We start from the raw sequence: 143,832 nt of genomic DNA, 5'->3' as shown, positions 1-143,832 counted from the left end.
CCGCAAAACACTTTAACATCCCAAATTATGGGAGAAATATGGCAGTTTTTTCCTATATATTTTGCATTTATGTAACGTAGTAAGTTTAAAGTCGTTGCAGAATGTATCGCAAACCGAGACTGAGTCGACTCCAAGAGATTCAACTCTATGAATCATTGGCAAACAGTCAATATGAGCGACACCCAGACGCTCAAATAAATGATTCTTGGCCAATGATTCATAGAGTTGAATCTCTTGGAGTCGACTCAGTCTCGGTTTGCTATACTTTCTACAGCGACTTTGAACTTACAAAGAATTGTTACTTTGAACTTACAAAGAATTGTTTCTATAATTGTTGTCGCCCTGACAACATCAAACAGACGGAGCATTTTTCCTGTTTTTATTTCCTGTTTTTATTATTGATTTTCAAATCAGAAATAACGGGTCATTCTTTTACATTATCCATTTATTTATTTTATAGTGAATAAACAGTGATGTGTCACGGCTGACCATTACCTCTTTGAAACTGCAGAGCTCCAGTCATATTCTCAGAAACACGGATTCAGAGAGCTGTTGTATGTTACATCACACACCTAAGTAACCAGTCCCGTCCACTTTCGGGTTAGGGATTTTGACCTGAAGGGAAGCAGGGGCATCAAGATGCATGAAGATAGAGGCAGGGACCATCTGCCTATTCATAGTTCGGCTCTGTGCTTCATGGAACACAAACTGGTTCATTCAGGGTTTACAATACATTTGATACTTCATCAAATCTGAGTTACACTTTACAAAAAAAATAGTTATTCATTCATTCTGTCTGTAACCCTTATCCAGTTCAGGGCGGTTGTGGGTCCAGAGCCTACCTGGAATCACTGGGCACAAGGCAGGAACACACCCTGGAGGGGGCGCTGGTCCTTCACAGGGCGACACACACTCACACATTCACTCACACACACACACACCAGTACGTCTGTCCGTAAAACACAAAAAAGCATCTGTCAAATCTTGGTGTTCAATGCCCTGGACATTGTAGGCATCGAGAAATTTTAAAGCTTGAGAGTTTCTGTTGTGTACACGCTGGGTTTTACACAAGGGATAAGGCAACTGTAACTTCAGCCATTTAGTCGGTTCTTTGACTCTCTGATCCAACCGTGAGTTAGTTTATTAGTGTACGACAACCTCTCTTTAACTCATCCCTGAGAGCAAAGAGACGGCGGATCACTGTTGTTCCACTGAGGACAAAGTTGGAGGTCCACTAGTGTTTTACACAGTGTTTTCTGGGCGGACCACTGCTGATTAAACAGAATTTTAGACAAAATGCCACAGTTTAGCACTTTTCCATTCACAGTCCAATTTAATTTTTCCCCTTCATTGGGTTCTTTTTGTTATTCTTTATAAATAAGAATAGTAAATAACTTTAATCAGCACAGTGTCAACATTTTAACATTAATCATTTTATATCAGGCTTATACTCATTATTATATCTCTCAGAGTTGTTGGTAATATTTGTATTAGTGTGTTTTCCAGAATAAAAGTCCCTGTGAATGTTTAAAGTCTGTCTGAGGAGATTATAAATGAGTTATATCCTGTACAGGACAGTAATCTGAGTGGTCCGATGGAGGAACAGCAGTCAGTGGTGTGACAGCCTTTTTATGACAGTGGACCGATATATGTCTGGGGGAGTTAATCTGTAACTGAGGTTAAAACTGGTTGCTGTAGTTTGATGGTAAACAAATCCATAGCGTGACATTCCTGAGACTGAGGACTATTCACAAAGAAAAACAAGTCTCAGCACATCACCTATTACCCAGTGCCGCACATTTTAAACTCTGCCTGTGGCATTAATATCTCTCTCTCTCTCTCTCTCTCTCTCTCTCTCTCTCTCTCTCTCTATCTGTCTCTCTCTCTCTCTGTCTCTCTCTCTCTCTATCTTCTTCTGTCTCTCTCTCTCTCTCTCTCTCTCTCTCTCTCTCTCTCTCTCTCTAGAGCAGCTCATACCTGAACTTTATCACCCGTTACTGTCGTGAAACAGACAATTTTTTGTTTGTAAACAGAAATGACATTGTTTGTGGGCGAAACTTAATTGGCGGCAGAAAGTCACAGTTAGCATAGCGGTGCCAAGTGTGGGAAAAATGGGAATATGGCTAACTCATTTATAATCTCCTCAAACAGATTTTACATTCACAGAGACTTTTATTCTGGAAAACACACTAATACAAAAAAATATTACCAACAACTATGAGAGATATAATAATGAGTATAAGCCTGATATAAAATGATTAAATGATAAAAATGTTGACACTGTGCTGATTTCAATTATTTACTATTCTTATTTATAAACAATAACAAAAAGAACCCAATAAAGGAGAAAAAATGTAAATTGGACTGTGAATGGAAATGTGGCATTTTGTCTAAAATTCTGTTTAATCAGCAGCAGTCCACCCAGAAAACACTGTGTAAAACACTAGTGAACCTCCAACTTTGCCCTCAGTGGAACAACAGTGGTCTCCTTGCTCTCAGGGCAGTGTCTGTGTCTCCAGCCCCCGTCATCACCAGCGCTACCTGCTACAGAGAGTGTGGTGTTTAAAGTGTGATACAGGCTCTTTCTTTGCACAGCAGTACAACTGAATTTGGACTCATTTAATACTGCTGTGACAGTAAACACACACACACACACAAGCTAGTGATTTGAGACAGTGAAAGGACACAAACCTTTGGGTTGTGGTTAGGTGCCTTTGTACTTTACAGTGAGTGAGTGAAAAGCTGAGTGTGTGGACCTGTCCACAGGTGTGTGTGTGTGTGTGTGTGTGTGTGTGTGTATTGGGAATAATTTTTATATTCACCTCACCGTAGCAGTTAATGAAATGATAAAACACGCAACAATGAAAACTGCTAATCCACTTCCCTCCAGCAGGAGGCGCAAATGCTTCATTAAACTGTGTTTTGTGAGCCCCACAGAAGCTGTTGTGAGAGGAGCTCACTGTGGATCAGTGTTGTCCCAAACTTTTCTGGTTCCACTCCTGTTTGTAACGACGTGTTACTGTCCTCGTAAGTGTCCAGACATTTAAACACCATTATCTCTCTTCATTTAGCCTTTCTGCTCTCTCTGTTATGTCTTTATTTCTCTGGTTCAACCAGTTAATAACCTTCTGCAAAATTTAGGGACTTTTTAGGGGTTAGTTGTGATAATCAAACTGACACACTGTTGTAATCCAGTTTGGTTTTGCGCAGTGTGAACCCCACGCAGTTCTCTATGTCAGATCTGATTTCTCTTTTTTAACCCCAGGTTTACTGAACCACTTCATGAGGTCCAATGGTAACAGAGACTGTACTGACGCCCAAACTGTTACAACATCCCGTGTATGTGTATGTGTGTGTGTGTGTGTGTGTGATAGGGACTGGGTGAGAGTGAGAAAGAGTAGATTATTCTTCTGTGTATTTATTGCTGTAAATTTAAATCACTTAAAATTAATAAAAAGCAGTTGTTTTTTAGTTAAGGCACTGAAATAACAGTATTTTACGGGAAGATTGTAATACTGTTCATTATTTTGTAGATTATGTTTCCTTCGGGTGACTGTCTGCGAGGAGTGTGGTGTGTTCTCCCTGTGTCTGCGTGGGTTTCCTTCGGGTGACTGTCTGCGAGGAGTGTGGTGTGTTCTCCCTGTGTCTGCGTGGGTTTCCTCCGGGTGACTGTCTGTGAGGAGTGTGGTGTGTTCTCCCTGTGTCCGCGTGGGTTTCCTTCGGGTGACTGTCTGCGAGGAGTGTGGTGTGTTCTCCCTGTGTCTGCGTGGGTTTCCTTCGGGTGACTGTCTGCGAGGAGTGTGGTGTGTTCTCTCTGTGTCTGTTTGGGTTTCCTCCGGGTGACTGTCTGCGAGGAGTGTGGTGTGGTCTCCCTGTGTCTGCGTGGGTTTCCTTCGGGTGACTGTCTGCGAGGAGTGTGGTGTGTTCTCTCTGTGTCTGTTTGGGTTTCCTCCGGGTGACTGTCTGTGAGGAGTGTGGTGTGTTCTCCCTGTGTCTGCGTGGGTTTCCTTCGGGTGACTGTCTGCGAGGAGTGTGGTGTGTTCTCCCTGTGTCTGCGTGGGTTTCCTTCGGGTGACTGTCTGCGAGGAGTGTGGTGTGTTCTCTCTGTGTCTGTTTGGGTTTCCTCCGGGTGACTGTCTGCGAGGAGTGTGGTGTGGTCTCCCTGTGTCCACATGGGTTTCCTCCAGGTGACTGTCTGTGAGGAGTGAAGTGTGTTCTCTCTGTGTCTGCGTGGGTTTCCTTCGGGTGATTGTCTACGAGGAGTGTGGTGAGTTCCCCCTGTGTCTGCATGGGTTTCCTCCGGGTGACTGTCTGCGAGGAGTGTGGTGTGTTCTCTCTGTGTCTGTTTGGGTTTCCTCCGGGTGACTGTCTGCGAGGAGTGTGGTGTGGTCTCCCTGTGTCTGCGTGGGTTTCCTTCGGGTGACTGTCTGCGAGGAGTGTGGTGTGTTCTCTCTGTGTCTGTTTGGGTTTCCTCCGGGTGACTGTCTGTGAGGAGTGTGGTGTGTTCTCCCTGTGTCTGCGTGGGTTTCCTTCGGGTGACTGTCTGCGAGGAGTGTGGTGTGTTCTCCCTGTGTCTGCGTGGGTTTCCTTCGGGTGACTGTCTGCGAGGAGTGTGGTGTGTTCTCCCTGTGTCTGCGTGGGTTTCCTTCGGGTGACTGTCTGCGAGGAGTGTGGTGTGTTCTCTCTGTGTCTGTTTGGGTTTCCTCCGGGTGACTGTCTGCGAGGAGTGTGGTGTGGTCTCCCTGTGTCCACATGGGTTTCCTCCAGGTGACTGTCTGTGAGGAGTGAAGTGTGTTCTCTCTGTGTCTGCGTGGGTTTCCTTCGGGTGATTGTCTACGAGGAGTGTGGTGAGTTCCCCCTGTGTCTGCATGGGTTTCCTCCGGGTGACTGTCTGCGAGGAGTGTGGTGTGTTCTCTCTGTGTCTGTTTGGGTTTCCTCCGGGTGACTGTCTGTGAGGAGTGTGGTGTGTTCTCCCTGTGTCTGCGTGGGTTTCCTTCGGGTGACTGTCTGCGAGGAGTGTGGTGTGTTCTCCCTGTGTCTGCGTGGGTTTCCTTCGGGTGACTGTCTGCGAGGAGTGTGGTGTGTTCTCTCTGTGTCTGTTTGGGTTTCCTCCGGGTGACTGTCTGCGAGGAGTGTGGTGTGTTCTCCCTGTGTCTGCGTGGGTTTCCTTCGGGTGACTGTCTGCGAGGAGTGTGGTGTGTTCTCTCTGTGTCTGTTTGGGTTTCCTCCGGGTGACTGTCTGTGAGGAGTGTGGTGTGTTCTCCCTGTGTCTGCGTGGGTTTCCTTCGGGTGACTGTCTGCGAGGAGTGTGGTGTGTTCTCCCTGTGTCTGCGTGGGTTTCCTTCGGGTGACTGTCTGCGAGGAGTGTGGTGTGTTCTCTCTGTGTCTGTTTGGGTTTCCTCCGGGTGACTGTCTGCGAGGAGTGTGGTGTGGTCTCCCTGTGTCCACGTGGGTTTCCTCCAGGTGACTGTCTGTGAGGAGTGAAGTGTGTTCTCTCTGTGTCTGCGTGGGTTTCCTTCGGGTGATTGTCTACGAGGAGTGTGGTGAGTTCCCCCTGTGTCTGCATGGGTTTCCTCCGGGTGACTGTCTGTGAGGAGTGAGGTGTGTTCTCCCTGTGTCCTCGTGGGTTTCCTCCTCGTGACTGTCTGTGAGGAGTGTGGTTTGTTCACCTTATGTCTGCACGAGTTTCCTTCGGGTGACTGTCTGTGAGGAGTGTGGTGTGTTCTCCCTGTGTCCTTGTGGGTTTCCTCCTGATGACTGTCTGTGAGGAGTGTGGTGTGTTCACCTTATGTCTGCATGAGTTTCCTTCGGGTGACTGTCTGTGAGGAGTGTGGTGTGTTCTCTCTGTGTCCATGTGGGTTTCCTCCGGGTGACTGTCTGTGAGGAGTGGAGTGTTCTCCCTGTGTCCGCGCGGGTTTCCACCGGGTGCGTGTCTGTGAGGAGTGTGATGTATTCTCCCTGTTTCCGCGTTGGTTTACTCCTGATGACTATCTGTGCGGAGTGAGGTGTGTTCTTCCTGTGTCCGCGTGGGTTTCCTCCTCGTGACTGTCTGTGAGGAGTGTGGTGTGTTCACCTTATGTCTGCACGAGTTTCCTTTGGGTGACTGTCTGTGAGGAGTGTGGTGTGTTCTCCCTATGTCCTTGTGGGTTTCCTCCTGATGACTGTCTGTGAGGAGTGTGGTGTGTTCACCTTATGTCTGCATGAGTTTCCTTCGGGTGACTGTCTGTGAGGAGTGTGGTGTGTTCTCACTGTGTCCTCGTGGGTTTTCTCCTGATGACTGTATGTGAGGGGTGTGGTGTGTTCTCCCTGTGTCTGCGTCGGTTTCCTCCGGGTGACTGTCTGTGAGGAGTGTGGTGTGTTCTCCCTGTGTCCTCGTGGGTTTCCTCCGGGTGACTGTCTGTGAGGAGTATGGTGTGTTCTCCCTGTGTCCTCGTGGGTTTCCTCCTGGTGACTGTATGTGAGGGATGTGGTGTGTTCTCCCTGTGTCTGCGTCGGTTTCCCTTGGGGTGACTGTCTGTGAGGAGTGTGGTGTGTTCTCCCTGTGTCCTTGTGGGTTTCCCCCAGGTGACTGACTGTGAGGAGTGAGGTGTGTTCTCACTGTGTCCTTGTGGGTTTTCTCCTGATGACTGTATGTGAGGAGTGTGGTGCGTTATCCCTGTGTCTGCGTTGGTTTCCTCCGGGTGATTGTCTGTGAGGAGTGTGGTGTGTTCTCCCTCTGTCTGCGTGGGTTTCCTCCAGGTGACTGTCTGTGAGGACTGAAGTGGGTCCAAAAACACTCATTGGTAGGTGGATTGTCCATGCTAACTTGTCCATAACGTTGAGGGTCTGAGTGGATTTGTGAGTGTGATGACCTGTGATGGACTAGCGCCCCTTTCAGGGTGTGTGGGTGCCCTGCGCCCAGTGATTCTGACATCCACTTGAGTTCAGACCTAACCATGCTGCCTTAAAAGTGACTGAGTGACCACCAGTGTCCTGCACAACGTTGGAGAAACAGTTAATGTGGGGAGCCATGGCCTAATGGTTAGAGAAGAGGGCTTAGATTCAATTCCCACGTATTCAGCGTAATTCTGCATTCAGCCACAGCCTGTTCAGCCAATGGGAACTGTGCATGTGGGCGTGGCCTCAGTCTCCATGGCCCCTGTCTATCAGTTCCAACCCTTACACCTTGACGTCAAAGAACTCTTGCGTGTGTGATGTCATAGAGGTGAGGAGCGCAGAGGTACACACAGTCGTTTCAGCTCAGTCTGAGATCCAGCATCGAAGAAGACACAGTAAACATGAGCTTCCTCTGGTGCTGCTGCTTCAGGGCCCACACCAGTGACCCCCAGGAGACGGAGGAGCAGCTGAGACCTAGAGTGGACCTTGTGTCCCGCACTGTGCTGGTCAGCACCCTGGAGAACCCCGGTAAAGGGAGTGCTCCAGGAGCTGTGCTGGAGCAGGTGGAGTCCAGCAGTGGGCAGCAGCCGAGTGAGTAATTCCTTCAACATTAAAAAATCGGAGTAAACCTTAGAACTGAGCGATTAAATCATATTAACTGTTAAACTAATTTAAAATAAACGTCCAGCAGCTTGGGTTAGCTTTCAGCTCCAGAGCGACTGTTTTTCAAATCGCTATAGCATTTATTTGCATATTTAATTTTTTTACTCAATTATTATTCAATTAATCAAATTAATCCATTCATTCATTAAACCATCTATTTATTACTGTTAACAATTTTGGTTCTCCATAACTATTGTCCCACAGTCCAATGGGTGACTGAGAGGGAGGATCATCCCACACCTGCAAAATATTAAGGTCTGAGTACGTCTGGTTAAACTACATCTTAGTTGAGGACTTGCTATTTATTTGTTTGTTTATTTATTTATTAAGATTATGCAGTTTTTGGACATTTGTAATTCACTTGTGTCAAAGGAAGTGAAAGATATCCAACACAACCTCGTGGATTTTTACCAAACATCACTTTGAATTATGGGTATCTGCTATCCACTAGGGTACATTATACACTACTTATTGTGGTGCATTGTGGGATTGTTTGAATGCACACCACTTCAAAATGGCAGAAACTTCCAAAGAGTGCACTATACATTGAAAAGGGTACAGTTTCTAACCTAGCAGTGGCAAAAATGGTGAGCACTAGCCTCCCAACTCATACTATAGCCTTGTTCACACTGGGTTTTATTTCACGTCGCCAGGAGAAATGGCCGTGGCTGAGATCGGGGCCAGAAATCAGTGCTGTAAAACATTTTGGTTCAGTAGCTTCACATTTGTATCGTGCTAGTATCATAGAAGCAGCAGCGAAACCGAGGAGTTCTCAGGGGTGAGTTTTGCTCTACTACCTCCATGTCGACTCAGACAGTGTAGCTGACTGTCGTTTTATTTCAGGAAAAGACCATGTGGAGGAGGTGATGAAGGCGGAGGAGCAGTGGGTCTCTGAGATCCTGGAGATCTACGACCGACGGCTCGGTGAGTGAAAAGATCACTGTCACCGGTCAGTACACGCCACGTAAATAGAGCAGTCACCGGTCAGTACACGCCGGGTCCACAGAGCAGTCACCGGTCAGTACATGCGGGGTCCACAGAGCAGTCACCGGTCAGTACACGCCACGAAAACAGAGCAGTCACCAGTCAGTACATGCCGGGTCCATAGAGCAGTCACTGGTCAGTACACGCCGCGTAAATAGAGCAGTCACCCGTCAGTACACGCTGCGTAAATAGAGCAGTCACCGGTCAGTACACGGCGCGTCTGCATAACAGTCACCTGTCAGTACACGCCACGTAAACAGAGCAGTCACCTGTCAGTACACGCCACGTAAATAGTGCAGTCACCGGTCGGTACACGCCGTGTCCACAGAGCAGTTACTGGTCGGTACACGCCGCGTCCACAGAGCAGTCACCGGTCGGTACATGCCGCGTCCTCAGAGCAGTCACTGCTCAGTACACGCCGCGTCCTCAGCTTTACACCAACCACAGTATGACACAGGACTTCAAAGATTCTGTTCTTTCTGTCCCTCAGCTGAACTTCACAAAAATGATAGAAAGAGAGAGGGAGATGAAGAGTGGAGGGAGGACAGTGAGGAGACGGAGGAGGAGAGAGAAGAAAAAGAGGAGGAGGGTAATGACAGAGAGGAAGACAAAGAGGAGATGACAGGAGAGAATATGGACGAGACAGAGGAGGAGGGAGAGGAGAGTGAGGAGAAGATGGAGGAGAGAGAGGAGGAGGAGAAAGAAGAAGTGATGGAGGAGAAAGACGAGGTGAAGAAGGAGCGAAAGGAGGAGAAAGAAGAGGTGATGGAGGAGAGAGAGGAGGATAGGGAAGAGGAGAGAGAGGAGACGGAGGAGAAACTGAAAGAGAGTAAGAGAGAGGGGGAGAAGAAGAAAGAAGAGCAGGTGGAGGATAGGGAAGAGAGAGGAGAGGAGCGTGAGGATGAGGAGGAGACAGAGGAGTACAGAATGGAGAGAGAGGACATGGGCAGTGAGGAGGAGTGGGCGGACGGCGAGGACTCCTCCTACTGCTCTCTACATGAGAAAGAGGAGAAGTTGGATGACGACTGGATGATGAGAGAACGAGAAAAACAGGAGAGAGAGGAGAGTGAGGAGGATAAACAGGAGGAGAGAGAAGAGTTGGAGGAGGACATGGAGGAGGAGAGAGAGGAGAGAGAGGAGGATCTGGAGGAGGAGAGGGACGATAGAGAGGCGGAGAGAGCGGAAGAGAGAGACAAGGGGTTAGATGTCAGAGAGAGGTATGCAAGGATAATTCAGAGGAGGCGGGAGAGGAAAGAGAGAAGGATAGAGAGGAGGAACGAGAGGAAGAAGAGGAGGCTGCAGAGGAGGTTGGAGAGGAAGGAGAGGAGGGATGAGAGGAGCAGGCAGAGGAGAGAGAGAAGGAAGGACACAGTAGAGGCAAGGAACAGGAGCATAGAGAGGTGGAAGGAGAGGAAGAAAGTGAGGGAGGAGAAGAAGGCGGAGAGGAGGAAGAGGAGGAGGAAGAGGCGGAAGGAGAGGAAGGCGATAAGGAAAGAGAAACTTATAGGGAGGTTACAGATGAGGGAGCAGAAGGAGAAGGAGGAGAAGAAATTAGAAGTTGGAGGAGAGGAGAAATAATGGTAAAGTATTGATCATTGGTGTAATGACAGTGTAATGATTGATTATTGATTACTGATAGAAGGATGACGCTGTGATTACTAATCACTTTTCTGTAGATGAAGAGAGGGAGAGAGGAAGAGAAGGAGGAGAGGAAGGAGAAGGAGGAGGAAGAGGAATGAGAAAGAGGAGAGAAATTGCAAACAAAAAAAGCAAAAAAAAAAAAAAAACCCTCTAATAATCCCGCACTGTGCCAGTCAGCGCCCTGGAGAACCCTGGGGGGCCAGGAGTGCTCCAGGAACTTTGCTGCAGCAGACGAAGTCCAGTAACTTGAAGGAAAGAGGGAGAGGAAGAGAAGGAGGAGAGGAAGCTGAAGGTGGACGAGGGATATGAAACAATAAAAAAAAACAGCTAAAAATAAACACTCTGGAGTCTCTTCATTTCCATTTACAGCCTTTAGAGGGCGCTCTTCTCCAGAGAGATTTGACCCTGGGTGTCAGTAGAGAAAACCCAACCATTCTCCCTCTAACCACAGTGACCTCAGATCATTACCTCATGTCATATCAGCCACACCTCACGCTCAGTGGCGCCACCTACAGCCTTCAATTTCACTGAGAACCTTCCAGATTTATCAGCTTTAGTTCACTCTCCATCAGACTCAGTGGAACTGGACACAACAACACACTGTTTAGGACAGGAGTCTTCAAACATTTTAACCAAAAGGTCAGCTCTCGTTATCTCTGTTCACTCGCTTGATTCCATTGTTGTGTGTCATACCTGGCAACCCGGGGTGTGGAGACAGTACTGTGATTGGACAGAGGGCTGAAACACAGGTTGTGACCAAATGACTCCCTATTTACGTTTTCGGACTCTGCTGGACACCTCTGACATTTTTCTCTGAGTGTCTGAGCCCTTAAGTGTAATTTGAGCGTGATTTTGAGGGCACTACATTCTCCCACAATGCACTAGTCATTTATAGTAAACATTAGAGCTCACTACATGAACTGAATGGGGACCAAAATGCATAGGGAGTTTCTAAGCAATGGACAGAGGAAGTGTTCAGATTCACTTGTGTTTCTAGTATTTCTGGCCCTGAATATTCAAATATTCAGATATTCCTTCGTTGGGTAGGTATTTGTGTTTTTATTTTGAGATTTGTATGTTATGGTTTACTTTGGATTAATTTGGCTGTCTCTGTTCTCTCTGTCAAGTAGTAAACCTAATTCTACACCTAATTAATGCAGTCAATCACAGCATTGTTTCTACATCTGGTGTAGAGTCTTCCCAGAAGAGTGGACGCTGCTGCTGCGGTAAAAAGAGACACAGTCCTGATGAACACATTTGATTAAAAATCTAGACAAACAGCAGTCTACAAACTACAGGTCATAGTTTGAAGTGTGGTAGAGGCTGCAGGTCAGATTTCTGTTGGGCCACAGTGTCCTCGTGTGGTGAGGAATTGTATTACATCTGGTTTAATTGTAACATGCTTTATTTTATAACTTTGAGTTAAATTATAAAACAAATCAACCTTAAAACATACTTTAAACTTGAAAAATGAACGAATGAATGAATGAAGTCGGCTTCTGGTGTTAGATGATCCAGAGAACACAGTTCCACTGTTCCATGGCTTAGTGCTGGGGACTTTACACCCCTCTAGTACAGGCTTGGCACTGAGCATGGCCACCTCTCTATTGGGGACCCACTCTATGGAGCATTAACTGGTTCATTCAGGGACTACAAAAAAAAATAGGTTATTTATCTTCTGTCAACCGGACTTCATAATAAAATTAAAAAGGGAATAATAATTACTTCCATAACAATATTCCCAACTGTTTGTGGTGAAATAAAAATCACTGACTACAGGGAAAAGAGACATGAGACATTTATGTCCAAATTAAAACTGCTGTTAAATCCGGCATCAAACCTGAGCAGGTTCTGAGCGCTGGGGAGAAACGGTGGAGCCGTTCAGAGGAGGAGGCGGGAGAGGAAAGAGAGAAGGACAGAGAGGAGGAAGGAGAGGAGGCTGGAGCTCAGGGGACATTCCTGAACTCAGGTGAGACATCTAAGCAGCAGGAGACAGAAGCTACAGAGTCCACCGTCTCTGCATCTGAACTCAGGGATATCCAGGAGAATGTTGAGCGATATTAAGGAGACATTACAGAGATATTAAAGAAACACTACAGAAATATTAAGGAGTACCTACAGAGATAATAATGAGACACTGCAGAAATATTAGGGAGATACTACAGAGATATCAAGGAGTAACTAAAGAGATATTAAGGAGACACTACAGAGATATAAAGGAGACACTACAGAAATTAAGTAGACACTACAGAGATTTTAGTGGGACAGTACAGAGATATAAATGAGACACTACAGAAATATTAGTGAGACACCACAGAGATATTAAAGAAGCACTACAGAAATATTAGGGAGACACTGCAGGAGTGGGACACTGGGAGTGTGTGACGCCCACAAAAGTGTGGTCACATTCATTTTGGTGAATATTTAATTTTTTTTTGTATATAATGTTTTATTTGTTGTACTCCTCTGAAGTGTGGTGTGGAATGTATTTAACTTGGGAGAATACGGTCATATTCTCATTATTCATATGTTAATGTTTGGCCAGCAATGTGAGCATTTCTAGCTTGGAGACTTTGCCAGTAGATCTAACTCAGCGACAATAGGGGGCAGTGTGACATGGAGAGTTGCCTTACGCACGTTGCTGAAATTCTCTCATAGCTCAAGAGAACTCGGTAACGCTAAGACCTGCCTCCCTGCCTCATTATTTCTCTCCTGTTTTCAGGTTGGTAATGTGAAATATCTCTTTAAAGATGTCATAAAAAAACACATTGAGTTGTGAGCCAGCACTTTTCATGGAATAATTTACATTAAGATAATCATTTTGTTGTAATATATGCTTCTTTTTGGAATGAGAAAACTAAGCTCTGCCGAGTGTAGCTGGCTAATGGCGCCACAAATTTCTTTTGTTAGAGAATCTCAAGTTAGCATAGGTCACATGAGTCTCCCACCAAACGTTATATGTTTCTTGCTATTTTGTTAGTTTTATAGGAAAACTGTTTTTCATGTAGAATATAAAAAAATCATTTGATGTGTAATTTTACAGAAGCAATGTTAGTACAGAGAATCTCTTGCAATACACTTAAACTAATTTTGATACATCTGAAGTGTATGAAAAACACTGAATATTTAAGTGCTAAAAGTACAGTTCATAATTGTATGTTAAATAGAGTTTAGGGTGGTCACTTAATGTATTAAAATAGTACACAGTATATGTGATAAAAACAAAAGACATGAACGTGTGGTTAGAATTGATTTCATATTTTTGTATTCAATGTGAACATTGGTAATATCTTTTTGTTTCTATAAAGACACTTTGAAGATTAAGTGAATTGAGGGAATAAGACCATGTATGTACATGAAGAAAATATAATAATTTAATAAAACATAGCTCAAGAGAACTCGGTAACGCTAAGACCTGCCTCCCTGCCTCATTATTTCTCTCCTGTTTTCAGGAATTAACTGTTACTTCGGTGCTGTTATACGGTACCTGTAACAGATTTTGGTGGCCCGTACCGGGATCAGCATCATATGCACAGGCGAGGAGCTGATCCAGACCCAATTGTTTAAAGAAGCCATTGAACCAGTGAACTGGTGCTGCTGTGGATTTTCCCATTGGGAAAGAATGGATTGTGTTTAACTGGGACATCAATACACTCTCTTATCTTGCTGCTTAGGAAGAGATATCTAGCTACATGCAACATGACCACAGTGATAACAACCACAACTCTGAGACTCTGTCTCCATGGTTCTGAGTTCTTTTAAAGAATGAAAGCAAAGACTGTGCTATACAGGTAGAAGAAGACCAAGACCAAAGAGCGGCATGAATTTCCTGGACTGGGGACTGAGAGTGTAGAGGGGGACAAAGGCCATGGGGGACAGTGAGAGAAAAAACTTGGTGTGGACCATCAAGAAGAACCTGCTCACGCTCACGACTGAGGAACTTTTCCAGCTTGCAAGGAGTGTCGGTCCAGTGCCGGGGAAGGATCTGTCCGTGCTTGAGATGAGTGATGACGAAGGCTGCTTTGAGTACATCCAAGCCTTCACGTCTAGCAAGAACTTGTTAGAGTCTGAGGACACAGGTATGGCACAGTTGTTAGAGTTAAACAGTGTCATTGATGCCATCATTCAAAGTCATGTAAAGTCATGCTCTTCATTCAAATCTGGGGTAGATAGTAGGGTTGAGATGCATGAAATGCTGCCAGATCATCAACCTAATTTGAGTGTTGCAGGAAGCCAAGTTAACGCAGATGCTGACAGTATGGTAGTGAGTGCTCCTAACACTAACATAAGCCACACAGTCACAAGTAGCTCATTTAATTTAGCTCCAACTCCTCATTTGGCCCGTCCAACCACAATTACTGCTGCCAAAGCTACACTTGACACTGACATAGGTCTACAGCAAATGCTTTCTAGCTATGTTGAACTTGGTCAGAAAGTTATGCAGTACATGACCACGCCCACTCCACCACCCACATTTCCTTCACCCCCTCCATTACAGCCTCCCTCACAACCAAGTGGTGCCCACAGCAATTGTTCAGCTGAACAGTATTCACATATAACACCTGATAGACTAGTCCCAATTCGAGATCTTTCATTGCTCCAGCGTAGAGAATTTAAGATTCAAGGTGGACAGATCAGTGATCAGGGCTCAGATATAAGCTACAACAACATATGTAGACAAATTGAAGAAGGCATTAGGGAACAGTTCAGTAATGCTGAGATAGTGAGAGGTGTACTTAAAGTCATCAAATCTGGAAATTTCAAGGACATGTTAATGCATAAAGATGATTTAACTGTTGACGAGCTTAAGGGTTTCCTACAATCCCACCTAGGGGGACGGAGTAATATGGAACTATTTCAAGAGCTTATGTGCACGAAACAACTAGACAGTGAAACACCCCAACAGTTTTTATACCGCGTGATAGGGCTCAAGCAGAAGATCTTGTTTTCTTCAAAACATACTGACCCAGATGTGAAATACAGTGCAAGCACAGTTCAGGATATTTTTCTACACACTGTATACCAGGGTCTTGGACATAAGCATGAAGATATTCGCCGGGAGCTTAAACCCTTACTATTAGATTGCAAAGTGACCGATGAGACCATTCTAAAACAAATGATGAAGGTAACAAATGATGAAAACGAAAGACAGAGGCGTTTTGGGCCAGTTGTTCGACAGAAACATGTAAACATACATAGCACACAGTTTGAAGTTGCAGCTGCACAAGAATCTGGTATGAAGAATGAAAGCTCAGATAGAAAGCTTAGAGTAGACATGCTCCAGCAGTTAACAGAGAAAGTGGAGAGGTTGACAAACATCGTAGCACTTCTACAGAACCCATCACAAAGCCAATCAACAGAATCATCATGTAAGCATTGTTCAAGGAAGGTGGACCAAAGAAAAGGGAAAACCTATAGTTGTGCCAAATGCCTCGAACAGAACCGTTCTGACTGCACTCATTGTTTCTGCTGTGGTGAAGAAGGCCATAGAGCAATGGGATGTCTAAAGAAGTCAAAGTACCAGGAAAACTGGAGCCGGTCCCTGCCAGGGGACAAGCGAGGAAGAACAGGTGAAAGTCAAGAAGATGCTGTGGGAGGAATCAGCAGCTTTCGCTAGAGACACTAATGATATCGGGTGCATTCCTAGTTTGCGGATGTCAATCAACCTTAAAGACGATATTCCCGTACAGAGAGCATATTCTTCAGTCCCTAAGCCATTGTTCAAGGAAGTGAAAGAGTATATCCAGGAGCTGCTGATGAAAGGTTGGATTGTAAAATCTAAGTCCCCCTTTTCTGCTCCCGTGGTTTGCGTTTGTAAAAAGGATGGGACCCTCCGCCTATGCATAGATTATCGTCTATTAAACCAAAAGACCATTCCTGACCGACATCCTCTACCTAGGATACAAGACCTGACTGACACTCTAGGTGGCTATTCTTGGTTCAGCATTCTTGACCAGGGAAAAGCCTATCATCAAGGCTTCATCGCAGAGGGTTCCCGGCATCTCACTGCATTCATTACTCCATGGGGACTCTATGAATGGGTCTGTATCCCATTTGGACTTTCCAATGCCCCCGCAGCATTCCAGCGGAGCATGGAGGAGATGTTAGGGCCGCTGAGGGATGAATGCTGCATACCTTATCTTGACGACGTTCTATGTTATGCAAAAAACTTTGACGATCACATAGAAGCTGTGCGCAACGTGCTTCAAGCCTTACAGTGTCACGGGGTTAAGCTAAGACCTGAGAAATGTGAGCTGTTTCGACATGAGGTTAGGTATGTGGGTCGCCTTGTGTCAGCTGAAGGAGTGCGGATTGACCCTAAAGATTTAGAAGCAGTGCAGTTACTGACCAACAACATACCCAAGACGGTGGGAGATGTTAGGAAGCTCACTGGGTTTCTGGGCTATTATCGTTCGTACATCCAGGACTTTTCGCGAATAGCCAAGCCAATCTATGAGTTGCTTCAAAACAAGCCCGATCAGGAAAGTCCAGGTGGTGGAAAAATTAGAGGGCCACAATTGCCTTCTCGAAAACCGATAATCTGGACAAGTGAACACCAGCTAGCTCTGGAACAACTTATCGCTCGTCTAGTGAACCCCCCTGTGTTAGCATACCCTGATTTCAGCCTGCCTTTTGTGCTACATACAGATGCTTCAGACCTGGGCTTGGGTGCCATTCTCTATCAGCATCAGGATAACAAGTTGAGAGTCATTGGATATGGGTCCAGGACACTAACAGCAGCTGAGCGTAACTACCATCTGCACAGTGGGAAACTAGAGTTCCTCGCTTTAAAGTGGGCAGTGTGCGAAAAATTTAGGGACTACCTGTTCTACGCACCACACTTTACTGTATACACCGACAACAATCCGTTGACATATGTCATGAGTACTGCTAAACTAAATGCAGTGGGTCATCGGTGGGTTGGGGAACTCTCAGATTTCCTATTTGACATCAAATATAGGCCAGGAAAGTCAAACATTGATGCCGATATGTTATCACGTGTCCCGTTGGACATTGAGAGTTATGCTAAGTCCTGTACAAAGGAGGTTTCCAAGGATGTGGTACATGCTGTTTGGAATGGAAGCAGAGTAGCTAAGCAAAAAGATGTAGCCTGGGTTGCAGCTCTCAACATTTCCACCCAAGGTCCCCCTCTCTTATCCTGTGACCATCCAGGTCAAATAAGTCATGATGAGCTTGTAGGAGCACAATGGGCAGATGACGCCATCAGTGAAGTGATAAAGCTAAAGGAAGCAGGTACACCGTTGACTGAGGAGGTACGAAAGTCAGCCAGAGGAACCACAAGGAAACTGTTCCATGAATGGGGTAAATTATTTTTAGAGGATGAACTCCTCTACCGGCGAGTGAATGAAAGGAAACAGTTAGTCCTCCCAGCCAAATATAGAGACTTTGTTTTAAAGCAACTTCATAATGAGATGTCTCATGTTGGCACAGAAAGGGTATTGCATTTGGCGAGGCAGAGATTTTACTGGCCTTACATGGCAAGGGAGATCGAGGACTACATCACTAAGAGATGTCCTTGTATAAAGTCAAAGAAGCCAGTTACTCATGTCCGGGCTCCCATGGGTAGTATCACCTCAAATTTTCCTCTAGAGTTGGTTTGCATTGACTATTTGCACCTGGAGACAAGTAGGGGTGGTTATGAGTACATCCTGGTGGTAATTGATCATTTTACAAGATTCGCCCAAGCTTATCCGACAAGAAACAAGAGTGGAAAAACGGCTGCTGAGCGCATCTTTAATGACTTTATACCCCGCTTTGGGTATCCATCAAAGATACATCACGACCAAGGCCGTGAGTTTGAGAACGAACTATTTCACACTCTTCAACAGCTTTCTGGTATCCGTCATTCTAGAACATCACCCTACCACCCACAGGGCAACCCAGCTGAAAGGTTTAATCGAACGATACTCCAGATGTTAAGAACTTTAACCGACAAGGAAAAAGAGAGGTGGAAGGATCGACTGCCGCAAGTTGTGCATGCATACAATTGTACTCGGCATGAGTCAACAGGCTTCTCCCCTTTCTTTCTTCTCTTTGGTCGCAACCCGCGTTTGCCAGTCGACTTGTTGTTTGGATTGGTAGAAGAAACAGAACCAAACTCGCCTAAGGGATATGCAGGAAAGTGGGCCAAACGGATGTGGGAGGCCTATCAAATCGCCAATGAAAATAGTAAGAAGTCTAGTGCCAGAGGCAAGTCATATTATGATGCAAAAGTTAAAGGAGTGACATTACAACCTGGGGATAGGGTCCTAGTTCGGAACCTCAGTGAGCGTGAAGGACCAGGAAAACTGAGGTCATACTGGGAGAAGGTCATTTATATTGTAAAAGAGCAGTTTGCTGATAACCCAGTGTATGTAGTGTACCCTGAAACAGGGGAAAAGCAGAAAACGAGGACGCTTCACCGCAATCTTTTATTACTAGTAAATGACTTGCCAGTGGAGACCTTTTCAAATTCCAACACATCTGTCCCTAAGAAAGGAAAACCAAAAGGTCAATCCAGACCCCTTAGCACAAACAGACTAAACAACTCACGAGACAGTCTGGATACTGATTCTAGTGATGATTCAGACATCGGACATTATTGGCTAAGGGTACCAACAGAAAAAGCAGAGAAGAGACCTGCAGGAATTTACCACCAACAACCCACCATAGACCAAAACAGTCCATCAAGCGTGCCTGTAAGAGAAAGGGAAACAGAAAGACAAGGAGTTGATGAACGCACGCCTGTTTTTGCAGAGTTTGGGGAGGAGGATGTATATGAGGAATCAGAAACTGTCCACGAAGAGCAGTACCTGGTTCCTCCTGTAGCAGATGCCACATCAGGGGTCAGGAGGTCAGCTCGGGATAGAAGACCCAGGCAGGTTTTTACCTATGAATCACTTGGTCAACCGACAGTACAGACCTATGCTAGGGTTAACTCAGCGAAGGCGTTAACAGGTCCGCCCCCACTTGCACATATCACCCCTAATCCTAATCAGTTTCAACATCTACCTGAGTATAATATCACACCAAGCTATACCCTACAACCATATCCTACTTGCTATCCCTCACTCACATACATGCCTTATACTTGTTTTGCACCTTTATTTTCACCATCATACATACCACCTGTCACCCTGACATGTTAGAGAAAAATAAAAAAGGGAGCATTTAGTGAGAGATTTTTTTGGTAAATCGTGGGACCCATTTCTTTTTGTCTGGGAGTGTGTGACGCCCACAAAAGTGTGGTCACATTCATTTTGGTGAATATTTAATTTTTTTTGTATATAATGTTTTATTTGCTGTACTCCTCTGAAGTGTGGTGTGGAATGTATTTAATTTGGGAGAATACGGTCATATTCTAATTATTCATATGTTAATGTTTGGCCAGCAATGTGAGCATTTCTAGCTTGGAGACTTTGCCAGTAGATCTAACTCAGCGACAGTAGGGGGCAGTGTGACATGGAGAGTTGCCTTACGCACGTTGCTGAAATTCTCTCATAGCTCAAGAGAACTCGGTAACGCTAAGACCTGCCTCCCTGCCTCATTATTTCTCTCCTGTTTTCAGGTTGGTAATGTGAAATATCTCTTTAAAGATGTCATAAAAAAACACATTGAGTTGTGAGCCAGCACTTTTCATGGAATAATTTACATTAAGATAATCATTTTGTTGTAATATATGCTTCTTTTTGGAATGAGAAAACTAAGCTCTGCCGAGTGTAGCTGGCTAATGGCGCCACAAATTTCTTTTGTTAGAGAATCTCAAGTTAGCATAGGTCACATGAGTCTCCCACCAAACGTTATATGTTTCTTGCTATTTTGTTAGTTTTATAGGAAAACTGTTTTTCATGTAGAATATAAAAAAATCATTTGATGTGTAATTTTACAGAAGCAATGTTAGTACAGAGAATCTCTTGCAATACACTTAAACTAATTTTGATACATCTGAAGTGTATGAAAAACACTGAATATTTAAGTGCTAAAAGTACAGTTCATAATTGTATGTTAAATAGAGTTTAGGGTGGTCACTTAATGTATTAAAATAGTACACAGTATATGTGATAAAAAGAACAAAAGACATGAACGTGTGATAAAAAGAACAAAAGACATGAACGTGTGGTTAGAATTGATTTCATATTTTTGTATTCAATGTGAACATTGGTAATATCTTTTTGTTTCTATAAAGACACTTTGAAGATTAAGTGAATTGAGGGAATAAGACCATGTATGTACATGAAGAAAATATAATAATTTAATAAAACATAGCTCAAGAGAACTCGGTAACGCTAAGACCTTCCTCCCTGCCTCATTATTTCTCTCCTGTTTTCAGGAATTAACTGTTACTTCGGTGCTGTTATACGGTACCTGTAACAGAGACACTACAGAGATATTAAGGAGTCACTACAGAAATAATGAGACACTACACAGATATTAGTGAGACACTAAAAGATATAAATGAGACACTACACGAATATTAGGGAGACACTACAGAGATATTAAGGAGACAGTACAGAAATATTTGGGAGACACTACAGAAATATTGAGACATGACAGAGATATGAAGGAGACACTACAGGGATATTAGTGAGACATTACAGAAATATTAGGGAGACAATACACAGATATTAAGGAGACACTACAGAAATATTAGGGAGACACTATGGAGATATTACGGAGACACTATAGAAATGTTAGGGAGACACTACAGAGATATTAAAGAAACACCACAGAGATATTAAAGAAACACTACAGAAATATTAGACACTACAGAGATATAAACGAGACACTACAGAAATATTAGGGAAACACTACAGAGATATTAAAGAAACACTACAGAGATATTAAAAAGTAACTACAGCGATATTAAGGAGTAACTAGGGAGATATTAGTGAGACACTACAGAGATATTAAGGAGACACTAAAGAGATATTAAGGAGACACTACAGAAATATTTGTCATGTATAGCCCTGTGTACTGTGTTCCTGCTGTATGTCTCATTGTTTCCTCTGGTTGTCATGTGTGTGTATGAGCACATGGCTCTTTGTTTTGTTTCTGTCTTCCTTGTCTCTACATTTGCTCCTCCCTCTTGTGCCTCCTTTGTGTTCCTGCCCCCTCCTTATCTGTCCCAGGTGTTTCTTGTTTGTGTTGTCTTTTTAAAGTCTACGTCAGTGTTTCCTGTTTGTGGGTAATTGTGGTTGTATGTCTGTTGTGGTTCATGTCTGTGATGAACAGTCTTGCTAAGTTTTGATTCTCTGTTTATAGTTTAGTCTCTCTGTTTTGTATTTATCCTCTTTTTTAAGTCTTTAGCCTGCTCTGTTTAGCCATCTTGTTTAATGGTCAACTTACAGTTTAGTGTCTTACAGTTTAGTGTCCCTTTTGATCTGTTCTTGTTTAGCGTTTAGCTCTTGTGTTTAGTGTCCGGCCTCTGTGTTTAGCTCATGTGTTTAGTTTCCGGCCTCTGTGTTTAGCTCTTGTGTTTAGTGTCCGGCCTCTGTGTTTAGTTCTTGAGTTTAGTGTCCGGCCTTTGTGTTTAGCTCTTGTGTTTAGCGTCTGGCCTCTGCGTTTAGCTCTTGTGTTTAGCGTCTGGCCTCTGCGTTTAGCTCTTGTGTTTAGTGTCCAGCCTCTGCGTTTAGCTCTTGTGTTTAGTGTCCAGCCTCTGTGTTTATCTCTTGTGTTTAGTGTCCAGCCTCTGTGTTTATCTCTTGTGTTTAGTGTCCAGCCTCTGCGTTTATCTCTTGTGTTTAGCGTCTGGCCTCTGTGGTTAGCTCTTGTGTTTAGCGTCCGGCCTCTGTGTTTAGTGTCCGGCCTCTGTGTTTAGCGTCTGGCCTCTGTGTTTAGCTCTTGTGATTAGTGTCTGGCCTCTGTGTTTAGTGTCCGGCCTCTGTGTTTAGCTCTTGTGTTTAGCGTCCGGCCTCTGTGTTTAGCGTCCGGCCTCTGTGTTTAGCTCTTGTGTTTAGCGTTCGGCCTCTGTGTTTAACCCCTTTGTCTAGTTCCCTAGCCTCTCTGTTTAGTTCCCTTATTGTTCTGTTTATTGAAGTCTCCTGCGATTACCTCCTTGCTCCTTGACCTCCCCTACACCTACCCTCGTGACAATATTAAGGACACACCACAGAGATATTAAGAAGACACTACAGAGATATTAAGGAGTAACTACAAAGATATTAGTGAGACACTGCAGAGATATTGAGGAGACACTAGAGACGTATTCCCACCTGCTCACTCATTCTGCACCCCTGGGAAAAATGTCCTGGTTGCCCACATTTGAAACAGTGCTGACAACTTTCAGTAGATTATTCTGACATTTCACACAACCCCTTGTTTCACGACGAAGAGGTCTTGCCGGCTTTTCATTGGCTTCCACAGCAGCAAGAAACATCTGCTTCATTTCAGCTCTGACATCATCCATTATTTGTTTTGCATTCAAGCTCTCTGGTTTTGAGTCTTTACTCTTAATTGTCCTAACTGTTACTGCAGTACCAAGGTCTTTAGAAGGATGAGAATGTTGGTGATCTGGCTGCCTTTCTGTGTGAAACTCAAGCACTTTTACCTGGGTTCACTCGGTCAGCTTTTCCTGACGCTCACCTTCCAGCTTTGCAGCTTCATTCACCTTTTCAATGAGGACCTCATCTGTAGTTTGACCATTGCTTAGGAATGGTAAGATCTGAAATTTTACAGAGTCACTCAAAAGCTCTGTTTCAACCGAACTGAGAAATTTGTGTTGTGTCACGACTAAACTGTTCATCAGAGTCATCATTCGTCACTTTCCACAATAATTTCTCTTTAAGCTCAATGACTCTGAACACAAGTTCTGAACTGACTCTCTTGGGTTTTGTGATATGTTGATCAGCTGGTGGTACAACTCAGTGGCACTGTCTACCTTGTAATTTCTATGAAGTATGGTATAGAGTGTTCTCATGGTCAGTCCACGTTCGATTTTAAGCATGTCTCTCAATGGCAAGCCTAGGTTTACTGCCCTGATGACAGCCTCAATCATTTCAGTCTTTGTATCTAGAGAATATCTAAAATCTAGAATTCCCTTCTAAGTGTGACTTCTGGGAATTTTGGGACTTGTGGTTTTAGAATCCTTCTTCATCTCACTGTCGCTCTTAAATGTGTATTTGATTGCTTTGGAACTTCCACTGGTTATGCCTTGCTGTAATCCAGTGATGAATGGAAGATCTCCTTTAAAGAACTTCCTAACTTCTTCCTCTTCGTCCTTTTCCACGATTTCTGTAGTAAAAGAACCCAACTACAAACTACATTTATACATTTGGGGCAGTAAATCGTCATCGTAGAATAAAAGTCGTCAGACCTTAGTTTTAATAGTGAAACATTAGTTTAGCAGCTGTTTTCACCCAATTATCTCAGTAAACGAATACAGTTCTGAGTTCATTGTACGTTCCTGTTGTTTCTGGGTGGAGATCTGGTTTGCGTTTATTGGGACAGATGTTTCTTGACTTTGTAACCACTGGCTCTGGTTCGAATGCAGTTAAACTCTTAGAAAAACCTGAGTTCTCTATGAGTTTGTGCAAAGGTAATATTTTCAAATTATCATTTATTTTAAGCAGCAAAACCTCCAAGGCCCTGGGGTTGTGGGTTCGAACCCTATCTCAGGTCACTGTCTGTGAGGAGTGAGGTGTGTTCTCCCTGTGTCTGCGTGGGTTTCCTCCGGGTGACTGTCCGTGAGGAGTGATGTGTGTTCTCCCTGTGTCTGCGTGGGTTTCCCCCGAGTGATTGTCTGTGAGGTGTGTTCTCCCTGTGTCTGCGTGGGTTTCCCCAGGGTGTCTGTCTGTGAGGAGTGTGGTGTGTTCTCCCGGTGTCTGCATGGGTTTCCTCCGGGTGTCTGTCTGTGAGGAGTGTGGTGTGTGTTCTCTCTGTGTCTGCATGGGTTTCCTCCGGGTGACTGTCTGTGAGGAGTGAGGTGTGTTCTCCCTGTGTCTTTGTGGGTTTCCCCCGGGTGACTGTCTGTGAGGAGTGTTCTCCCTGTGTCTGCGTGGGTTTCCCCCAGGTGACTGTTTGTGAGGAGTGTGGTGTGTTCTCCCTGTGTCCGTATGGGTTACCTCCATGTGACTGTCTGTGAGGAGTGTGGTGTGTTCTCCCTGTGTCTGTGTGGGTTTCCCCTGGGTGACTGTCTGTGAGAAGTGAGGTGTGTTCTCCCTGTGTCTTTGTGGGTTTCCCACGGGTGACTGTCTGTGACGTGTGTTCTCCCTGTGTCTGCGTGGGTTTCCCCCAGGTGACTGTCTGTGAGGAGTGTGGTGTGTTCTCCCTGTGTCCTCATGGGTTTCCTCCTGATTACTGTCTGTGAGGAGTGTGGTGTGTTCTCCCTGTGTCCTCGTGGGTTTCCTCCCGATTACTGTCTGTGAGGAGTGTGGTGTGTTCTCCCTGTGGGTTTCCTTCGGGTGACTGTCTACGAGGAGTGTGGTGCGATCTCCCTTTGTCTGCGTGGGTTTCCTCAGGGTGACTGTCTATGAGGAGTAAGGTGTGTTCTCCCTGTGTCTGTGTGGGTTTCCCCCAGGTGACTGTCTATGAGGAGTAAGGTGTGTTCTCCCTGTGTCCTCGTGGGTTTCCTCCTGGTGACTGTATGTGAGGAGTGTCGTGTGTTCTCCCTGTGTCTGTGTGGGTTTCCTCCAGGTGACTGTCTGCGAGGAGTGTGGGGTGTTTTCCCTGTATCTGCGTGGGTTTCCCCCAGGTGACTGTCTGTGAGGAGTGTGGTGTGTTCTCCCTGTGTCCTCGTGGGTTTCCTCCGGGTGACTGTCTGTGAGGAGTGAACTGTTTTCTCCCTGTGTCTGTGTGGGTTTCCCCCAGGTGACTGTCTATGAGGAGTAAGGTGTGTTCTCCCTGTGTCCTCGTGGGTTTCCTCCTGGTGACTGTATGTGAGGAGTGTCGTGTGTTCTCCCTGTGTCTGCGTGGGTTTCCTCCAGGTGACTGTCTGTGAGGAGTGAAGTGTGTTCTCCCTGTGTCTGTGTGGGTTTCCCCTGGGTGACTGTCTATGAGGAGTGAGGTGTGTTCTCCCTGTGTCCTCGTGGGTTTCCTCCTGGTGACTGTATGTGAGGAGTGTGGTGTGTTCTCCCTGTGTCTGCGTGGGTTTCCTACAGGTGACTGTCTCTGAGGAGTGAAGTGTGTTCTCCCTGTGTCCTCGTGGGTTTCCTCCTGATTACTGTCTGTGAGGATTGAGGTGTGTTCTCCCTGTGTTTGCGTGGGTTTCCCCCCGGGTGACTGTTTGTGAGGAGTGTGGTGTGTTCTCCCTGTGTTCGTGTGGGTTACCTCCCGGTGACTGTTTGTGAGGAGTGTGGTGTGTTCTAACTGTGTCCGCGTGGGTTTCCTTCAGGTGACTGTCTACGAGGAGTGTGGTGTGTTCTCCCTGTGTCTTTGTGGGTTTCCCCCGGTTGACTGTCTGTGAGGAGTGTGGTGAGTTCTCCTTGTCTCCGCGTGGGTTTCCTCCGGATGACTGTATGTGCGGAGTGAGGTGTGTTCTTCCTGTGTCTGTGTGGGTTTCCCCTGGGTGACTGTCTGTGAGGAGTGAAGTGTGTTCTCCTTGTGTCTGCGTGGGTTTCCCCCGGGTGACTGTCTGTGAGGAGTGTGGTGTGTTCTCCCTGTATCCGTGTGGGTTACCTCCAGGTGACTGTCTGTGAGGAGTGTGGTGAGTTCTCCCTGTGTCCTCGTGGGTTTCCTCCGGGTGACTGTGTGTGAGGAGTGTGGTGTGTTCTCCCTGTGTCTGAGTGTGTTTCCCCCAGGTAACTGTCTGTGAGGAGTGAGGTGTGTTCTCCCTGTGTCCTCGTGGGTTTCCTCCAGGTGACTGTGTGTGAGGAGTGTGGTGTGTTCTCCCTGTGTCTGCGTGGGTTTCCTCTGGGTGACTGTCTGCGAGGAGTGTGGTGTGTTCTCCCTGTCTCTGCGTGGGTTTCCCCCAGGTGACTGTCTGTGAGGAGTGAGGTGTGTTCTCCCTGTGTCTGTGTGGGTTTCCTCCGGGTGACTGTCCGTGAGGAGTGATGTGTGTTCTCCCTGTGTCTGCGTGGGTTTCCCCCGAGTGACTGTCTGTGAGGTGTGTTCTCCCTGTGTCTGCGTGGGTTTCCCCCGGGTGACTGTCTGTGAGGAGTGTGGTGTGTTCTCCCGGTGTCTGCGTGGGTTTCCTCCGGGTGTCTGTCTGTGAGGAGTGTGGTGTGTGTTCTCTCTGTGTCTGCGTGTGTTTCCTCCGGGTGACTGTCTGTGAGGAGTGAGGTGTGTTCTCCCTGTGTCTTTTTGGGTTTCCCCCGGTTGACTGTCTGTGAGGAGTGTTCTCCCTGTGTCTGCGTGGGTTTCCCCCAGGTGACTGTTTGTGAGGAGTGTGGTGTGTTCTCCCTGTGTCCGTGTGGGTTACCTCCATGTCACTGTCTGTGAGGAGTGTGGTGTGTTCTCCCTGTGTCTGTGTGGGTTTCCCCTGGGTGACTGTCTGTGAGAAGTGAGGTGTGTTCTCCCTGTGTCTTTGTGGGTTTCCCCCGGGTGACTGTCTGTGACATGTGTTTCTTCCTGTGTCTGCGAGGGTTTCCCCCAGGTGACTATCTGTGAGGAGTGAGGTGTGTTCTCCCTGTGTCCTCGTGGGTTTCCTCCTGGTGACTGTATGTGAGGAGTGTGGTGTGTTCTCCCTGTCTCTGCGTGGGTTTCCCCCAGGTGACTGTCTGTGAGGAGTGTGGTGTGTTCTCCCTGTGTCCTCGTGGGTTTCCTCCTGATTACTGTCTGTGAGGAGTGTGGTGTGTTCTCCCTGTGTCCTCGTGGGCTTCCTCCTGATTACTGTCTGTGAGGAGTGTGGTGTGTTCTCCCTGTGTCCGCGTGGATTTCCTCCGGGTGACTGTCTGTGAGGAGTGAGGTGTGTTCTCCCTGTGTCCTCGTGGGTGTCCTCCTGGTGACTGTATGTGAGGAGTGTGGTGTGTTCTCCCTGTGTCTGCGTGGGTTTCCTTCGGATGACTGTCTACGAGGAGTGTGGTGCGATCTCCCTTTGTCTGCGTGGGTTTCCTCCGGGTGACTGTCTGTGAGGACTGTGATGTGTTCTCTCTGTGTCTGTGTGGGTTTCCTCCAGGTGACTGTCTGCGAGGAGTGTGGGGTGTTCTCCCTGTGTCTGCGTGGGTTTCCCCCAGGTGACTGTCTGTGAGGAGTGTGGTGTGTTCTCCTTGTGTCCTCGTGGGTTTCCTCCGGGTGACTGTCTGTGAGGAGTGAACTGTTTTCTCCCTGTGTCTGTGTGGGTTTCCCCTGGGTGACTGTCTAAGAGGAGTGAGGTGTGTTCTCCCTGTGTCCTCGTGGGTTTCCTCCTGGTGACTGTATGTGAGGAGTGTGGTGTGTTCTCCCTGTGTCTGCGTGGGTTTCCTCCAGGTGACTGTCTGTGAGGAGTGAAGTGTGTTCTCCCTGTGTCTGTGTGGGTTTCCCCTGGGTGACTGTCTGTGAGGAGTGAAGTGTGTTCTCCCTGTGTCTGTGTGGGTTTCCCCTGGGTGACTGTCTGTGAGGATTGAGGTGTGTTCTCCCTGTGTTTGCGTGGGTTTCCCCCCGGGTGACTGTTTGTGAGGAGTGTGGTGTGTTCTCCCTGTGTTCGTGTGGGTTACCTCCAGGTGACTGTCTGTGAGGAGTGTGGTGTGTTCTAACTGTGTCCGCGTGGGTTTCCTCCGGATGACTATCTCTGCGGAGTGAGGTGTGTTCTCCCTGTGTCCGCGTGGGTTTCCTCCAGGTGACTGTCTGTGAGGAGTGTGGTGTGTTCTCCCCGTGTCTGCGTGAGTATCTGTCACACTCACGTCCCGTCTGGTCCGTTTCTCTGCACATGGCTTTGTTTTGTTTATCTCCATGTCTCCGCCTTTGTCTCCGCCTCCTCGTCTTTTCCCTTGTTATCCGTTTCAGCTGTTTCTCGTTTGTCTGTGTATTTAAGCCCTCTGGTCTCACTTCCTCTTGTCGTTCATTGTTCTCGGTTCCTGGTTTCGTGTTCTCTGTTCCTTCGTTCGCGCTGTACATTGCTACTTGTTTCACGCCTTATTCTTTGTTCTTCGTATGTCAGTGTTCTTCGTTTCTCTTGTTCATTTCTCTCGGTCGTTTCTCTTGCTTCTTTCTCTTGCTCGTTTCACGCTCGTTTCATGCCCCAGTTCGTTTGTGTTTGTCTCTTGTAAATAAAGTCTGTGTTCTAAGCGTTTGCGTCCGCCCTCTGTCAGTCCTCACCCCGCGCCTCTAACAGTATCCTCCGGGTGACTGTCTATGAGGGGTGTGGTGTGTTCTCCCTGTGTCTGCGTGGGTTTCCACCAGGTGACTGTCTGTGAGGAGTGTGGTGTGTTCTCCCTGTGACTGCGTGGGTTTCCCCCGGATAACTTTCTGTGAGGTGTGTTCTCCCTGTGTCCTCGTGGGTTTCCTCCTGGTGACTGTATGTGAGGAGTGTGGTGTGTTCTCCCTGTGTCCTCGTGGGTTTCCTTCAGGTGACTCTCTACGAGGAGTGTGGTGTGTTCTCCCTGTGACTGCGTGGGTTTCCCCCGGATAACTTTCTGTGAGGTGTGTTCTCCCTGTGTCCTCGTGGGTTTCCTCCTGGTGACTGTATGTGAGGAGTGTGGTGTGTTCTCCCTGTGTCCTCGTGGGTTTCCTTCAGGTGACTGTCTACGAGGAGTGTGGTGTGTTCTCCCTGTCTCCGCGTGGGTTTCCTCCGGATGACTATATGTGCGGAGTGAGGTGTGTTCTCCCCGTGTCTGTGTGGGTTTCCTCCGGGTGACTGTCTGTGAGGAATGAAGTGTGTTCTCCCTGTATCTGCGTGGGTTTCCTCCGGATGACTGTATGTGAGGAGTGTGGTGTGTTCTCCCCGTGTCTGTGTGGGTTTCCTCCGGTTGACTGTCTGTGAGGAGTGTGGTGAGTTCTCCCTGTCTCCGCGTGGGTTTCCTCCGGATGACTATATGTGCGGAGTGAGGTGTGTTCTCCCCGTGTCTGTGTGGGTTTCCTCCGGGTGACTGTCTGTGAGGAATGAAGTGTGTTTTCCCTGTGTCTGTGTGGGTTTCCTCCGGGTGACTGTCTGCGAGGAGTGAGGTGTGTTCTCCCTGTCTCTGCGTGGGTTTCCTCCTGTTGACTGTATGTGAGGACTGTGGTGTGTTCTCCCTGTGTCTGCGTGGGTTTCCTTCGGGTGACTGTCTACGAGGAGTGTGGTGCGATCTCCCTTTGTCTGAGTGGGTTTGCTCCGGGTGACTGTCTGTGAGGACTGTGATGTGTTCTCTCTGTGTCTGCGTGGGTTTCCCCCAGGTGACTGTCTGTGAGGAGTGTGGTGTGTTCTCCCTGTGTCCTCGTGGGTTTCCTCCGGGTGACAGTCTGTGAGGACTGTGATGTGTTCTCTCTGTGTCTGTGTGGGTTTCCCCCGGGTGACTGTCTGTGAGGACTGTGATGTGTTCTCTCTGTCTGTGTGGGTTTCCCCCGGGTGACTGTCTACGAGGAGTGTGGTGCGATCTCCCTTTCTCTGAGTGGGTTTGCTCCGGGTGACTGTCTGTGAGGACTGTGATGTGTTCTCTCTGTGTCTGCGTGGGTTTCCCCCAGGTGACTGTCTGTGAGGAGTGTGGTGTGTTCTCCCTGTGTCCTCGTGGGTTTCCTCCGGGTGACTGTCTGTGAGGACTGTGCTGTGTTCTCTCTGTGTCTGTGTGGGTTTCCCCCGGGTGACTGTCTGTGAGGACTGTGATGTGTTCTCTCTGTGTCTGTGTGGGTTTCCCCCAGGTGACTGTCTGTGAGGAGTGTGGTGTGTTCCCCCTGTGTCTGTGTGGGTTTCCTCCGGGTGACTGTCTGTGAGGAGTGAGGTGTGTTCTCCGTGTCCTCGTGGGTTTCCTCCGGATGACTATCTGTGCGGAGTGAGGTGTGTTCTCCCTGTGTACGCGTGGGTTTCCTCCAGGTGACTGTCTGTGAGGAGTGTGGTGTGTTCTCCCTGTGTCTGCGTGGGTTTCCCCCAGGTGACTGTCTGTGAGGAGTGAGGTGTGTTCTCCCTGTGTGTTTGTGGGTTTCCTCCGGGTGATTGTCTATGAGGAGTGTGGTGCGTTCTCCCTGTATCTGCGTGGGTTTCCTTCGGGTTATTGTCTATGAGGAGTGTGGTGCGTTCTCCCTGTATCTGCGTGGGTTTCCTCCGGGTGACTATCTGTGAGGAGTGTGGTGTGTTCTCCCTGTGTCTGCGTGGGCTACCCCCTGCGTGGGATACTCCCATGGTGCAAAAACACTCGTTGGTAGGTGGATTGTCCATGCCACGTTGTCCATAATGTTGAGGGTCTGAGCGGATGTGTGCGTGCGATGACCTGTGATGGAATGCCGTTTGTGCGTGTCCTACACCCAGTGATTTTGGGTAGGCTCTGGACACACTGCAACTCTGAACTGAATGAACCATTTCAGACAATTTATGAATGAATATTGACTTAAGAAAGACATCCACTTGAGTTCAGACCTAACCATGCTGCCTTAAAAGTGACTGAGTGACCACCAGTGTCCTGCACAACGTTGGAGAAACAGTTAATGTGGGGAGCCATGGCCTAATGGTTAGAGAAGAGGGCTTAGATTCAATTCCCACGTATTCAGCGTAATTCTGCATTCAGCCACAGCCTATTCAGCCAATGGGAACTGTGCAGGTGGGCGTGTCTCCATGGCCCCTGTCTATCAGTTCCAACCCTTACACCTTGACGTCAAAGAACTCTTGCGTGTGTGATGTCATAGAGGTGAGGAGCGCAGAGGTACACACAGTCGTTTCAGCTCAGTCTGAGATCCAGCATCGAAGAAGACACAGTAAACATGAGCTTCCTCTGGTGCTGCTGCTTCAGGGCCCACACCAGTGACCCCCAGGAGACAGAGGAGCAGCTGAGACCTAGAGTGGACCTTGTGTCCCGCACTGTGCCGGTCAGCACCCTGGAGAACCCTGGTAAAGGGAGTGCTCTAGGAGCTGTGCTGGAGCAGGTGGAGTCCAGCAGGGGGCAGCAGCCGAGTGAGTGATTCCTTCAACATTAAAAAATCGGAGTAAACCTTAGAACTGAGCGATTAAATCATATTAACTGTTAAACTAATTATAAATTAATTATCTGTTGTATTGTGATGAACATTAGAATGATGTCCTTTGTGTCCCACGTGGACACAGATAGAACACACCACACTCCTCACAGACAGTCACCCGGTGGAAGCCCTCGCAGACACAGGGAGAACACCCCACACTCCTCACAGACAGTCACCCAGATGAAACCCATGCACACACAGGGAGAACACACCACACTTCTCACAGACAGTCACCTGGTGGAAGCCCTCGCAGACACAGGGAGAACACCCCACACTCCTCACAGAGAGTCACACGGAGGAAACCCACGCAGACACAGGGAGAACACACCAAACTCCTCGCAGACAGTCACTTGGAAAAAACCCACGCAGACACAGGGAGAACACACCAAACTCCTCACAGACAGTCACCCGGAGGAAACTCACGCAACCACAAGGAGCACACTACACACTCCTCACAGACAGTCACCCAGATGAAACCCACGCAGACACAGGGAGAACTCACCACACTTCTCACAGACAGTCACCCGGTGGAAGCCCTCACAGACACAGGGAGAACACCCCACACTACTCACAGACAGTCACCCAGATGAAATCCTCGCAGACACAGGGAGAACACACCACACTTCTCAGTCACCCGGAGGAAACCCACGCAGACACAGGGAGAACACCCCACACTCCTCACAGACAGTCACCCGGAGGAAACCCATGCAGACACAGGGAGAACACACCACACTCCTCACAGACAGTCACTCGGAGGAAACCCACGCAGACACAGGGAGAACACACCACACTCCTCACAGACAGTCACTCGGAGGAAACCCACGCAGACACAGGGAGAACTCACCACACTTCTCACAGACAGTCACCCGGTGGAAGCCCTCACAGACACAGGGAGAACACCCCACACTACTCACAGACAGTCACCCAGATGAAATCCTCGCAGACACAGGGAGAACACACCACACTTCTCACAGTCATCCGGAGGAAACCCATGCAGACACAGGGAGAACACACCACACTCCTCACATACAGTCACCTGGAGGAAACCCACACAGACACAGGGAGAACACACCACATTCCTCACAGACAGTCACCCGGAGGAAACCCACGCAGACACAGCGAGAACACACCACACTCCTCGTAGACAGTCACACAGAGGAAACCCATGCAGACACAGGGAGAACACACCACACTCCTCACAGACAGTCACGCAGAGGAAACCCACACAGACACAGGGAGAACACACCACATTCCTCACAGACAGTCACCTGGGGGAAACCCACACAGACACAGGGAGAACACACCACATTCCTCACAGACAGTCACCCGGAGGAAACCCACGCAGACACAGCAAGAACACACCACACTCCTCGTAGACAGTCACGCAGAGGAAACCCATGCAGACACAGGGAGAACACACCACACTCCTCACAGACAGTCACGCAGAGGAAACCCACACAGACACAGGGAGAACACACCACATTCCTCACAGACAGTCACCCGGAGGAAACCCACGCAGACACAGCGAGAATTCACCACATTCCTCACAGACAGTCACGCGGAGGAAACCCACGCAGACACAGCAAGAACACACCACACTCCTCATAGACAGTCACCCGGAGGAAACCCAAGCGGACACAGGGAAAACACACCACACTCCTCACAGACAGACACCCGGAGGAAATTTAATAATAAAGTCAAAAGTGTGAAATTTGAGAATCCTAAAAAGCAGAGCATACTCTGATGCCGTGGATGTTTGAGAACGGTGACGATGGACACTAATGTCCCACAAACTAACAGGAGACGGAGAGGCAGGAGTTTATCACACAGAGAATAATAAAATACAAAAAGGTTAAATAATTAAAAATAATAATAATAAATAAATATTTTTTAAAATAATAACAATTCAATGTAATTAAAATAAGTTAAAAATGCTTAAAATAAAATAGATTGTCATACAATTCACAAAAAAGTATTTTACATAAAACATTGTGTAGAAAAATTTTAATTGATCATATTTATTCATAATTTATTTTCAAGGTTAATAAATTAATCAGCGCTGCTCTCTGAGAGCATCTGTGTTTCAGAGCAGCGCTGTGAAAGTTGCAGTAGGACATGTTTAATTCTTTTGTGTAAAAGAAAACCTTCAAGGAATTGTATAATTAACCCCTGTGTACGCTACAACAACAACAACAACAATTTTCTACAACATACAAACCAGTGTGAATAGACGTGTCTATTAAACTCGCCTGTATTCAGCCACAACCCGTTCAGCCAATAGGAACTGTGCAGGTGGGCGTGGCCTCAGTCTCCATGGCCCCTGTCTATCAGTTCCAATTAAGAGGCCCCGCCCCTGCACCTTGACGTCAAAGAACTCTTGCGTGTGTGACGTCATAGAGGTGAGGAGCGCAGAGGTACACACAGTTGTTTCAGCTCAGTCTGAGATCCAGCATCGATGAAGATACAACAAACATGAGCTTCCTCTGGTGCTGCTGCTTCAGGGGCCACACCAGTGACCCCCAGGAGACAGAGGAGCAGCTGAGACCTAGAGTGGACCTTGTGTCCCGCACTGTGCCGGTCAGCACCCTGGAGAACCCCGGTAAAGGGAGTGCTCTAGGAGCTGTGCTGGAGCAGGTGGAGTCCAGCAGGGGGCAGCAGCCGAGTGAGTAATTCCTTCAACATTAAAAAATCTGAGTAAACCTTAGAACTGAGCGATTAAATCATATTAACTGTTAAACTAAATTAAAATAAACGTCCGGCAGCTTGGGTTAGCTTTCAGCTCCAGAGCGACTGATTTCCAAATTGCTATAGCATTTATTTGCATATTTAATTTTTTTACTAAATTATTATTCAATTAATCAAATTAATCCATTCATTCATTAAACCATCTATTTATTACTGTTAACAATTTTGGTTCTCCATAACTATTGTCCCACAGTCCAATGGGTGACTGAGAGGGAGGATCATCCCACACTTGCAAAATATTAAGGTCTGAGTACGTCTGGTTAAACTACATCTTATTCGAGGACTTGCTATTTATTTGTTTGTTTATTTATTTATTAAGATTATGCAGTTTTTGGACATTTGTAATTCACTTGTGTCAAAGGAATTGAAAGATATCCAACACAACCTCGTGGATTTTTACCAAACATCACTTTGAATTATGGGTATCTGATATCCACTAGGGTACATTATACACTACTTATTGTGGTGCATTGTGGGATTGTTTGACTGCACACCACTTCAAAATGGCAGAAACCTCCAAAGAGTGCACTATACATTGAATAGGGTACAGTTTCTAACCTAGCAGTGGCAAAAATGGTGAGCACTAGCCTCCCAACTCATACTATAGCCTTGTTCACACTGGGTTTTATTTCACGTCGCCAGGAGAAATGGCCGTGGCTGAGATCGGGGCCAGAAATCAGTGCTGTAAAACATTTTGGTTCAGTAGCTTCACATTTGTATTGTGCTAGTATCGTAGAAGCAGCAGCGAAACCGAGGAGTTCTCAGGGGTGAGTTTTGCTCTACTACCTCCATGTCGACTCAGACAGTGTAGCTGACTGTCGTTTTATTTCAGGAAAAGACCATGTGGAGGAGGTGATGGAGGCGGAGGAGCAGTGGGTCTCTGAGATCCTGGAGATCTACGACCGACGGCTCGGTGAGTGAAAAGATCACTGTCACCGCTCAGTACATGCCGCGTAAATAGAGCAGTCACCGGTCAGTACACGCCGGGTCCACAGAGCAGCCACCGGTCAGTACAAGACGCATAAACAAAGCTGTCACCGGTCAGTACACGCCGGGTTCACAGAGCAGTCACCGGTCAGTACACGCCGCGTAAACAGAGCAGTCATCGGTCAGTACACGCCGCGAAAACAGAGCAGTCACCAGTCAGTAAAGGCCGTGTCCATAGAGCAGTCACTGGTCAGTACACACCACGAAAACAGAGCAGTCACCAGTCAATACACGCCGAGTCCACATAGCAGTCACAAGTCAGTACATGCGGGGTCCACAGAGCTGTCACAGGTCAGTACAGTCCCGGTCCGCATGACAGTCACCGGTCAGTACACGTCGCATCCTCAGAGCAGTCACCGGTCAGTACACGTCGCATCCTCAGAGCAGTCACCGGTCAGTACACGCCGCGTCCGCATAACAGTCACCGGTCAGTACACGTTGCATCCTCAGAGCGGTCACCGGTCTGTACACGCCACGTAAACAGAGCAGTCACCGGTCAGTACACGGCGCGTCCACAGAGCAGTTACCGGTCGGTACACGGCGCATCCACAGAGCAGTTACCGGTCGGTACACGGCGCGTCCACAGAGCAGTCACCGATCTGTACACGCCGCGTCCACAGAGCAGTCACCAGTCGGTACACGCCGTGTCCTCAGAGCAGTCACCGCTCAGTACACGGCGCGTCTGCATAACAGTCACCTGTCAGTACACGCCACGTAAACAGAGCAGTCACCTGTCAGTACACGCCGCGTAAATTGTGCAGTCACGGGTCAGTACACGCCGCGTCCACAGAGCAGTCACCAGTCGGTACACGCCGCGTCCTTAGAGCAGTCACCAGTCGGTACACGCCGCGTCCTCAGAGTAGTCACCGCTCAGTACACGGCGCGTCTGCATAACAGTCACCTGTCAGTACACGCCGCGTCCTCAGAGTAGTCACCGCTCAGTACACGGCGCGTCTGCATAACAGTCACCTGTCAGTACACGCCACGTAAACAGAGCAGTCACCTGTCAGTACACACCGCGTAAATTGTGCAGTCACAGGTCAGTACACGCCGCGTCCTCAGAGCAGTCACCGGTCGGTACACGCCGCGTCCACAGAGCAGTCACCGGTCGGTACACGCCGCGTCCTCAGAGCAGTCACCGCTCAGTACACGCCGCGTCCTCAGCTTTACACCAACCACAGTATGACACAGGACTTCAAAGATTCTGTTCTTTCTGTCCCTCAGCTGAACTTCACAAAAATGATAGAAAGAGAGAGGGAGATGAAGAGTGGAGGGAGGACAGTGAGGAGATGGAGGAGGAGAGAGAAGAAAAAGAGGAGGAGGGTAATGACAGAGAGGAAGACAAAGAGGAGATGACAGGAGAGAATATGGACGAGACAGAGGAGGAGGGAGAGGACAGTGAGGAGAAGATGAAGGAGAGAGAGGAGGAGAAAGAAGAAGTGATGGAGGAGAAAGACGAGATGATGAAGGGGAGAAAGGAGGAGAAAGACGAGGTGATAGAGGAGAGAGAGGAGGATATGGAAGAGGAGAGAGAGGAGAAACTGAAAGAGAGTAAGAGAGAGGGGGAGAAGAAGAAAGAAGAGCAGGTGGAGGATAGGGAAGAGAGAGGAGAGGAGCGTGAGGATGAGGAGGAGACAGAGGAGTACAGAATGGAGAGAGAGGACATGGGCAGTGAGGAGGAGTGGGCGGACGACGAGGACTCCTCCTGCTGCTCTCTACACGAGAAAGAGGAGGAGTTGGATGACGACTGGATGATGAGAGAACGAGTAAAACAGGAGAGAGAGGAGAGTGAGGAGGATAAACAGGAGGAGAGAGAAGAGTTGGAGGAGGACATGGAGGAGGAGAGAGAGGAGGATATGGAAGAGGAGAGGGAGGAGATGGAAGAGAAACTGGAAGAGAGTAAGGAGAGAGATGGGGAGAAGAAGAAAGAAGTGCAGGTGGAGGAAAGGGAAGAGAGAGGAGAGGAGCGTGAGGATGAGGAGGGGACAGAGGAGTACAGAATGGAGAGAGAGGACATGGGCAGTGAGGAGGAGTGGGCGGACGACGAGGACTCCTCCTGCTGCTCTCTACACGAGAAAGAGGAGGAGTTGGATGACGACTGGATGATGAGAGAACGAGAAAAACAGGAGAGCGAGGAGAGTGAGGAGGATAAACAGGAGGAGAGAGAAGAGGTGGAGGAGGACATGGAGGAGGAGAGGGAGGAGAGAGAGGAGGATCTGGAGGAGGAGAGGGACGATAGAGAGGCGGAGAGAGCGGAAGAGAGAGACAAGGGGTTAGATGTCAGAGAGAGGTATGCAAGGATAATTCAGAGGAGGCGGGAGAGGAAAGAGAGAAGGATAGAGAGGAGGAACGAGAGGAAGAATAGGAGGCTGCAGAGGAGGTTGGAGAGGACGGAGAGGAGGGATGAGAGGAGCAGGCAGAGGAGAGAGAGGAGGAAGGACACAGTAGAGGCAAGGAACAGGAGCATAGAGAGGTGGAAGGAGAGGAAGAAAGTGAGGGAGGAGAAGAAGGCGGAGAGGAGCAAGAGGAGGAGGAAGAGGCGGAAGGAGAGGAAGGCGATAAGGAAAGAGAAACTTATAGGGAGGTTACAGATGAGGGAGCAGAAGGAGAAGGAGGAGAAGAAATTAGAAGCTGGAGGAGAGGAGAAATAATGGTAAAGTATTGATCATTGGTGTAATGACAGTGTAATGATTAATTACTGATTACTGATAGAAGGATGACGCTGTGATTACTAATCACTTTTCTGCAGATGAAGAGAGGGAGAGAGGAAGGAGAAGGAGGAGGAAGAGGAATGAGAAAGCGGAGAGAGATTGCAAACAAAAAAAGAAAAAAAAAAAAACTAAATAAAAAAAAACCCTCTAATAATCCCGCATTGTGCCAGTCAGCGCCCTGGAGATCCCTGGGGGCCAGGAGTGCTCCAGGAACTTTGCTGCAGCAGACAGAGTCCAGTAACTTGAAGGAAAGAGGGAGAGGAAGAGAAGGAGGAGAGGAAGCTGAAGGTGGACGAGGGATATGAAACAATAAAAAAAAACAGCTAAAAGTAAACACTCTGGAGTCTCTTCATTTCCATTTACAGCCTTTAGAGGGCGCTCTTCTCCAGAGAGATTTGACCCTGGGTGTCAGTAGAGAAAACCCAACCATTCTCCCTCTAACCACAGTGACCTCAGATCATTACCTCATGTCATATCAGCCACACCTCACGCTCAGTGGCGCCACCTACAGCCTTCAATTTCACTGAGAACCTTCCAGATTTATCAGCTTTAGTTCACTCTCCATCAGACCCAGTGGAACTGGACACAACAACACACTGTTTAGGACAGGAGTCTTCAAACATTTTAACCAAAGGGTCAGCTCTCGTTATCTCTGTTCACTCGCTTGATTCCATTGTTGTGTGTCACACCTGGCAACCCGGGGTGTGGAGACAGTACTGTGATTGGACAGAGGGCTGAAACACAGGTTGTGACCAAATGACTCCCTATTTACGTTTTCGGACTCTGCTGGACACCTCTGACATTTTTCTCTGAGTGTCTGAGCCCTTAAGTGTAATTTGAGCGTGATTTTGAGGGCACTACATTCTCCCACAATGCACTAGTCATTTATAGTAAACATTAGAGCTCACTACACGAACTGAATGGGGACCAAAATGCATAGGGAGTTTCTAAGCAATGGACAGAGGAAGTGTTCAGATTCACTTGTGTTTCTAGTATTTCTGGCCCTGAATATTCAAATATTCAGATATTCCTTCGTTGGGTAGGTATTTGTGTTTTTATTTTGAGATTTGTATGTTATGGTTTACTTTGGATTAATTTGGCTGTCTCTGTTCTCTCTGTCAAGTAGTAAACCTAATTCTACACCTAATTAATGCAGTCAATCACAGCATTGTTTCTACATCTGGTGTAGAGTCTTCCCAGAAGAGTGGACGCTGCTGCTGCGGTAAAAAGAGACACAGTCCTGATGAACACATTTGATTAAAAATCTAGACAAACAGCAGTCTACAAACTACAGGTCATAGTTTGAAGTGTGGTAGAGGCTGCAGGTCAGATTTCTGTTGGGCCACAGTGTCCTCGTGTGGTGAGGAATTGTATTACATCTGGTTTAATTGTAACATGCTTTATTTTATAACTTTGAGTTAAATTATAAAACAAATCAACCTTAAAACATACTTTAAACTTGAAAAATGAACGAATGAATGAATGAAGTCGGCTTCTGGTGTTAGATGATCCAGAGAACACAGTTCCACTGTTCCATGGCTTAGTGCTGGGGACTTTACACCCCTCTAGTACAGGCTTGGCACTGAGCATGGCCACCTCTCTATTGGGGACCCACTCTATGGAGCATTAACTGGTTCATTCAGGGACTACAAAAAAAATAGGTTATTTATCTTCTGTCAACCGGACTTCATAATAAAATAAAAAAGGGAATAATAATTACTTCCATAACAATATTCCCAACTGTTTGTGGTGAAATAAAAATCACTGACTACAGGGAAAAGAGACATGAGACATTTATGTCCAAATTAAAACTGCTGTTAAATCCGGCATCAAACCTGAGCAGGTTCTGAGCGCTGGGGAGAAACGGTGGAGCCGTTCAGAGGAGGAGGCGGGAGAGGAAAGAGAGAAGGACAGAGAGGAGGAAGGAGAGGAGGCTGGAGCTCAGGGGACATTCCTGAACTCAGGTGAGACATCTAAGCAGCAGGAGACAGAAGCTACAGAGTCCACCGTCTCTGCATCTGAACTCAGGGATATCCAGGAGAATGTTGAGCGATATTAAGGAGACATTACAGAGATATTAAAGAAACACTACAGAAATATTAAGGAGTACCTACAGAGATAATAATGAGACACTGCAGAAATATTAGGGAGATACTACAGAGATATCAAGGAATAACTAAAGAGATATTAAGGAGACATTACAGAGATATAAAGGAGACACTACAGAGATTTTAGTGGGACAGTACAGAGATATAAATGAGACACTACAGAAATATTAGTGAGACACCACAGAGATATTAAAGAAGCACTACAGAAATATTAGGGAGACACTGCAGAAATATTAAGGAGTCACTACAGAAATAATGAGACACTACACAGATATTAGTGAGACACTAAAAAGATATAAATGAGACACTACACGAATATTAGGGAGACACTACAGAGATATTAAGGAAACACTACAGAAATATTTGGGAGACACTACAGAAATATTGAAACATGACAGAGATATGAAGGAGACACTACAGGGATATTAGTGAGACATTACAGAAATATTAGGGAGACAATACACAGATATTAAGGAGACACTACAGAAATATTAGACACTACAGAGATATAAACGAGACACTACAGAAATATTAGGGAAACACTACAGAGATATTAAAGAAACACTACAGAGATATTAAAAAGTAACTACAGAGATATTAAGGAGTAACTAGGGAGATATTAGTGAGACACTACAGAGATATTAAGGAGACACTACAGAAATATTTGTCATGTATAGCCCTGTGTACTGTGTTCCTGCTGTATGTCTCATTGTTTCCTCTGGTTGTCATGTGTGTGTATGAGCACATGGCTCTTTGTTTTGTTTCTGTCTTCCTTGTCTCTACATTTGCTCCTCCCTCTTGTGCCTCCTTTGTGTTCCTGCCCCCTCCTTATCTGTCCCAGGTGTTTCTTGTTTGTGTTGTCTTTTTAAAGTCTACGTCAGTGTTTCCTGTTTGTGGGTAATTGTGGTTGTATGTCTGTTGTGGTTCATGTCTGTGATGAACAGTCTTGCTAAGTTTTGATTCTCTGTTTATAGTTTAGTCTCTTTGTTTTGTATTTATCCTCTTTTTTAAGTGTTTAGCCTGCTCTGTTTAGCCATCTTGTGTAATGGTCAACTTACAGTTTAGTGTCTTACAGTTTAGTGTCCCTTTTGATCTGTTCTTGTTTAGCGTTTAGCTCTTGTGTTTAGTGCCCGGCCTCTGTGTTTAGCTCATGTGTTTAGTTTCCGGCCTCTGTGTTTAGCTCTTGTGTTTAGTGTCCGGCCTCTGTGTTTAGCGTCTGGCCTCTGCGTTTAGCTCTTGTGTTTAGCGTCTGGCCTCTGTGGTTAGCTCTTGTGTTTAGTGTCCGGCCTCTGTGTTTAGCGTCCGGCCTCTGTGTTTAGCTCTTGTGATTAGCGTCTGGCCTCTGCGTTTAGCTCTTGTGTTTAGTGTAGCAGCCTCTGCGTTTAGCTCTTGTGTTTAGCGTCTGGCCTCTGTGGTTAGCTCTTGTGTTTAGTGTCCGGCCTCTGTGTTTAGCGTCCGGCCTCTGTGTTTAGCTCTTGTGATTAGTGTCTGGCCTCTGTGTTTAGCTCTTGTGTTTAGCGTTCGGCCTCTGTGTTTAACCCCTTTGTCTAGTTCCCTAGCCTCTCTGTTTAGTTCCCTTATTGTTCTGTTTATTAAAGTCTCCTGCGATTACCTCCTTGCTCCTTGACCTCCCCTACACCTACCCTCGTGACAATATTAAGGACACACCACAGAGATATTAAGAAGACACTACAGAGATATTAAGGAGTAACTACAAATATATTAGTGAGACACTGCAGAGATACTAAGGCGACACTAGAGACATATTCCCACCTGCTCACTCATTCTGCACCCCTGGGAAAAATGTCCTGGTTGCCCACATTTGAAACAGTGCTGACAACTTTCAGTAGATTTTTCTGACATTTCACACAACCCCTTGTTTCACGACGAAGAGGTCTTGCCGGCTTTTCATTGGCTTCCACAGCAGCAAGAAACATCTGCTTCATTTCAGCTCTGACATCATCCATTATTTGTTTTGCATTCAAGCTCTCTGGTTTTGAGTCTTTACTCTTAATTGTCCTAACTGTTACTGCAGTACCAAGGTCTTTAGAAGGATGAGAATGTTGGTGATCTGGCTGCCTTTCTGTGTGAAACTCAAGCACTTTTACCTGGGTTCACTCGGTCAGCTTTTCCTGACGCTCACCTTCCAGCTTTGCAGCTTCATTCACCTTTTCAATGAGGACCTCATCTGTAGTTTGACCATTGCTTAGGAATGGTAAGATCTGAAATTTTACAGAGTCACTCAAAAGCTCTGTTTCAACCGAACTGAGAAATTTGTGTTGTGTCACGACTAAACTGTTCATCAGAGTCATCATTCGTCACTTTCCACAATAATTTCTCTTTAAGCTCAATGACTCTGAACACAAGTTCTGAACTGACTCTCTTGGGTTTTGTGATATGTTGATCAGCTGGTGGTACAACTCAGTGGCACTGTCTACCTTGTAGTTTCTATGAAGTATGGTATAGAGTGTTCTCATGGTCAGTCCACGTTCGATTTTAAGCATGTCCCTCAATGGCAAGCCTAGGTTTACTGCCCTGATGACAGCCTCAATCATTTCAGTCTTTGTATCTAGAGAGTATCTAAAATCTAGAATTCCCTTCTAAGTGTGACTTCTGGGAATTTTGGGACTTGTGGTTTTAGAATCCTTCTTCATCTCACTGTCGCTCTTAAATGTGTATTTGATTGCTTTGGAACTTCCACTGGTTATGCCCTGCTGTAATCCAGTGATGAATGGAAGATCTCCTTTAAAGAACTTCCTAACTTCTTCCTCTTCGTCCTTTTCCACGATTTCTGTAGTAAAAGAACCCAACTACAAACTACATTTATACATTTGGGGCAGTAAATCGTCATCGTAGAATAAAAGCCGTCAGACCTTAGTTTTAATAGTGAAACATTAGTTTAGCAGCTGTTTTCACCCAATTATCTCAGTAAACGAATACAGTTCTGAGTTCATTGTACGTTCCTGTTGTTTCTGGGTGGAGATCTGGTTTGCGTTTATTGGGACAGATGTTTCTTGACTTTGTAACCACTGGCTCTGGTTCGAATGCAGTTAAACTCTTAGAAAAACCTGAGTTCTCTATGAGTTTGTGCAAACGTAAACAGCAAGACCTCCAAGGCCCTGGGGTTGTGGGTTCGAACCCTGTCTCAGGTCACTGTCTGTGAGGAGTGAGGTGTGTTCTCCCTGTGTCTGCGTGGGTTTCCTCCGGGTGACTGTCCGTGAGGAGTGATGTGTGTTCTCCCTGTGTCTGCGTGGGTTTCCCCCGAGTGACTGTCTGTGAGGTGTGTTCTCCCTGTGTCTGCGTGGGTTTCCCCCGGGTGACTGTCTGTGAGGAGTGTGGTGTGTTCTCCCGGTGTCTGCGTAGGTTTCCTCCGGGTGTCTGTCTGTGAGGAGTGTGGTGTGTGTTCTCTCTGTGTCTGCGTGGGTTTCCTCCGGGTGACTGTCTGTGAGGAGTGAGGTGTGTTCTCCCTGTGTCTTTGTGGGTTTCCCCCGGGTGACTGTCTGTGAGGAGTGTTCTCCCTGTGTCTGCGTGGGTTTCCCCCAGGTGACTGTTTGTGAGGAGTGTGGTGTGTTCTCCCTGTGTCCGTGTGGGTTACCTCCATGTGACTGTCTGTGAGGAGTGTGGTGTGTTCTCCCTGTGTCTGTGTGGGTTTCCCCTGGGTGACTGTCTGTGAGAAGTGAGGTGTGTTCTAACTGTGTCTTTGTGGGTTTCCCCCGGGTGACTGTCTGTGACGTGTGTTCTCCCTGTGTCTGCATGGGTTTCCCCCAGGTGACTGTCTGTGAGGAGTGTGGTGTGTTCTCCCTGTGTCCTCGTGGGTTTCCTCCTGATTACTGTCTGTGAGGAGTGTGGTGTGTTCTCCCTGTGTCCTCGTGGGTTTCCTCCCGATTACTGTCTGTGAGGAGTGTGGTGTGTTCTCCCTGTGTCCGCGTGGATTTCCTCCGGGTGACTGTCTGTGAGGAGTGAGGTGTGTTCTCCCTGTGTCTGTGTGGGTTTCCCCCAGGTGACTATCTGTGAGGAGTGAGGTGTGTTCTCCCTGTGTCCTCGTGGGTTTCCTCCTGGTGACTATGTGAGGAGTGTGGTGTGTTCTCCCTGTGTCTGCGTGGATTTCTTTCAGGTAAATGTCTGCGAGGAGTGTGGTGTGTTCTTCCTGTCTCTGCGTGGGTTTCCCCCACGTGACTGTCTGTTAGGAGTGTGGTGTGTTCTCCCTGTGTCCGCGTGGATTTCCTCCGGGTGACTGTCTGTGAGGAGTGAACTGTTTTCTCCCTGTGTCTGTGTGGGTTTCCCCCAGGTGACTGTCTGTGAGGAGTGAGGTGTGTTCTCCCTGTGTCCTCGTGGGTTTCCTCCTGGTGACTGTATGTGAGGCGTGTGGTGTGTTCTCCCTGTGTCTGTGTGGATTTCCTCCGGGTGACTGTCTGTGATGAGTGAACTGTTTTCTTCCTGTGTCTGTGTGGGTTTCCCCCAGGTGACTGTCTGTGAGGAGTGAGGTGTGTTCTCCCTGTGTCCTCGTGGGTTTCCTCCTGGTGACTGTATGTGAGGAGTGTGGTGTGTTCTCCCTGTGTCTGCGTGGGTTTCCTTCGGGTGACTGTCTACGAGGAGTGTGGTGCGATCTCCCTGTGTCTGCGTGGGTTTCCTCCGGGTGACTGTCTGTGAGGACTGTGATGTGTTCTCTCTGTGTCTGTGTGGGTTTCCTCCAGGTGACTGTCTGCGAGGAGTGTGGGGTGTTCTCCCTGTGTCTGCGTGGGTTTCCCCCAGGTGACTGTCTGTGAGGAGTGTGGTGTGTTCTCCCTGTGTCCTCGTGGGTTTCCTCCGGGTGACTGTCTGTGAGGAGTGAACTGTTTTCTCCCTGTGTCTGTGTGGGTTTCCCCCAGGTGACTGTCTATGAGGAGTGAGGTGTGTTCTCCCTGTGTCCTCGTGGGTTTCCTCCTGGTGACTGTATGTGAGGAGTGTCGTGTGTTCTCCCTGTGTCTGCGTGGGTTTCCTCCAGGTGACTATCTGTGAGGAGTGAAGTGTGTTCTCCCTGTGTCTGTGTGGGTTTCCCCTGGGTGACTGTCTATGAGGAGTGTGGTGTGTTCTCCCTGTGTCCTCGTGGGTTTCATCCTGGTGACTGTAAGTGAGGAGTGTGGTGTGTTCTCCCTATGTCTGCGTGGGTTTCCCCTGGGTGACTGTCTGTGAGGAGTGTGGTGTGTTCTCCCTGTGTCCTCGTGGGTTTCCTCCTGATTACTGTCTGTGAGGATTGAGGTGTGTTCTCCCTGTGTTTGCATGGGTTTCCCCCCGGGTGACTGTTTGTGAGGAGTGTGGTGTGTTCTAACTGTGTCCGCGTGGGTTTCCTCCGGATGACTGTCTCTGCGGAGTGAGGTGTGTTCTAACTGTGTCCGCCTGGGTTTCCTCCGGATGACTATCTCTGCGGAGTGAGGTGTGTTCTCCCCATGTCTGCGTGAGTATCCTCCGTGTGACTGTCTATGAGGAGTGTGGTGTGTTCTTCCTGTGTCTGCGTGGGTTTCCACCAGGTGACTGTCTATGAGGAGTGAAGTGTGTTCTCCCTGTGTCCTCGTGGGTATCCTCCGGGTGACTGTCTGTGAGGAGTGAACTGTTTTCTTCCTGTGTCTGTGTGGGTTTCCCCCAGGTGACTGTCTGTGAGGAGTGTGGTGTGTTCTCCCTGTGTCCTCGTGGGTTTCCTTCAGGTGACTGTCTACGAGGAGTGTGGTGTGTTCTCCCTGTGTCTTTGTGGGTTTCCCCAGGTTGACTGTCTGTGAGGAGTGTGGTGAGTTCTCCCTGTCTCCGCGTGGGTTTCCTCCGGATGACTATATGTGCAGAGTGAGGTGTGTTCTCCCTGTGTCTGTGTGGGTTTCCTCCGGGTGACTGTCTGTGAGGAATGAAGTGTGTTCTCCCTGTGTCTGTGTGGGTTTCCTCCGGGTGACTGTCTACGAGGAGTGAGGTGTGTTCTCCCTGTGTCCTCGTGATTTCCTCCTGATGACTGTCTGTGAGGAGTGTGGTGTGTTCTCCCTGTGTCCTCGTGGGTTTCCTCCTGTTTACTGTCTGTGAGGACTGTGGTGTGTTCTCCCTGTGTCTGCGTGGGTTTCCTTCGGGTGACTGTCTACGAGGAGTGTGGTGCGATCTCCCTTTGTCTGAGTGGGTTTGCTCCGGGTGACTGTCTGTGAGGACTGTGATGTGTTCTCTCTGTGTCTGTGTGGGTTTCCCCCAGGTGACTGTCTGTGAGGAGTGTGGTGTGTTCCCCCTGTGTCTGTGTGGGTTTCCTCCGGGTGACTGTCTGTGAGGAGTGTGGTGTGTTCTCTCTGTGTCTACGTGGGTTTCCTTCGGGTGACTGTCTGTGAGGAGTGTGGTGTGTTCTCTCTGTGTCTACGTGGGTTTCCTTCGGGTGATTGTCTATGAGGAGTGTGGTGCGTTCTCCCTGTATCTGCGTGGGTTTCCTCCGGGTGACTGTCTGTGAGGAGTGTGGTGTGTTCTCCCTGTGTCTGCGTGGGCTACCCCCAGGTACTCTGGTTTACTCCCATGGTGCAAAAACACTCGTTGGTAGGTGGATTGTCCATGCCACGTTGTCCATAATGTTGAGGGTCTGAGCGGATGTGTGCGTGCGATGACCTGTGATGGAATGCCGTTTGTGCGTGTCCTACACCCAGTGATTTTGGGTAGGCTCTGGACACACTGCAACCCTGAACTGAATGAACCATTTCAGACCATTTATGAATGAATATTGACTTAAGAAAGACATCAACTTGAGTTCAGACCTAACCATGCTGCCTTAAAAGTGACTGAGTGACCACCAGTGTCCTGCACAACGTTGGAGAAACAGTTAATGTGGGGAGCCATGGCCTAATGGTTAGAGAAGAGGGCTTAGATTCAATTCCCACGTATTCAGCGTAATTCTGCATTCAGCCACAGCCTATTCAGCCAATGGGAACTGTGCAGGTGGGCGTGTCTCCATGGCCCCTGTCTATCAGTTCCAACCCTTACACCTTGACGTCAAAGAACTCTTGCGTGTGTGATGTCATAGAGGTGAGGAGCGCAGAGGTACACACAGTCGTTTCAGCTCAGTCTGAGATCCAGCATTGAAGAAGACACAGTAAACATGAGCTTCCTCTGGTGCTGCTGCTTCAGGGCCCACACCAGTGACCCCCAGGAGACGGAGGAGCAGCTGAGACATAGAGTGGACCTTGTGTCCCGCACTGTGCCGGTCAGCACCCTGGAGAACCCCGGTAAAGGGAGTGCTCCAGGAGCTGTGCTGGAGCAGGTGGAGTCCAGCAGGGGGCAGCAGCCGAGTGAGTGATTCCTTCAACATTAAAAAATCGGAGTAAACCTTAGAACTGAGCGATTAAATCATATTAACTATTAAACTAATTATGAATTAATTATCTGTTGTATTGTGATGAACATTTGGTGTATTCAGTCTATTTTTAGAATGATGTCCTTTGTGTCCCACGTGGACACAGATAGAACACACCACACTCCTCACAGACAGTCACCCGGTGGAAGCCCTCGCAGACACAGGGAGAACACCTCACACTCCTCACAGACAGTCACCCAGATGAAACCCATGCACACACAGGGAGAACACACCACACTTCTCACAGTCAGTCACCTGGTGGAAGCCCTCGCAGACACAGGGAGAACACCCCACACTCCTCACAGACAGTCACCCGGAGTAAACCCACGCAGACACAGGGAGAACACACCACACTCCTCACAGACAGTCACCCGGAGTAAACCCACACAGACACAGGGGGAACACACCAAACTCCTCGCAGACAGTCACTCGGAAAAAACCCACGCAGACACAGGGAGAACACACCAAACTCCTCACAGACAGTCACCCGGAGGAAACCCACGCAGACACAGGGAGAACACACCACACTCCTCACAGACAGTCACCCAGATGAAATCCTCGCAGACACAGGGAGAACACACCACACTCCTCACAGACAGTCACCCAGATGAAACCCACGCAGACACAGGGAGAACACACCACACTTCTCACAGTCACCCGGAGGAAACCCACGCAGACACAGGGAGAACACACCACACTCCTCACAGACAGTCACCCGGAGGAAGCCCATGCAGACACAGGGAGAACACACCACACTCCTCACAGACAGTCACCCAGAGGAAGCCCATGCAGACACAGGGAGAACACACCACACTCCTCACAGACAGTCACGTGGAGGAAACCCACACAGACACAGGGAGAACACACCACATTCCTCACAGACAGTCACCCGGAGGAAACCCACACAGACACAGCGAGAACACACCACACTCCTCGTACACAGTCACCCGGAGGAAACCCATGCAGACACAGGGAGAACACACCACACTCCTCACAGACAGTCACCCGGAGGAAGCCCATGCAGACACAGGGAGAACACACCACACTCCTCACAGACAGTCACGTGGAGGAAACCCACACAGACACAGGGAGAACACACCACATTCCTCACAGACAGTCACCCGGAGGAAACCCACACAGACACAGCGAGAACACACCACACTCCTCGTACACAGTCACCCGGAGGAAACCCATGCAGACACAGGGAGAACACACCACACTCCTCACAGACAGTCACCCGGAGGAAACCCATGCAGACACAGGGAGAACACACCACACTCCTCACTAATAACTATTGTCCCACAGTCCAATGGGTGACTGAGAGGGAGGATCATCCCACACCTGCAAAATATTAAGGTCTGAGTACGTCTGGTTAAACTACATCTTAGTTGAGGACTTGCTATTTATTTGTTTGTTTATTTATTTATTAAGATTATGCAGTTTTTGGACATTTGTAATTCACTTGTGTCAAAGGAATTGAAAGATATCCAACATAACCTCGTGGATTTTTACCAAACATCACTTTGAATTATGGGTATCTGATATCCACTAGGGTACATTATACACTACTTATTGTGGTGCATTGTGGGATTGTTTGAATGCACACCACTTCAAAATGGCAGAAACTTCCAAAGAGTGCACTATACATTGAATAGGGTACAGTTTCTAACCTAGCAGTGGCAAAAATGGTGAGCACTAGCCTCCCAACTCATACCATAGCCTTGTTCACACTGGGTTTTATTTCACGTCGCCAGGAGAAATGGCCGTGGCTGAGATCGGGGCCAGAAATCAGTGCTGTAAAACATTTTGGTTCAGTAGCTTCACATTTGTATTGTGCTAGTATCGTAGAAGCAGCAGCGAAACCGAGGAGTTCTCAGGGGTGAGTTTTGCTCTACTACCTCCATGTCGACTCAAACAGTGTAGCTGACTGTCGTTTTATTTCAGGAAAAGACCATGTGGAGGAGGTGATGAAGGCGGAGGAGCAGTGGGTCTCTGAGATCCTGGAGATCTACGACCGACGGCTCGGTGAGTGAAAAGATCACTGTCACCGCTCAGTACACGCCGCGTAAATAGAGCAGTCACCGGTCAGTACACGCCGGGTCCACAGAGCAGCCACCGGTCAGTACAAGACGCATAAACAAAGCTGTCACCGGTCAGTACACACCGGGTTCACAGAGCAGTCACCGGTCAGTACACGCCGCGTAAACAGAGCAGTCACCGGTCAGTACACGCTGCAAAAACAGAGCAGTCACCAGTCAGTAAAGGCCGTGTCCATAGAGCAGTCACTGGTCAGTACACACCACGAAAACAGAGCAGTCACCAGTCAATACACGCCGAGTCCACATAGCAGTCACAAGTCAGTACATGCGGGGTCCACAGAGCTGTCACAGGTCAATACAGTCCCGGTCCGCATGACAGTCACCGGTCAGTACACGTTGCATCCTCAGAGCGGTCACCGGTCTGTACACGCCACGTAAACAGAGCAGTCACCGGTCAGTACACGGCGCGTGAATAGAGCAGTCACCGGTCAGTACACGGCGCGTCCACAGAGCAGTTACCGGTCGGTACACGGCGCGTCCACAGAGCAGTCACCGATCTGTACACGCCGCGTCCACAGAGCAGTCACCAGTCGGTACACGCCGTGTCCTCAGAGCAGTCACCAGTCAGTACACGGCGCGTCCGCATAACAGTCACCGGTCAGTACACGTTGCATCCTCAGAGCGGTCACCGGTCTGTACACGCCACGTAAACAGAGCAGTCACCGGTCAGTACACGGCGCGTGAATAGAGCAGTCACCGGTCAGTACACGGCGCGTCCACAGAGCAGTTACCGGTCGGTACACGGCGCGTCCACAGAGCAGTCACCGATCTGTACACGCCGCGGCCACAGAGCAGTCACCAGTCGGTACACGCCGTGTCCTCAGAGCAGTCACTGGTCAGTACACGGCGCGTCTGCATAACAGTCACCTGTCAGTACACGGCGCGTCCTCAGAGTAGTCACCGATCTGTACACGACGCGTCCACAGAGCAGTCACCGGTCGGTACACTGACTGTCGTTTTATTTCAGGAAAAGACCATGTGGAGGAGGTGATGAAGGCGGAGGAGCAGTGGGTCTCTGAGATCCTGGAGATCTACGACCGACGGCTCGGTGAGTGAAAAGATCACTGTCACCGCTCAGTACACGCCGCGTAAATAGAGCAGTCACCGGTCAGTACACGCCGGGTCCACAGAGCAGCCACCGGTCAGTACAAGACGCATAAACAAAGCTGTCACCGGTCAGTACACGCCGGGTTCACAGAGCAGTCACCGGTCAGTACACGCCGCGTAAACAGAGCAGTCACCGGTCAGTACATGCTGCAAAAACAGAGCAGTCACCAGTCAGTAAAGGCCGTGTCCATAGAGCAGTCACTGGTCAGTACACACCACGAAAACAGAGCAGTCACCAGTCAATACACGCCGAGTCCACATAGCAGTCACAAGTCAGTACATGCGGGGTCCACAGAGCTGTCACAGGTCAATACAGTCCCGGTCCGCATGACAGTCACCGGTCAGTACACGTCGCATCCTCAGAGCAGTCACCGGTCAGTACACGTCGCATCCTCAGAGCAGTCACCGGTCAGTACACGCCGCGTCCGCATAACAGTCACCGGTCAGTACACGTTGCATCCTCAGAGCGGTCACCGGTCTGTACACGCCACGTAAACAGAGCAGTCACCGGTCAGTACACGGCGCGTGAATAGAGCAGTCACCGGTCAGTACACGGCACGTCCACAGAGCAGTTACCGGTCGGTACACGGCGCGTCCACAGAGCAGTCACCAGTCGGTACACGCCGTGTCCTCAGAGCAGTCACCAGTCGGTACACGCCGTGTCCTCAGAGCAGTCACCAGTCTGTACACGCCGTGTCCTCAGAGCAGTCACTGGTCAGTACACGGCGCGTCTGCATAACAGTCACCTGTCAGTACACGCCGCGTCCTCAGAGTAGTCACCGCTCAGTACACGGCGCGTCTGCATAACAGTCACCTATCAGTACACGCCACGTAAACAGAGCAGTCACCTGTCAGTACACGCCACGTAAATAGTGCAGTCACCAGTCGGTACACGCCGCGTCCTCAGAGTAGTCACCGCTCAGTACACGGCGCGTCTGCATAACAGTCACCTGTCAGTACACGCCGCGTCCACAGAGCAGTCACCGGTCGGTACACGCCGCGTCCACAGAGCAGTCACCGGTCGGTACACGCCGCGTCCTCAGAACAGTCACCGCTCAGTACACGCCGCGTCCTCAGCTTTACACCAACCACAGTATGACACAGGACTTCAAAGATTCTGTTCTTTCTGTCCCTCAGCTGAACTTCACAAAAATGATAGAAAGATAGAGGGAGATGAAGAGTGGAGGGAGGACAGTGAGGAGATGAAGGAGGAGAGGGAAGAAAAAGAGGAGGAGGGTAATGACAGAGAGGAAGACAAAGAGGAGATGACAGGAGAGAATATGGACGAGACAGAGGAGGAGGGAGAGGACAGTGAGGAGAAGATGAAGGAGAGAGAGGAGGAGAAAGAAGAAGTGATGGAGGAGAAAGACAAGGTGATGAAGGGGAGAAAGGAGGAGAAAGACGAGGTGATAGAGGAGAGAGAGCAGGATATGGAAGAGGAGAGAGAGGAGAAACTGAAAGAGAGTAAGAGAGAGGGGGAGAAGAAGAAAGAAGAGCAGGTGGAGGAAAGGGAAGAGAGAGGAGAGGAGCGTGAGGATGAGGAGGGGACAGAGGAGTACAGAATGGAGAGAGAGGACATGGGCAGTGAGGAGGAGTGGGCGGACGATGAGGACTCCTCCTGCTGCTCTCTACATGAGAAAGAGGAGAAGTTGGATGACGACTGGATGATGAGAGAACGAGAAAAACAGGAGAGAGAGGAGAGTGAGGAGGATAAACAGGAGGAGAGAGAAGAGTTGGAGGAGGACATGGAGGAGGAGAGAGAGGAGAGAGAGGAGGATCTGGAGGAGGAGAGGGACGATAGAGAGGCGGAGAGAGCGGAAGAGAGAGACAAGGGGTTAGATGTCAGAGAGAGGTATGCAAGGATAATTCAGAGGAGGCGGGAGAGGAAAGAGAGAAGGATAGAGAGGAGGAACGAGAGGAAGAAGAGGAGGCTGCAGAGGAGGTTGGAGAGGAAGGAGAGGAGGGATGAGAGGAGCAGGCAGAGGAGAGAGAGAAGGAAGGACACAGTAGAGGCAAGGAACAGGAGCATAGAGAGGTGGAAGGAGAGGAAGAAAGTGAGGGAGGAGAAGAAGGCGGAGAGGAGCAAGAGGAGGAGGAAGAGGCGGAAGGAGAGGAAGGCGATAAGGAAAGAGAAACTTATAGGGAGGTTACAGATGAGGGAGCAGAAGGAGACGGAGGAGAAGAAATTAGAAGCTGGAGGAGAGGAGAAATAATGGTAAAGTATTGATCATTGGTGTAATGACAGTGTAATGATTAATTATTGATTACTGATAGAAGGATGACGCTGTGATTACTGATCACTTTTCTGTAGATGAAGAGAGGGAGAGAGGAAGAGAAGGAGGAGAGGAAGGAGAAGGAGGAGGAAGAGGAATGAGAAAGCGGAGAGAGATTGCAAACAAAAAAAGAAAAGAAAAAAAAACTTAATAAAAAAAAAAACCCTCTAATAATCCCGCACTGTGCCAGTCAGCGCCCTGGAGAACCCTGGGGGGCCAGGAGTGCTCCAGGAACTTTGCTGCAGCAGACGAAGTCCAGTAACTTGAAGGAAAGAGGGAGAGGAAGAGAAGGAGGAGAGGAAGCTGAAGGTGGACGAGGGATATGAAACAATAAAAAAAACCAGCTAAAAATAAACACTCTGGAGTCTCTTCATTTCCATTTACAGCCTTTAGAGGGCGCTCTTCTCCAGAGAGATTTGACCCTGGGTGTCAGTAGAGAAAACCCAACCATTCTCCCTCTAACCACAGTGACCTCAGATCATTACCTCATGTCATATCAGCCACACCTCACGCTCAGTGGCGCCACCTACAGCCTTCAATTTCACTGAGAACCTTCCAGATTTATCAGCTTTAGTTCACTCTCCATCAGACTCAGTGGAACTGGACACAACAACACACTGTTTAGGACAGGAGTCTTCAAACATTTTAACCAAAAGGTCAGCTCTCGTTATCTCTGTTCACTCGCTTGATTCCATTGTTGTGTGTCATACCTGGCAACCCGGGGTGTGGAGACAGTACTGTGATTGGACAGAGGGCTGAAACACAGAGAAAAATGTCAGAGGTGTCCAGCAGAGTCCGAAAACGTAAATAGGGAGTCATTTGGTCACAACCTGAGTGTCTGAGCCCTTAAGTGTAATTTGAGCGTGATTTTGAGGGCACTACATTCTCCCACAATGCACTAGTCATTTATAGTAAACATTAGAGCTCACTACATGAACTGAATGGGGACCAAAATGCATAGGGAGTTTCTAAGCAATGGACAGAGGAAGTGTTCAGATTCACTTGTGTTTCTAGTATTTCTGGCCCTGAATATTCAAATATTCAGATATTCCTTCGTTGGGTAGGTATTTGTGTTTTTATTTTGAGATTTGTATGTTATGGTTTACTTTGGATTAATTTGGCTGTCTCTGTTCTCTCTGTCAAGTAGTAAACCTAATTCTACACCTAATTAATGCAGTCAATCACAGCATTGTTTCTACATCTGGTGTAGAGTCTTCCCAGAAGAGTGGACGCTGCTGCTGAGGTAAAAAGAGACACAGTCCTGATAAACACATTTGATTAAAAATCTAGACAAACAGCAGTCTACAAACTACAGGTCATAGTTTGAAGTGTGGTAGAGGCTGCAGGTCAGATTTCTGTTGGGCCACAGTGTCCTCGTGTGGTGAGGAATTGTATTACATCTGGTTTAATTGTAACATGCTTTATTTTATAACTTTGAGTTAAATTATAAAACAAATCAACCTTAAAACATACTTTAAACTTGAAAAATGAACGAATGAATGAATGAAGTCGGCTTCTGGTGTTAGATGATCCAGAGAACACAGTTCCACTGTTCCATGGCTTAGTGCTGGGGACTTTACACCCCTCTAGTACAGGCTTGGCACTGAGCATGGCCACCTCTCTATTGGGGACCCACTCTATGGAGCATTAACTGGTTCATTCAGGGACTACAAAAAAAATAGGTTATTTATCTTCTGTCAACCGGACTTCATAATAAAATAAAAAAGGGAATAATAATTACTTCCATAACAATATTCCCAACTGTTTGTGGTGAAATAAAAATCACTGACTACAGGGAAAAGAGACATGAGACATTTATGTCCAAATTAAAACTGCTGTTAAATCCGGCATCAAACCTGAGCAGGTTCTGAGCGCTGGGGAGAAACGGTGGAGCCGTTCAGAGGAGGAGGCGGGAGAGGAAAGAGAGAAGGACAGAGAGGAGGAAGGAGAGGAGGCTGGAGCTCAGGGGACATTCCTGAACTCAGGTGAGACATCTAAGCAGCAGGAGACAGAAGCTACAGAGTCCACCGTCTCTGCATCTGAACTCAGGGATATCCAGGAGAATGTTGAGCGATATTAAGGAGACATTACAGAGATATTAAAGAAACACTACAGAAATATTAAGGAGTAACTACAGAGATATCAGTGAGACACTACCGAGATATTAAGGAGACACTACAGAGATATTAAAGAAATGCTACATAGATATTGTTACATATGTGCTACATATGCTACATATATATCCTGAGGCTGTTACCCGGATGAACACTATTCAGGCACTTTAAACAAACATTGCACAATCATTTAATGGCACCTTCTGTAAAGTTGTATTTAATTTATCCTTCAGTACTTAATGCATCACCTACACAATGTTACTTTGTTTACATGTTTTATACTTCAATATGTATATATGGTTACTTTCATTCATTCATTCATTATCTGTAACCGCTTATGCAATTCAGGGTCGCGGTGGGTCCAGAGCCTACCTGGAATCATTGGGCGCAAGGCTATGGTTACTTTAACTTCCATAATCACAATGTCATTTCACAACCGCACTTTATGTAAATAATCACAACTGCACTTTATGTAAATTATGTAAATAATGTTATATATTGCACTTCTGGTTAGATGCTAACTACATTTCATTGGCACTGTACTTGTAATCTGACAATAAAGTTGAATCTAATCTAATCTAATCTAATTAAGGGGTAACTAAAGAGATTAAGGAGGCACTACAGAAATATTAGGGAGACACTACCGACATATTAAGGAGACACTACAGAGATATAAATGAGACACTAAAAAGATATTAAGGAGTGACTACAGAGATATTAAAGAAATGCTACATAGATATTAAGGGGTAATTAAAGAGATTAAGGAGACACTACAGAAATATTAGGGAGACACTACAGAGATATAAACGAGACACTAAAGAGATATTAAGGAGTGAATAAAGAGATATTGAGACACTACAGAAATATTAGGGAGACGGATGTAAACAAGACACTAAATAGATATTAAGAAGGAACTATCAATCAATCAAAATGTATTTATATAAAGCTGACATTTATTTTTCCAGTTGTCATTGTCACAAAGCCATAATAATGATAATGTTAATAATGGTGATAGTGGCATTAATCTGGCCACAATAACAGCACTGGAAGCGTCCGTCAGAGTGTTGCTAATCCAAGTCCATTTCTACTTCAATGTAATTGATGGTGGTGGATAATTACAGTGATATTAATAATGAATTGCAAAATTATTGTGGAGGAACTACAGAGGTTTAATGAGACACTACAGAGCTATTAAGGAGCTCTCTTCTTAGATATTCCTGTACAGTAGGACTCTCACTGAACTCACTCTCACTGAGCGTCTTTTTCGTGCCGACAGAGATTGTTCATAGTGTCCTTCACTGTCAGAAACAGACTGTTAAAATACAGCGTTACTCTAGTGGAGGGAGAGGATTTGAGTAACAGCGCTGTAATCACAGAGACAGGTCACAGAGTGTGTGTGAGAGTCTGTGAGAAGCTGTGAGTCAGAGATGATGGAACAGAGCGTTCTGTTCACACTCACAGCACACACTGTGGGTCTTCAGACAGAGTTGGACAGTGAGACCTGCCCAAATACTAATGGTCTTCGCAAAGTTGTGACCTAAAAGTGTTTATGAATTACAGAGGTCACCGGGCTCAATAACGCCTTCCATCTTTGGGCTGTGGAGCAGTGGAACATTGAATGGTACAACAGTAACAATTAGTAGCTTCCAGTCCACCTTAAATGGTACGCCAGTTTAAGGTGGACTGGAAGCTACAAAATCTAAATTATGTACCATTTTAAGTGGTATGGCAATAACATTATGGTACCAAAGGTCTGTTCTAAATAGCACAGCAAGTACAATCTGGTGCCTTCCATTCCACATTAAAAGATGTACCAGTTACTTTCTGGTGCTTCTGTTCCACCTTAAATAGTACAGCAGTTTGGTGTAACAGTTACAGTTTAGTGCCTCCATTCTGCCTTAAATTGTCTTGCATTTACATTGTGATGCCAATAGTCCACCTTACGTATTGCACCAGTTATTGTCTGGTGCCTCAGGCCCACCTGAGTAAATCCCATACTATTTAAGGTGGAACAAATGCTGCCCTATTTAAGGTGGACCAGAAACACCAGACTGTACATTGCATACCATTTAAGGGGGAGCAGAGACACCAGAATATAACTGCTGCACAGTGCAATGTAGAACAGAATGTAAGTCCTGCATCATTTAAGGTGGAACTGAGGTACTTTGTGATTGTTGGAGCATTTGATGTTGTACTATTGCTTCACATCTTTATACCCCTCTAGACCTCGCTTCGCACTGAGCGACGTAGGCTCGTGTGCAGCTGCTCCAAAGTGACCCATTTCATTTGATGGTTATCTATAGAGATTGTGCAAGCTGTGTATATGAATTACTGTCATGTGTTTGTTTGTGGCGTGTGTGTGTGTGTGTGTGTTGTTGCTGCAGATGGATGGAGGGTGAGAGATGTGTTCCTCCCACCCTGCTGCTCTGAAGCTCTGTTCAGTGGAGAGTGGAGGAGCTCCAGCTGAGGCAGCAGCTCTCAACACTGTGACCCAGATACAGAGCAAACTTCCTTCGATTAAAATCCCCACAGAGCCCCTCTCTCCTGCTGCAGCCCCGGACAGGGATGTGGAATTGAGTCTCAGACTTGTGACTTGAGTATTTCATTTACTGACTCGCAAGTCAATTAAAATTTCAGTCTCTAATTCACTTGTGACTTCAGTCATAAGACTCACGACTCGATTTTGAGCTTGGTGTATTTTCATGTTGTTGTTGTTGTTGTTTGGGACTGAACACAGCTCCGTCATCAGTTCAGACAGATCAGTAGAGTTTGTTCCTTCCTTGAACCTCTTCAAAAGTCCACGGCGTAATTTTACGAGCTGCCGTCGTGAGTCGGATAAAAACAAACGTGATCTCTGCTGCAGCTGGAGATTTTACAGATGGAGAGTTGGTGCTGGTCGTCTGCGTTGCGTGGCGTAGAGTGATGACTCTCTCTGGACAATCAGCGCTCTGCAAAGTTTACACGCCACGGTTTAGTCCCTACTCGGCTCACTTCGTACCAGGCTTAATCAATACCCTGTTCCAGGGATAACAGATTTGCATAATAAAAAAGGCAAAAGAGCAGAGCCATGGTGAGTATAGGGTCCACGCAGTGGAACAGCTAGTTAGACTAGTGACATAACTCAGGCTTCAGATCTTATGACTCAGGACATGAGTGGGATGTCAGATCTTATGATCTGCAACTCGACTCGGACTTCCGATCTTCGGAGTTGTGACTACACCAAATATATCCTCATTGGATGATTAGGTAAAAGCCAAAATGCACTTCCCTCTCTTCCCTCAACCTCTTCATGGTTAGTCGCCTTGTCTCAATTTCATAGTCTCTCCCCTGTCTCAATTTGTGCCCTTAGCCCTAAGGCCTTCCTTGAAGTGTGCACTTTGATGATGTTTGATGACGTTGTTGAAGGGTGAGTCAAAGAGTTGCGAGTGTTCAAGGGGTCAGAGAACTGTGAGCGGAATTGGGACACAGCTGGGCCAAGTAAGGACTAAACTTTGACATGTAAAAGCTAGCATCTTTCTCTCTCTCTCTCTCTCTCTCTCACTCACTCCTTCTTTCCTTAGTCTCTCTCTCAGTCCCTTTCTTTAGTCTTTCTCTCGCCCTCCCTCCCTCCTTCCTTCCATGTTCTCTCTCTCTCTTTCTAACTTACTCCATAGCTCCTCTCTCTCTCTCTCTCTCTCTCTCTCTCTCTCTCTCTGTGTGTGTGTGTGTGTCTCCATAGCTCCCCCCTCTCTCTCTCTCTCTCCATAGCTCCCCTCTTTCTTACTCTCTCTCTCCATAGCTCCTCTCTCTCTCTCCCCATAGCTCCTCTCTCTCTCTCTCTCTCTCTCTCTCTCTCTCCCCATAGCTCCTCTCTCTCTCTCTCTCCCCATAGCTCCTCTCTCTCTCTCTCTCTCTCTCTCTCTCTCTCTCTCTGAGCACAGATAGGCTACAGCACCGTGACGACACGCGGGCATCATGTTGCGGTTCAACATTAATGAAGTGTTATTTGCCTCTGCTTCCTGCGACGCGAGGCTTGTCGCGGATTAACGGTGTATTTATTTGAGTCTTTGGCTGATTGAGTGTTCAGACGGAGAGACAGACAGAGAGAGAGAGAGACACACACACACCGCCTCCAGCATCTCAGCCTCCTTCGTCGGGGTCAGACTCGCGCTGAGGAATAACCCCATCGAAAACAACAGCGGTCAGAGGGAATAACAAGCAGCGCGAGACGCTGGAATCACAGGGGGAGACGCGGCGCTCTTAAGGAGGCAGCGATGGCAGGAGTGGGAGCCAAAGGAAAACGGACTGGACTCCCGGGTTTCTGCTGGAAAACCTGCTACTTTCACATCTTATTTTGGGTCGTCTCTGTGTGTGGAGAGGAGAGGACCTTCATTGTGGAGGTAGGTGGAGGATGCGGACGGTGCTGAGGATGCTCTTTGGAGCTGTGCGTGGGAAACCGTGTTAATAAAAGAGGCGGCTCGATGATAATGCATCTGGAATCTAGAAGGTTTTACCAGGATAAGGACACCTTTCATACACACACACACACACCTGCGTGGACAAAGGCGTGCTTGATGAAGCTGAACTTGGCTTCTATTCCAGTTTTCCATTCCACCTTAAATGGTGTTGTTCTGAAAGATACGTGCACCTACGTGACCCATTATTGTTTACAAATACATCTCCCTAAATAAAGCCTTACTTCATGAGACTAACATTGACATCTCATTTTAATTTAGTATTCCACCTTAAATAGTGCACTTCTGGAAGATGTCCTCACCTACATCAACCCAGACAAAGGACTGTTCAGGAAGGGGAATTTTAATTTAAATTTCTATTCCACTTTAAATAGTGAACTTTAAAAAGATAAACCTACGTACACATGCCTGGCTTAATCACAGAAGTTTAACTTGACATCTTATTCGCATTTTTCCATTCCACCTTAAATTGTGTATGTATTTAAAACTGTATTCCTAAACAGACATGCATTCAAAACAAAACAAAACAAACATACACCTGCAAAGACAATAGTGAACTGGATGAGGGTGATCTTGCCGACTGGTTAATTTGTCATTCCACCTTAAATGAGGCATTAAACAATGCAACACAACCAAATAAACAAAGGCTTTGATGAACCTGAACTTGTTTTTCTTTTTCAATTCTACCTTTAATAGAGCAATTAATGTACACAGACATTGGCTTGCTTTAGGAAGCTGGCTCCAATTTTCCATTCCACCTTAAATGGTGTATGTTTTTCAAAAACAGACAATAGACAGTGTCTTATTTGATGAACCTAGGTTTCTTAATCCATCACCTTAAATGGTGGGTTGGATATTGATATACTCTCAATTCCAGAATGTATCCCATGCACTATTTAAGGTGGAGCAAATAATTAGGAACCTAGAAAACATTAAAAACCTACATGAACAGCTGCTTAATGAAACTGAGTTTGGTGTCTTTTTTGAATGGCAACATCCACTTTAATTTTTCAGTTAAAATACATGCATATACAAAGAGAATGGCTGAGGAAAGCCGAAATTACTTATTTGTTCACTTTTCCATTCCACCTTTAAATATGCTGGTTTTTAAAAACTACACCTATATACTTGTGCATTACAAACAATCTAAAATATACACCAACAAAAACAGTGGCTTTCTTGATAAGGGTGCTTATTCTAATTTGTCATTCCACCTTAAACAGTGCATTTAAAAACTACAAAACCACCAAGATAATGTCTTGATAATTAGGCTGAATTTGGCTTCCCTCTCCTGTTTTGCATTCCACGTTACCAGAATGTAACCTCTGCAACCGTTAAGGTGGAACTGAAGTTGCCATCTAATTTGAGTGGTTCATTCCACCTTAAATAGTGCACTTAAAAATACAGACACCTACACAGACAAAGGCCTGCTAGGGTAAGCTGAAGTTGGCTTCTCAGTTCAGCATTCATTTTTTCTTCTAATTCCACCTTAAATTGTATTCTTTTCCATAATGTAGCCGATAGAAAATGTTTTAATTAAAGAAGCTGTACTTGAATTGTGTGTTTTTGAAGGAAACAGTTTCCTGAGCTGTAAACTTTGGTTAAATACACAGTGAAATTTATACTCATTTTATTCAGGAATTTCTGCATGCAGCACAAGCAAATCAATACCAAATGTTAGCATTAGTGTATGAAGATAATATTCATAAACATAAACATTTAATATTTTCTAGAATCTACATATGGTGGGACAGATTCAGCAGTGAATGAATGGTCAGCTCTTGACATGGAGGTTAGAGGCAGAAGGATCTGAGGCACTTTGACTAGTGCCACACGTTAAAATGTTATAATGTTTTAGTCGGAGCATCAACGGAATTATGGCAATTTTTCCACTGTGTGGTCCCTACTCGACTCGGCTCTACTTTGTTTTTCTCCTGCTTCACCAGTTATATCAGGTCCTGGTTCTAGAAGCGGGTTCTTGTTTAGTGGCTGTTCTCTCGTGGTTCAGAGTGAGTCGAGTAGGGACTAAACCGTGGCGTGTAAACCTTGCAGAGCGCTGATTGTCCAGAGAGAGTCGTCACTCTACGCCACGCAACGCAGACGACCAGCACCAACTCTCCATCTGTAAAATCTCCAGCTGCAGCAGAGATCACGTTTGTTTTTATCTGACTCACGACGGCAGCTCGTAAAATTACGCCGTGGTATTTTGAAGAGGTTCAAACGCTCCTTGGATCGGTGGCCGACGAAAGAATCCAGCGAGAGCTGGACGCTGCAACAAGGAAGGAACAAACTCTACTGATCTGTCTGAACTGATGACGGAGCTGTGTTCAGTCCCAAACAACAACAACACGCCAATACACCATGAGTAAACACCACTTAACGTTACCGCCGCCGTTGATGTGTATTCCAAAGCCCACTTTTCCTGTAAGAGAAAGGGGTTTGAGATGACACCGGAAAAATTTCAGGGGGGAGCTGTGGCAGAGGAAAACTACCAGGGACCAAACAGAGAGCAGAGTCGAGGAGAGTATGTATCATGTGGAAAAGCACCACTGGCCTCCAGATTTCTGAGATCTCAATCCTACTGAGTGTTCCGGATGACCTAGAAAATCAAGCCTGATCTATGAAGGCTCTTAAAGCATCTGCTGCCAGAGACCTTAGGACTCCTCCCGAGGTCTTACAGAGTCCCTGTCTCGACAGGTCAGAGCCGTTTTGTCAGCACAAGAGGGGCTAGACAATATTAGCCAGGTGTTTTTAATGGTATGGCTGATCAGTGTTAGTGGTTATAGGCGTTCTGTATTAAATCTTGCAGCTGAAAAACAACGCAGTGTTTTCACTTTGTTTGGACCCAACCTGTTTTTTCCTTCAGGATCCAAATATAGCCTCGTCCATAATTTATGGAGATGGTGGGGAAGCGTTTGAGTGGAGGGAGCAGTGGTGACAAGCACAGCTCTGTTTAAGTGAGGATTTGAGAGGCTTATTCTTCATGAAAAGGCATTTTTACCAGCTGTGTTCTCTTACTACAGCACCGCGGAACAAAAGAGAACCCAGAGCGGAACCAGCCGCGATGTTTGGTCGGCGTTTCAGACCCAAAGAGCAGCTGAGAACAAAAGCTCTGCTCTCTCTTCCTCCCTGTGAAAAACACAGGTGACTGTTGTATATGAAGTGCAGGGAAACAGAAGGGTTCTTCAGGAACTGTGACAACATGGTTCTACTCAGTGATGGAACCCGAGGTTTACATGGTTCTGTATAGAACCGTTTAAAGCTGAGGTGCGTTGTTGTAAAACATCAAAACACCCAGTGCCAAAGCACCTTTTCGGTACTGTACTCACTTACAGAAAAGGGTTCTTTATTAAAGGCTTTGGTTCTGGGACCATGGGTTCCATATAGACCTATAATTAAATGGCACACTTTGGTGCTCTGTAGAATCTCTTTCAAAAAAAGGTGCTGTACAGAACAATAAGCAACCATTCTCCATCAGTTTAGAGAAGTATATCTCATACCAGTGGCTCTCTCTCTCTCTCTCTCTCTCTCTCTCTCTCTCTCTATATATATATATATATATATATATGGTTCTAATTAGAACCATGGCCTGTCTGAAGAACCCTAGATGATCCCTGGCTTAAGACAGTGTTCTCATTTTTAGAAGGGTTCTTTCGTAAACATTGACAGCTCAAATGCATGAATGTGTTTCTCTGTGGTGGATAATGTGCTGTTTAGGGTTCTTTAAGGAACCGTTTCAGACAAAGAGCAGCTATAAGAACAAAGGCTCTGCTCTCTCTCTCCCTCCCTCTCCCTCCCTCTGTGTGAAGAACACAGGTTATCAGTGTTGTACAGGAAGAGCAGAACAACAGAAGGGTTCTTCAGGAACTGCAACTCAAAAAACACGGTTCTTCTAAATATTGGAAGCCACACTGCACATGGTTCTTTAAAGAACTGTTTACAAAAGGTTCACTGCTCTAAAAGCACCTTTACAAAACAGGGTTCTTCAACGGTTGTGCAATAACAGCGTTGGTTCTATTAGCATCATGGGTTCTGCATAGAGACATTCACATGAAGAAAAGGTGGTTCTGATTGATGGAGAATGTCATATATCGTTCTATATATCACTTTTTTAACATGGTTCTAAGAAGAGGTTTATATTTCATCTTCCAGTTGAAGAACACAGGTTATTGTTGTTGTAAAAGAACAATAGAACGGTTCTTCACAAAGATGGAAGCCCCACACTTTTACAAATGATGTTTTTTCAAAGGTAATTTATGAAGGGAGATGGTTCTATATAGAACCGTGAATATAGCACTATATGGCACCAAAAAGTTTCTTTTGTTACAATGTCAAGCTTCTTACAATAGAAGAAACGTGGTGCTATATAGATCTATAGCACACTCCACATCAATCTGAAGGACTCATTTATGAAGCATAGAACCCTTTAATCAGGCGAATGTCCTTAGAGCAGCCTGGGTTCTATATAGAGTTTTTTCCTTTAATAAATAACACTTGAAGGACCATCATTTTTGAGCATGCACTGTACATGGTTCTTTTACCGTTTAAAGAGGGGGAGAGCAATTGTAAACAGTAAAAGCACCTATTTTCAGCACTACACTCTCACAAGAGGGTTCTTGAAGGGTTCTTTACTAAAGTTCCTAACTGTTCCTCAAACCGATGGAGAATGTGTTGTATATGGTTCTCTGTCTCACACACACCTTTTTACAGATGGTTCAGTGCAGCACCAAGTAAACATCGGAGGTGTGGGGCGTGTTACAGTATGAGATAATTTTGTTGTGTTACACAGAACCATTTTTAAAGCAGCTGCAGGGACTAGGGTTTGAGGAGTGAGGTGTGTTCTCCCTGTGTCTGTGTGGGTTTCCTCCAGGTGACTGTCTGTGAGGAGTGTGGTGTGTTCTCCCTGTTTCTGTGTGGGTTTCCTCCGGGTGACTGTCTGTGAAGAGTGTGGTGTGTTCTCTCTGTGTCTGCATGGGTTTCCTCCGGGTGACTGTCTGTGAGGACTTTGGTGTGTTCTTCCTGTGTCTGCATGGGTTTCTTCTGTTAGGTGGATTGGCTGTGTGACTTTGCCCACAGATGTGTGAGTGACTGTGTGAGTGTGTGAGTGACTATGTGAGTGTGTGATGGACTGATGTCTTGCCCAGACTTTATTCCTGCCTTGGGCCCAGTGATTCCGGGAGGGGATCTGAAGCCACCATGACCCTGATCAGTGTGAGACAGGTTCAACAGAGATGAATGAATGAATGTTGAATACAGCACCAAAAAGGTTCTGCTACTGTACGTGTAGAAGACTCTGAAAAGTGATTGATGTTTATATAAAGAGGCAGGAAAGGTTTTCTAGGTTAAATGGATCTTCTCTGTGATGATGTGTATTTGTATGTGGTTCTGTAAAGAACCCTTTCTTGGTACAGTGTTCTGTGTTGTGCTGTTATTGTCCTACTTGTCAGAACCCTGTTTTGTTTCTGTGTAGAGCCCGTTTTCTGAGAGTGCAGCAGGCTGTAATACACAGGTGAAGCTCTTTGTTCTTTTGTTTACTGCTGTGTTCATGCGTTTCTCTGGTTCAGGGTTTAAACTCGTTCTCTGTTGATCTCCTGCTGTTGGCATTGAGTAGATGTTTTATTGTTCAGATGAATAGAAAACGTCATTTTCTCACAGCTGTAAACTGTGTGTCATTCAGATATTTATATCTGATGTTTTATAGGTGTATATATTAAATTAACTACAGTAACTAGATTCAAACATGCAGAAGTGTGTTGTGTGTAGAGGACATGTTTACAAGAAAATCAACATGCCACTTGACCAGGCTTTCACAGAATATGTACAGAGTGTGTATGATGTTGTGCACAGATTAATCAGTCCCTCTGCGATCCTACACACGTTACACCTGTGGAAATATTGGAGTAGTGGTGACACCATTACAGAGCATTGAGACACCAGTGTAGACATTAATTTCTGAATCTGGAGCCCACCAACACACACACACTGTGAAACAAGAACCCAGTCAGTGTTCTGTGCGCTGCCTAAGTCTGATAACACAGATAAAACGAGCCAATCTTATTCTGCTCCACTTCTGACGTCAAGTGCAGAGACTTTAGAATGGCCCCGTCCCCTCGTCTGAGACTGTCCAATCTGGACCATCTTTTATGTGAGAGCCCAAAGACGAGGTTAAACTCAGCAAAACAGACACAACGTGCACAGAGAAATAAGAACACTGAGTAAAACTGAGAAGAAAGAACCGAGCGAAAACGGCTAAAAACCAGAGCTTCTGCTCCTTGCTCCTCACTGCTGTGCGCTCGGGGTCGGGGTGAACAGCGAGCGGCTCATTATCATTTAAAGGAACAGGTGCTGAAAGCGGGCGTTCTGAACAGGACTGTTTACTCAGGGGGAGAACACTGCTGTTGGACTTGTGGGGTTTGGACCAAAGCAAAGAAACAGAACTGTGTTCCACTGGAGAAGGGGGAGAAAATGTCTCCTTAAAGAGGACATCTACTGATTTATGTATACTGGGATGTGGAGTAGTGGAACTATGTTCTCTGGAGTGATTCTGACCCTGGGTGTCAGAGTTTCAATACAGCGGGGTGTACTTCTTTGGGTTAGGACGGTAAAAGCATTCAGCCAGTGTCAGCCCTTCAGTGCTGTGTGTTATTTAGGGAAGGTGCTGGTGGAAGGTCCAGTGACTCAGTGTGATGCGCTGAACTCACACTGTCACTCAGTGACATCCATTTCACTGGGAGATTGACAGGTGTTACTTATCACATTAGCAGCACTGTCCTTTTACGCAGGAGATGGGCTCGGATTATAAACGTGTGAGGGGTGTTCCTGCTATTGCATATCAACTACAAGAATAACATGAATGCATGTAAAGAATAGAATGATGTGGCATATTCTGGAGCTGCATGAGCCTACGGTTACCATCTCCAATTCCAAGAGACGGCTAGAGACTCCCAGAAGCCTCACTGGGCTGTGGAGTAATAGAACTATTTCCACTTCATGGTACCTACACTACTTGGCTGTACTGGACTCTACTCTCTGTTTGGTCCCTGGTACTCCTCTGTCACAGCTCCCCCCGAAATGTACCGGGTAACGTCTCAAAACCCCGTTGTGGGCTCTGGAAACCACAACAATGGTAGTGTTTCCTCATGGTGTATTGCCGTGTTGTTGTTTGGGACTGAACACAGCTCCGTCATCAGTTCAGACAGATCAGTAGAGTTTGTTCCTTCCTTGATGCAGTGTCCAGCTCTCGCTGGATTCTTTTGTTGGCCACCGATCCAAGGAGCGTTTGAACCTCTTCAAAATACCACGGCGTAATTTTACGAGCTGCCGTCATGAGTCGGATAAAAACAAACGTGATCTCTGCTGCAGCTGGAGATTTTACAGATGGAGAGTTGGTGCTGGAGGTATGTGTTGCGTGGCGTAGAGTGACGACTCTCTCTGGACAATCAGCGCTCTGCAAGGTTTACACGCCACAGTTTAGTCCTTATTCGACTCGCTCTGAACCACGAGAGAACAGGCACTAAACAAGAACCTGCTCCCAGAACCAGGACCTGATTTACCTGGTGGAGGAGGAGAAAAGCAGAGGAGAGTTGTGTGGAGTAGGGAACCTGCAGTGGAAAAGCACTACATTTTCTCTGGAGTGATAGACAAATCCCTTTGGGACGAGTTGGGAGTGATCCAGAACTAATCCTCCAAAATCAGTACCTGATATCACTTATGTTTCTGCCGCTGAATGCCATCAAATCCTCACAGCAATGTTTCACCACATGATCAAGTGCAAGTACTACATATTCAGGCCTCCTGCCTGAAGTGCTTTATGCGCTGGTCTTCTTGGCTCCAGTTAATCTTAGAGGTCTTGGATGGAGATCTGTCCATAAAGAGGACACAGTTCCACTACGCCACAGGGCAATGCTGAGGGGCCTTTGCCTTGTCTACTGCACATTTAGCATGGGAAATGTTGACCCTAGGATCATGTGCCACTGCTCCGCAGTTTCCTTTTCTTTTCATGCTTTTCTGTGAAAAAAAATAAGAATATATGTCTCATTCATTCATTCATTCATATTCTTTTCCTCTTGTCCATTTCAGGGTTGCGGTGATGTCCAATATATTACTATGTTTATACTCTCTTGTTTGCACTGACCTCTTATTGAACTGATGTGATTATCAATAACTGGTTTCTCAGCTAATAAGTAATCATTTGAATAGGTCAGAACCCATGGAGACACTCAGGACCCCGCCAGTGTATCACACAGTGTTAGAATGGGACACAGAGCGCTACTGTTTCCTTCTGACACTTTCCTTTCAGCCGAGAGCACATAAGCCCCAGCAGATCTGTCAGATCTGAGCCTGAATCATCAGCAGTTGCTTCATATTAAGGTCCAGTAAACAGCCAAACGTTTGTGGACACTAGCATTCAGTTGTGTACGCACAACTTGTAGTACTGTCTCTATAGAAAAACATGAAAAGAGTTGGGATGGCCATGCCCAATGCCAAGCCTCAGCTAAAAAAGGTATAAGGTGCTTAGCGCTGGTCTGAAAGCATTCGAAAGAGGTACAAATGACTGCAGCGAAAAAAGAAAAAATTACCTAGATTTGGTGTGAGATAAATGAGGCCAATCCATGGGACAGATCCATTCACTTTCAGTCCGGGTTGTTTAAGCTACTTATTTTTTTCTCAGTTTCAGCTGCTACATTTTATTTTGAATGACACTAAATGTTTGCATATTTACAGTGTATGTTACTGACTGTATTTGAAGTTATTTGTTTATTCTCAGTTTCAGATGCTACATTTTATTTTGGAAATAAAATTGATTACTGTTTGTGTGTTTGACAAAGTGAAGCTATTTATGAATTTTTGTTTGATACATTTTATTTATTTTAATGCATTTTAAAAAGGTTTGACTTTTTTTTTTTATTTAAATGCTGTGCCAAGGTCCTGCACAATTGTTCATTTTAGAGACAAATAAATAGCATTTCAGTTCATTTATATCTGTGTTAATTTGTTATATCTTGCTAATTTTTTTAGTAAAGTTTACGCCAATCCTTATGCCTTAAGTCTCTCCCAAAAGGTTAAATTTATGGTTTATTACTTCAGCAGTGATATCAAATCAACGTTTATGTTCCGTATCGGTATCAGAAGTAAAAAAGTTGGATCTGTGCATCTTTAGTTTTGAAATAATTTTTATATCCCAATGAAAGTCAGGACATTAATTGCTCTGACGACACAAAAATAAAAGGATTCTTTTTCTACAAAAGCCACCGGAGTGTAAACAACTCATCCAGTCACTTCAATCGGACCGAACAAACGACTGAATGGTTTAGCTGCCTGTCTCCCTGCCTGTCTCACGCTGGCCCCCCATGCCCGTGCTCTGCTTACATGTAGGGAGAAAAAAGGAGGGCAGAGAAGGCTTCCAAACAAAAGAGGCTGGCAGCAGTTTTAACTTTGTTAATTAAAACGACGAAAAAATATTTGTTGACAACCTATTTTTCACAATGAAACCTAGACGAGAACTACATAAAAATAATAATTTGAAGATGAGGACTATGACAAAAAATGTTTTACACCATTCGTCAACAAATAAAAACTAAACAAAAATGTGAAAGACTAATTATTTTTGATTTGACAGAAAATCTCAAGAAAATAAAAACAGGAAAATGCTCTGTCTGTTTGCTGTTCTCAGGGCAACGAGCAGAAGACAGTTTTTAGTGAAAAGGGGTTGACTCCCAAAGAAACTATTCTTCAGGTATTTAGAAGTCGTACACGTCAACTGTTGGCCAATGATTCGTGGAGTATACTCTTTTGGAGTCGCCTCAGTCTCAGTTTGCGACGCCTTCTGCAGCGCACTTTGAACTTAAAATGTTATGTTAAATAAAGTCAAAATGTATTTGAAAAAAAAAATTGAATTGTTCCTTCCATAATTTTGGATTTTAATGTAACATAATGTTTAAATTTTGTAATAAATAATACATTTGACCTGTGAAGAACTGGCGCCCCCTCCAGTGTGTGTTCCCGCCTTGCGCCCAATGATTCCAGGTAGGCTCTGGACCCACCGCGACCCTGAACTGGATAAAGGTTACAGATAATGAAAAAAATAAATATCTTTTTGTAAATGTAATGGACTAAAGCCAGACTAGAATGTTTTAGGTTGTTTCCGCTTAAACAACAGTGAAACTGACACTAATTAAATGACAACATTAAGAAAATGGGGTTTAACCAAATAAACATTTTAGGTAAAAGACTAAGACTAGAGTAAATCAGCCTGAACAGAAAAACCAAGCCTGAGAGCGAAGCAGAGTGAACATCGCTGTAGCCTTTGGGTGTTTTCTTACATGTGAGTGAGACATGAGGTGGGGGAACCAGGTGAGGCCTTGTGCTCTCCCTCTGTGCTTTATCAAGCCGCATGGACATCCCTGTGTTTTAGGACAGTGGCTTCGGAAGCAGGGCTGAATATAAGAGTTGGGGCATTTTCAGTTAAATTGTTTTCAAAAACTGGCTTTACAAAGGTTTCTATAAGATCCACTTCCGCAGCTTTATCCTGATCCTCTGTGTACCACTCTCCTTTTTTCTAGATCATTCTGCTCTGAAGCTCCAGGCTGTTTTCAGAACTGCACTTTGTGGTCCAGTTAAATCAAACTCTGGTTCGTTTTCACCCTCGCCGAACCAGTTTACTTCTTAACTGGTTCGTACCAGAGCAAACAAACTACAGGTGTGAAAACATCCCCAGAGTCAGTGGTGCGAGCCAATCACAACGTAGCCCCGCAACAGCATCACACCCTCGGAGTAGACGTCACGCTTCTTTGTGTCGTCCTCCGAGGTGAAATCACAGTTTCAGAAATCATGACTTTATCCAGGTGACTGAACTTACCTCTGTTTCCATGGAAACGAAATCTGTTTTTGTTTTGTGTGTGTGTCACAAGTACACTACACAGCTACTAATATCAGTAGTTGGGGGGTGATGCTGATTATAGATGTATTTAGAGTGTGTCTGTAAGGGCTGGCAGCAAAATATCCATTGAACCCAGTGGCTGCTTTGACCCATATCTGACCCCATATACACACATATCAGCCATAACATTATGGCCACCTCCTTGTTTCTCCACCAACTCTCCATTCTCTCAGCTCCGCTGACCACACAGCAGCACTTTTGTAGCTCACCAATTACAGACTGCTCTGCATAACCTTGTTTCCCTGGTTTCCCCCCTGTTCTTCAGCGCTCAGGACCCCCACAGTGCATGTGTGATGTGGTGGTGTATCATATCCAGTGCTGCAGTGACACTGACGTGGTGGTGGTGTGTTAGTGTGTGTTGTGCTGGTGCGAGTGGATCAGACACAGCAGTGGCACTGCAGGTGGTGTTGCTGTCACACTCTAGCGTCTCAGGGGCATCGGTTCCATTCTCTTCCCGTGTGTGGTGTGTTCTGGGTAAAGCTAGGTCCCCTGTCCATTACAGGTGACCTTAATTTAATTGAATGGTCAGTGTTATATGGGGTAATCTGAGTTATGAGACTATTTTGAAATATGGGTGGAACTGTCCTTTAAATCACACAGATGTTGTTCTGCTGCCGGTGCACTCTTTATCGACTGTAGTCTGGTAAGTGTGTGTGTGTGTGTGGGGGGGGGGGGGGGCAGTTAGAACACAGTCTTCTCTCTGGCTGTGGACACAATGGAGGCTCTAAACCACGTTGAAAATCATCAATGCTCTTCACAAACGCTACTCGGCCTCAATCCGTCTCTCTCAGAAAACACACAACAGAACTGTACCATTCAAAAAAAAACAAAGACTCAGGATGGACTTTGGTGTACCCTCTCGGCAGTAGGGGTTCTATTCCGTTTATATTAAATCCTTTGGTTGTTTATGGAACAACTGCCTTCACTAAAGAACCATTAACTACCCATATATTAGGGTACACACTCATGTAATAATGGCACAGTCATGTAATGGTGCCTCTACGGTTGTTTAATAAAGAACAATGCTTTGTGAAGTTTTGCCCTTCAGTGGAGAACCTGTTTAAAGGTTCTGTATAGAGTCTAGAAGTACTACTGAGGCCCCGTTGACACTGATCTGTTCTCTTCGTTTTTGAAAGTATCCCCCGTCCATACAAATACAAAAGCGGCTACATTATCATACTAGTCCAGTAGGGGGCCTTACAGTTCCGCTTAAAGAGAGACATCAAAACACCACAAAGCATGAGTTAAACACGTTTAATCCCAAATCACTCCATCCTCCCTCTGTAGTGCACTACACACGTCCTGAAACAACTGAATCTAGATGTTAACAGTGCAGTGTATATTTCTAACACACATCATTTCTATTTATTCATCTGTGTGAATCTGAACTCTAGTGCAGTCTGTGTGTGTACAGTGTAGTTTGTTACTGATGTAGTTCACTGTAGAGAGAGTGAGGACCTACAGGAGGCCAAAACACAGACAAAAAATAAACAGATCTCTGTGAATGGGGCCTGGTAGTCTTAAAAAACATAAAGCTGTCACACTTTTGCTCCATTTAGTGTGTTACTACTGTGTTTTTGTTTTCTTTTCTGTCTTGTGCTAAATGAGCACATGGCTCTGTGTTTGTTTTGGTTCCCTGTCATGTGATTGGTAACCCTGTCATGTGATTACTCTTCCTAGTGTCTTTCTAGTGTCGTGTGTCTTTAGTTCCCAGGTGTTCCTGTGTGGTGTCCTTACACAGCCCCGTGTTTGTGTTCCCTAGTTGTGGGTCATTGTAAGCTGTTAGTATTCGGTCCATGGGTTTTGGTATTGGCTTCAGGTTTCTGTGTGTTTAGCCTTTAGCTTCTGTGTTTAAATGCCCTGTTTAGTGTTAGCTATCAGTCTGATGTCCATTCTTCATGTTTCAGTTTCAAGGTCTTTGTGTTGGTTGTTGTGTTATATTTCTCCTTATGCTCTATGGTCCAGTGTCCAGGTTTCTCTGTGTTTGTTCCATGTGTAGTAACCTTGCTCTATGTTCAGTAACCCTTTGCGTAGTGTTTAGAAAGTGTTCTTAGTGTTCAGTCCCCTCTGTTTAGCTCCATGTTCTGTGCCTTGTTCTGTGTTTAGAGTTTAGCCTTTGTGTTTTTAGCCCCTCTGTCTAGTTCCCTGGCCCCTCTTTGTAGATTCCTGGCCCCTCTGTCTAGTTCCCTGGCCCCTCTGTCTATGTCCCTGGCCCCTCTGTCTATGTCCCTGGCCCCTCTGTCTAGTTTCTTGGTCCCTCTGTCTAGTTTCCTGGTCCCTCTGTCTAGGTCCCTGGCTCTTCTGTCTAGGTCCCTGGCCCTTCTGTCTAGGTCCCTGGTCCCTTTGTGTAGGTCCCTGGCCCCTCTGTCTATGTCCCTGGCCCCTCTGTCTATGTCCCTGGCCCCTCTGTCTATGTCCCTGGCCCCTCTGTCTATGTCCCTGGCCCCTCTGTCTATGTCCCTGGCCCCTCTGTCTAGTTCCCTGGCCCCTCTGTCTAGTTTCCTGGCCCCTCTGTCTAGTTCCCTGGCCCCTCTGTCTAGTTCCCTGGCCCCTCTGTCTAGTTCCCTGGCCGCTCTGTCTAGGTCCCTGGCCCCTCTGTCTAGGTCCCTGGCCCCTCTGTCTAGTTCCCTGGCCCCCCTGTCTATGTCCCTGGCCCCTCTGTCTAGGTCCCTGGTCCCTATTTCTATATCTTTTGTTGTAAATAAAGTCTCCTGCACTTACCTCCATCCCTGTTCCTCACTCCTTGACCACCCACATCATGACAAAAGCCTGTTTACATGGTGTTAAGAATAATTTTAAATAGGTTCCTTAACCTATTCGTCGTGAAGGAGAACCGTTAATGAACTGAAACAACTTGTTAATTAGTGTGACCAAAAGTATCTGATGCAAAGTATATTAATGCATGTAAAGGACATAGGAGTTTGTGCAAACAAATGAATAGAGCATGTGAAGGAATTATTAATGAGTTTGAACAACTGAACAATGTGTGCAAATAAATTAATGGGCGATCAAATTAAAAATGAGTGGTGATAACTAGTAAATGCATTCAAACTACATATTAACTACTGTATAATGTGTGTGAACAACTTTCCAAATTAAAATGAGCATGAACTGCATTATAAAATGTGCAAACAACATAACAATATTTGTAATCCACTTAACAATAAGTGCAAATAACTTAATATCTGCGAGATCAACTTTATTAGGCACAGGAACAAATTAATACTGTGTGCAAACGGCTTAACGATCAATGGAAACAACAGACAAAATGTGGGAACAAGATCTAATTTTAACACATTAAGTTTTTACACCTATTATTTTATTACGAAGGGACGTCACTGTTTGGGCTCCGCAGTGGAAGGTGCGGATCTGTGTTCTTCTGGATATTTCAGTAGAGGACAGTAGGGTTTTACCGTTCTTTAACATTAATCCTGCCTCTAAGGCTGTTCACTGTCAGCACTGGTCATTACTGCAGTATTAATACTTCACGATAATACCATTAGTGCTTTATTAATGTTGTTATATTACTATTATTATTATTAATGCTCCTCTTTGATAATAGACTAATGTGTGTGTTATATTCTCTGTTGTGTGTGTTATATTCTCTGTACACACACACACACACACACAGTGCTTCTCTACTTCTTTCCTTTGTCTGAGCTTCCCTCTCCTTCACTGTACTCCTCCCATCCCCCATCCTGCCTCTACTGTACACTCTCATCTCTCTCTGTCTCTCTCGCTCTCATCTTTCCCACTCACTCTCTCTCCTGCGCTCTCTCTATCCTCCTCCTCTCCGTCTGTCTCTGCACTCGTCTTGCTCTGTTTCCCTTTTTTCTTGCCTCTGTCTTTACCATTTTCTGTTTTTGTCATGTGAGGCAATCTCTCTCTCCCTCTCTCTCTCTCTCTCTCCCCCTGCCATCCATCCTCCATGCCCTGCTCTTTCATCCACGTCTTTTTCCATGTCTCTGTCTTTTGGTCTGTTCTCTTTTCAACAGCATCTTCTACATGAGGCTGAGAGAGTGGAATTTAACAGAGATGGATGGAGGGATGGGTAGGTGGATGGATGGATGGGTGGATGGATGGATGTTTCATTCTTTGTAGCCTGTAGTGTTGGTGTTGCCTGTAGGTGCACTGCCCAATGCCAAGCGTCAGCTAAAGGGGAGTAAATTAGCTGAAGCAGTGGAACCGTGTTCTCTGGAGCTCCAGTACCTTTGAGACTAGTCGGAGTGCTGTTGAGATCCAGAAATAATCCTCCAGCATCAGCACCTGGCCTCACTAATGTTTCAGAGGCTGAATACAATAAAATCCTCACAGTTATGTTTTAGAATCAAGTGTAGATCCTTCTCAGAAGAGTAGAGTGTTACTGCTATAAGACCGCTCCAGAGTGACTGGGTGACTGAGTGTGTGAGTGACTGGGTGACTGAGTGTGTGAGTGACTGGGTGACTAAGTGTGTGAGTGACTGGGTGACTGAGTGTGTGAGTGACTGGGTGAGTGTGTGAGTGACTGGGTGAGTGACTGGGTGACTGACTGTGTGAGTGACTGGGTGACTGACAGTGTGAGTGACTGGGGGATTGTGCGAGCGACTGGGGGATTGTGTGAGCGACTGGGGGAGTGTGCGAGCGACTGGGTGAGTGTGCGAGCGACTGGGTGAGTGTGCGAGCGACTGGGTGAGTGTACGAGCGACTGGGTGAGCGACTGGGTGACCGTGTGAGCGACTGTGTGAGTGGGTAAGTGTGCGAAACTGTCCACTGGGTGAGTGTGTGTCGATGACCAATTCCAATTTAAAATATATGGACTTTATTAAAGCAGTAAAATTGTGGCTCACAGAGTAAATAAAACAGTTGTGTTCTTCTTTAAGTCATTGTATTGCGCCTTAATGTTTTCATGTTCTACATGAAAGGCAACTTTGATCAAACTCTCGTTTGATTATGTTCAAAAGCTCTGCATCTTTTAGGGTGGAATGGTGTGTTTGAGGGAAAGATGACAAAGTTGTAACTGTAAGTTTTAGTTCACTCATTTGTAGAAACTCATTTGTAACTCGAGTTGTTTCATTGGAGCACCCGGAGGAAACCCACGCAGACACGGGGAGAACACACCAACTCCTCACAGACAGTCACCTGGAGCGGGAATCGAACCCACAACCTCCAGGTTCCTGGAGCTGTGTTACTGCGACACCTACCTGCTGTGCCACCGTGCCGCCCCTTTTCTGCTTTTAATGCCTTTGTATTGTTCCTTACAGGTTTCGCTTCCTACTTTAAAATCTTTATGTTTTTTTCATGTCCTAACACGTAATTTGTTGTGTTCTCCTTTAATGTATTTACACTCTACTTTAAGTACTGTGCTGTGACTCTCAGGGCCACCGTACAGTAAGATTTTAATGGTTCTCCAGTCCTCTGGTGGCTCCCAACACTCCACTGAGAAGAACAGAAATCCCACCATTGAAATATTCATGTTGAAAATGGACCCTCTGCCATGAGCTCAATTATAAAGCCCAGCTGTGTCTCTGTGTGTGTGTGTGTGTGTGTGTACGTGTGTGTGTGTGTCTGTGGGGAGAGATGAAAGCTGAGGAGGCGAGTTGGTGGATGGTGGAGTGAGATGAGGACAGGAGGCTTTTATATTGCTCTCTTTTTATCACTATGGATCGTAAATATATGGACGTTTAAGCGGGTCGTAGCACACAAAAGACGTGTCAAATGAGCTTTTCTTTAAAGTGGAAAATGGAAATGGCCGCTGTGGTTGTTGGCTCTGTGCTTTTCTCATCATTAATGTGTATTTATTGTTGATGCATATTACCTGAGATATAAAACACAGCAGGAAATGCTAAGCATTTCTGAAAGTTACCTGAAGCATTGGATTCTACAGCTTACTTTGTTCTCATTTTTTTGTCATTGTGTCTTTGAAGGTGGCATTCACGATTATAATCAAAAAACACTTTATATGATTCAGAAGATGTTTCCTCTACATTTGCTGTGCTCCAGTCGGTTCGTGATGGAAACAGGTCTAATGTGTTTACAAAGCCCTGGTGTCAGGAAATGAGTAACAAAAAAAAAACAAAATGGCTCGGTCAGACAAGCTAGGCTTCCTCTCTGCTCACAGCAGAAAAACAGCAAAGAGAGAGAGACTTCCAAATGTTAAAAATCATGAAAATGAATGAGATTATTTCTTTATTCCTGCTCCATAAGGGGGTATTGACTTATTTGTGCAGTTGTAGATTATTAACATAGGAACCCACTCTAAATCCTGGTGAGCGCTAACTGTACGAAAGTAAACATAGAGTGACAGTGCTACAAAACTAAAGTTACAAATGAGTTTCTGTGGTAATTCAAACAGAAATTTCTCCTCAAACACACCGCTCCACCTTATAACACAAACCCATGAGAGCAACAGTTCCCCACAATCGTAGACTTACCTTTAAGACTGAAATATATAAATGAGCTCTTTTCTAACTGTCCTAGTTCAAAAGGGCAGAGCCAGACTGATTCAGCACAGCAGGTAGGGGTACATTAAGTAGAAAGTTATAAGAAAGTTATAACAATTAGAATTTATTCTTTAACCTTTAAAACAAACAAAAAGAAAAAAAAACAGGGCCTTGTTTATCGCTTAGCTTTACCTCTGTTTTCCCTATTATACACTGTTAGCAAAAAAACAAAAAACCCTGAATGGTTAATCATTGCTAGGCTAACACGCTATCTCCATAGCAACAGTGGGAGATAATTATGGTGGATGGTGATTAAGGGGCTGGTGGTTTTGTTATTATGTGTTGGTCCACCGTTCTTATGTGGCACTCCTGTATTTCATGTGTCGTTGAATGCAGGGCTTGAGTTTTTGATCACGACTGTGTGATCAAAAAGAAGTCAATTTCTTTGACGGTTTCATTACTGTGTTCTTAAAATCTCCATCTTTGACATTATTCAGTTTTACAACAGTCTAAAGTCTCTGCCCTTGACGTCAGATGCGGAGCAGAGTCAGAGCAGCTTGTTTTATTCTGTTTTCCCATTTTGAGCAAAGACCTGTGATAATATTGACTATTACTCGGTTGATTTTATCAAAACGTGAAGACGAGATAAAAGACTGCGCTAAAACGGCTGTCCTGACCCCCTCACACCAAACAATCGAGACGACGGGAGCACGCTGCAGCTCCAGTAAGACTCCAGATTTTATTTGGACTTTGGAAATGTATCTGCGACATTAGGCAGCACACAGAATACTGATTGGGTGGTTTTGTTCCACAGTGTGTGGGTTGGTGGGCACTGAATGAATTATTTTTTTTAATAATATGACCCTTTTAAGGATATTTTTCCATTATCCCTTTTTACTGATCTCTCTCTCTCTCTCTCTCTCTCTCTGTGTTTGTTTTATCAGACGTGGCTGAAGAATTATGGTTACCTGCTGCCAGATGACATCCGAACCTCAGACCTGCGCTCAGAGAAGGCCATGCAGTCTGCAGTCGCAGCGATGCAGCGTTTTTACGGCATCCCAGTGACCGGGGTCCTGGACCAGACCACCATCGAGTCAGTCACGTTCACTACTGCCTCCTTTAGAGCACGTTATATACACACTGCACAAAGTGATGGCTTGGCAAGTGACATCATCTTGAGTCTAGTCCAACCCAGAAAACTTTTATTGCTCATTTGTAATGGCTCAGGAGACATAATGGTGTTTCTGGTTAAATTCCTTTATCAGACATAAGACACGGATGATATATAAAGGAGAGATAAGTGAGTAGGGACTAGTTGATCTGGTAAATCTGAGCATGGTTTGTGTCTTCACTGAGATCCCCACTAGAACTCCATAGGAGACACCTGCGAGATCACTGAGGTATTAGTCTCAGGAGACACATTTGAGCAGCAGGAGACTTTCTGTGATGTCACTGCTGTCTAGGAGAAACTCCTTTTTGATTTGTCTTTCCACTGGGAAAATGTATTGTTGAGCCTTCCACCATTTCACACAGCTTCAGTCTCTCTCCAGCATGCTCTGTTCTCCTCACGTCTCCTTCGTGGGTTGGCTGGACGTGTGCTGCGTGGTCTGGCTGCGATGTCTGCATCTGTGCTGAAAATGTACAGACTATTTTAGTCTGGGGTGTAGAGCTGTCTTAGGTGAGGGTGCAGCAAGGCAAATGAATAAGGTACATAACACATGTCAGTAATAATTCCACTGTAAATGTGATTCGTCTCTTTATTTTTAGGGTGACCAGATTTCTGATCCCACTTATTTTATAAAAAATGTACCACACTGCAGCTGTTGAAACACATCTTCACATGTTCTATTCACTGTTGGTTCCACAGATAAAGAATTGCTCCAGAATGTATTATTTTAAAGCTGGCTGATAAAACCACTAGCTCATTTATCCGTGTCGTGAAGAATATGCTAATTAGTTAATGCTGACATCAATGAGCGTGGGTGTTCGCTGTAGAGCAGAGGTTCTCAGCCTTTTCTACTTCATACTGTTTATAGCTAGAAAGTGTAATGGCCCATGAGAAAATAAAACACAGTATTTTATTTTTAAATATTTTTTTGTATTTTATTTCTAAACAGTTGACACTGAAAACAGTATTGGGGCCTGAACAATGACCTAAAAGAAATATTTCTCCATTTCAATTTAATCACAGAAAAAAGTGTAAAGATGTTAAAGGAGTAGACAAATGAGGTGAAACTGATGATGTTTAACACTAGAAGCGCCCATTGGCAGTCGTTTGATCACTGTGATGTCATGCTGCCACCCTGTCTTTACCTGAAAGCGCTAAGCTCCTACATTTTAAAGGTTGTGATTCTCTTTCCTGCCGGTTGGTATAACAAGGAATTTTACATGTCCTGAGGATTATTCCACGGACCACCAGAGTGAGCCTTACAACCCACTGTGGGTCCACAGGCCAAATTGTGTCATTCGATTAGCAATCCCTGTTTGGTATCATCACTATGTGTCGGTGGGTTTTCTCTCTCTCTCTTTCTCTGTCATGAAATATTTGCATGAATGAAAGTTATTTCTGGGTGATTTTTTTCCTGTTGATTTATCTTTCTTGTTGCTTTTGAAATACAGGACAAATACATATTTCAAAAATTAATTGGGACTCTGAAATGAAATTGTCCTTGGGGAAAAAATGGGAAATCTTGTTGAAGTTGTGGTGGTGTCTGGAAATAAAAGACATGCGCATGCGGCTTGGAGTGGGGTGGGGGCTCAAAAATATTCTCCAAAAGGGAGGCATTGCAAAAATTTGTGAACCTCTGTACTAGATGTAAGAGGACTTCATTTGCCAAGATATTTTGTGATAAATTTTTGAAGTGTTATGAAGGACATACTGAGAGAGACTAAGGGAGTACTATGTGTTTGTGGTTTCTTTGTGTATTCTGTTGCACAGGTGGATGAAGAAGCCTCGCTGTGGAGTTCCTGATCATCCTCACATCAGCCGGCGGAGGAGGAATAAACGCTACGCCCTCACCGGACAGAAATGGAGAGACAAAAAAATATCTTACAGGTACAAAACTGTCCATCTCCATAGAGCAGAACTGTCTCGACATGATGCCTGTGAACTGTGAAGTGTCCAGAATGAAGCCAGACAGGAGAATTTTAGCCCGATTCGGTCAACACTGACCATGGAATGAGGCCGAATTTCAGTTTTGTCAGCCGTGGTTTGGCATGTGGATGTACAGAGTGAGGGGAGCCATGTCCAAATAACGTTGTTGGTGGAGCTGGAGCATCTCAGGAGCTGAGTCTCTGACCTCACCATCTCACACACTGCCTCTGCCATGAAACACAAAAACACAAAGTGAACACAGCTGAAAATGATTTTAGACATTGCCAAGGTCAGTCAGAATGTAGCATACCTTCAGTCCTCTTTGCAAACAAATTGAGCAAAACATTGTCATTGTCTTCCAAGCCACCTGCGGATTCTCTGTTCAGCTTCTGTTTCTTGGGTTGGCAGAAGTTGCCAAAGTAGCTGACCTGGCTTTAACTAGGGTTTGAAGAAAATAAGTTTATTTTGCCAACGTAGTTTTTATAGTGAGGCTTTTAGTATCAAACGTAATACATTTATTTGAGTAAATGATTTAGATGTATACTCATAGACAAAGGAAAATGGCAAGAAGTACTTGTTGGAAATAAATGAACCGTTATGTTTTGTGAATGTATTACTGATATATATATATATCAGTGATTAACTTATTAGACTGTAAGGGTTAGTTTTATGGAAAAACAATGTACAATGTAAAGGAAGCGCTAGGACCCTGTTTGGCTGCCTCTAGGCTGGATACAAGATGAGATACAGTTGGGCATTGAGGCACACAGCAGCACATTTGCTCACAAATGCTGCAGCTGGGACTGTAGATCCTGCAGTCTCATAGGTTGCAGATGCTGGCGTCCCAGCTGGTCCCATAAATGCTTGATTGGACCACACCTGTTAGCCTTTACACATCTGCTGGAGATATTGCATGTACTCAAGGGTGCAATTATTCATTTATTCATTTGTTGTCTCTGACCCTTAACCGGGAATCACTGGGCGCAAGGTGGGAACACACCCTGGAGGGGGCATCAGTCCTTCACAGGGCGACACACACACACTCATTCACACCTGTGGACACTTTTGAGTCACAAATCCACCTACCAACGTGTGTTTTTGGAGCGTAGGAGGAAACGCTCACAGACAGTCACCCGGAGCGAAGCTAGAATGCACAACCTCCAGGACCCTGGAGCTGTGACTGTGACACTACCTGCTGCACCACCGTGATGCCCAGTGTGCAATTAAATATTCTTTATTCAGTTGAATTTAAACTCATATCAATGCAGGAATGTTTTAGAGTGCATAGTTTCTCTGGATTTCTGATCCACAGGGTGCAGCTCTGTGGTGAACAGAACGCTTTCCGATCGGCAGAAATGTCCATGTGAGGATGCACAAAGTGAGCACCCACATTGCCTCATGTCATTCAGACTGGTTACGTTCGTCAAATGTGAGCAGATAATTCAGGAGCGCCTGCTGCAGAGAGTGTGCAGCCTGAGCTTTACCAAGCATAAGAATTCTGAGTAGCGTCTGCTCGGATTAAAGGAGTCGACTGTACACAGCTTTACAAATCACACCAGTTCCACTGGCCTTCCATTTCGGGAACGTGTTCTGTTCCCAGGTTTCCTTCTGAATCGAAAAAGTAACTCTATGTAAATGTACGTTTTTTTTTTTTTTTTGTTTTTTTACCTCTATATTCGACTCACGGCTAGTGACTATTCTTCTCCACACGACTCACTTACGCAACGATGCAGAAATACTTGCTGAAGTGCTTCCCTTCAGCAGCAACACATAAATAACCCAGCCTTTTTTGGGACGTTACGGTGAGTGAAATAGAAAGAATGAGAAAAACAATACAGTGGCTGTAGCGACAAACCAATGAAACAAAACAGATGAACAAACTGATAGAAACACTTTAAAATGGCATTGAATTAAACCAGTTGTTTAAAGGTGGATTTTTTTGTTTTGAGAAAGAGAGGGGGAGACAGAGAGAGAGAGAGAGAGAGAGAGAGAGAGAGAGAGGAGTGGGGTCTGTGGTGAGGTGAACTGTACCTTTAACTGCTTTTAGTGTCTGGGAGTTTTTCTGCCTGTTCTATATATAGAGCGTCTGTGTCAGTGAATCTGATGTGATCTTTGAGGACTGTCAGAGAGAGAGAGAGGTTAAGAGACAGGAAGGGTGGAATACAGAGGGAAAACAGAGTAATACTGGTGAGAGACTGAAGACAGCGAGTGTGTATAAGTGATAGAAGGGGTCAGGGGGTTTAATCACCTCCCATCAACTTGCAGAACGGGGTTTAATCACCCCGTGGTGGTTGTGGAGTGAACAGAGTGGGTCTAATCATTCTGGGTAACATGAGGAACAGGCTCAGCAGTCTTTAATCTCATCAAGTTCATTCATTCATCTATTTATTCATTTTCTTTAACCACCTCATCCTGTTCGGGGTCGCTGTATCTCGTTAAGTTCACTAGTTGTGCTGTTTTTTTCTGCTCTTCCTATCAGCGCCTGACGTCAACAAACACAGAAATCAAGATTTTTGCAGTGGATGTTTCTGACTTATCAGACAGCCCGCTTGTTAATTGTGTCACCACATGTGATGCCACTTGTGACGTTTCAGTTTTTGAGTCCATTCAGTTTCCAGTCAAGTTCAGAAAAGGGAATAAATTAAACATAAAAACAAGTAAATATGTGTCTTTGGCAAGGTCTGAAAAGTCGCTAAATCTGGCCACATTGAACAGCGATTTGGACTTGGACGTGATGTTTCATAAGGTCCATACGTCATGACTTAACAAGCTAATACAAACACAAGGGCGTGACTGTCTTACTATCAGCCAATAAAAACACAAGGGCGTGACAAGGAGAGCCAATAAAGACAGAGGCATTGCCTTTCTGTGAGCAATTAAAAATATGATGGAGCTTCTCTTTCTTCCTGTGAACCAATAGAATAACAGGGGCATTTCTATTTCAGTTCAATTAAATTCAGTTCAGGGCGCCACAGTGGTGCAGCAGGTAGTGACTCTGTCATAGCTCACAGTAACTGTCTGTGAGGAGTGTGGTGTGTCCTCCCTGTGTCTGCCTGGGTTTCATCCGGGTGACTGTCTGTGAGGAGTGTGGTGTGTTCTCTCTGTGTCTGCATCGGTTTCCTCCGGGTGACTGTGAGGAGCATGGTGTGTTCTCCCTGTGTCTGCATGGATTTCCTCCGGGTGTCTGTGAGGAGTGTGGTGTGTTCTCCCTGTGTCTGCGTGGGTTTCCTCTGGGTGACTGTCTGTGAGGAGTGCGGTGTGTTCTCCCTGTGTCTGTGTGGGTTTCCTCCGGGTGTCTGTGAGGAGTGTGGTGTGTTCTCCCTGTGTCTGCATGGGTTTCCTCCAGGTGACTGTCTCCATATATTGTATGATAAGTTGATACTGTAATTACTTTTTCCACTCGTGCCTTCGTCTCTTTTGGGACTGGGTTCGTAAACTGAGCTCAGTATTAGACACGAGTTTGGGCTGGAGTTTGTGCGAGTGAGTTTTCACACCTCAGGCTCTTTGGCTGTGAACTGAGCCATCTGCCTCTGAACTGCCTTCGCCTTGTTTGCCTTTTTGCCCCATATATTTCACAAACACGTTTATGCAGATGAGTTTATTATGTAACACACAAACACTTTGTACACACTTGCTTATTTGCTGGAGACCTCGTGAACCATCAGCTTGTCGAACATTTATGGACGAATGCTAATATTTTCTCATGTTCCTTCACAAAACGATGAGTACCTACAACATAACCTAGAAATAGCCCCTCAGTATTTTGTGAGCTGACCTTTACTGACCCAAGCAAAGACAAAAAAACATGGTGTTAATTACTTCATTAACACACAGCAGGCTCAGTCTCACAGACTCCGGCTGTTTTAGGGTTAATCGAGGATCCTTTGTGTGTGTGTGTGTGTGTGTGTGTGTGTGTGTGTGTGTGTGTGTGTGTGTAGTGACTAATCAGAAGTTGACTTCTTATTTGTAGTTGTTCCACAGTAAAGTTGTAGTCATTTCAATGCTTTAAAAGTAACTGCAAAAATCATTCATTCACCTGTAAGAATGTCATCCTCTTCAGGGTCGTGGTGGGTTTAGAGCCTACACAAGAATCAGCAACACACCCAGGACACAGCATCACACATTCACACACACATTCACTCACACACTCAAACCTGGAGACAATTTCACACATTCACCTAGTCACTCACACACTCATATTAATGTAGGTCATTTTTTATCCCTGGTTTCTTTATAGTCCCTGAATGAAGCAGTTTATGTTCCATAGAGTGGGTCCCTCACGAGTTTTTGACACATCTAGGCCACTAGGTGTCAGTGTAACCACAGTGTTTCATAACGTAATGAAAAATCACTGGTGAAAATGACAGCTTGATTTTCAGTAATTTGTTTGTTTTTCTTCCACAATTCTCCGCAGCATACACAACTTCACCCCGAAGGTGGGGGAGAAGGACACGCAGAGGGCAATCCGGCAGGCCTTCGACGTCTGGCAGGCCGTGACCCCGCTGACCTTTCAGGAGGTGGCCTACTCCGAGATTAAGAAGGAGGGCAAGGAGGCAGACATCATGATCTTCTTCGCCTCTGGTTTCCATGGTGACAGTTCTCCCTTCGATGGAGAGGGAGGTTTTTTGGCCCACGCCTATTTCCCCGGTCCAGGAATCGGAGGAGACACACACTTCGACTCGGACGAGCCCTGGACGCTCGGGAACGCCAACCACGATGGTACGAATGCCTACAGTCACTCGATTACCACAGAAAGTTAGTACAATACACAGACCACAAGTTCATAGGCTCCTGCTCCTCTGAGGTTTCTTCTGAGGGGGGTTTATCAGGAGTGTGTTTCTCTGCCGCTGCAGTAACAATAGCTGCCCCTCTGGGACAGCTTTATATTAGACGCAGAAAATTTATTTGAAAAATATATGGTATTCGGCTGCGAGGGCATTTGCAAGGACATGGTTTCATTGGTCCACAACTCAGTGCCAGGGGATTTATACAGATAAAAAAAACACATAACAAACTTTTTATTGTCATTGTACAGCCTGCAAAAAGATCATGCCTCAACATTTAACCCATTCACCACATTCAACATGATCATCTGCAGCATTTTATATTGTCCATGAGGGTGTTGTGGCCAGAAGACCAGACTAACAGAACGGTAATTATATGTTTTTGTTTTAAAATTGGGAAAATTGATTGCGGGATACGACAGGAAAAAGCGGGAAAATTCTCCATCTGCGTTTTTGCTGGGGCTGTGATCAGACTCGAGGCATGTTCACATTTAGGCTACTCATTCCACTGTTCTCACTGTTCACAAGCTCTGCAGGATGACTCTGGAACCACACTCTGAAATACTCCAATTTTTACTCACAGAACTCTGCATCATTTCCACATGTGTATTAAGTTTCACTCTGATCTGAGCGTGTTGTAAACAGTGGATAAACCATGACTCTGTCCTGACTTTTATCTTTGTCTATCCATTCATTTATCTCTGGCGCTGAATTCACACAGCACTGGAACAGAGCCCCCACAGCGCCCCATGCTGATGACAAACCCTTGGGTCCCATCAAAACTGGTGGAAATTAGTTCTTTTGGTAGAAATGTAGCAACAGAGGCAGTGGCTACAAATCCTCTCTCTCTCTCTCTCTTTGAGTTGGATGAAGCTTAATGTGGTTCTGACCCAGGTGTTCTTCAGCTCTTACTTGTGATCTCCTGCAGGTAATGACCTGTTCCTGGTGGCGGTTCATGAGCTGGGTCATGCGCTGGGTTTGGAGCATTCAAACGACCCCAGTGCGATCATGGCTCCTTTCTATCAGTACATGGAGACTCACAACTTCAAACTGCCCCTGGACGACCTTCAGGGCATTCAGAAAATTTATGGTATGGATATTACCATCTGTTCTACTTCCGTTCTTCTATGCAATGCAGAATTTTCAGTGTAAATTTACCGATCCTTGATGAATCACCTTAACTGCAGTTTAGTCTAAGACTAGGCTTAATCCAAGCCCAGGAAATTGATCCATGATGAATCACCTTTGGAACTGCAGTTTAGTCTAAGACCTGGCTTAATCCCAGCCCAGGAAACTGATCCATGGTGAATCACCTTTGGAACTGCAGTTTAGTCTAAGACTAAGCTTAATCCCAGCCCAGGAAATTGATCCATGATGAACCACCTTTGGAACTGCGGTTTAGTCTAAGACTAGGCTTAATCCCAGCCCAGAAAACTGATCCAAGATGAATCACCTTTGGAACTGCGGTTTAGTCTAAGACTAGGCTTAATCCCAGCCCAGGAAACTGATCCATGGTGAATCACCATTGGAACAGCAGTTTAGTCTAAGACTAAGCCTAATCCCAGCCCAGGAAATTGATCCATGATGAACCACCTTTGGAACTGCAGTTTAGTCTAAGATTAGGCTTAATCCCAGCCCAGAAAACTGATCCAAGATGAATCACCTTTGGAACTGCAGTTTAGTCTAAGACTAGGCTTAATCCCAGCCCAGGAAACTGTTCCATGATGAATCACCTTTGGAACTGGAGCTTAGTCTAAACTAGGCTTAATCCCAGCCCAGGAAACTGATCCTTGATGAATCACTTTAACTGCAGTTTAGTCTAAGACTAGGCTTAATCCAAGCCCAGGAAACTGATCCATGGTGAATCACCTTTGGAACTGCAGTTTAGTCTAAGACCTGGCTTAATCCCAGCCCAGGAAACTGATCCAAGATGAATCACCTTTGGAACTGCAGTGTAGTCTAAGACTAGGCTTAATCCCTGCCCAGGAAACTGATCCATGATGAATCACCTTTGGAACTGCAGTTTAGTCTAAGACTAGGCTTAATCCCAGCCCAGGAAACTGATACATGATGAATCACCTTTGGAACTGCGGTTTAGTCTAAGACCTGGCTTAATTCCAGCCCAGAAAACTGATCCATGGTGAATCACCATTGGAACTGCAGTTTAGTCTAAGACTAGGCTTAATCCCAGCCCAGGAAACTGATCCATGATGAATCACTTTTGGAACTGCAGTATAGTCTAAGACTAGGCTCCCTCTGTGTTCTCCCAAACCAGTATTAAACCTAGTCCTGGACTATATCCTTTTTTCAATGGAAAATCACAATTAAAAAGCTGTGTAGTCCAGATAAGGAAACCATCCCATAGTGAATCATCACTGAAACAGCAGTTCAGTCTAAGACTAGGCTTAATCCCAGCCCAGGAAACTGATCCATGATGAATCACCTTTGAAACTGCAGTTTAGTCTAAGACTAGGCTTAATCCCAGCCCAGGAAACTGATACATGATGAATCACCTTTGGAACTGCGGTTTAGCCTAAGACCTGGCTTAATCCCAGCCCAGGAAACTGATCCATGGTGAATCACCATTGGAACTGCAGTTTAGTCTAAGACTAGGCTTAATCCCAGCCCAGGAAACTAATCCATGATGAATCACCTTTGGAACTGCAGTGTAGTCTAAGACTAGGCTTAATCCCAGCCGAGAAAACTGATCCAAGATGTATCACCTTTGGAACTGCAGTTTAGTCTAAGACTAGGCTTAATCCCAGCCCAGGAAATTGATCCATGATGAATCACCTTTAGAACTGCAGTTTAGTCTAAGACTAGGCTCCCTCTGTGTTCTCCCAAACCAGTATTAAACCTAGTCCTGGACTATATCCTTTTTTCAATGGAAAATCACAATTAAAAAGCTGTGTAGCCCAGATAAGGAAACCATCCCATAGTGAATCATCACTGAAACAGCAGTTCAGTCTAAAACTAAAATTAATCCTATCCAGGAAGCTGACTCATGGTGAATCACCACTGAAACAGCAGTTTAGTCTAAAACTAGTCTTAATCCCAGTCTAGGATCCAGACTCAGAGTGAATCACCACTGAAATTGCAGTTTAAGCCTAGTCTTAATCCCAGTCCAGGAAAGCGCCTCCTACAGCAGTAAACTGAGCCCGTCTTTCTGCAGGTGTCCCGACGGCAATGTTGGAGCCGACCCGTCCTCTCCCGACTCTCCCTCCTCGCCGGACTCACTCTGGAGCGGAGCGGAAACACGAGCGCCAGTCACGACCCCCCCGGCCCGCAGGGGACCGGCCCTCTGCCCCTGGCTTTGGAAAACCACACATCTGCGACGGAAATTTCAACACCGTGGCTTTCTTCAGAAGGGAGATGTTCGTCTTCAAGGTCAGCTTTACTTTTAGCTTAGTGTTCACTGTAAACACTGACCTCACTTTTAGACAGTAATAGCTTCACCATTTAAGGAGGAAGGGTCTCCTTGGAAAGGAAAATCTCAAACAGAAGTGTGGGTGTAGGAATGCCATTTCCTCACCTTTTAAGGTGTAATGGAAAATCTGAATTAGGAGTGTAGCTGCACATCATTTAAGGTGGATTAGACTTAAATAAGAAGCATAGGCCTCTGTATCTAACTGCATTTTAAGGTGGAAGGGAAAATCTGACCCAGAATTACACATGCTGGATGCAGATATGCACGGTGGAATAGATTATCTGAGTAAGAAGCATAGACCTCAGTATGTAACTGCTACACCATTTAAAGTGGAATGGAAAATCTGAATTAGGAGTGGAGACACTGGAATGCACCTTCTGCACCATTTAAGATGGAATTGAAAATCTGAGGAAGTAGCATAGGTACCAGAATGCAGCAGCTGCACCATTTAAGGTGCAATGGAAAATTCAAACCTATGCACACGTTAGCCTCATTAAAATTAACCTAGAACGAGCGATTTTTGTTATTGAGAATGTTTGATTATGTAGCACATACTTTGGCCCAAACGATACTGTAATAATTTATTGTCCCATTTAAAAAATAAATAAAATTCTGGCAAATTTGTCAGGAAATTGGGTTTAAGTTTTTATTTTAGTGCAACATTGATGAACATATCAGAAAGTGAGAAAAACAGATTTGGTTCCTGAAGATGCCACTGTGTACATTCATATATATATATATATATATATATATATATATATATATATATATATATATATATATATATATATATATATATACACAGGGGTTGGACAATGAAAGTGAAACACCTGGTTTTAGACCACAATGATTTATTAGTATGGTGTAGGGCCTCCTTTTGCAGTGAATACAGTGTCAGTTCGTCTTGGGAATGACATATACAAGTCCTGCACAGTGGTCAGAGGGATTTTAAGCCATTCTTCTTGCAGGATAGTGGCCAGGTCACTACGTGATGCTGGTGGAGGAAAACGTTTCCTGACTCGCTCCTCCAAAACACCTCAAAGTGGCTCAATAATATTTAGATCTGGTGACTGTGCAGGCCATGGGAGATGTTCAGCTTCACTTTCATGTTCATCAAACCAATCTTTCACCAGTCTTGCTGTGTGTATTGGTGCATTGTCGTCCTGATACATGGCACCGCCTTCAGGACACAATGTTTGAACCATTGGATGCACTTGGTCTTACTGGTGCAATGAGCAATTAATGAAGATTGGCCTCCAGGCTGCTCCAATTTAACCATGAAACCTCCCACACTAAAATGACAGGTGTTTCACTTTCATTGTCCAACCCCTATATATATGCTCTATTTTGTGTCTGAAAGTAAACAGAGTGTTTATTTAATAGAGTTAACGGTTCCATTTGAGGATGCAGTAGATGAAGCATTTGAAAGAAAGAAGCTGAAGTACGCAGACCTAGCGACTGAGGAGAGGGAACGCAGGTGGCAGGCACATGTAAGCCCAGTGGATATAGGTGTTAGGGGATTTGTAGCCAAGTCGGCCACATCCCTGCTGGTGCAGTTCAGCATCAGGGGCCGGAAATTAAAGGCAGCTGTGAAGGAGTTATCAGTAACAGCTGAAAGGTCTAGTTAGTGGGTTGTGGATAAGGAGAGCACAGATTACTTGGGGAAATGCACTGTAGAGATGCTGATGTGGTGGTTGGTGATGTAGCATGTAAAGATCACATGGAACTGGTGGCACTGAGCATGCATTAATAGTGCCAGTGGGGCTAGGTACAGCCTTAGTCACCAAAGAGGGTACTGTGTGGATTTACAGTTGTTTTTGGTAAAGGGTAAAGAACTGTAAAGCGAACTTGGAGGGGAGTGGGTCTGAGACGCCACACTTCACTGTTGAGTCTTCTGGAGGCGTTGTGGGATTAATTCAGTGAAACACTGATCGGATCATAAACGGCCACAGCATTCTTAGTGTTGAGGTGCAGGATTCTACAGAAATTCTGGTGGCTGCAGGTAGGAAGAGAGTGGGGTGGGCCCTATGTGAAGCTTTAATGGATTTGCACAGGATATTTTACATCTTATCTTGTGTATGATTATAAGTGTGTGTGTGTGTGTGTGTGTGTGTGTGTTACACATAGATTAATGAGTTCTGAAGTTTCCGATGGTGTTTTAAAAGTCTGGAAAGGTCATTCTCAATCTGATGGGATAGTTTTCGACAGTCTGACCATCTGATCACATCCAATCTCATCACTCCTCCATTTGTGCTCCGAAACTCACTCAGACACAGCGCAGAAAAATACATCAAAACCAGTTCCATCCACAAAGGACAGCGCTGTGGACAGAAACACTTCTCAAACGAACATTGTGTAAAGGCTAGGAATCACACACATCAGCATCGTGAAGCCAGTTTAGCTGCAGAAAGAAGCATTAAATATTGCTTTATCATTACAGTGTGTTATTATCACTCCAGAAATTCTTAAAGAAATAATTTAATGATATATTTAGTGTCTGGGTTATTATCATGAACCTCTGATGGTGCTGGCCATTACAGAACAGAGCAAAAAGAGGCTAATGAAGTATCCAGAGCAACAGCGGGACTACACAGTGCTCCCATGGAGCTGAAAGAATGGACAGTGAGTGGAGAAACAAGGAGGTGGTTTTAATGTTTTGACTGACTGGTGTGTTTGTTTTGTCTCTTGTTTTCCCGTAGGACCGGTGGTTCTGGCGTCTGCGTAATAATAAAGTTCAGGAGGGCTACCCGATGCTGATCGACCAGTTCTGGAAGGGTCTCCCTCCTCGCATCGATGCGGCTTATGAGAGATCCGACGGGAAATTCGTCTTCTTTAAAGGTACCAGCAGATGACTTGGTAATCTCACCCTGAAACAAAGGGTATAATCCCTTCTTTCCTGCAGTAATGGCTCCAGCTTTTCTGGGAAGGCTTTAGATGTGATGTTGGAACATTGCTGTGAGGCTCCGATCGCAACTGGTAAACACCAGCGAGGTCAGGTCTTAATGCTGAATGATTACTTCTGGATCCCAGAGGTTTTGGAATGAGCTCTTTCACTCCAGAGGGATAGTCCAGTTTGTGTCAAAATATTCACCATAACATTAAAAACCAAAGCTAAAACCAGGCTAAACCAAACTATGATAAAAACTATGTCAAGGAAGTGTCCACAGGTGTGAGTGTGTGTCGCCCTGCGAAGGACTGGGGCCCCCTCCAGGGTGAGTTCCCACTTTGTGCCCCAGTGATTGCTGTAGGGATGATCCGATACCAGATATTTAAGTCGGTACCAATACCACTAAAATTCCACGATTCTCAAAACCAATTTCAATACCACGACAAAAAAATAAATCAACCAAACAAATGCTTGTCAACATTAATGCTTTTATTCAAAAAATATATTTAAAAAAAAGGTGAAGTTTAGTTAATAATTTGTATTTTATTTTTCTTCGTTTGTTTTGTTTACTGTTGTTTCTAACCTAGTGCTCTAACCCTTTAAATGCCAGACGTGTTGGAAGGTGGGAGCTTCACTCTGATTGGCTGCAGAGCGAGACAGCCTCTCAGACCCCTCCTGTATTTAAACGTTCTCAGGGGGAGAAAGGCAGCAAGGGAAAGAAATCTGAGATTGAAAACATGTTTACTTTCTTGATTATTGTTTGTGGAGCTTGTGGCCACCAAATAAAAGCGATGGAAACACTTAAATTTAGGAAAAGTCTAAGGTAAGCGCTGGTACGCTCTGTGTTTGAGTCGCTTCATGACGTAGTGTTTTTGTTTAGTCGTTGGACTCAAACGTTACATATTTCCATATGTGTATATATGCCAATGCCATTTCTCGTGTTGGTGTGGTTTTAGCGTTCTCAGATTATTTATGGTGACCTCCTGTGGTCTGGGGGATCAGTAGAGCCTTCGGTAGCTCCGGTACCACAGGACACAAGAACCGTATCGAATCCAGAATTTTGGTATTGACTTGGTACCAAAGAATCGGTTCTTATGACTGAATCCAGGTAGGCTCTGGACCCACCACGACCCTGAACCCCACAAACACTTACAGACAATAAACATATGAATGAATGTACAGCTAATGTTCCGGCAACAGCCATTGGTTGTTAGCCGATACATCGAGCACATATCAGATTATCCAATCAGCTGCGAGGACCGTGATTACTGTTTTATCCAATAGTTGCATCTCTGGAAAGACGGTTTATTGAGGATGGGGACAATTAGGAGTCCCGAGGTGACACCTATGGGAGAATGAGCTAGACACTGGTCTCACGCCCTGACTCTGTACCTGTCCCTGCACTCAGACCTCAGGATCCATGCAGACCACAGGGACAGCGCCCCCTGTTGGACCCACTAACGCCACCTCTAGCAGCCACCCAAGCTTTCCTCGGAGAAGGTCTCCCGTCTCAGGGGTCCTAAACAGGAGCTGAAAATGGTGTCAGATGTGAGTGTGTGTTAAGGACTGATCGCAGAAACACAGAGGCTGTTTTCTGAAGGCCCGTGGCCTAGGTCTGGTTCATCTGGCCCCCAGTGGGAGAAGGTGCCCCAATCCCTCAGTTACATTTTGAAAACTGTGTCAGTGTCCAAATACTTCTGGACCAGAGCGTATAGCGGACCCTGAAGTCCTATAAATAGAAATCCTGCTCCCAGATAATATGGATGAGTCTAATCTCATATAAGCTCAGTATTGATTCTTCTCTCCCTCCGTGGCACAAATCTGTCCATCTCTTAGTTTCTTTAGAAAGATGCTAATCTGTATCTCACACATTTTTCTCCTGGGTCCTTCCCTTAACCCCTGTTTTTATACGTACTTTATTCTCTCAGTGTGTGTGTGTGTGTGTGTGAGAGAGAGAGATAGATAGAGAGAGAGAGTCAAAAATGGACAGACTTTTATGTCTTTGAGGGTTCATTAAGAGGTAATCAGGCAGGACACCTGTAGACAGTAGAATTTTCTTCAGTGTTGATAAATACAGAGGTATGTGAGCAGTGTGTGATGATTCTTCTGTGGCTCTGGGCTGAAGCAGACGCTCAGGAGAAGTGCTAATGGCGCTAATAGTAGCTTCACATCTGTTCAGCAGTAATCAGCTTAGTTCTCAGTGTTTTACATTTCATTCCTCTTTTCTCCCTCGCTGTGAAACAAGTTACGGACTCTGATTCGTATCCGTGTAATTCCCGGATCCTCTCCTTCTCTTCCGTCTTTCGGGGGAAATCCATCAATGTTCCCGTGAAATTTCTACACAAGTCAATCACTGAGATGTAAACAGAGCCATTCAGGGCTTTCTTCTGTAGAGTCAGATTTCTTTAGAGCGGTGGTGAATGGAACAAGACGTTTCCAACGCACACCCAGCCTTTAATCTCCTCTGCGCTACACACACTGCACACAGCTACTACACACACACCCAGCCTTTAATCTCCTCTCTGCTACACACACTACTACACACACACCATCACACTACACACACAGCTACTACACACACACCATCACACTACACACACACCATCACACTACACACACCATCACACTATACACAGCTAATACACACACTACACACAGCTACTACACACACACCATCACACTACACACACAGCTACTACACACACACCATCACACTACACACACAGCTACTACACACACACCATCACACTACACACACAGCTACTACACACACACCATCACACTACACACAGCTACTACACATACATCACACTACACACAGCTACTACACATACATCACACTACACACACAGCTACTACACATACATCACACTACACACACAGCTACTACACACACACCATCACACTACACACAGCAACAATACATGTGTGTTTCTTTAGTTACAAAGCTTTGCTGCTAGCATTAGCCTCTAGCCTGATTAATCAGCTCCATGGCAACAGTGGAAGATAATAATACTATGTAGTGTGGGTAAACATATAAAATCCATTTTGCATACATTTTAAAAATATAATTAACATGATTTCTTTTAGAGTTTAGGACTTACTCGACATCACGGAGTGTGGCCAAAGTAAATCACATAAGACTATTGTTAGCACACAGATTAAACCAGCGTTTAGACCAAAAAACACTCACAAAACTCTCACAAAACAATGTCTCAGGCATCAGACAGCGTATTTATAACCATTTCTGTGAAGTAGCTTCTAAGTATTAGACTCTTCAGAAGTCTGGTTCCCATCACCACCACTCTGAGTCACTTCCAACCTCTGGGAAGGGTGTAATCGTGCAGGATCTTTGAATAATTAAAGGAATCCCCCGTTCTAACCCTGTCTCTGATGTGATTTCTCCATAGGTGATAAGTACTGGGTGTTTAAGGAGGTGACGGCTGAGCCGGGGTATCCCCACAGTCTGGTGGATCTGGGGAACTTCTTGCCTCGTGATGGTATAGACGCGGCTCTGCGCTGGGAGCCTGTGGGGAAGACGTATTTCTTTAAAGGAGATCAGTACTGGCGCTATAACGAGGAGAAGAGGACGGCTGACCCGGGATACCCCAAACCCATCAGCGTCTGGAAGGGCATCCCAGAGTCACCACAGGGAGCTTTCGTCAGCCGAGAAGGATGTGAGTCACTTACAGTCTGTCCTGAGAATTATGGCTAATGGCAGATATTCATTCAAGAGGCTACAGTGCACTACACCTACATCAGTGTTTCATCACAGCAGACATAAACTTACCAAACATTTATAAAGGTTTATTCCATCAAGTGACATTGTTATTTATACTTTATAATGTGGAACTTACTAAAATAGCCAGTGTCATTGTACATTGTACAATGAATTGTTTTAATCCACACACACACACACACCATCCCATGGCAGCCATCCCATCATCTGGGGTGACATCTTGCAATAACATCTCTGATCAATGTTTTACAAAGACACAAAGTGCTACAGATGTGAAGCACAACAGCACCCCCTTCAGGAGTAAGTGTAATTCCTAAATGTGAGTTAGTATATGAGAAAGTGTTTTTTGAGCTCAATTCCTAAACCATGTGTGTGTGTGAATTATAAGGCTGTTTTATGAGATGTTTCACCCTCCAAAAAATAATGACTCAATTGTTGTTATTTGAGTTGTTTTATAGTGTAGTATAATATACACTATATAGTATATGCCATTTGTATACATTAAACAATTAATTATATTGCAACTGTTTTAAATGAAAATATATTTTCCTCGCTCACATAGATGTTATATGTTAAAGGGGACTGATTATGAAGAAATCAATTGTTCAGTGCATGTGGACATTAATTTGTGAATCTGGAGCCCACCAACGCACACACAGTGAAGCAAGACACAACCAGGCAGTTTTCTGCGATTTGCCTAAGTCTGAAAACATAGGATAAAATGAGCCGTTCTGGTTCTGCTCCGCTTCTGACATCAACTGCAGAGACTTTTTGCCTTAAGTGTGTTTTTGAGTTCACCTGCTGTGTACATGCAACCTTTGTTAAAGGGGACATATTATGAAGAAATCACTTGTTCGGTTCATGTGAACAGTAATGTGTGAGTCTGGAGCCCACCAACCCACACACTGTGACACAAGACCCCCCAGTCAGATTTCTGTACGCTGCCTGAGTCAGAAACACGGGATAAATTGAGTTGTTCTGATTCTGCTCCGCTTCTGACGCCAAGTGCAGGGACTAAAATGACCCCGCCCCCTCATCAGTCACAGCGCTGGACCCGTGTTTATGTGAGAGCGCAAAGACGAGGTTAAACTCAGCAAAGCAGACACAACGTGCACGGAGAAATAAGAGCACTGAGTAAAAACGGAGAAGAAAGAGAACAGAGCGAAAACGACTAAAAACCAGAGCTTTTGCTTCTTGCTCCCTTTTGCTTTCTGGCTCCTACAGAGAACCTTCTGCACTTGGGTCCACCACATCACCCTCCCTGTCACGTTACAGTTATCACAAATATTAAAAAAGCTAGAACACTCCACGGCCAATCAGATTGTGTGGTCCGATCTGTGGTCGAAAAGTACAAGAATCCAGAGAGCAGCCTGTGCACTACACAATCATTATATTGATTTCCAGCCAAGGTTCAAATATATGAACCCAAAGTGGGTCACCACATGGAAGAATAATTGCAACAAACTGCACCACACTGCAGCCATCAATCCCAGCCCTGTACAGATTGCTGTCATTATGTATGTAGTTATTTAATCACTCAGTATTGTGCAGTGAGGGGAGAGCTCTGTGGAGGAGTCTCTAGTGCTGTGATCATCATCACAGCCATTACAGTAAAGCATTATTCTGTTTTTGGCGCAGTGCCGTGCTGTGTTGTTGTGTTGATGCTGGTTGTTTTGGCTGTGACTCACTCTCAGTGGTTATTTGATAGCAGCTTGGGTTTGGCATTGGGTGCAAAGGCAGAAATTCATCGCTTTTGGCCATGATTCATTCTTCTGTACCCCTTGTTCCTGAGAGTTTAGTCACATAATAAATCCAGAATATGAACTCATACAGTTGTCCTACGGTGTACTGTTTAAGGCAGAGCATAAAAAAATGATTTGGTAAACCTCACTTAGATCAACAGAAATGCTACATTGTAATGATTAGGATCTTTCCAAAACACAGCAGTGTTAAATAATTCATATGTAGTCCATTTTGTTTACCTTAAGTGTGTTTTTGAGTTCACCTGCTGTGTACGTGTCACCTTTGTTAAAGGGGACATATTATGAAGAAATCACTCGTTCTGTGCATGTTCACATTAATGTGAGAATCTGGAGTCCACCAACCCACAAACTGTGAAACAAGACCCCAGTCAGTTTTCTGTGCGCTGCCCGAGTCAGAAACACGGGATAAATAGAGTTGTTCTGATTCTGCTCCGCTTCTGACGTCAAGTGCAGGGACTTTAGAATAGCTCCGCCCCCTCGTCTGAGTCTGTCCAATCACAGCGCTGGACCCGTGTTTATGTGAGAGCTCAACGACGAGGTTAAACTCAGCAAAACAGACACAACGAGCGCGGAGAAATAAGAGCACTGAGTAAAAACGGAGAAGAAAGAGAACAGAGTGAAAATGGCTAAAAACCAGAGCTTCTGCTCCTCGCTCCTCACTGCTGTGCGCTCGGGGTCGGGGTGAACAGCGAGCGGCTCATTATCATTTAAAGGAACAGGTGCTGAAAGCGGGCGTTCTGAACAGGGCTGTTTACACAGGGGGAGAACACTGCTGTGGGGGTTGGATCAAAACAGGTCACAGGTGTTTCATTAAGAAACAGAGCTTTGTTCCACTGTGGAGATGTGGGGGGATACGTCTCCAATGCTAGTTTTCTATAAATAGTATTAAAATTTTTCCAAACAGCAGCTTGTATTAATCATATATATTTAATTTGGTTTTCCTGATAGTGTTGAGGTCAGCTGGTGTGTGTGTGTGTGTGTGTGTGTGTGTGTGTAATCTTCATTAAGGTGCCAAGTTCTGCAAAGCTAGCAACCCTAAAACAAGCTTATGCAGCAGTTACATTTTGGTGCCTGTGTTCCACCTTAAACAGTGCAACTGTACCATTCCAGCAGGCCTTTTCCCTCATTTAAATGATGCAGTGGTTAGATGGTGTAGCAGTTACATTCCAGTTCCTCCGTTCCACCTTAAATGGTGCTTCAGATTGACTTTGGTTTAAAGAGGGAGAGCATTTGTTTCCTTTAAGAATGATTGCGGTAAACGGTCTATTAGCAAATTAGTTTATGGTAGTGCTCTCCTGAGAGCGTGTTGAGCTCAGAAATATGGGATGAAGCTGCAGCCAGTCTGATTATCCCCAGAATGCAAATGTCATTTCTTTTAAGGTTGACCAGAGGCACCAGAATGTCATTTTCTCTTTTTTTAATGTGGACTAGAAGAATAATTCTGTAACAATTATCACTGGCATGAGGAACAAGAATATACCTGTTGCACCATTTAAGGTGGACGTGATAAACACATATGTACATATGTATGTAAATGCTACGCTATTTAATGTGGACATGAAACAATGCAGCTGCTGGACTATTTTATGTGGAAGTGTTTATTGTTTACTAATTATTTTATTAAAGAGAACATTAGGATCCTTACTTGCTTTCACTATTTCCCCCCTCTGTTTAAAAACCTCTGTCCTTTGAGTGATGCATAGTATGTTTCAGAAAATGTAAATTAGAAGAAGCTTTACTGTTTTAATGCACTGCGACCTTAAACCGTAGTGAAGCTGACGACCTTCAAACTAAACAAAATCAATCAGGAAAATGACTTTGCTCCTGACAGGGAATAATGCAGTATTGATTATGTATAATCTGCCGAGCGGAGCACAGGGGAATGTACTTTCAGGATCAGTGCTCCACACCAAAGACTTATTTTTCCACTCCAGACCAAAAACTTATTTTTCAAAAGTTGCTCGTTGAAATATCAGGAGACTTAAAGGTGGTCTTCCTAAAGTCCCTCAGAAGAACATCAGGAGATACTTGTGACCTGATCATAATAAGGGTGTAATCTCCAGCCTCAAACCTGAGCTGGTTGTGAGCGCTGATGAGAAATGGTGCAGTCTGTGATTCAGTGGCAAATTAAGTTTTATCTCAGCACTGAGCTCAGAGTGAGACTTCTCTAATATCTATATGTAATCTCAAGAGTTTTCAGCGTGTGACCAGTGTGTGTTGAATGTGTTTTCAGTTTGTTCAGTGTGTGTCCGGCGTGTGTGTCTGTGTATGTTCAGTGTGTGTCCAGTGTATGTTCGGTGTGTGTGTCCAGTGTATGTTCGGGGTGTGTGTCAGGCGTGTGTCCAGTGTATGTTCGGTGTGTGTCCAGTGTATGTTCGGTGTGTGTCCAGTGTATGTTCTGTGTGTGTCTGGCGTGTGTCCAGTGTATGTCCGGTGTGTGTCCAGTGTATGTTCAGTGTGTGTCAGGCGTGTGTCCAGTGTATGTACTGTGTGTGTCCAGTGTATGTACTGTGTGTGTCCAGTGTATGTTCAGTGTGTGTCCAGTGTGTGTTCAGTGTATGTCAGGCATGTGTCCAGTGTATGTTTGGTGAGTGTCCAGTGTGTGTCCAGTGTATGTTCAGTGTGTGTCCGGTGTATATCCAGTGTATGTCCGGTGTGTGTCAAGTGTATGTTTGGTGAGTGTCCAGTGTGTGTCCAGTGTATGTCAGGCGTATGTCCAGTGTATGTCCGGTGTGTGTCCAGTGTATGTTCAGTGTGTGTCAGGCGAGTGTCCAGTGTGTGTCAGGCGAGTGTCCAGTGTGTGTCAGGCGTGTGTCCAGTGTATGTTCGGTGTGTGTCCAGTGTATGTTCGGTGTGTGTCCAGTGTATGTTCGGTGTGTGTCTAGTGTATGTTCGGTGTGTGTCCAGTGTATGTTCGGTGTGTGTCTAGTGTATGTTCAGTGTGTGTCCGGCGTGTGTCCAGTGTATGTCCGGCGTGTGTCCAGTGTATGTTCAGTGTGTGTCCTGTGTATATTCGGTGTGTGTGCAGTGTATGTTCGGGGTGTGTCCAGTGTGTGTCCAGTGTATGTTCGGTGTGTGTCCAGTGTGTGATGTTAATGTGGCTGAAATCCATGAGACCCTCACAGTAATAATCAAATATCTGGACTATAGTCTTCTCAGAAAAGTAGATACTGTTACCATACGGAAGCGGGAACAGACGCAGGGTGAATACCCTCCTCTTCAGCAGAGACCGTAATTGATGTGGCTGTAAACTTTTGTCCAGATGGTGTGAGTTTCAGTCTCAGAGGGGTCTGTTTTATCTGGTGACCATCTGTGGAGGACGAGGCTGGAGTCTGTGTCAGTCCTTGAGCCTTTGGGACACTTCTGTACGTCCTCATAAATATGGAGCAAGGTTTTTCTGGAAAGGTCACGCGGCGTGCTCTGCATGTAAACACACATCTGAACTGATAAGAGCTGTATTTTACATCAGTCTCCAGTTCCAGGTGTGTGTGTGTGTAAGGACAAAGTAATATTCTCTTGAAGAGTATGTTTATACTTGGAGTTAGGATCTTAACTAGTGCAAACCAAAACACAAAACAAGTTCCACTCACTTTCTGCGCAGATTGAATGAGATCAAATAAAAATGAACCAGTGTGTTGTTTTTGACTCCCAGGAGCTTCACTCCATCTCAATCGTTTTTATTGATGAAATGTTTGCATAATGAACCAGAACAGTTACTGAATAAGTTCTAGTTTATTAAGAAATATATACTGTGTTTGAGTTAAAATATAAAATTGTGTTATGATCCGTGTTGCTGCATTTTGTGAATCATATAAAGCTTTGTACGAGTTGTAGATGATGTAGAGCTTTATGTGAAATGTAAAAAATGTAAACATTTGTAAGTGTTGTAGAGGATGTAGAACTTCCAAAATGATCCAAAACAAGGCTCTGAATCTAACTACACCAAGGTTTCATACCTCAGATTTGATGAATGAAGCAAAGGACCTTAGTTTCTCACAAAGCTGCTTTTTCTGAGGTTTAGTACTAACCAAAGTATCAGTTTGGTCTTAATCTAGTCTAGAACATCTCCAGGACCAGGATTGAGCAGCCCTGGTCTAGAACATCTGAAATGTAGAACTTAGTGTCTTTATTGTGATATTAGCTAAGAGGAACATATACATAGAAAAGAGCAGAGGTCCTAAAATTGAACCTTGTGGGACACTAAAAGAAATGTTGCTATTTTTTTGAACCATGATTTACCTATGAATCTATAAACTGCTTATTTGTTAAATATGAGGGAGGGGTCAAAGTTGTAATATATTGTGCATTAGAATGAAGCCAGGTAATTTACCACATGGACCTATTCTCCCTGTGCCATGTTTGGATCGAAAGACTGAAATTCTTAAAACAATTATCTTACTCCAGATACACATAAAATTTTTTTTTAACTTTTTATAAAACTACTTTAAAGAAACACTAGGTAATATTAGTAATGTTGCTCCTCAGCTCCCCCTATATTGGCAGAGTGTAATTCATTTTTACAGCACTGTTCAAAAATAAAAAAGGGGGCTGGGGTGGTTTCCTACCCTCTTGCCTCGCTGAGCCCACAGTAGCAACTACAGAGACCCTATTCTCCTTATTACAGTTCAGAGGAGAATCGTATTAATTCTGTAACTGTAATTTTAAGGTAAAAATACTACCTAGTGTTCCTTTAAGAAGGTAGATTTGAGGTACGAGGTAAAGTACTGAGCACAGCAGGATCTACGCTACTCTTGTTCAGAAGTGGCATCGCCATCTGGAAAAGCACCTGCTGACACCTGCTGTGCCAGGTTCCTTGCAGGACTATCACTCAGTAATGACTGTAAAGATCCTTTTACCCCTGTGAGCACCTCCTAACGTTCCTTTCTTGCTCTCCTTTCTAGTTTACACCTACTTCTACAAAGGGAAGGACTACTGGAAGTTTGACAACCAGAAGCTGACCGTGGAGCCGGGCTACCCCAAGTCCATCTTGAAGGACTGGATGGGCTGCGAGCAGTCAGACATGGGGAAAACCCAGGATCGCCACCGTCCCCATGATGATGTTGACATCATGGTGGCCATCAACGATGTGCCCAGCACCGTGAACGCCATCGCCGTGGTGATCCCTTGCGTCCTCTCCCTCTGCATCCTGGTCCTGGTCTACACCATCTTCCAGTTCAAGAACAAATCTGTCCCCCAGCACGTCACCTACTACAAACACCCAGTGCAGGAGTGGGTATGACAGACTCGGTGGTGCTGCAGAGCCAGACTGGACCACTAGCCGGGGCTAAGACCACATTCACAAGCACCTAGGTGACCAGTGCCTGTTTAAAGCGTCCTGATTTTTTTGGGGCGAGACGAAGGACGAAACTACAATCGTGAAGAAAAAAATAGTCTCTCTTTTTTTAGCATGAGCTAAAAAATACATGAGCCCACCATCGCTTTTTTGGCCTTAAGCTCCACACAAGACCCTGAGGAGAAGTCTGAGGACCACCACACTGAAATATTATCTCCACATCACCAAGGAGAACCAGAGGAAGGAGAGGAACGATAGCCAGATGCCAGCAAAATCTCTCCGTCTCTCGCTCCCATCATGGACTTGTACAGGAAACATTATCAGAACTAGTAAAAAAATAATAAAAATAAATATACACAAAAAAAAAACCACAACAAAATCAACTAAATGTTGAAGACTTGAGTAGAAAGGCCATAGTGAAGCATACCAGGTTTTGGTTGATTAGTCTTTTTTCTGAACCTAAGTCTCAACAGAGGTCTCTTGTTTTTGTTTGGTTTTTGTGACTGAGAAAAAAACAAGAGCGTGTCCTGCTTCTGGACTCATTCAGGCCTGACATGGTACGACGTCACGGTTTCTTTAGTAATGTTGCTCCACCTTAAAAGGCACAGAAGCAGGCACCACATAGGCATTTTCCCCTTCATCTGCAGTCGCTGCCTTTTTGAGTGTTTCCTCGTCTCAGAGAGCATCAGCACCACACTAAGAGGATGAACGTGGATTTCTGTGAGGAATAATATCCAGAGCTTGTCATTTTCCAGAGTTTGAGGCTTAATTGAGCATCATCTTGAAACCCAGACTGTTTTATCAGAGGTTTCCTCAAGCCGTACATTGCCCTTATTTCTGTCACGATGTTAACTACCTAGACTTTTCATCAAGGGTCATGTTTTTGTACAAGCACAGTATTGCCTAAACCGGAGAAAAACAAGGTGGGAATGTGTCTTTCATTTGAGATTGTGATTGTTTTTAAAGATCTTACGGAGAGATCCGGATCCTGGTTTAAATGTTCACACAACAGGGAACTGAACCAGTTCTTCATCTTTAAACCATTTTGGTCTCTGCCTCGTTTTTACAGCAAAGATACCGTCCAAAGTTCGGGGGACTATTTTACGTAGACGTAACTTTCTTATGCAAGGCCTTGTTTGTTTGTCACATATCAGAAAAACTGCGAATGAATGCACCTCCCTCTTTGAATATGCAAATATTTGCAAACAGTGGTTTTTGACTTTACGGGCAGACGATGACGTTGAGACAGTCTTTTGCACTATCGCGCTGTTTGGGACGTGGTTATCATATTTGTTTTTATCAAACAGCCACACAGGTGAAAGGTGCAGATTTCACATTTCATTTCTGCACAGTTCTTCAGAACGTTTTTGACATTAAACTCTGTAGTTTAAACTTCACGCACAAGAGGAGATCTTTATTCCAGAAATGATCCATGAATGATATACAGTTTCCCAGACCCAGATTAAATCTAATACTAACAAAGAGCACAGAGTAGCACCCCCTTGTGGTGCAGTTCCTAAATGTGAGCGAGTGAATTTCAACCAGTTCCATGAGTTAGTTCCAAATAGAGCAGTGGTTTTTAGACTTTTAGACACATTCCAAATTTCAAATTTAAATTTCAAAGTGATGGAGAGTGGTTGGGTGTGAAATGGTTGATTGAAGAAACTCTTCAATGTTTCTTTGTTTCCGTTGCTGGTGAATGGAACCAGACGTATCGAATATCTACAACACGGACCCGACGTTTTATTTCCTCTCCACCTCCAGCAGTGGCCTCCACCCGTCTGAAGAGCTTCGTATGGGAGTATGACGATGGAGGATAGAGAGGAATTCTGACATAAATGAGCTCTCTTTTGCAGATTGTTTTCACTGCTCTTCCATGAAAGGCTATCATAAAATTCAGCCTCAGGCACCAGCTGTGTATTAATAGCCATTATATGTAATAACTTTCTGTGAGCTGCTTTTTGCGGCAGACGCCTGGTCACATTTACCACCACTGTGAACAATCTCAATTCTGTAAGTTTCTTTTAATCAGAGAAACATTTTACACCAAAGCAGACCCACTCTCCGTCAGTGTGTTTTGCATCATAACCCTTTGTGATTAGGGAGGTTTTTTGGGAAATTTATCGGTGTTTCCCTTTAATCCAGGTCTGGGGGATTGGGCATCTGGGCTCAGTGCAGTTTCTGGGAAGAATGGACTCGTATTCGTGAATAAATCTTATTTTGGGTCAGACTAAAATGGTTTAAAGGTGAAAATATGGTGAACAGCTTGTTCTCTGTCATCTGGTTTTATTTTTAAAGTGCTTTTATGAGTTGATTATTGTAAAAGAGTTACGTCGGAGGATGTCTCACTCAAGTTTACTGACTTTACTCCAGAAACTTGGGATAATTTCATAAAAAAATCATCATCATCTCAGACTCTTTGTAGTGAAAGGTGTAGAGCCTAAACCTAATTTATATTGTGAGATGTGAAATGTGGGGGAAACACTTGAAGCACGTGTAGAACAGTTTGTTTGCTGCTTAAGTGGGTTTTTAGACAGGGAATCTTTGAGTTTCTTAAACAGAGAAAGCTTTTTTTTATATGCCTTTACTTCAGTTTTGTATCTTGTGCTTATAATGGTTAGTGGCAGATTTGCCTTTCCGGATGTTCATAGCTTAAATACACAATGTCCAAAAGCTTTGTAGACACCCGTTATAGTCAGTGAATACTTTACCCCTACCTCTTAGACACATGAGCAGTGTCAGCTAGTGTGTAAAACCCCTCAGCATTGGGCTGTGGAGCTTTGGCAGTGCATACTCTGGACCGATTGAGCTTCAGCATATCGTCGCTTTCCTAAGAAAAACACGTATCTCCTTTTTTGTGGATTTTTAATTTTCTACATGATTTGAACTCAGCAACAGACACTTCACGCTGTGTGAAAATGTCATGATGAATGGATCAATATAAATGCTCCACAATTAGATGGAATAAAAATATTTTTACATTTTTCGTTCTCCTGTAAAGCTACTACTTTGGAGATGCATGTTTTTCTTTGGACAGTGACAATATGTCCATGGTTGAATGCAGACAAATGAACACAGCATTGTTCCAAAATATAGTGTAAAACCTTCCCAAAAAAGTATGGAAGAAACCAATTCCTCATTAAAACCCCCAATTTCACAAGAAACACTCTATAAGCCGGTGTCCAAACACTTTTGGCCAGGTGTTGTATTTGACCACTGAATTTCCTCCATAAGAAATAATGGAACGCCATTTATCTCAATGCAGAGAATAATTACTGTACAAACTATTATTTCTGGGTTTTTTTTTCATTGCTTTGATCTTTCACTTAAATGAACACAGTTTTGAAGGACACATTTTCTATCCAGTAGCAGGTGAAAGTTTATTCTCCTGAGGAATATTCTGAAACAGAGCGGTCAGTCAATATGAGCCTGTTGTTAAAGGAATGGTTTGGCGAAATCATCAGATATTTATGTTTGGTGTCCAATCCCTAACCCCAGCTTCTTTAGTTTAGTACTAGAGCTAATGTAGCTAACAGCTAATTAAATCAGAGATGATATAATATGGGGAGACTGGACACTGGCTAAATATATTAAGAATATATATGAAAAAGTTTGTGATGCTCAAAATAGTGACTGTATCACAAGACCTCGCTAAACAGTCTGTCTGCACTTGCTGGTAAATTCATCCACACAAAATAGCAACCCCTGCCAGGTTTTTATGAGGATATGCACATAAAGCTGAAAATTCTGAACACTTTTTTGTGTTATTAAACTATATTTCAGCTTTTACCAGTACTATGAAAAATATATTTAAAAACACATATATACTTCAAGTTTGTAGGTCTCTCCACATTCAAGGAGATAGAAGCCTAGTTTTGAAATACCTTCCCAGAACTGATTAGGTAGAGTGGCCCATAAGGACTTTCAATCAATATTCACTCAAACCTTTCCTGTAAATACCTCCCCAGAACATTTCAAACATCTCGAATCTCCCAGACCACAGGGGAACTTTAAGGGTGATCCTCATTTATAGCATGGCTGAGTGTCCTCTAAAAACAGAGGACTGGCTAATAAATTTAAACTATAATACTAATATAAATCATAAGGATAACGTTTAAAAGACGGAAATTATATACATTGTCATGGAAAAGAAGCAAATAAACGGATCGAACTGAGTGAAATCGATTAAGCTGATAGCGCAGAAATAGCAGCGTTCTCCTCCAAATGTTTTTAGCTGATGTTACAGCATTAGCAGTTAGCGTCTTCAACCAAGTTTGTCTGATGTAACACAATAAGTATCCTCCTCCTCTGTAACTGCTGCAGCTCATGAGCTGATCTAATAGAATAAACAGTTAAAGTCAGTTATAGCATTGCTGTTAGCTGAAATTTAAAAATGATGCACTGCAGCTTTGAGTCTCAGAAGAAGTATATGCTAGCCTTCAAACTCACAGCTTTGTAACTGTGTGTGAGAGACTGAGGGACTGCTAGCTAGCTAATGGGGGAGTTGGTAATGAGTGGTTTGGGGGCTCATTTGACTTCCAGTGTTTGTTAGCTACATTAGCTTTGTAGCGCAAGTACTATATAAGCCAAATCTGGGCACCAAACATACCTTGTCTGAAAGTTAAATATGTAAATTAGATTTTTTCCCATAACTATTTCTTTAACACTCTTGGTTTGTGGTGTGATACACCATCTGGTGCCGTTAGAGGAGTCTGAAATGGAAGGAAAGGGTAAAATGTGTGTTTTCTCGGCTTTTGTCTTCCAAACAACTCTGTGTCCTGATTCTCTTCTGTTTGTTTGTCTGTTTGTTTGTCTGCCTTAAACAACAGCTTCTGGGCCTTTCTTTAAGACACTGTGCCTTGTCTTAAAACTTGCTATGGCCTGCTCCGTGTTTTTCTGAGTTGATTTGAGTTCATGTACATTTTGAGTTATGTCTAAGGGGACACTTTTCATTTACTGTAACATTAATCTACTGACAAAAACAATGTGCTTTCCCCATCTCTTCTTCTACTGACTAATCTCTATCTCTATCACTTTCTCCTCGATCAGTGCGATATTGATCAAAAGTCTTAGGCCATGTCAGAAAAGGAGAGATGTATAAGCCGTTAATCAGGGCAGTGCACATTTATTCATTTCAAAACAGTAACATTAAATACAAACAAACAAACAAACCTAACATATTTTGTTCAAGCTGTGGCCATTCAGCACATTATTCTCAAGTTTATATGTGCCCCAAACTCATGGTTTCTCTTAGGGGTTGTGGACAAAATGCTGTCTGTTTCATAGCTATCATCCTCTTAAAATTTTCCTTACATCAACATTTTTAGCCACTTGTTTAAGCTGGCTTGTCTTGAATAACCTATTACTGCATATGTGAACAATTCAGAAACCTTCCCCTATGAGCATATCAAATAGGAAGCGCTATATTAGGGAGATAAAAAAAATGTAATTATTGTCTTATCTAATTGTAATGGTTTTACATTATATTCGTATATAATTATTTACATTTCTAGGGTTTGCTTGTATTTCTTCTAACGTTTTACTGGCAGAAACACAATTACCGTCCAGAGAAATTGCTTTCAACAATTTTCATGGCTGTCTAAGACATTTGCACAGTTACTGTAGGTTATAAGCAGCTTGGCTGTGGGATGAGAAATGGCAAGAGATTGGCGCCAGGCTTTTCATCACGTCTGTGCTGTTCAAGACTGATTCCAGTGTTTTTGTCTCTCAGATAAAAGTCTGGTAGTGGAGGCGTTTATTTCTCTGCTACAGCATGTGAAATGGAGTGGGCAAATTTAAAAGGAACACACTGTGCTTCACTCATCGTCTTCCTCTTCTCTCAATGATCTGATGGACTGCAGCTGGGTCACGACTCAAAAAAATTAACGATGGACTTATTTATTTCAAATGAACATTGATTAGACCAGTAATACGTTTGGTGGTGTAGTACAAAAAAGAGAGCGTTGCACAGTTTTCGGTAACACTTCACTAAAGGGCAGTATCTTGTTACATGAGTACAGACATAGCCGTATACAAAGCCATGTCGAGCAATCTGACCAGTCTCCACAAGAGGGAGCTTTTAGCATGCAGCTTGATTGTGCATCAAAGAAAACGAGGTAACCCACATCATCAGGAGCTCAACAATGTTGAACTGTTTGTACCTATCAATTATTGATAAATCATCATAATAATCATTATATTAATTGATTAATAATGCGATAGATAAATAAATAACACCCAGCCAAAAGTAATTAGTGATTAATCATGAACTAATAAAATGGACCAGAGGAAAAAGTAGATCCTTTTACTCACTAATGTACTTGAGTAGAAGCAAACTTTTTGAAAATACTCAGGAAAGTACAAATCCATCCATATTTTACTTAAGTACATTTACTTGAGTAAATGTGCATTACTAGACCCCTCTGCTTTTATAAATATTTATGTAAAGCCTGACATATCGCCTTACAATGCTGCCCTTCAATAAAGTGCTACCATGAAATTTCAGGATATTTCATACAAATATACACTATATACCTACTGTATGCCCAAAAGTGTTCAGACGTCCCCAGATTTGACAAATTCCATAATACAGCACTGACCAATACAATGGGACACTGGGGTTTTGGGACTTTGCCCGATACCAAGTCACAGGGGATGAATCCCTGGAGTGGTGGAGTCCAGTTCAGTTATGACTTAGTTCCTGAGCTCACTAATGCTCAATTAGCTGATGCCTACAGGACACACTGCAGCAAACTGTCTACGAATACGCCACATTTCTAACAAATGCAAAGATTTATGGGCTTTTCCATTGTATGGAACATACTAGACTCAGCTCGGTACAGCTCAACGGCTTTTTCAGCCCTGGTCCTCCCTGGTCCCCTAAATTTACCTAATGGAAAAACAGAAAGGCTGAAACGAGTAGGTGCCATGCAGTGGAAAAGAGTCATTAGGCACATCTTAACTAAAATGATTTTGATGATGCAGTTGACATCCTATATTTATGAGGATTTACAGAGTGAGATTATGAACATAACCACAAGCAAAAGCTGCTGAATAAAGATATGGCTTTTTTATGAGAAAGAGAAATAATACAAGGCTCTCATAATTGTCATTTATATAGATATATTTATTCCTAAACAACAATATTCTGATGGCAGTGACATCCACTCTGGATAAAGAGATGGATTTACAGATTTTCTCACTATAGTGTTTAGAATAATGGTACATCCGTGTATGTCGTCTTTACAGAGGAACAGAGAGATTTAAGGACAATTTAAAGAACTTTATTGTGATGTTGATGGACATCACAGGCTTAATTAAAAGAGCCTTGTTTATAAAACACAAGCACAGATTTCATTTTAAATCCAGGAATAATAAAACAGAATATATTTTCCTTCTGTACTGAATGTGTACAGTGTGGTGAAACGTGGTGGTAGGGTCCCTGAGCCAGATATGTGTTTTCCCTTCACGATAATTTAGGGTGGTGAAAGATGCTATTATTAAGTAATAGGATTTTGCCATGTCCACTGGTGCACGGTGAATGTCAGAAGACATTTCAGAGGCATTTGAGGTCCAGAATTTTGTTTTTAAATGATAAGAGTAGAGCTTCAGATTGCATCCTTGATGAAATGGCTTATTGAATATTTTGCATTTTACATGATAAACAGTGCAGCAGGAGTCAAGCAGGAGTTCACTAACGTGCAAATGTCTGAAGCTTCTGATCACTCTATTAATCACCAAAATAATCACTCTCTATAACACTGTCCTATAAGAAATGTAATGTTATAGAAATTTTATAACATGAATTCAATGTGAAGATGTCTTAAAATGAATTAGTTTCCTACTAAATGCTAATCTTAAAAACTAAAAAGATTTTAGAATGAAATTTGTAATTTATAAATGAGGCCCAGAAACCACTGAGGCAGTGCTGTGTTTTGTGATCAGCACACATTCCGAAAGTGTGTGCAAAGTGTCTTTAGGAAAAGAGCGAAGCCAGTGAAATATCAAGGTTACTGATGTCTTTAGAGTTATGATGTGTGGAAGTAGAGTTTGGTGCAAGCCATTTATGTGGGCAGCGAATGTTTATTTGAATTCATACAAATAAATCAAGGCCCTGTGATTGGATGGTAATGAGCAAATCCTGCAACAGCTGGAGAACAGTGAGAGAAACCTTCTAACATATCAATAACCTTTTAAAAATACATTTGTGTTAGGTTTTACCATGTTTATTAGTATTTATTCTAATGTGATTAGTGTGTTTATACTGACAAAAACAATCCGACAGCCCAGATAAACAGTTTTTTCTGAGTCTGAGACTTTTTCACTGTACTGTTTACTGTAGGAACAGTTGAATTTAATAAAATATTTAAAATATTTATTGTTTAATATCTATAAAGAATATTGTACACAGTTTAAGTTAAAGTCAGGGTGAAGCCATGCATATATTCACTGCACAAATGATCGTAGTGAGTGAAAACGTCTTAAATCTAGTCAGTGCAGCTAATATTTCTTATTCTGAGACTGCTCAAGTATAATTTTAATTCATTCATTATATTTTTAGATCAATGTAACTGATCTTTTCTAGTGAAAGTGACTTACTCCAATAAAATAAGACTCACTGGATAAAAGAGTAGAATTATGTTGATTAACCCTTACATTTTACAGCAAAGTCTTGTGGTGAGAAATGTTAGAAACTGGTTAGATTTAATGTGATTTCACTTGCTCCGAGATCATGATTTTGCAGCGATGACTTTCATTTGGACCGGAACATGAGTAGATCAGTGCAGTGTGGATTTCATGAGTTATTCCCAACAACAGGACGAGGTGGGAAAAGGGAATTTTCTGGTGATTTGCCTCTTTTTTATGGGTGTAAAAAGCCGTGGCTTTTGGATGAAGGCCACTCTTAACCTATACCTGCTGTTGCCTTTGGTTTCTATAGAACTTTTACGGGACTAAAACAATAGGAAGAATACAAACATATCAGCGGTAGTCCAGACTTTTACAGGAACAATCTTGACTATGTTCTTTTGCCTATGGAGGGGTGATTACAAGTGAGAATTTTATCTGAAATAGCTTTAACGTTCTTTTTATTTGCTTTTTAAATTTTTTAAATGTTACTGTACATAAAGGTTCTTTTCTTTTGGTTTCTTTGAATGAAACACACACACATACACGTTCCTGCTTATTTATTTGAATTTATGAATTTTTTAAAAATATACTCTAATTTACAAATTTACAGCTCCGTCTCCATTGTAAATACAGTGAATAACTGACAATATTATTTTTTGTTTTTGTTTTTACTCTGTAACTGTAGCCTACGGTTTCTCACGTCTCGTACGATACGATCAATTTCACAACTTTAAAATAATTTTAAATTGCATTGATTTAATATGATAGCAGTCTAATTTGCAAAATGTTGACAGTTTCAGTTCCTGAAAAATGTTCTAATTTCTTTCGTATTTTATTTTCAGTTTTGAGTCTGCAGTTCTACACTGTGTACCTAATAACGTCACCATGTTCTATTAACAAAAATGTCAATAAAATATCAAAAGAACTCTCTGAAATTTCTTGTGTGAGACCAGCTTTAATTCCACAGCCTTTGGCATTAATCCAGTGCAGTTTATTCAAATACACATATAAGTAAATATAGCTGTAACATGACTAGATCTGATTAGAACAATCACAGCACATCTTATAGTAGACGATAACTTTCTTTATGCATTTCATGTTCAGATTCCTGCAGTATAAGATGTCTATGTCTATTATGGTTTTAGACATATAACTAAATCTGTAGCTAAAGCATTGTGATATGATCCAGTAATTACACTATTACATGGTAAAACTGCAACATAGTACTTTATATAAAGTACAAACCCTTGGTGATTCTCTGAGCGAAAGTAAGTTGAAATATTCACATCTGAGAACTTAAATATGACATTTTTGGGGTTCATTTTTCTGACCAATCGGTGCTGGGGTCTAAGTGTTGCCCCAATCATTGGGACATTCCCAGTGATGCCCAGACCTTCCAAGACCAGAAGCCCAAACAGCACGATGGACTCTTTGAGGGGGCAGGATCATCACAGTGCAAGCCAGGGTCTGCAGCCCTCACCTGAGGGGCTGGTCATGGCTGTTGCCACTCTCCTCCAGTGCACTGAACTGTCCACTGGCTTTAGATTAACAGCAGTTCAAAAAAAGAAGCATCATCAGTTTCACAGGTCCTCACCCTTCCAGGTTAGTGGTAGTGTGAGTGAATTCTAGGTAAAAGAAAGGGACTGGAGACGACTAATAATTATAAATAAAATATGACATATTTCTACTTATACTTTGCACAGTTTCTATCAATGTTTCCAAACATATCCAGACAGGTTTTCTTATCTGTGAAGTTCCTACTTCAAGGTGCAGTCATTACTGACTGGATCTGATCCTACAAACCCAGTACCTGACTTCAATAATATTGGCTGCTATCAAATCCTCACAGCAATGTTCTAAGCCTTCCCAGAAAAATGGATGCTATTAATGCTTTGAAAGGAGGAATGATGAATACATTTAATTTTTTTAAAAATCAACATGTGGATATTTAGAGAGCTGCAGCTTTATTAAAGAGTGTGCATGCTTTATTAGATCTGACTACAGTGTGTGATGAAACAGTGTGTTTTTCAGGCTGACTTGGCATAGTATTGATTTGAAGGGATCTATTTAATACCAGTTTGTGCAGGTGATCATGAAGCTCATGTCATCCACTTGTTTTCTGCCCATTCTTCTCTGTGGCAGTTCAGGACCTTCCTCTAGAGAATGGGTCTCTTGTTCTGGGTCCAGACTCTGACTCGACTGAGGCTCATTTCCCTCAGGTGATGGCGGTTCCTCGTTCCTCTGCCTCTGATCTGAAGCCGGTTTAGAGCTGTGACCTCCTCCCATGGCTACGAGACAGACCAGAGCTTTACATCAGCTAATCCGGAACTTGGTCTGAGTCACACAGCTGTTTTTTTACTATTTCTGTTCTTATTATTTTGGATTGTGCTGTCTTTTTTCATATTGCTGAATGGAGGACACTCGGATTAAAATATCACAGTTTTCTCACTGCATTTGTGCTAAATCCTGTGACCGAGATTTAAACAAAACTGGGAGTAGGATTGGTTTGGTGTGAATTGCTCAGTTCTAGACAAACTAACAGTTACAACTGTTGACAGTGGCAGTGAATCCACCCAGAGGTCCACCTCAAAAAACTCCTGGTTCCAACCATCAGTCTGCAGTTCTCTACAATCAACAATTGACATCAAAACACTCTCACACTTTTTTTTTTTTCTTCAAAAATACCCCCCTCTCTTCAAATACCTCTTTATTATATTAGTATTTCACAAGGTGAGTGAGGGGTGATATGTGGGCTGTGATATTGTAGTATAAAAATAATTTGTTGTTATTTCAGAAAACATTTTGTTCTTCTGGACGCCTCAGTGCTGACCCTGTGTGGACAAAACTGACATCATGCAACATGACTCTGATTTTTTACCAGGGCTCTTTTCCCTTGAACAAAATAAATGTAAAAATAAATTATAATGTTGGGGGATTTTATTATGTTTTATGAAATGATTATCATAAAAGATGGTATTAAATTAATAAAACAAAATCAGATTTATATAATTACCTCTAAAGCTCTTTGAACTGCTAAAAGCGTGAAAGTTGCTCTGTATGATAAATTAATTATTACTATTAGTAATATCAGTGTTAGTAATAGTAGTAGTATTGCTATCATAATAATAGTAATAATAATTATTAGTAGTAATAAGAAATAGTAGTGAAATATTTAGTTAATCTAATGTTTGCTTGCTTTAAATTGCTGTGGGAATATTATTGTTATTTTCAGTTTATTTATAGATATTTTTGTCTTTTAAATTATTTTAAATGGGAGTGATAATTAATATGATAATTCAGATAATTTTACTGCTTTGAAACAGGCTAAAAAAATTAGCTGATGAAATAAGTCATTAGAGGTCCATTAATCTAATAATATCAATATAGAAAAAAGAATCATTCAATGACTATAATGACAAACTTTTTTTAATGTTAAATGTTTTTTGACTAGGTTTTTATTTATAGTATGTATATAATAATTATGCCAGATTTTTACGGAGGATGGGTTTGGAGAAGACACCACATTTCATAAAATGTATTAAAATTTTACCTATCCCCAAGTTCCAGTCCGCAGGAGGACTCTTAATTTGTCCGGTGTTTCCAGGCAGAATCCACTGGTGGCCGAGTGTCCGTCGGTGACGCGAGGCTACAGCAGAGACGTATCTCGGTGAACTGGCCAATGAAAGCGCAGGACGCGCGTTACGTCGCAGGGGAGGCTCGACCTGATTGGCTCAGAAATCCAGTGAGCGGTGGAACCCGGTTGCTAGGCAGTATTATGGAGGAAACACAACAACAATAATATAGCGATAAATATCCAAATATCACAGTAGCCTGTAAAAACTCTTCTTAATTGCAGTTGATTTTCCTGTGCATACACAGTACACTGTCAAAGATAACTGTTTGGATGTTTGTTTGTTTACATTGTTGTATTTTTCTATTTGTTACTTTTTTATTCATTATTTTTGCCAGTAATGTAGCTAACTACAAAGTATTGTGAAATAAATGTTTACATCTGAGAAAAAAAAATATTTTAATAGGTTGATTGTGTTAGGGATTTAGTTTACGTTTATTTATTTGTTTGTTATTTTAGAATACATACAAGTATTATAAATACAACAGGTAATGATTTATATTATGATTCTCAGATATGTCATTATAGTAGGCCAATATTATTATTAAACTAATCTGTCATTAAAGTTGGTGTAATTTAACAAACCTACTATTAAGATCACAAGAATAAACCAAACTATTTGGAAAATAAGTCAAAATATATTTTACTCTAGATGGCTAACAAAATGTGGTCACCGTTATCTGACTCACCTCTTCATCATGCATCATAGGCAAGGAAATGCAAGGCATGTTTATTTATAGAGCACCTTTTGGCAATTCAAAATACTTTTCAAAACAGTACAGAAATATCAAAGTAGAGGAATTACCATTATACAACAGGATGAAATCATTTTAAAAGCAATTATAATAATGACATAGGATCCATATCTGAACCACAGACTGGTCAGTCAGGCACAGACAAGCTTTGTCTATGAAGCCACACTGTTGTAGCACTTACAGAATTAGGCCTGGCATTTTCTTGCTGGAATAACAATGGACTTCCTGTGAAGAGTTAAGATAACACAGGGAAAAGGTATTGCTTTGATGGCACCATATGTCTCTCTAAATCACAATATATACCTCCATACAAATGGTACATTCCCATTTGCGAGTCACTAATGCCTTGGGCACTGAGTGATATGAGGAATATTGGCTTTATACCATTCACCCATCAGTTTGGATGGCGGCTTTCATCTTGGGCACAGTAAACGCTACGTTTTTTCTAGGAAACAGGATTAAATTATTATTAATCTAACCACACCACACATTTCTTATGCCTTTCCAACAATCTGGGATTAGCTTGGGACCTGAGAACTAATTTCTCCTATTTAAAAGCATTTCAGCTTTCATTTCTTGATGCAGCAGTTGTGTTAAGTAAAAAAATATTTTTTTATGAAATGCTCCCAAACCCACGTGGCTATATTTATCACAGTAGTATGGTGGTTTGTCATGCACTGCCAACTGTGGGCTGGAAGTTCACTCTCATTCAGCAGTGCTGTCTAGCCTTGTCCTACAAGGAGATAGAAATTTCTTCAGATTTCCTGAATCTTCCATGGTGTTACGGACAGGAGGCTATGAAAGACCTAAACTCTGCAATTCTGCACGGAGAAAATTGGTTTCTAAACTGTTTCAGTCCTCTCACATAGTGTGGTCCCCCACATCCAGCTGCAGGATCTAAGCAGATGTTGAACGCTCCAGCTTCTAGTGGAAATATTTAATAGAGGGTAATTTGAATATTTATTCATTATCTATAACCCTTATCCAGTTCAGGGTCGCGGTGGGTCCAGAGCCTACCTGGAATCATTGGGTGCAAGGTGGGAATACACCCTGGAGGGGGCACCAGTTCTTCACAGGGCAACACACACACACATTCACTCACACACTCACACCTACTGACACTTTTGAGTTGCCAATCCACCTATCAACATGTGTTTTTGGACTGTGGGAGGAAACCGGAGCACCCGGAGGAACCCCATGCAGACACAAGGAGAACACACCACACTCCTCAAAGACAGTCACCCGGAGGAAACCCACGCAGACACAGAGAGAACACATCACACCCCTCACAGACAGTCACCCGGAGGAAACCCACGCAGACACAGAGAGAACACACCACACTCCTCACAGACAGTCACCTGGAGCAGGAACTGAACCCACAACCTCCAGCCTCCTGGAGCTGTGTGACTGCGACACCTACCTGCTGCACCACCTTGCCGCCCCTAATTTGAATATTCTATAGCTAATCTTTTTCCCCTTATTTTGCCCATCCAAATTTTTTAGTGCTGCAGGCTTCAAATTATACATTTATTTATATTCTAAAATACTATAAACAGATTATAAATAGATCACTGATGTTTTTTCTTATTTTCTGTTTCTCAACTTTTGATGTGTATTTTCTAATCTTAATATGGTGAATTTACAAGCTAATAACATTTATTTCCTAAATAAATGTAATGTAATTTAATTCCAAAACATTTTAAAGAACACTCGCATGAATTAACGTTTATTTCTCGTTGTTAGGAGGGGCTTTAAACTGTTATTTACCTACTTTATTGTATTACAATCTTATTCATAACCTCTTTAATGGTGTGTCCTGCAGGATTCGTTTAGAATTAATGTCGATAAGAGTCCTCGTGTTTTGATGTGCCTTGTGAATGCTGCTGCAAGAATAACAGTCTACCTTTGGGATAAACAAAGTACAAATCTAATGTAATTTAATGTAATAATGAGGAGAAAATTAAAACACTGGTACACACCGCAGAAACTCCGCAGTTCACAAACCACAACAACAGCAACAACAGCAGCAGCTGCGCGCTCCCGAGATCCACTGCGTCCAGGAGCGTGGTGACGTCACGGTGACGCAGGCGCGCCGCCGAGGAAGAGGCGGACACGTGGGTCTCCGCTGTGCTCACACCGAAAAGGCCGAACTTGAGTCTTGGTGAGTTTCCTCTTTAATTTCTGTTTTCCGCGGCACAAAGTTCGGAGATCGCGGCTGTTCCTCAGTAAACAGAGCCGCACCGGTTAGAAACTGGGGTCATCCGGCTGTTAGAGGCCTGTTTATCTGTTAAAACACTGAGAAGCTAAGTTAGCTTAGCCGTGTTTCTGATTCCTCTGAGTTTGTTTTAGTTTTAAATTCATAACAATACTTTGTAATATCACAGTGAAAGCGGTTTATTCTACGGGATGTCCTTTCAAAATAAATAAATGCGCAGGAACTACTAAGTAATGCGTGGGAACTACTTGAGGCTTGGAAAGGACATACTTTAAAATCTAATTTTCTCGCTTTATTAAGTAATTTCCACGTATTATTAAATCATTCCCACGTCTTATTAAGTTGAGTAAACTACATAATTTGTGGGAATGAGAAACAGTGTGTTGTTAAACAGTGAAACCGGCCTCGTTCTCCTCTGTCTGTAGTGAAATGTGGAGCACGGTGTTTTTTAACCATTGACCACAGCCACAGCAGCTCCACGTTAAGTCCCGTCAAAAGTCAAACGTTAAGTTAAGGCTGGAGAACGACATTAAAGTCTGTGGGAAATATTTAATTTCCATGTCTCTTTATGTATCTCTCAAACATTTTTTTTGTTATTTTTTTGCCTAATTATTCAGGACTAACTCTGTTTCTAACAATTGTGACGTTCCAAATATAATCATATTCCCTTTAAAATAAATGAATGTGAGAGAACAGTTTAATTGTTTGTGAATGGCCTCATTTAAATATCTCAATCCTCTGTCTAAAAATATGATTTTAAAATTGTGTGGGTCCAAATTAATATTAAATTAAATTTCTTACATATATTTTTATGAATGACAAGTTGTTTGTCATTGTACAGTTTTACAATGAAGTGTGTCTTCTGCACTTTAGAGTGGACACACACCTGGAGCAAATGGGGGTTAGGTGTCTTGCTCAGGGGCACCCCAGCCATGGATGTTGAGGGAGAATACACCACTGTTCGTTCACTCCTCTGCCCCCAGTATTTCCTTCCTCCTTCCTCAGCATCCACAGCTGGGGTGCCTTTTGAGCACCTGCTCCGCGAGTGCCGGGGATGGCTGTACTCTGCTGTTCTGGCAGTGTGTGCTGTGTGCCCACACTCCTCTTAGTGCACTATTGTGTGTGTGTTTGTTTGTTTGTTCATTCTCTGGGTTAAATGCAGAGGCACAATTTTATTGCACATTTTGCAATGACGTTTAAAAAGCAAGTTTGCTTATATAAAGTTAATATACTTATGATAATTTTTAAACCTGGCCCTAGTTGTGCATTTCCTCTATGTCTAAGTATCCCATGATTTTTTTTTCCTCCCATAATGCACTATATTGCCAAAAGTATTCACACACCCATCCAAATCTTTGAATTCAGGTATTTCAATCACTTCCAAGGCCACATGTGTATAAAACCAATCACCTAGGCGTGCAGACAGCTTCTACAACCATTTTTGAAAGTATGGTTTGCTCTCAGGAGCTCAGTGTGGTACTGTGATAGGAGACCACCTGTGCAACACGTCCACTCGTGAAATTTCCTCGCTACTAAATATTCCACAGTCACGACACCAGGGTAAGTTGTTCAGTGTTTAATAAACCTGTCTGTGACCTCCATAGAGCACCATTTATCAATCAGACTTTTACATAGTAACATAAATGTGTATTAGTTAGGTTAAATTAGCGCTGTTAATATGAACTGCCCTGTCTGAGGTTTGTTTACATCACTTCTTTTTAAACAGGGCTTTTCCCTTAACTTCATCTCTTTTAAAACACAGCTCAAACCTCACAAAGGCATCTTTGTCTTAACAAAGATTAAAAATTCTAGCTACACGTAAAGGGTTAATGTTTCTGTTTTTCAAGGCCTCTTGTTATAGGTTTCTGCGAGGAACCTGTGAATCATGGGAAATTCCCTTCAGGGATGTGTTGTCTGCTGCTTATGGGAGGGGCACATAAAGTGCACATAGGGGGTGCTTGTGAGCACCTTCGTTTAGTAAAATAGAAGAATTGGGACACCGTCAAGCCTGGCACACTTGCACAAACGAGGGGTGTGAGTATTGGGTCGGGAGCACGGTGTGTTCTGAGGTGCAGAGGAACTTTCTGCAGAGTCAATCGCTACAGACCTCCAAACGTCATATGGCCTCCAGATGATTAAACCCTATGGGTTAAGAATGGGAGGTCACTCAAGTTCATAAGCAACAGAATACTGTTGGTGATATTGTGATTGTCCTGCTTCAGTCAGAAAGCTGAGGTTTATTAACATCTCTGCGTGTGTGTGTGTGTGTGTGACTTTCAGTTTCTGTCCGACTGCAACGTCCTTATCAGAAATGGCCGTTCGAGCTTCATTTGAGAAGAACAATGAAATTGGGTGCTTCGCAAAACTCACCAACGCCTACTGCCTGGTCGCCATCGGAGGATCAGAGAACTTCTACAGGTCAGTCTTTATCCACTCGTAAACTCTTGGACCACAGTTTAATGTGAGTGAATGAAGTTAATCTAAGTGTTGTAGATATACACTGTATAAAATAAACTGTTTAAATGAGCTCTAACGGCACTGATGCCTTTTTGCCACCAGTGTGTTTGAAGGTGAACTGTCAGAAACAATCCCAGTGGTCCACGCTTCAATAGCAGGATGTCGGATAATCGGTAGAATGTGTGTGGGTGAGTGAAACTCTAATCTTCTGACGTGTTTATGAGAGCAGTGATATGGGTGAAGTATTTCATTGTCATTACACAACAGGTTTGATTGGACAAGAGGCTTTCTCTTAGTGCTGATTATTTCTGTTTGAAAATTTCGAAATGCATGAGGGCTCCATTAGTTAAGACGGAAAACTCAGTATCAGACAAACCGAACAAGCAACAAATGACTCAAACAGGGAAATGAGTGTGATTAGGTTTATAGAGTTGACAGAGGTGATATCTGTGTTTGTTTAGCCTCAGCCACCGGTTTCTGTACATCGTGCCAGAATAGCAGGCTTATGATGGGTAATTCTGTGTTCCTGCAGTAGTAGGAGGATTTCGTCCACGTTAATAGACGAAAAGCAGCAGAATCTCCCCCAGAGAATCCACCAAAGTGAAACTGACAATTGATTTCATTAAGCCCAGAAACAGCGGTTTCGTTATAAGGAGTCAGATTTTGGTTGTGAACAGAGCTCCATTACAAACTGACGCTTTATGGTCAGGTGCGTCATGTTCTGCTGAATCGTTCCTGACTTCATTGAGCCTGGATTAACTACCTGCAACTTGAGATTAAATGGATTTAAAAGCTGTGTTTGTGTTCGTGAGCTTGAGAACACCGTAAAACTTAACCACTTAATCCTTGTCTTCTGCGACTGTCTCACTCCTTGTCGTCTGTCATCAGTGGCTATGTTTGGATGCAAAGATTTCCTCCAATCGGAGTGAATTAATTCCAGTTATAGATTCAGACTGAGGTGTATTAATGTACCCTCCACTCACCAGTCTGATTGAAGTTATAATCACGTGCTGCCAGTGATCCAAGCCGAAATGATGCACAGAGTACCACTTTGTACACGTCACTGGAGTTTACTGTCCTCGTGGAAGATGCAGTCAGAGACGGAAGGATGCACTATCATCATCACCACCACCATCATCATCATCAGGCAGTGAACAGTTTTTCCTCTTCCTTTAAATAAAGCTTCCTTCGCCTCGAGTTATAAAGTTTCATTTCGTCTCAGAAAGGTTCACTCAAAGAATTAAGACCCTGAGCTGTAGCAGGATTTCTGTTGAAAGATTGGTGAAAGATTATCAACCCTAAGCCCAACTCATGCACAGACTGTAAATACATTTTCCGATTGCATGTGTGTAATCAGACTCATGGCTATTATTCTCCTATTTAAAGGATTACATACCTTGTTCAGTCGGATAGAAAATATACTCGTGATTACCTCGATCAGCCTGCTCTGTTCCGATGGAGGCGTATACATGTGTATACTCCGATTGAAATATTAGTCGGATTATTAACGGAATATAACGCTACATGGTCTAAACCTGACCTCTGCTGTTTTCACAGGGAATCGTCATGGCCTCCTTGTGCCCAACAACACGACAGACCAGGAGCTGCAGCACATCAGAAACTCCCTCCCAGACTCGGTCCACATCCAGAGAGTTGAGGAACGCCTCTCCGCACTCGGGAACGTCATCGCCGCCAATGACTATGTGGCTCTCGTACATCCGGACCTTGACAGGGTACGACTGGCACTGATTTTATGTCCAGATTACATGTCCAGACGTGTAACTGCAAAAGTGTCGTTCACAATCTGAGAAAACCGTACCTGTGTAGACTGAGGGGGAAACGTAGCTCCAGTCTAGATTTAGTGTCCTGCAGTGTATAAGTCAGTGAGGTTATGTGCTGTGCTCAGAAAGGTTTGAGAGCCACAGAAACAGTTTATCACTGTAATAGTGTATATTTTCAGTACCTACACATACTGCTCCAATAAATTTGAGCTGGTTTAACCTCCTAGGCTTACTGTGTGTGCAGGAGACGGAGGAAATCTTGGCAGACACACTGAAGGTGGAGGTGTTCAGGCAGACTGTGGCAGAGCAGGTGCTGGTGGGCAGTTACTGTACCTTCAGTAATCAGGGAGGTCTAGTCCACCCCAAAACCTCCATCGAAGACCAAGACGAACTCTCTTCACTTCTGCAAGTGCCTCTTGTTGTGAGTAAAACATGACCTGGACATGACTGCGTTGTCATTTATCTTCAGATAAAATGCTGTGTGTGATGTCTGAGCCAGGTTTGGAAGTGATGTGTGAAGTCATTTGTGGGCAGTGAGATTTTATTTGTTAAATATAGTGATCCAGGAGTCCAACATAGTTACTCACCCATAACGCAACATGATTCCAGCCAATGTAGCTTTCTATTCTACTACATGGACCCTGCTCGACTTGGCTCCTTCTCCTCCACCAGATAAATCAGGTCCTGGTTCTGGAAGCATGTTCTTCTTTAGTGGCTGTTCTCTCGTGGTTCAGAGTGAGCCGAGTAGGGACTAAACCGTGGCGTGTAAACCTTGCAGAGCACTGATTGTCCAGAGAGAGTCGTCACTCTACACAACGCAGACGTCCAGCACCAAATCTCCACCTGTAAAATCTCCAGGTGCAGCTGAGATCAAGTTTGTTTTTATCCGACTCACGACGGCAGCTCGTAAAATTACGCCGTGGTCTTTTGAAAAGGTTCAAACTCTTCTTGGATCGGTGGCAGACGAAAGAATCCAGCGAGAGTTGTGTTGTGGTTTCCAAAGCCAGTGTTTCCTGTTGTAGACAGGCTTTTGAGACAACAACAATTACATTTCAGGGCAAGAGTGCTTTATAATGAAAAACAAAAGATGTAGGATGTGAGAAGAGCAGGTACCATACAGTGGAAAAGCTCTGTTAGTTGAGCAAGAAAAATCGTATCAGGCAAAGCATTCTAATTCAAGCTCGTCTCTCTAGGCTGGAACCGTGAACCGTGGCAGTGAGGTGATCGCTGCTGGGATGGTGGTGAACGACTGGTGTGCCTTCTGTGGCCTGGACACGACCAGCACAGAGCTGTCCGTCATCGAGAGTGTCTTCAGACTCAGTGAGACACAGCCTAGCGCCATCGCAACCACCATGAGAGACTCTCTCATTGACAGGTAAACACGCATACACTCACACACACTTTCTCTCTGTGTCTCTCTGATACTCTCTCTCTCTCATCTCTTTGAGGGAAAAACCAACAGATTTGCACAAGTTCCCTTTCTTGTCTTTTGTCTCTGCGTAAAACCATACTTTTGTGAGGTTTCTAGACTCTTCAGGGTGAAGTGTAGATCTGAAGTGACTGTGTAGATCCTGAATTAAAACCCAAAGTTTTGGGATGATTTGGACATGTTTGTGGTCCAGAACAAGTCATCCGTCATCTTTCAGGAGAGAAAGTGGACCCACAGCTGTCCACAATCTTATATAATATATAATAAATATAAAACCCAACTCTGCTGTGAAGGTGATTCCTCTCCGGTGTGTTTTCGGTGCTGATGGGAATGTTTTTCTTCTTGTTTTCCAGTCTTACATAAACTGTACATGTTTTGGACCTGGATCAATACCGGACCTGAATGAGGACACTCTGAGAACTTGGCCCCCGTCTGTTAAAATCTGAGGCTCTGTTCACCGCAAAGAGCCTTTGTACGATTGTTGTATGATCTGGTGTATGTCAGAAGTTTGTAGATTTGTTGTGCGGAGCATTGTGGGCAGTGTGTAAATGACCTATTGACACGTGCTGGATCAAAATCTACAGAACAGCTTTACCATGTGAAGTGTTTACTCTAAAGCTTCCAATTTGTATGTTATCGTTTTTAACGTCACATCCGTTGTATAAATGCAGTGCACAAACACAACCAATAAAGCCTCCGCATGGTCAACACTCACTGATGCCTGGAGACTTTGTTACAGTGGGTCACTTCACACCACAACAGGGTTCTGTAACTGTTAGCGATGCTCTAAAATTAAGACTGATGCTGATCCTTAAGACTCTTGGAACAACCTGGTGTCATTTAAGGACTCGGTCAAAAATCTGAAAAGCAGACGAGTAACTCCCCTTATGGCTTCTGTGTTGATTCAGCGCTGAGCCCTACGCCCTTGCGAGTGTTTATACTTCTGCGTTAAGTGTCTGTGTCGCTCTACAATTGCACAACTACACCACTAGGGCTGCATCTCAAAAATCAGTCCTATGTAGTGGTGTAGTAGAATTACTTTTATTAATCTTTAAAGTGCACTATTTAAGGAGTAGGGCGTTGATTGTGACAACATAGTTTACATGAGGTGCCAGGAAAGTAACTAATACAAAGCAGGCAGATATTTCCCACGTGGTCCTGCTTCTCGTGGAGTTATTTTTTCCTGCGTTTTTCATTTGTTCAACATTGTTATTCCTCCCTGAAGCCCACAAACCTGCTGCTGTCTGCCTTCTGTGTGTGGAGGAGGGGAGTTAATGTTCCTGTACCACTCCGGTTCAACATAAACAGTGTCCATCCGACTACAGGCCAGTCACATTTGTTGCGGTCTGCATAGACGCAATGTATAGTTATGATTCTGGGGGTGTTGGTCAGGCTACAGCACCAAGGCACCAGGATTTACCTGCTGCACCATTTAAGGTGGAATTTAAAATCTGGCAACACATGGATTAGAGTTGTCTGTGGCTATGATGGGTTGCTATCATGGCCAGCCATTACCCGTTCAGTTATGTTAATGCTGTTGATGGCAGATCAAGTGCTGTTCTGATTTCTCCTCATCCACAGCAGAGTCAGAGCCACTACAGCTGTAGAACCAGCCCTGAAACAGGGAGCAGGTTCAGATCAGGCTCATGGTTTTATTGCTTACATAAATAAATAAAGCCTTTTCACTTAACTTTTCAAATAAAGAGATCTCACCAGCTCTGTTCCTATCAGTTTCAGTCCCTTTTCAGAACGAGCCGTTTAAGGGCTCTGTCATTTTTATGCAAATAATCTGTTGCTGGCCACGCCTCACCCACCCCATGTTTACGCTGAGCGTTTACCACATGTGAAAATGGCAGAAAACAGAGGTACTGTCCAACCCTCTATGTTCAAACCCTGAGTTGGACCCAGAGCATGAAGAAGAGGCACCACCTGCACACGGAGCCGGTCCAGACTTTCATGGGACGCTGATGTGAATGTTTTTGACAGTTGTACCTGACTCTCCATTAGTTCTCTCTCCTTTTTTGGCTTAAGAATAAACAGCCAGCCATATACAGAAAAAATGCGATGTAAACAAATATTTATTCAAAAAACAATATATAAATAAACATTCATTATCTGTAACCGCTTGTCCAGTTCAGGGTCATGGTGGGTCCAGAGCCTACCTGGAATCATTGGGCGCAAGGCAGGAATACACCCTGGAGGGGGCGCCAGTCCTTCCCGGGGCAACACAGACACACATTCACTCACACAATCGCACCTACGGCCACTTTTGAGTCGCCAATCCACCTACCAACATGTGTTTTTGGACTGTGGGAGGAAACCGACGCAGACACCGGGAGAACACACCACACTCCTCACAGACAATCACCCGGAGGAAACCCATGCAGACACAGGGAGAACACACCACACTCCTCACTGATCGTCACAACGGGAACCCACAACCTCCAGGTCCCTGGAGCCTTGTGAATGCGACACTACCTGCTGCACCACTCTGTCAGCCATGAAGCATACAACAAATAGAAATTAATATATCACAATGACAAAAATATATATATATAATTATATATGATTAATGTATATACATATAATTACTCTATTAAAACATTAAAAGAGGAAAATAAAATAAATGAGATTCAAATAAAAAAATATATAAATAAATCAAAGCTTAGGGACAGTGGAGTGACCCCATTGAGCTGAGCTTTGGTGTTTCCTGATGTGAATTTCAGTTCACTGACTGACTAAAGGCAGATTTACACAATTTAATAAAAACTCTTGGTATCCAGCTTAAGACATAATTAACATTATTTATAGACTTCACTGAAATAATATACACTGGCATGTGATCAGTGTTTCGTAAATGAAAATAAACCAATGTGTTTCCTGCGAGTGAGGGCCAAAACATTTTATATACATCTGGGAACGATGAGTGTTAATGGTTGCCAGTGATGAACAGTGCGGAGTAGAGCTGCCAACGCTCCCTTAAAATACGAAATCGTACTGTATTCGGACACTGAATGCAGGTCTCATTGGTCATCACTTTTATTGAGCCAATCAGCAACTAGAGTTAGTTGTCCATCATTAAGTGCTGCAGTATCATGTGGAGGCACCAAGAGCAAAACGTCAGTGGTGAAACACTGGGGAACGTAGAACTCTGATTTTAGATAGAACTTATGTTAGCACCTTGTTTTGGAGAAATTACATTTCATTTCTCCATCAAAGTTGACTCACTTAGAATCAAAAATATTTATTTATACGTAAAAATCACATTAGGAAACAATAGATTAAGAATAGTTAGTTAACATTATTCTTAGAGTGTTTGACAGGTATAGGAGTCCTGAATAAGCAGACTGGTCTGTGTATTAAACATAGGACATAATAGTGAACAATGGCAGCAAATGTGTTTTAACATAATTATGACATTTTTTCTGAACATAAGTTAAATACAGTAACGCAATGAGGATGACAGTCTTAGATCTCTTCACCCAATATGATTCTTTCACTTCAGACCTTATTGCAATTAATTGACAATTAATACAATGTTTACCAAACACATGGTTAGATTATGGTTTAACGCTGCTGACAAGTACTGATAGGTAAATCCTGACGGCATTTGGCTTAATAAATGTCTGACAACAAAAATGCTGTATCTGATTGACTGCAGTCGACAAGTACACAGACAATTCCACATAAAGCATGTATATTAAAACATTATATCATAAAACAGCAGGCTCTGCACCCAAAATAATGCACTGTATGTTGGATAATATAACTACTTATACTCAGCTAAAAGCTTCCCTGTATAACATTTAATGCACTTGGTGTAGTGGCAAACTTGAATATTAAAAATCTGTTTTTGTTTGGGTTGTGTGTTTATGATAAATGAGCTATGGATTAGTCGACATGAGCTTTTCCACAGGAGTAAACATCTGATCTCATCTGCTCAGACTGGAGACATATTTTAATGAGAAGTGTAAACAGAATCCAGTCAAAGCATATCCAAATACTATCCAGATTTAAAAGAACTCTACATGTTAGGTTCACAATTTTAATTAAAAACAAACATGCTTGTAATCTATTGCCAGACTCTCTATGGAGAATCTGGTTTCTTTTGCCATTTATTGCGGCCAAGAACTGCCAACAGGAAAAAAAAAAAATTGACTGACACGCAAAAGGACTAAACACCATTAAAAGGCGATTCACTTTGGACCAATACCAGAGCCAGCACAAAAAGATACATAAGTGTGTATATGTGGATTTACAGAGAGCCTATCGGAATGCAACTGGCAGAATCCTGGCAGTGAGGCCGGGTTAGTGACAGTCTGCAAGTATCAGACTTGTGGGCAGAGCTTCTGTGGCTGAGATTAACATGCTTGAAACCAGTCTAATGTGTTTATGAAGTCCCCGTGTCAATAAATGGCTAAAAAAATTAATAAAGAATCAAGCTTTCTCTCTCATCTCAAAGCAGAGAAAAGGCAACTGGAGATTTTTAGACGAGACAGAGGACTGCAAAGGTTTAAAAGTATGAACTCAGTTGAGGATATTGCTCCTGCTTCATACATGGGTGATATTGACTTATTCTTGCTGTTTGATTATAGGTGGAAATTATTCCAAATTCGGGACACCGCTGCTGCATGAAAGTAAACACAGATCCAAAGTGCTACAAAACTTAACAACTCAAGTTACAAGTGAGTTTTTGTGATCATTCAAATAATGAATAAAAATTTACGGACAAGTTCATCTTCAGCCGTGTACGAACAACAGTCAAAAACGCAGCGCTTCTGAACATAAACCATAGAGACAGAATTTCAACACAATCATGGACATTCCCTTTAATGCCAAGTGTGAATAGGCCCCATTTCGGTCCATTTTAATGCATTTATATCAATGTTTCCCAACTGATCCAAAATTTCAGCACATTGTACTCAGGTCTCCTCTTTTCTCTATGTTTCAAGAGCAATCTGCTGGTTACAATTCATCCTTTGTTCAGAGCAGACGTGTCTCTCCTGAAGAGGAATTTTACGATTCGGTTTTTCTCCACTGATAGTTTCACGTCTGTGTAAATGGGCTGTTTTTTATTGACACTTAAGATTAGAAAAACCATCCAATATTCACAATATTAATACAGGTTCTTCTTCTGTGTGAATGTGCTGGTGAGTTTGGAAATTAGTCTTTCGAGTAAAACTCTTCCCACACTCCAAGCACTGATACGGTTTCTCTCCTGTGTGAATGCGCTGGTGGGTTTGGAGATGATTCTTTTGATTAAAACTCCTTCCACACTCTGAGCACTGATACGGTTTCTCCCCTGTGTGTATTCGCTGATGTGTTTCTAGAGAGATCTGTTGATTAAAACTCTTCCCACACTCTGAGCACTGATACGGTTTCTCTCCTGTGTGAATGCGCAGATGTTTTTTGACATTTCTGAGGTCGGTAAAACTCTTCCCACACTCGGAGCACTGATAGGGTTTCTCTCCTGTGTGAATGCGCTGGTGGGTTTCCAGAGAAACCTGTTGATTAAAGCTCTTCCCACACTCTGAGCACCGATACGGTTTCTCTCCTGTGTGTATACGCTGGTGTCTTTTGACATTTCCAAGGTCAGCAAAACACCTTCCACACACTGAGCATTGGTACGGTTTCTCTCCTGTGTGAATTCGCTCGTGTGCCTGGAGATGAATCTTTTGACTAAAACTCTTCCCACACTCTAAGCACTGATGCAGTTTCTCTCCTGTGTGAATGCGTTGGTGTATTTTCAGACAAGTCTTTTGACTAAAACCAGTCCCACACTCTAGGCACTGATAGGGTTTCTCTCCTGTGTGAATTCTCTGGTGAATTTTGAGACAAGTCTTTCGATTAAAACCCTTTCCACACTCTAAACACTGAAATGGTTTCTCTCCTGTGTGACTGCGCTGGTGTTTTTGGAGTTGACCCTCTCGATTAAAACTCAGCCCACACACTGAGCACTGATGGAGTTTCTCCCTTTTGTGAATGTGCTGGTGCCTTCTGAGAGAAACGTCAGGAGTAAAGCACGTCCCACGATCTGAGCAGTCATATTTGGTAGCAGTCTTTGATTTGTCTTTACTTTTCGCTGTATGTGTGCCAGATGTGTCAGTGCAAAGACTAGCTGAGGATGTTTCCTGAGAACTGCAGTTTCCACATGGCGTATCCTCACATTTAATCCCTCCTGATTTCAACATTGTGATACATTCCTCTCTGTGATGTTTCTTGATGTACGCCTATTTGTGGAAGCCAAGTAGAACTGTCTTGGACACTAGGAGAAGTCTTGCGAAGAGATGTTTTACTTTCTGGAAAAACAAGTATATCATCATAAAAATCAATGTAAATTTCAACAAAACATAGAAACCAAGGCATTAGATTATGGGTCTGTCCCAAAGCCTAATGAGCTGCCTAAGCAGGCAGTGACTCTGTAGGCAGCTGTTTACATCAGCAGCGATCTCACTGACGACTGTTCTCATAATTGTTCCCACTCACTGCAAGCGTCTGTTGTTTACTTACGTCAGCCTCCAGCATTGCCTCAGCCTGTCAGCGCCATGGAATTTTTCAATTTTTAATTGCGATTTTTATCAGTTTTTGCTCTGGAAAAAAAGTGAAATAGACTGGAGTTCTGTTTTCTCCATGTCATGGTAGGTTGAATGTTTATGTAAATGTCTGAAAGTTTGAGTGTGATGCCTTGTGCTCTAATGGCCCCCTATTCAGTGTGATTTTCTGGCTTGCACCCAGTGCTTCAAGAGAGGATCCAAACCCAATGCAATCATGGATGGATTGAAGAGGATGCCAAAAATGAATGAATTAATTACATTTTTGTAATCCGCATGGTCCTGTCACAGGCTGGGAATATTTCTAACATATGGCTAATTTGTGTCTGTCAGAACTGACGAGCTCTCAGTTTAAAATACAGGGTGTCCCAAAAGCAAGGAGACAGAAAAAAAAATATATATATGAAACACCCATATAAAAATTGTGATCTGATTTTAAACAATATATAAGGGATGAGCAAACTCTGTTAGATCATGGATGCCTATTGCCCCACAGCTACTCCATCCAGCCAAAAGTGTCATGTCCACCGATGAAGGACTAGAGGATGACAAACACAAATGGTGCGGCAACATCTACAAGGAAGGAGTGTCTAACAGGAGTGGATGGTGTGTTGACACAGTAATTAAAAACTCCAGCAGCACTTCTGTGTCTGATCCACTCATACCAGCACAGCACAAACACACCACTCCTCCACCACATCAGTGTCACTGCAGTGGTCCAATTGATCCACCACCCACATCACACCTGCTCTGTGTAGGTGCTGACCCTTGAAGAAAAGGGTGAAAGGGGGTTAAAGTATGCAGAGCAACAACTGTACTACAGTCTGAAATTGTAGAATTACAGAGTGACCTGTATGATCAGTGGAGCTATGAGAACTGGCAGCGAGTGTAGAAAACCGGATGTGATCACGATATGACTGGACTGTGACTATCAGTGTTGAAGAAAACAAAGAGCAAAACCTGTTACGTCATTGTTCCCCTTTTCCCCATAGGCTGTGTGTAGAATTGGATCAGCATTTTTTTTAAATAATGGTGTTCATTTCTTTTCTGTTTTGTTAATTTTGGGGCACCCAGTACAACAGTTGTACAGTCAAATCAAATGTATTTGTATAGCACTTTTTACAATATGATGGTGTCACAAAGCAGTTGAGGATTAAAACAGAATATGACTGCTCACAAGGCAAATTGATTTTCCATAGTGAGCTCATCAGTAAAAAAAAAAGTGTGCCACCAGATCTAAATATTATTGAGCCACTTTGGGGTGTTTTGGAGGAGCGAGTCAGGAAACGTTTTCCTCCACCAGCATCAATAGTGACCTGGCCACTATCCTGCAAGAAGAATGGCTTAAAAGCCCTCTGACCACTGTGCAGGACTTGTATATGTCACTCCCAAGACGAACTGACGCTGTATTGGCCGCAAAAGGAGGCCCTACACCATACTAATAAACTGTTTCAGTTTCATTGTCCAACCCCTGTGTGTGTGTATATATATATATATATGCACAAAACACACAAATATAAACACTATTTTACGTTAACATTATATTTATGTACACTACCCAGCTCTCAGAGGTCTCTCTGTAGGTCAGTCCTAAGAAAAATAAGTGCAATTTGTAATTCTAGATCTGTTGCTCTGCATTCACCCAGAGGACCACCAGAGAGCAGGTACAATTTCAAACGGGGATAACAATTATGTGGTGGTGGTATGTTAGTGTGTGTTGTGCTGGTATGACTGGATCAGACACAGTGTCTCCAAATTCGACTGCATGAATGTAAACACAGAGCTAAAGTGCTACAAAACTAAACAGTTTGAGTTACAAATGAGTTTCTGTGGTAATTCAAACAGTGAGTATAAACTTACAGACCAGTTAAACGTCAGCCATGTGCAAACAGTCGTTGGCTGTGTCTGAAACAGAAGGCAACAGCCACCTCCATGCCTTGCTCTCATGTCACTTCCTTAGAAGGAAGTGTTTTTAATTAAGGTATTTGTCACTGAATCTCATTTGAGCCAGGCTTTAAAAGGCAAAAATATATTTCAGCACGTTACCAGCACAAATGTACACCTACATCTTAACTTTGGAGACACTGGATAATAAAGAAGGCAGTGTTTATACAAGCATTCATTTCGGATATGACACCTCCCTCTGAATAGACAGCATTCCGCTCGTTTCAGACACAGCCGTTTTCTTAATCAAACACTCTTCCACTTAAAAGTCGAGGATCTTCTGAATGTAAACAAACCAGAGAGAACAGGGTTTCCTCACAATCGTAGATACCTTAAATGTTCCCTTTAAGATCGTGGCTGTTCTGATATCCCCAACAGCAATGAAAAGAGTAGCTAGTGTTTCCGAACAATGTGAATTCAGTTCTAAAAGAAATATAAACATCATCATTAAGGGAGAGATATTCAAAAGGGAACAACGTCCCCTTGTCCTTTCACTCCTTGAGACTCCGTGTCCACAGCAACGGCGCTACGTGTTAGCAACTACATTCCCCAGTGTCCTCGAGTTATTTTTACCCACATTTATCACATTTAAACACGATAATATACAAACATAACGGTAAGTACAGTGAAAATACACCACAGGAACCCAATGCTACTAACCTTTCAATCTAAAGAAAAACGGACCGCGGGAACACATAGATTTAGGATTTGTAGCTAGCTCCCGGACTCGCCTTCTCTGCCGATAGGGACTGCGCATGTGCAGAACTTCCCGCCTGCGTACAACGCTGTTGTAGCTTAGTATCGGAGAGACTGCTTTCCACAGGAGCTCCACCTTCAGGACTGAGGAACTTTACACGAACACAAACACCAGTTCGACCTTCTGTCTATTCCTCGCACATTTACACACCTCAGAGTGGCCTTATTTAATGCAGACAAGGTTTGTGTTTATATGCTAAGAATACTTACGGTGGGCCTGAAAGGTAAGGCACATAAAAAAAAGAAAATACATATTTTATAATATGCCCAAAAACGTTCATTAGTGTTTCTAGTGGGAAGTTTTTATTAATAAGCACCGTGTTTTTAAATTTATTATGTGTCAGTGTATGTTTAATGCTCTGTAAGAGATGAGTATAACAGCTGTGTGTAGGGTTTTAGTAAAAGGAGTCAGGGTTTGAGGAGAGAACACTGTTCTCAGGGCTGTGTTTCATTTTGCCAGAGATTTGTGGCTTTGTGAAAGTAATAAACTCTTGGGTTTGTGTTTAGAGTTTGGTCAATTGAGCCAAGTTTCTGGAAATATGTTTAAACTGTAAACCGTTTTCAGTTCCCAAAATGTTACTCTTAAAAGAAATATAAAGTTCCTTAAAATGTTTGGTGAGAATATTGGCAGAACACTATGCTTTTGCATCATCAAAAAGATGTTCACCTGGAAGATTATTTAATGTTCCCAGAATGTCATTTCTGAGTATGATAACATGCTTTAAAACCATTGTAAAGTTAACATTCCTAATATGTTTGTGATAACATCATCAAAACATTATGCTCTTACCATATTTAAAGGTGTAGACTATACTGTAAAAAAATTAATTTCCCAGAATTGTATTATTTCAGAAAGTATGTTCTTCAAAAGCATAATACAAATGTTTTGTGGTAACCATTTATTAACTTGTGTTTGTTAAATCAACAGGATAGTGTCTAAACTAAGGCAGTGAATAATTACCCAGAAATTCTTTACCTTAATACCATACAGGTGATTTATTTATATTCCCAACGGCTGACCCCTCTCACCCTGGACATCACCTCTTCCAGCCACTTCCCTCATGCAGAAGACTCAGGGCCTTCAAAACCAGCACTCATCAACAACAGTGGACACCTTGTATGTATGTATCTTTACATTTTTATAGCAACTTTCTAGATACCCAAGGATGTTTTACAATCCACACTGCTCAGAACGCTCAGAACACTCAACCCACACACACTGTTAAGAAGCGGCAGCCAAACGCGCACAGCTTACTCTTGACCAGGAACGACCATCCACCTGGAGGACTGCATCGGGCACTAGGATTTCACCCAGGGCACACAGACATTCACTCACACATACAGACAGACATTCATTCACATACACACTCATTCACTCACACACCAGGACAGTTATTAGAGAAGCCAATTCACCTACCCTCCATGTATTTGGACTGTGGGAGGAAACCCACGCAGACACGCGGAGAACCCAAGATCCCAGCGCTGGTAGGCGAACGTGCTAACCACTAAGCCACCATGCCGCCTTGCACTTTAAACTGTAATTCCCCAAGTTTGATACTTGTTAGCAGTCTCTGTGCCTGTCTGGCTTGTTTTGTATGTTACGTGTCGTATCATACAACACAAATACCTTGGTGAAATAATGTGATTCTGATTCTGAAACAAAGACATATAATCAACTTAACTGTTGAAACTGGTAACTCCAATCTGAAGAAAACCTCAAAAATTCAAATCTAGGCCAGAGGTGAAGCATCAAGGCTTCACAAGGCAAAGTAACCCAAAGGGTGATTGAAAGCAGCATTTAATTGGAAAAATCTGATGGTCCAATTATCAAAATAGGCAAAATCTTTGGATTATTAAAGAGTGTCTGGTTTGCTCATTGTACAAGTCTGTGACTGGACTCCCGTTACATACAGGGATGTTTCCTCAATAATTTTTTTATACAGAAATATAAGTATTGTTAGGGCTGTAGTGTCTCTGTCACAGCTCCAGGGTCCTAGAGGTTGTGGGTTCGAGTCCCGATTCAGGTGACTGTCTGTGAGGAGTGTGGTGTCTTCTCCCTGTGTCTGTGTGTGTGTTTCCTCCGGGTGACTGTCTGTGAGGAGTGTGGTGTCTTCTCCCTGTGTCTGTGTGTGTGTTTCCTCCGGGTGACTGTCTGTGAGTAGTGTGGTGTGTTGTCCCTGTTTCCGCATGGATTTTCTCCGGGTGACTGTCTGTGAGGAGTGTGGTGTGTTCTCCCTGTGTCTGTGTGGGTTTCCTTCGGGTGCTCCGTTTTTTACACTACGTGCAGTTCCTCCCATATTCTGAGCACTGAGGTTTCTCTCGTTGGTTTCTCATGTGTTGGTGTGGCGGAAGTTAAGTTTTACGATTAAATCTATTCTCACCAACAGTTTCACACCTGTGTGAATGAGCTGGGGGGTTTTATTGACACTTGACGTCAGAGAAGCCAGTCCACATTCATGACATTAGTACCAGTGGCGGATGCCGGTCTTTCAAGCAGGGGAAGCTCAATTTCGGCCTACATCATAAAATGTGTCGGTTTATTTATATGTAAATTCTACCCTCCGTTCCTTTTCAAGAAAATGCTCTGTGACCCTGTCGTACCAACAAGGCGTCTTTTCCAGGCACTTGACTAGTGTCCTCTCCATGGCCAGCAGAGCTAGGCTGTTTAAACGGCCTTGGCCCATGTGAAGTGTGTCCGCCTGTGAGTGATCTGTGACGGTGGAGGGGCTCAGCAGCACCCGCTGGACAGAAACTACGATAGAAGTCAGAAAGAGTGAAGTCAGTCTCCAAACACAAGCAGCTACAAAAAACTCCACCAGAAATAGAAGCTCGATTGGTCGCTAGTCGTTTTTAACAAGACAAAATGCCGCTAAGAGGTTTAAGAAAGTCTCCGGTTCAACTCAGAACAGAATGAAAATTTAATGCTCCCACATATCTTTACACCTAAGGATCGCTGATTTGCTCATTTCACTGTCAATCAAAAAGGGATTCAACCTCAGACAGATCATCCAATCATCATGCAGAAGCTGAGCGTCCGGGCCAGCCGAGGCCAGCCCACTGCCCCATAGACCCCCAGAGACGCTGAGCGTCCGATGGGCGGAAAAAAAGCCCAGCATTTATCCAATGACTCGTCTCGTTTCGCTGCACTTCGCTGCTTTGCTATTGAACTCTGTGGACGCTCAGCATCCTCACTGTTTAAATCACTGTGAGAATGATTGAGAGGGAAGCCGCGTCTTTACCAGTGATAAGAAGCTGATTCTGAACAAAAGTTGAGCGTGTTGTAGTGCATATTTACTCAATGACATGTACACACAACAGTATATATTTGATCACTTATTTTTTGACATTTTAGGGGAAGCTGAGCTTCCCTTGCAGTCTTAGAGCAATCGCCTCTGATTAGTACAGATTCTATCCTGTGTGAATGCGCTGGTGTATTTGAAAGAATCATTTAATTACAGTTCTTCACACACTCTGACCACTGATACGGTTTCTCTCCTGTGTGAATGTGCAAATGACTTTTGACATTTCCGAGGTCAGCAAAACACCTCCCACAGACTGAGCATTGATACGGTTTCTCTCCTGTGTGAATTCGCTTGTGGGATTCCAGAGAAATCTGTTGATTAAAGCTCTTTTCACACACGGAGCACTGATACGGTTTCTCTCCTGTGTGAATGCGCTGGTGTCTTTTGACATTTCCGAGGTCGGTAAAACTCTTCAAACACACTGAGCACTGGTACGGTTTCTCTCCTGTGTGAATTCGCTCATGTGCCTGGAGATTAATCTTTTGACTAAAACCAGTCCCACACTCTAGGCACCGATAGGGTTTCTCTCCTGTGTGAATTCTCTGGTGAACTTTGAGACAAGTCTTTCGATTAAAACCCTTTCCACACTCTAAACACTGAAATGGTTTCTCTCCTGTGTGACTGCGCTGGTGTTTTTGGAGTTGACCCTCTCGATTAAAACTCAGCCCACACACTGAGCACTGATGGAGTTTCTCCCTTTTGTGAATGTGCTGGTGCCTTCTGAGAGAAACGTCAGGAGTAAAGCACGTCCCACGATCTGAGCAGTCATATTTGGTAGCAGTCTTTGATTTGTCTTTACTTTTCGCTGTATGTGTGCCAGATGTGTCAGTGCAAAGACTAGCTGAGGATGTTTCCTGAGAACTGCAGTTTCCACATGGTGTATCCTCACATTTAATCCCTCCTGATTTCAACATTGTGATACATTCCTCTCTGTGATGTTTCTTGATGTACGCCTATTTGTGGAAGCCAAGTAGAACTGTCTTGCGAAGAGATGTTTTACTTTCTGGAAATAAACAAGGATATCATCGTAAAAATCAATGTAAAATTCAACAAAAATTAGTAGTATGTTGCAAATACCAATTTGACATTACTGTGTTTCAAGTAACCAATGCAGCCAAAAGAGGGATCTGAAATATGTATTCTGGTCTGTGATCAAACTAGAAAATTCCTGTGACATTCTCTGACGACTCCTCTTATTAGTGATTACATTCACCCTGAGGACCACCAGAGAGTAGGTACAATTTGTCTGGGGAATGTCAGTTATGCGATGGTGGTGTTAGTGCCTGTTGTGCTGATATGAGTAGATCAGACACCACAGGGCGTCTAGAGATTTTAAAGTGCACCACCAACCCAAAATATCCAGCCGACAGCGTCCTGTGTCACTGATGAAGGACTAGGGGACGACCGACACACACTGTGCAGCGACAGATGAGCTGAGTAGGAATGTCTAACAAAGTGGACAGAGAGTGGACACAGGTTTTAAAAACTCCAGCAGCACTGCTGTGTCTGATCCACTCTACACCAGCACAACACACACTAACACACCACCACCAACATCTCAGTATTCCTGCACCACCAAAATCATACCTGCTCTCCAGGTGTCATAACTGTTCATGATTTTAATCAAAGTATTCTCACCGCTTGCTACTCTCCACTCTGTTTGCATTGAAACCGGTCGAATGTGTTTACAAAGACACTATAAATGGTTTAATAAATAAATAAATAAAAACCAGAAAACTTAATTGTATTGGTCCTGTGTGCTAGGTTTATCTCTCTCTGCTCAGGGTAAAGAAAATGCATCTGGGGTTATTTACACAACGGAAGGAACTTTATTCATATATCCCCAACAGTAATGAAAACAGTAGTATTTCTACATAGTGTAAATTCAGTTGTAAAAGGAATGTCAACGTTATTATTTAGGCTAGAGATATTCATAAGAGAATATAGTCCCCTTGTCCTTTACTCTAACAGATTATTATTGTTTATTATTGTGATGTGCCTCGAGACTCCGCGTCCACAGCAACGGCGCTACCTGTTAGCAACTACATTCCCCAGTGTTCCCAAGTTATATCCACCTCTATTCAGCACATTTTAACAGGATACTATATAAACGAACCGGATTACACAGCATTACGGTAAGTACAGTGACAATACACCACAGAAACCCAATGTTTCTAACCTTAAAAGCAGAAGAAAATGGACCGCATGAATACACAGGTTTATATCTTGTAAGTCTCGGTCTCGCCTTCTCTGCCCGGTTGGGACTGCGCATGCCCAGAACTTCCCGCCTGCGTACAGACTGCTTTCCTCAGGAGCTTCACCTTCAGGACTGAGGAACTTTACACGAACACAAACACCAGTTCGACTACACACATTTTTACACACACACACACAAACATACTTTTACTATAGGTTTTATTTTACTTTCTCAGCAGTTTTATGCATGGCCACCTGAGTACGAGTATTTTTGGCTATCAATAGCATTTAACGTTTTTTTACGTGTTTTCCAAGATTTGAGCTTGGAGCTTTTGGACAGAAGAGCCGTGTGTTTATTCAGACAGAAAATCATTTCACCTTTTTTGCGACCTCAGTTTAAGAACCTCTGCTCTAAGCTACATGATTTTCATCCTAATCTTCTCAGTCTTTTTCTCAGTAGGGGAGATTTTCCTGGATACTCTGAGGATTATTGTTGTAGATTCTATGAGGAATCAAATATAATGTTGACCCTAAAGTGGATTGTTCAAGATTAGGTTCTAGGAACTTGATTCCTAACTTTTCTTTTGTGTGTGTGTGTGTGGTTTCTTATGACTCATGGACTCCACATATGCGGTCCCAGCCAATTCTCCTTCCAACCTGTGTTTTTGGATTGTGGAAGGAAAAATCTATGCAAACATTAAAGTCTGCAGCGACCCATGGTAAGGATTTAAACCAGAACCCCATGACCCTGGAGCCGATTGGCAGCACTGGTAAGAAGCGGTGATTCTGTGAACTCTGTATTTCTTAGTTAAAAAAAAAAACTTGAAACTAAAATAATAGATAAATCAATAAATAAATAAATCTTTATTTTCTCTTAGAAAATATACTGAGGGTGACATTCATTTTCAATGAAGAAGATCACTGACAATGGACAGACTGTAAAAAGAAAATATAAAAATATTTAATCAACTAAAATCAAGTACATAACCAAATTGACTAGATACAGTAAAAGGAAAACAATCAAGGTTTAATAAAATTAAACAATTTCAATTTGATTAGTAAGAGAGACTTTATAATTAAATGGGTAAAAAATGAATAGTATTCTTAAAAAAATAACAAAATCATAATTTTTGGAGTTAAAAATATAATAAGTTAAAAATGAGAATATAATCAGCTTTTAAGAATCAATGTTAAAGCTAGGTCAGAGTTACATTTTAAAACAAAATATAAAATAAAAACATCAAAATGGAAACTAAAATGAATTAGATGAAAAATGAATAATGTAACTTAACTAAAATAATACAGAATAATAAAAACATTTATAGCAAAAACACAGGTAGTGTGGATGTGGTTAGAAAATAAAATGTTTGACACCAGTGAGCTGAGCTTTAGTGGTTTTTAAACTTCCACCTTAAGTGAATGACCACTTCATAGAATTTGACACTTTAAAAAAAAAAAAACATGTCTCCCATTATATTTTGAAGGCCACCTTTTTTTAAAAAAAAACATCCATTTTATTTAGGTATCCTTCTTACATAAATGACCATGTCTAATAAATGGACAACATAAAATACCCTGCCACCTTAAAAAGTCTCCCACTATATTTTCACAGCCAAAAATTTCAAAAATTCTACATAGAAATCATCAGCCATTTTATTAAGGTTTCCACATTAAGTTACTGACCAATTCATTGTAACTGTCACATTAAAATAAATACCACCTATTTCCTTAACTTTTAAATTTTGTTAACGTTTGTGGACAGTCATCAAAGCATTTCATTGTGAGTTGTACTGTGTATAATTATGTATGTGACAAATAAATTTTAATTTGATAATGTACCTTTAAAAATCCTACCACCTTAAAACTTATATTATATTTAAATTACCTCACAATAAATTGCTGCTGGAACTTCAGGTTCCACCTTAAAAATCTGGCCATATTTATTCGGGGGCTTCTTTAAGTCAGTGCCCTATGCGGTTATTCCTATACATTAGGAGTGATATAAATGTCCCCAGTGATGAACCTGGTTGGAGGGATAGACTGAGTCAAATGGTTCGACTAAATTGTTAAATGTGTATTTGTATATTTCGTCACCATAGTCCATGTCACATAGTAAAACTGCCTCAATGATTCTTTTTCTTGACCCTGAACTGGATAAGCAGTTACCGACAATGGATGAATTAATTAATGAATTATTTAATTTTTAATCAGTTTCCTTCATCAATCTTTAATCAATTTTTAAATTCTTTTGTCATTTTATTTTTTAACCTACAGACCCTCTTTTGTTTTTAAAATGCTCTTTAAATTTTATTTTAGACTTTATTCCAGAGTTTTCGCACAGACCAATCCCCTACAGTCCATTTTTGTACAAGAGAGTGTTTGGAATCTGCACTCCAGGGTTTCTTGCTTGAAAGCATCTTCCAACAACCAGATTCCATTATGATATTCAACAACACAAACAACAAGAATGGTTAGTGTACCCAGATGTTGTTCATGATCCGCCCCAAATAACAAGGATGCATAAGAATGCCAATAGGAACAACCTGAAAGGATGTCCTTCCATAGAACACAACTCAAACAGCTTGTATTTGTGCTCATGGTCTTACGTCCTTGACCATCTGAGGTCCACTTGACTGCTGTCCTAGTAAAACTAAGCCAACTAAATCTAAAGCTCAGATAAAGGGCCACGTCAAAACAGCCCTGCCCCAATAATCAGCCAAAAACAGCTGCAATTTTTCAAAAATGTATCCTTACATCAAAAAAAAACCTCATCAGAACGTGCAGAGCACTTTACCTTCAGTAAAACACATGCCGACTCTTCAGCACACAGCTTCCCCTCTGCTGCTTCAGCTTTGACCCCAGTTCACACTCCAAAAGCCCCACTGTCTACAACTGCCTGGAAGTTCATATGAGCAGCCCTCTAATTAACTAGTAGTGGTTGAGAGAGAGAGGTTCTTGTTACCATAGTAACTAGCTTCAGGTAAGTGAAAATATGGTGCATAATCTGCATTTTGTTCCAAAGGGTCCCTAAGCAGTGTCCATCTGTTCCCTACAAATCCCATGATATCATCCAAGGGACCTTCAGTTATTCATATCCCTTCATTCGGAGTGCCTTGCAATTTCACACACTGTTTACCCTATCTGTTTAGGCATAGTATGTATGTAGCTTCATGATGAAACGTCTTGCCAGCACCTGCTAATGCCTGGCCTCACATTGTGTCACTTACTTGCATCCTGCCAGCCAGCTGTTTGCCCCTGTATCCACTGGCCTAGGACCCGAGGGAATGAAAATGGATGGCACCAAGGGACTGGCCGCCCCTGCACTCTGCCTTAACACAGAGTCAGAGGGGGGCAGTCCAGAGACATTTAATTATGATACATGTATATCTCCCTTGACGAGCAGGGTGTAGGTTTTCATTTGGGATAAAACAGAGGCTGTAGACCAGTGAGGAAAATATATATCAGGATATTCCAGCAAATATATTTGTGATTTAATTTAAAGGGTCAGTTTGTATTTTTTTAGCATATTGTCATTAACTGCCAAAAACGTTCACTGTAAAAACATGGAAACAGTAGAGCTGACCTCAGATGCATGTTAGCGTAATGGAAGTTATGATACATTGACACCTAGTGGCCTGGAGGTGTCAGAGCAAAATGTTCTGGAACAGCAGATTAGCTCAAATGAGTAAAATTAATAGAAACAATCTTGTTTGCTCAGCGTCACTGCTGCACTGAGAATACTCCACCAACCAAAAACATCCAACCGACGGCGTCCTGTGTCACTGATGAAGGACTAGAGGACGACCGACACACACTGTGCAGCGACAGAGGAGCTACTGTCTCTGACTTTACGTCTACAAGGTGGACCAACGAGGGAGGAGTGTCTCACAGAGTGGACAGAGAGTGTCACTGCCGCGCTGAGAATGATCCACCACCACATCACACCTGCTCTGTGGGGGTCCTGAGCGCTGAAGAAAGGGGTGAAAGTAGGGTAATAAAGTATGCAGCGCAACATATGTACTATAACTAGAACTACAAAGTGCTGCGGTATGGCCAGTCGCACTGAAAAAATGGACAATGAATGTAGATACAATGTAAGTGTTCGTTTTCCAGTGATCGTTTACAGTAGCATGTGATTTATATGTACTTAAATAAATTATTTAAAACATGTATTTGATGCACTGATGCTGCAGGTAGTGTCACTGTCACACAGCTCCAGGTTCCTGGGATTGTGGATATCAGCCCCAGCTCTGGTCACTGTCTGTGAGGAGTTTGGTGCGATCTTCCCATGTCTGTGTGGGTTTTAGCCAGGTGTTCGTTCATTCGTTGTCTGAGGTGGGTCTGGAGTCTACCCAGAATCACTGGGCACAAGGCAAGAAACAGTCCATCACAGGACATGACCTGCTCACTGAATCACTCATACAGTAACACCATGCTGCCCTAGGGTTCAGCCATTTTACTTTGAAATGTGTAACTTCTTTAGAAGCCTCGTCCTGCTCATCTGTAATAAGCACAGTAAAAACTATACTTATGGCCTGGAGGTTGTGGGTTTGAGCCCCGCTGTGGTGGACTGACTGTGAGGACTTTGGTGCGTTCTCCTTGTGTTGGAGCAACATTCACCCTGTTGCTCAAACATTTGGGACAGGGTTAGAGTAGAGTAGTTGTTAAAGGCCAATCTCTACTGCTCTCTGCTGGACGATGCTGTGTCTCATAGCGCTGTTTTTATTTATTTATTTATTTTAACTCATTGTTTTTCAGTTTGTTCTCTTTTTTTTTCTTAGTCGGTTTTCCTCAATATTTTATAAAGTAGCAAGGTGGCACTGCAATTATTTTTTAATAGAAACTTACTTTTTGAAAGCTTCATTTAATGACAAAAGCACAATGAAAATATTTCAAATGTGTCAGAACATCAGTGGTGTTTTGTAAATATAATCACATTCGAATTTAATATCTCCAACAGACACTAACAAAGTTGAGACAGAGGCAAAACAAAAGAGAAAAGATTACAGAATATTCAAGTTCCAACATTTTAAATGGTTCTACTATAAACAGGAGAATATAAAAGGTATAAATGAGGCTTCCATCAAAGGATTAAGAAACAATGCAGGACACCACTGGTGAATAAGCCTGGCCTTCCAGCCCTCAGATGGCACCATAAGAAAACTACCATGCTGTTGTGATAAATACAGCCACGTGGACCATCAAGACTGTTACCAGCAATAGATGCACAAGCCAATATGTCATGGTGGGGGGTGGGATGCACACCCGCCATTTATGATTTATGTCATCAAGGTTAATATCATTAAGGAAGTTACCATTAATGTGGAAGCAAATATTGGGATTTAAGGTTTATGCTTCCATCAAGATGTCTTATCCTGGGAAGTCCATACATGGTTATTTCAGTAAGACAATGACAGGTCTCATTCGGCATGTGCTGCAAAAACATGGCTTTTGTAGGCAAAGACAGACAAATAGAAGGACACACAGATAAAGATAGATATATATTTAGAAAGATAGACAAATAAGGAGTTGGTGTGTTCTCCCTGTGTCCGCGTGGGTTTCCTCCCACAGTCCAAAAACACACATTGGTAGGTGGATTGGCGACTCAAAATTGTCCGTAGGTGTGAGTGAATGTGTGTGTGTGTCTGTGTTGCCCTGTGAAGGGCTGGCGCCCCCTCCAGGGTGTATTCCCGCCTTGACCAATGATTCCAGGTAGGCTCTGGACCCACCGCGACCCTGAACTGGATAAGCGGTTACAGAAAATGAATGAATGAAGATAGACAAATAGAGACAAACAGACATATGCAGACAAACAGAATGGACAAACTGAAAGACGTACAGATATGGCGCTTTTCCACTGCATGCTACTCTACTCTGTTCTACTTGCTTGGTCCATGGTTGGTTTTCCACTCCCACAGCTCCCCCCTGAAATGTATCTGGTGTCGTCTCTAACCCCGTCTCTAATGGGAACAGTGGTCTTTGGAAACCACAACAACGGCGGCGGTAACGTTAAGCGGTGTTTACTCATGGTGTATTGGCGTGTTGTTGTTGTTGTTTGGGACTGAACACAGCTCCGTCATCAGTTCAGACAGATCAGTAGAGTTTGTTCCTTCTTTGTTGCAGCATCCAGCTCTCGCTGGATTCTTTCGTCGGCCACCGATCCAAGGAGCGTTTGAACCTCTTCAAAAGACCACGGCGTAATTTTACGAGCTGCTGTCGTGAGTCGGATAAAAACAAACTTGATCTCAGCTGCACCTGGAGATTTTACAGATGGAGAGTTGGTGCTGGACGTCTGCGTTGTGTAGAGTGACGACTCTCTCTGGACAATCAGTGCTCTGCAAGGTTTACACGCCACGGTTTAGTCCCTACTCGACTCGCTCTGAACCACGAGAGAACAGCCACTAAACAAGAACCCGCTTCCAGAACTAGGACCTGATTTAAAAGTAAAAGAGCAGAGTAGGGACAAGGAGAAAAGTATAGATAGATAGATAGATAGATAGATAGATAGATAGATAGATAGATAGATATTATACATATAGAAGGACAGAGAGATTGTAGATAGAGGGAGAGATATTAGATAGATAGATAGATAGATAGATAGATAGATAGATAGATAGATATAGAAGGACAGAAAAATTGTAGATAGATTTGCAGGATTTTTAAAGTCTTTATATTTTAAGTAGACTGTAAAATTATAGTAAAGTGGGTGAGGAAACACAGCCCGCGCCTCGCAGTGACTCGCTC

At 43.9% G+C, this 143,832-nt stretch overlaps 4 protein-coding genes and 3 long non-coding RNA genes across 9 annotated transcripts; 5 read left to right on the top strand and 2 right to left on the bottom strand.

Moving 5' to 3' along the window:
* The first annotated feature begins 7,330 nt into the window (after positions 1 to 7,330).
* LOC136690999 (uncharacterized) lies at positions 7,331 to 9,147 on the top strand. The gene is made up of 3 exons (XR_010801821.1): positions 7,331 to 7,467; positions 8,383 to 8,463; positions 9,014 to 9,147. It is a non-coding gene; the product is annotated as an uncharacterized lncRNA (long non-coding RNA).
* Positions 9,148 to 13,796: 4,649 nt separating this feature from the next.
* LOC136691423 (golgin subfamily A member 6-like protein 24) lies at positions 13,797 to 37,541 on the top strand. Its single transcript, XM_066663986.1, has 3 exons — positions 13,797 to 14,243; positions 34,736 to 34,816; positions 36,115 to 37,541. Exons 1-3 carry the CDS (start codon positions 14,033 to 14,035, stop codon positions 37,539 to 37,541), a joined length of 1,719 nt encoding a protein of 572 aa, XP_066520083.1. The 5' UTR covers positions 13,797 to 14,032.
* Positions 37,542 to 58,684: 21,143 nt separating this feature from the next.
* Positions 58,685 to 104,936, top strand: mmp24 (matrix metallopeptidase 24). The gene is made up of 9 exons (XM_066664533.1): positions 58,685 to 59,023; positions 77,401 to 77,549; positions 79,395 to 79,511; positions 83,965 to 84,269; positions 85,263 to 85,424; positions 87,507 to 87,721; positions 90,461 to 90,599; positions 94,059 to 94,325; positions 101,052 to 104,936. The coding sequence occupies exons 1-9, from the start codon at positions 58,898 to 58,900 to the stop codon at positions 101,387 to 101,389; spliced, it is 1,818 nt and encodes a 605-aa protein (XP_066520630.1). The 5' UTR covers positions 58,685 to 58,897; the 3' UTR covers positions 101,390 to 104,936.
* A 5,425-nt stretch (positions 104,937 to 110,361) lies between these two features.
* LOC136691689 (uncharacterized) lies at positions 110,362 to 116,586 on the bottom strand. The gene is made up of 3 exons (XR_010801892.1): positions 116,437 to 116,586; positions 113,622 to 113,834; positions 110,362 to 112,359 (listed from the first exon to the last, which is right to left on the bottom strand). It is a non-coding gene; the product is annotated as an uncharacterized lncRNA (long non-coding RNA).
* On the top strand, positions 116,460 to 123,047 carry eif6 (eukaryotic translation initiation factor 6). Its single transcript, XM_066664383.1, has 7 exons — positions 116,460 to 116,618; positions 118,953 to 119,090; positions 119,232 to 119,317; positions 120,687 to 120,862; positions 121,155 to 121,331; positions 122,104 to 122,285; positions 122,693 to 123,047. The coding sequence occupies exons 2-7, from the start codon at positions 118,984 to 118,986 to the stop codon at positions 122,700 to 122,702; spliced, it is 738 nt and encodes a 245-aa protein (XP_066520480.1). The 5' UTR covers positions 116,460 to 116,618; positions 118,953 to 118,983; the 3' UTR covers positions 122,703 to 123,047.
* Positions 123,048 to 124,406: 1,359 nt separating this feature from the next.
* LOC136692052 (zinc finger protein 300-like) lies at positions 124,407 to 131,691 on the bottom strand. 2 transcript variants are annotated; one of them, XM_066665116.1, is made up of 3 exons: positions 131,495 to 131,691; positions 128,531 to 128,638; positions 124,407 to 128,499 (listed from the first exon to the last, which is right to left on the bottom strand). In XM_066665116.1, exons 1-3 carry the CDS (start codon positions 131,589 to 131,591, stop codon positions 127,448 to 127,450), a joined length of 1,257 nt encoding a protein of 418 aa, XP_066521213.1. In that variant the 5' UTR covers positions 131,592 to 131,691; the 3' UTR covers positions 124,407 to 127,447. The 2 variants fall into 2 exon arrangements, with proteins under 2 accessions (XP_066521213.1, XP_066521214.1); XM_066665117.1 differs by lacking the exon at positions 131,495 to 131,691 and adding an exon at positions 131,166 to 131,279 and having other exon boundaries at positions 124,407 to 128,638.
* LOC136692058 (uncharacterized) lies at positions 131,635 to 141,177 on the top strand. Of its 2 annotated transcripts, none has more exons than XR_010801918.1 (4): positions 131,635 to 131,814; positions 132,582 to 132,711; positions 137,729 to 137,858; positions 140,807 to 141,177. It is a non-coding gene; the product is annotated as an uncharacterized lncRNA (long non-coding RNA). The 2 variants fall into 2 exon arrangements; XR_010801919.1 differs by having other exon boundaries at positions 131,638 to 131,771.
* Positions 141,178 to 143,832: the final 2,655 nt, after the last annotated feature.

The sequence above is a fragment of the Hoplias malabaricus genome, chromosome 3, assembly GCF_029633855.1.
Source record: "Hoplias malabaricus isolate fHopMal1 chromosome 3, fHopMal1.hap1, whole genome shotgun sequence".
NCBI classification, from domain to species: domain Eukaryota; kingdom Metazoa; phylum Chordata; class Actinopteri; order Characiformes; family Erythrinidae; genus Hoplias; species Hoplias malabaricus.
Note: the sequence above shows the minus strand (reverse complement) of the source record. Positions and strands in the feature narration are given on the sequence as shown.

Coding starts and splice junctions, on each gene's coding strand:
- mmp24 (XM_066664533.1), top strand. CDS start 58,898: ATGGCAGGAGTGGGAGCCAAAGGAAAACGGACTGGACTCCCGGGTTTC. Junction 84,270..85,262: donor CGGGAACGCCAACCACGATG/GTACGAATGCCT, acceptor GATCTCCTGCAG/GTAATGACCTGTTCCTGGTG. Junction 85,425..87,506: donor GGGCATTCAGAAAATTTATG/GTATGGATATTA, acceptor GTCTTTCTGCAG/GTGTCCCGACGGCAATGTTG.
- eif6 (XM_066664383.1), top strand. CDS start 118,984: ATGGCCGTTCGAGCTTCATTTGAGAAGAACAATGAAATTGGGTGCTTC. Junction 119,318..120,686: donor AATCGGTAGAATGTGTGTGG/GTGAGTGAAACT, acceptor CTGTTTTCACAG/GGAATCGTCATGGCCTCCTT. Junction 120,863..121,154: donor TACATCCGGACCTTGACAGG/GTACGACTGGCA, acceptor CTGTGTGTGCAG/GAGACGGAGGAAATCTTGGC.
- LOC136692052 (XM_066665116.1), bottom strand. CDS start 131,591: ATGCGCAGTCCCTATCGGCAGAGAAGGCGAGTCCGGGAGCTAGCTACA. Junction 128,639..131,494: donor GTTTTTCTTTAGATTGAAAG/GTTAGTAGCATT, acceptor TTGTTTTTCCAG/AAAGTAAAACATCTCTTCGC. Junction 128,500..128,530: donor ACAGAGAGGAATGTATCACA/ATGTTGAAATCA, acceptor TTAAATGTGAGG/ATACGCCATGTGGAAACTGC.
- LOC136691423 (XM_066663986.1), top strand. CDS start 14,033: ATGGGGGACAGTGAGAGAAAAAACTTGGTGTGGACCATCAAGAAGAAC. Junction 14,244..34,735: donor GTTAGAGTCTGAGGACACAG/GTATGGCACAGT, acceptor GTTTTATTTCAG/GAAAAGACCATGTGGAGGAG. Junction 34,817..36,114: donor GATCTACGACCGACGGCTCG/GTGAGTGAAAAG, acceptor TCTGTCCCTCAG/CTGAACTTCACAAAAATGAT.